General features: G+C 41.7%; 1 protein-coding gene and 1 long non-coding RNA gene across 16 annotated transcripts; one reads left to right on the top strand and one right to left on the bottom strand.

Annotated features, from left to right (window-relative positions):
- Positions 1 to 55152: 55152 nt before the first annotated feature.
- LOC310765832 (uncharacterized protein) lies at positions 55153 to 99613 on the bottom strand. Of its 15 annotated transcripts, none has more exons than XM_083621396.1 (6): positions 98885 to 99613; positions 96519 to 96635; positions 58669 to 58765; positions 57530 to 57792; positions 56325 to 56409; positions 55153 to 55445 (listed from the first exon to the last, which is right to left on the bottom strand). In XM_083621396.1, the coding sequence occupies exons 1-4, from the start codon at positions 99050 to 99052 to the stop codon at positions 57662 to 57664; spliced, it is 513 nt and encodes a 170-aa protein (XP_083477522.1). In that variant the 5' UTR covers positions 99053 to 99613; the 3' UTR covers positions 55153 to 55445; positions 56325 to 56409; positions 57530 to 57661. The 15 variants fall into 15 exon arrangements, 6 of the variants coding, with proteins under 6 accessions (XP_083477522.1, XP_083477523.1, XP_083477525.1 ...); XM_083621397.1 differs by having other exon boundaries at positions 57588 to 57792; XM_083621399.1 differs by having other exon boundaries at positions 57530 to 57735.
- LOC310766788 lies at positions 70839 to 136577 on the top strand. The gene is made up of 4 exons (XR_014550414.1): positions 70839 to 71344; positions 77180 to 77253; positions 134707 to 134830; positions 136445 to 136577. It is a non-coding gene; the product is annotated as an uncharacterized lncRNA (long non-coding RNA).
- Positions 136578 to 144179: the final 7602 nt, after the last annotated feature.

Here is a 144179-nt window from a genome sequence, read left to right as displayed (position 1 = left end):
TCCAGTTTCTGTACAAATTAAAATAAATAGCTGCGCTTTTAAAGGGCAGCCAGAGGATTGGGGATGGGACAGTGAGTTATTTTACATGTATCACCAAAGGTAAATGTAGCTGGTATTCATCCACGCTCTTCCCTTCTGTGTTCTGCTTAATTAGCACCAAAACTTGTGATTTTGCACTTGTCCTCCAAAGCACGATTGTGAAAATGGGTTTCCTGGAACAAGGTATAATAAGAATGTCTCCTCCTTCTCTTTCTTCTCCAATGTATCTTGAGATATTGTCGCCCAACTCTGCATAAGGATTACCGAGGTGGAGGCAATTGTCTTTGTCTGTTGTTTGGATGCCAGATACCACTTTGAATCAAGATAGCAGACCAAAGTTTGGCTTTGGTGTGACTTTGCCCAGTTTGGCCTGATGGTTATAAAAGAAGTTTCCCAAGATGGAGGAGGTAGTTTTTGCCTACGTTTAGATGCCATTGGAGGCACTGCGTTATTTCTCAAAACACAATCCCCACCCCCACTTTTTCAAATTCCCAGGCAGTGCTAGCACTTTGCACTAGTATACAATAAACTGGTGTGTCATTGGCAATGCAGTGTTAAACATCTGTTTCTCCAGTGGGCTACTTTAATATGTTGAGGGGGTGGGGTGAGGGTTTTTACATGGAGAATTCTAGCCATTTACCTAATGTAGATATGGGTAATGCAGACACAAGAGACCAAAAAAATCTCATTCTGAAGGTTAGCAGCTCATCAAATGCTAAAAATAACCCTGTGCCAGAAAGAAGAGCTCTTTGGGGGCCCATGGAAGAGCTAATTCCTTTTACATGCTGCATTTGGTTGAAATAAGCATTTAGCGTCTTATGACCAGAAAGACCATCTTATGAAGTAGAAACATGGGTCAGTCTTCACAAGTCCAATAAATTATGTTTATGTTATTTGTAATGATATTATCTTGTTCTTTCAGTATAAATTGTAAATTAAGGAACAAACCAACATTAAAAATGTAGTCTGATTCCCCTCCCCCCTTAAAACAGCTATTCTTTTAAAAGCATTAGATGTATCAGAAACAAGCTTATACTGGTCTCTGACATGGGATTTTAGTGACTCGGCTACAGCGTCATTTTATAAAATAGCAGATAATTCTCCACTAGGATGGCTGTCCGGATATTCACTGCCGTTTACCTTAATGAAAATGTTTGTCTTCCCTCAAATAGTTTTCTGAGTAGCCAGCATAATGGACACCGGAAAAAATGAAGAGTGGATTCGTCCTAGCAGGCAAGCAGGAAGTTGTCAAGCGGAAAAAGGATATGGACCTGTTTGCATGCAAAGGTCAGCGTTTACTGGATATTTCCTCTTTGTCCACACGACAAGAAAACTCATAGCTTCCTGCCTTGGACAAATAGCAGGAAAGGGTGTGAGAGTGATTGAATGACATTAACATCTTATAGTCTTGTTAGTGAGGAAGGCTGCTTATCGAACCCTGATAGACATAAGTGAAGTTGGAGTACGTAGAAGGCTCTGAAAATGAATGCGGTCAGGATTTTCTGTACCACTGAAACTGCTCCCTGGGAACCTTCTTCCTTTGCCTCTCCGAAGAAATTTGGTCAGCTTTCCTATTCATTCTAGCTTTGCATTGTGACGAGGAAATGCATAATGTTAATGCTATTTTTCTTACATAATATGTGAAGAGCAGAAGCTTCGGAAACATAGAAAATGCTTCTCATTGTTATATTTTTGCTTGCAATATATTTCCATCTATATCTGCTGATAGGCAAATAAGCACACATATGCCACCAGCTCAGTACTTAAATAACAGAGGGCATGAGATGTGGGCCCCTTACCTATTTTGATGTTTGCATAATTGTCTGTTTTTACAAAGCTATAAAAGAGTCACAATTTGCCACTGAAATTGGTGTGGGAGGGTAGTAGTGAAGGGGGGTGGGGGTGGGCTTGTAGATTTCATTATGCACCACCTTACTTTCCCCTCTATATTTTCAGATTTGGTATGGGTTCTGAGTCAAAGCATGAGCTCAAAATCATATAGGGAGATAATAAATTGTCTGTGCTAGTAGGGCCTGTTAGTCAATATGTGGTTACCAGGGATCTTGTTCTAGGGTCTTACAAAGACACTTACATAGTTATGATATACAGTGGTACCTCAGGTTAAGTACTTAATTCGTTCTGGAAGTCCGTACTTAACCTGAAACTGTTCTTAACCTGAAGCACCACTTTAGCTAATGGGGCCTCCTGCTGCTGCTGTGCCGCTGGAGCATGATTTCTGTTCTTATCCTGAAGCAAAGTTCTTAACCTGAGGTAATATTTCTGAGTTAGTGGAGTCTGTAACCTGAAGCGTATGTAACCTGAAGCGTATGTAACCCAAGGTACCACTGTATATGGTAAAAAACAGCAATCTTTCATCATCTACCCCTCCCTCTAAAGATATGGAATTCTTTGGATGTACATATTGAAACCACAGAGACAAGAATAAGCCAATCTGCTAAGAAGGTACTGGGAAGGGATTGCTATAGCTTTGCTACTTAAAGCCTACAGCATTTGACCTTCTTCAAGCCATTGGGTTTGATACTGCAGTTGTGAGGCATTATGCCTGTAAATGGATGACGTGTCTTCAGTTCAGCTGTGGTGCAGATTGGGTGACCTTCGGCCAGTCACTCAGCCTACCTGCCCAGGGTTCATGAGACAATTAAATGGAAAAAAATCCTCAGCTACCTGGAGGGTGGGAGGGATGGAAATGAGATAAGCAGATGTCACAGCATCACATGATAAAGATGTTAAAAACCAAGCGGGCAACTGCTTCCAAAACTTGTGGTATATACATTTTATGAAAATTTTAAAAATAAATAAAAAATAGGAATCGTTCAATAAATGTCTCTTTGTCTCTATTTACGCATGATCAAGAGGCAGCCAAGGGTGGGTTTTTTGTTTTGTTGCCTAATACCATAGACTTTGCCTATTTAAATGCTGATATTTCTGAATAGCTGATGATGAGTGGGCATCCCAAATATGTAGTTTCCTAGTGGAGAGTTGATCAAACGCTAGGTTTCGTCTAAATGCATGGCCAGTTGCCAGGGATTTTGAGGGGCATGGCCTTCGACTTAGATAAGGGTCTTCCAGCACTGACTGAAAGAAAAGAGGCAGGTATAATCTGTATGGTCAAGGCAATGGCAGAAAATGCAGCAAGGCTTCTTGCAACCGTTTTGCCTGTTCATGCAGCTGTGACATGTGCACAGGCTGATTCATTATAATGGGCTTATGATTGTTGTACTATTGTGCCTGTGTAACTGATATGATTCTTATGTCAATTGCAGAATATGTGTTATGTTGAACAGAACGGCCCATCTGTTGATTGGGACTGGCTGGTGGGAAACAGATCTCAGGAACATTTTAAAATGTTGCTGGCTTCTGGTCCATTTCTGAGCACAATTTAAAATGCTGGTGGTGCCCTTTAAAGTTCTACTGGGCTTATAACCTAGGTAACCTTTTCACATGCCAACTTGCTTGTGCACTGAAGTCACCTTTGTAGGATTTTTTTCGCATTCTCACAACATCTGGTTAGTGCCAGGGAAATATATTTTTAATTTCCCCAGGCTTCGTAATATGTTGTTGTTGTTGTTGTTGTTAAAATACTATTTATTTGTATTTTATCTTGCTTTTGAAAACTAACCTTAAAGCTCTGCTGAACGGCCGTGTAGTAATTTTTTAAATAAATAACTGTGGGGTCAGTTAAACCCCACATACCATTCTTGGTGGTGCGCTCTCTCTCTCTCTCTCTCGTGTGTGTGTGTTGATCTTGCCAGAACCATTGGATCAGATTCTATGGGAAACAAAAAGCTAGATGGGCCTTTGATGCTATGCAGAAGAGCAGTTCTTATGTTCTGCATTTAATAGACTACAGGCTAAAGAAATGCATACATAGGGTGAACAGTTAAGGATTGCCAAATTGGAGGAAACGCAGCAATAAAAAAAGAGGAGAAAGGAAGACACCGATTTGCATAACATTTGCATATGCTGGTTAATTTATATGCATAGATGCACATTGAGAGAATACGATACATTTCAGGACTGGGACCAGATGACCTGTATGCTTGCTCAGTTTGCTGTCCAGGTGCTGTTTGATGGGTCACTTCAAGGTCCCTGTTTCTTCCTTCTTATGGGTCTTTATCTTCAAGCTGGTCTTGGATTAGGCAGCCCTTCAAACAGACTGTCCTCTACTGTCATCTGTAAAGTTGGGCTCACGGCTGTCCTACCTGTGCAGTTAGAAGATGAATTTGGAATTTTAATAGCCCACTTTGCAAACAAGAAACAAGGGTTAACCGTGTGTAACAAAGTATTGCCTCCGAATTTATCACACAGCTTTACAAAATTTAAAGTACAACTGTTGTATTATTACTCCAAGAATCAAAATGACAAGGTTATACGTTTGAATTAAAATTCTGAAACTCATTTTAATGATTGCAAGTGATATTGTGAGTCAGTTAATAAACCCATTTTTGGCAGCTAATTAGGTTAACAAATTGATACAGTTGTTAGTAAACGATAGGTTGACGTTTTTCTTGCATTACTGGAGACTTATTTTCATTTACTGCATGCTAAGTGATGAATTTTGAGGCAGGTTCATTAGGCATATAGGCAGAACACTCGATAGATTTATCCTCCCCCCACCCCATTTTACATTAATCTACATAATAGCAAACACAGATACTTGAGAAAGTTGCAGGCTGGTTTGTTCATTTACAACAGATGGCAGAAGGCAGGAACATGATGAATGGCTTTGTGGGCCCTGAACTAGCAGGCCTATAAATAAAGAATCCTCCAAGCTACTTTGAGGAACTAGCTTGCTCAAAGGGAGGAAGAACTGTACAAAGGGAGGACTTGGACAAAATATAGGCCTGTCTTTCATGTCGTGTGCAGCGTAATCCCTATTTTGTGCTATTTAACTGAAGAATGGCCCTACATGCCTCATCATCATTTTGCCTGTTGTCTGACTAATAACCAGCTCTTAGGTACCTTTTCATTACTTTTACCACCATTGTGACACTCCTTGCATTTATTTTTCTAGTTAGTTATCTTACATTCCTGCGTAAGTTTTTAAAAAAACTTCCATTTAAATAAATAATGTGTGTGTGTGTGTGTGTGTATACAAACGCACACACAAAGCCAGCAGCTTTCATAAAATAGCACAGGCGACCATAAATATGGGTGGCATTCATAAGGGAGAAATAAGAAAAAGACATCCCTACGTTGTTCCCTGCTTTAGGAATAAATCAATACTTCCGTTACAACTGTATGCAAACTGTATACCCAGAAGAAAGTTCTGTGTTGTTCACTGGTGCTTATCTTCTAGTAAGTGCGCTCAGAATTACAACCTGGGTTTGGGAACCGCTGGCCCTCCAGATGTTACAGCTGCTGTCAGCCCTGCAGAATGGGGATGATGGGAGTTGGAGTCCAACAACAAGTGTGTGTGTGTGTGTGTGTAGGTTAGCCTACTATAAATCCTGCATCTGCTTATCATTCATAAAGGTAAAGGTAAAGGTACCCCTGCCCATACGGGCCAGTCGTGTCCGACTCTAGGGTTGTGCGCCCATCTCACTTAAGAGGCCGGGGGCCAGCGCTGTCCAAAGACACTTCCGGGTCACGTGGCCAGCGTGACGAAGCTGCTCTGGCGAGCCTGCACCAGCGCAACACACGTTTACCTTCCTGCTAGAAAGCGGTACCTATTTATCTACTTGCACTTGGGGGTGCTTTCGAACTGCTAGGTGGGCAGGAGCTGGGACCAAACAACGGGAGCTCACCCCGCTGCGGGGATTCGAACCGCCGACCATACGATCGGCAAGTCCTAGGCACTGAGGTTTTACCCACAGCGCCACCCACGTCCCAATCATTCATAAACCTTGTTAAATCTTGCTGGATTTGAGGACAGGATCACAGGCCAATACTTTGTCCCCATCCGCAGAGATGCCAAAAGCCTCTGCATTCCAGAACACTCTGTAATCTAATTTGTAGCTATTCATCTTTCATGTTTCCTGCATATGACATGGGTTGCCTATGAGCCTGGTGTACTGGGAGTGGGTGGGTGGATTACTGATATTCAAGTTGTGCTCTCTTCGTTCCAAACAGATTGTGGCTTACAGCTTTTTAGAAAGACAGCTGACACTTTCGAAAGGTCAAGGAGAGCCAGGCAACTTTAAAATCAAAAAGGTTTGACTTAAAAAGAAAGTGTGATGTAATCGGAGGCATTTGATCCAGATTTTAGTTGTTTTAAGATTACTGTTTCTTTTATTTATTTGACAAAATGTATATGCTGCTTTCTAGAACAAAAAATATCATTAAGTGGTTTACAAGACAGTCTGATATATTCATTTAAAATACCAATAAGAGAAAAAACACATTAAAACTAAATTACGTTAAAAAAATTAAAACATAAACTAAAAGCAGTAATACTTTTTTGCAGACACTCTCAGCAGAGGAAACCCATGCAGATAAATACTAAGAGCAATGATCTATACTGCAGATCAGACAGTGATGTGTCCTACATTCATGGCATCAACACAGAACATGTTAAGATAGCAGACTGATTTATTAACCTTCTCTTGGAACCTTGTACATCAATGGTTAATTGATGGCTCAAGTAAGAAACTGAATGCCAAATAGACAATGTTGCAGCTGAAAATGCACTGAGCTATATGGAAATCTTACGACGTTACAGTCCTGATTCTTCACACTGATAGGCCCTGTGAGCAGAACCCCGGGGGAAAAGGTACCATCTAGAATTTCAATTTGCAAAGTCCAGTTAAAAGTCCCTCCTCTCAGCCAGTGCAAGTGAGTGCATTAAACTAGTAACATTTAACATGTAACAAGCCACCTACACTACTAGAAGCTAACAGAAATCTTGCTGGGAACAGATACAAGACGGCATGCCAAAACACACAAACACTCAAAACTTACAACGATGTATTCAAAGGAGTTGAATGTCTCCCAGGCATACTGCATTTCATAGAAAATGAAAGAACCCAGCCAGGACTACACAGAGTCAATCCTCAATCCCATTGAGAGAAAAGAACAGGAAGGCAATAAGGCAAAAGGATGACATCATTACTAAATGACCAAAATGGATGAATAGCACAGTAGCTGTGAAGAAACTTGGAAAATTTCACAGTCACATTAACTCAAGCAAGTCAAAAAGGCATTATTAAGAGCTCACTTTCAAATGCTCACCACAGAAGGATTCTTACTTGATTTTGCCAAAGCAAACAATATTTTTTATGTTGGATGGATACTGGCAAGTCTCATAAAATGAAGAAAGCAGCTATTTTGCTCCCCCCCCCATGAGGCAGTTACAGATGGCTTGAGGATGCCTTTTGGAATAAAACCAGCAGCATAATAATAATAATAATAATAATAATAATAATAATAATTTTTATTTATACCCCGCCCTCCCCAGCCAAGGCCGGGCTCAGGGCGGCTTACAAGCAATAATAAAAACAAGTTGAATGATTACAACTTAAAAACAAAATTAAAATACAACATTAAAATATTGAAACATTAAAATATTAAAATGTAGCCTCATCGCAGGAGGAGAAGGAAAAGAAAAAAGAAAGAGAGGGAGGGAATCAAATTGGCTCCAAGCCAAAGGCCAGGCGGAACAACTCTGTCTTACAGGCCCTGCGGAAAGAAATCAGATCCTGCAGGGCCCTGGTCTCATGAGGCAGAGCGTTCCATCAGGCCGGAGCCAAAGTTGAAAATCAGTGTCATACTAGATGACATTTTAGTGTATGGACGGGAAGATACCATAGAGACTATATAGCAGAACATGACCATAATCTCATTGTTTCAAAGCACCAGATAAGACAATGGAAAGCTCAGTAATATGCCACTCAGAACTTGCAGCCAGATCCAGAATGGAATGAGATGTTCCTATTTTCATCGGAGAAATGTTTGAAGGTATGTTATCGCAGACAGAGCGACAGAAGTGTCAGAAGTGCTTATAAGAGGGGAGAGAAAGTGAAGAGCACCAACAGTGTCACTTGTGAATACCTTTAGTGGCTGCAAGAGGAAATCTTCATGGAGCATTCTATGGTTCTGGAAAGCCCTCCCAGGGTAGGGTTGCCATATGTCCTCTTTTTATAGGACACATCCTCTTTCTCATGGGTAGAGTCGTCATAACGATCCATAGTTAAAAGCAGAAGTCGGCAAATGCCTCCTCTTTTTTGCTCTTCAAAATATGGCAACCCTATCTGGGGGTCCATAGGATTGTGTGGCTTTTTTATGAATTGGAGTAATTCATTTATTTAATTCTCTTGTGCAATATTTATCTAACTAGAGAAAAGGCACACAGACTATTAAGACTTGTTTCCCATCACTGACTTGTTCACCCGGTGAAATTTGCTTATAGACCTTGACAAATATAAATACGGAAATCTTCTAGGACCACCACCATTAGCATTTTCGTGTAAAAGCTTTATCTTCATCTTCCTACATATCCAAAATGTACTGTAGTGACTAAAGGATCACCTGATACTTACAATTTATTGCAGAAAGCCCAAACAATCACAATGAGAAGTACTGCCTAAAAATGTTTCTATTTTCCAGAAATACTCGTTGCAGGAATCTACTATACTTCAGAGCCCCAATCTGTCACCTCAGGAGGAGGACGGGAGAGGGGAGCACTGCCATGACCCTCCAGGGAGATTTTCCTCCTCCCATCTCTCCTAGGCACCAAAAGAGGTTTTTTCCCCAGGAGATAGAGGTATGGGCAGCTGTAGGAGAGATTCTGTTGTCCTTTGTGGGTGAGCTGTAGATGGGAGAGAGGGTGGTCTTGGGGGAGGGGGGAAACTACAGCGACCTTTTTGTGGGTTCAGAAGCTGAGGAAACAAGAAATATCGTGGTCTTGGGGCAGGAAAATGAGGCAGGCAGGGGAGAAATATTGCAGTCCTGGAGAAGGAAACGGGGAGGGGAACTGAGGCAGGAGAAGAGCAAGGTTGGTGAGTAGAGTGAGAAGGAGAAGCTCCTGATCTTCTTATATTTCTCTGCGTCTTACCAATTAATTATAGGAAATAAAACTTGTTTAATAGTATTCCTACTGATAATAATATCTTCTTATCTGTCACCATATGTATTACTTGGTTTTACAGCAATTAGAAGATAAACGGAAGGAGCCAATGAGATCAGAAGATTCGGCTTTTTGTCTCTGACGGATGCATTGTAGTCCCCAGATAGCATATGGATCAGATATTGAGCTGGTTGTGAACTTGATCTTTGCCAAATACAGTTGGTCAAAACTGTATCTGTTGCCTAAAGATTAGGTTGCATTATAACTTTGTCTAAAAGGAGCACAATAATTTATAGAAGAATGATGTGTTTGGAAATGCACAAAAGGCAAACTTTCGTATTTCAGTGCTGGGTATAGATGTTCAGTGGTGTAATGTTCATGAGCACGAAGACCTTGTGGAATGTAAGCATTTGTAACCACCGCAATAACTAAATCATTGGAGTATGTCAACAAAATCTCATGAAAAATGTTATGATTTTGAATTAGATGTAATTAAAAGCCTGTGACCATGCGAGGAAACAAACATATGGTACTACTATTTCTGCCCTTCTGATAAAATTTTCCCAAATAACAAGTTTGACTTGTGATTCCATTCTGCCTTTTGCAAATACAGCCTTAGCTACTGTGAGTGGCATTTTTCTTCAATATTTCTATGAAATATATTATTATTTGTAGTCATAGAAAAATACATACCTGTTCGTCTTGACTTGGCATGGAAATGATTGGTTATTGTTATTATTTTTTAAAAAATAACTACCCAACAATAACCAGAAAACCCAAACAACCCGGAAATAATGAACAACCCATAACTAATTCATTATTCAATAGGAGTTAGATGTTGTGAGCTCTACAGAACTGTTGAGATAAACCTTCACTTGGCAGGCTCTGATGAAGAAGCATAGAATCATAGAGTTGGAATGGGGACCTGAGTTGTAGGGATCCTGACTGGAGGTGGGGGAAGGTCTCCAACCTTCCAGCCGAGCGGGAAGGCTCAGCAGAAGCATGGGGGGGGGGGTTGATCAAGATGCAGCAGTGACTGAACAGAAGCCTGAGCAGGAGGATGCAGTCTTGTTGCCAAGAACCAGGTGCCACCATTGCAGATGGGAGCCAACCCACCTACTCTAAAGGAGTGCATGCTTGCGACCCCACTATATCCACACGGTGGTAGAGTCTTGTGAGTGTGTGTGCCTCATCTTTAAAAGCCCTGCTCCTGAACTGTGACTCTGGAGAGCTGTGTCTGCTGTTGAACCTGTGCTGTTCCTTGCCTGGACAGAGATATCTCTATTCAAAGTAAGAGCCTCTGCTTCTGCTTGTTGGGAGTCAGCCAGGACATTAGATTTCTTACCTGCCATTCACCCCAAGGTCCCAGGGTGGGTTACAACAATTTTAAAATGTGATGTTAAAAATAGTTAAAACGAATTACGCTTTGGAGAATAGGTGGGTGCTAAAGCATATATAGCTCAGGTGTCAAAGGCCAGGGCAAGGAGCCTCATTTTCAGCACACAAAGAAAAAGACATGATGAAGGTATCAGATGCACTTCTGTGGGGAGAAAATTCCACATCTTAGCAGCTGCCACCACTCATTGGATGGGTTTTATAAGCCCATCCAATGTTTATAAATCATGCACCTTGCCTCTCACCCCTGCTTTTCATCAATCTAGCCCAGGCATCCCCAAACTCAGCCCTCCAGCTGTTTTGGGACTACAACTCCCATCATCCCTAGCTAGCAGGACCAGTGGTCAGGGATGATGGGAACTGTAGTCCCAAAACAGCTGGAGGGCTGAGTTTGGGGGTGCCTGATCTAGCCCATAACCCCCTAACTCTCCCCTCCCCCATTTCCTTTCAATGCAACATTGACCTAGATGGACTAATGGCTACTAGATGATTAGTTTCATATATAGCAATATTCCCTTCAGGTCTTGTGGTAAGATTTTACTTTTACACCACCAGTTCATTATCCAGGTAAGGGAATACCTTAAATAAAACACAAAACCAAGAGAATAGCAAGCTGGAGCATCCTATAGGAACCCAGTTTAGTCAGGGCTGGGGTTCCTGTCTCCTTGAGAAGCTTCTGGCCTGCGGCAGATTCTTGGGGGGCAGTTTTTTTAACTGGCAGTTCTGCATAGCAGCCGGTTAGCAACTATGTCCTGTTGTAATAGGTCTAATAAATATTGGGTTCCTACAGGATGCTTCATCTTGCTATTCTCTTGGTCTTGTGTTTTATTTAAGGTGTTCCCCCACCCAGGTAATGAACTGGTGGTGTAGAAGTAAATTCTTACTGCAGTATGGAGGTCTTTGTTGTCTCCTACAGAGTCTGAATTGACCTACCACACTGGTTAATTGAAAGGTATATTAAATTCTGTTTTCTGTGCATCTGATTCATGAGAATCCATTGAGTATGAATAATGACAAACATAATAGAGATATGACAGAGATGATTCCCATGATGAAGATTTGACAGATATCTTATATGAAGAAGTTTAAAAATGAAATTCAAAATAATTAGGCGGATGGATTAAACAATCAATCAATCAGATTGCTCTTTTATTTTATCTCCGCTCATTTCCATTCTGGTACGTAGGCAGCTGCTTTATGCCAAACCAGGCCATTGGATCTATGTAGCTCAATATCGTCTGTATTGCCTGGCAGTGGCCATCAAGGATTTTAGTCAGACCCTAGCCCATTCCTGGCCCTACCTGGAGATGCAAGAGGTGGAACCTGGTGCCTCCTGAATGCAAAATCCTGTGCTTTCCTAGTGAGTTATGGCCCCTTGTGCTCAAATTTAGGAAGCAAGAGCTTTCCAGGCTCTCAGACAAAATTTTCCCAGTGCTACATGGAGATAGCAGGGATTGAGCCTGGGATATTTTGCAGTAGCGCACCCCTGAACTGTGGCCCTTCTGTAACAAGTGCTAGGAAGGATAAATACTATTGCTGTTTACCTAACACATGTGCCGCCCATAAATGTGGCTTTGCATAACCATTCCTTCTGTGGCTTGAGAATTGGAAGTATTGGCACCTCAGTGTTAGGCTGTGTTCAGGAAAGTGTTGGTGCAGTTTTGCGCTGTAGCACCCGTCGGATGTTATACCACCATCCATTACATGTAAGATGAAGATAAACCACCTTCATGGTTTGTTTGTTTTTTTATTCTAAGCCCTAGACAAATAGATAAGGTATAACGAAGTCATCCTTGAGGTCACATGTTCTTGGAATATGATTTTTAGCTATTGGCAGATACCTTCAAGCTGACCTACAGGACTCACACTGAGGTGCTCTAGCAGCGGTGAGACCTTAAGGTCTCAAATTTCAGCAGTGCCCGGTGCAACGCCTCTTGTTCTGTTGCTTAAATGCACTTAATAATTAAGGGGAAATTGTTTGCGTACAAATGTTTGCCTTTAAATCACAGGGAGGTAAGTTAAGGTTAATGATTCATATAATGCCACCAGTGGAATACAGTGTACCATAAAGTTAACCTATTTAGCAAGTGTGCGATTAATTAAATCCAAAGAGAAGAATGCAAAAGGAGCCCTTTCTGGATGAGACAAAAGGCCTCTTACTAGGGTGTTGCTGCCTCTGGTTACCACAGGGGTTGTTTGGTTTTTGTGGCATAATGTATTTATAGTCATGTTTTAAAATGTAGCCATAAATAAATAAATAAATAAATAAATAAATAAATAAATAAATGCCTCTTTCATCCAGCATCTAGTCTTCCACAGTGGCCAACCACACCCCCATGGGAAAAATGGGGAGAAGCCTCCATGAGTATGGTAGGCTCCCTACTTCAAACCTCTGCCTTCCATGTATTGGAAAGTGATTAAAATGGCGACCGAGCAGGATTGAATTTACTGTACTTGCTCCTGAGGCCCCTTATTTTATTCTAGCTGTAACACTTGAAAAGAGCTATAATACTTGAAATCTGCTAAGGGTTCCCTTCCCCAAATAGCTCACCTGACTGATTCTTCTAGACTAATTCAGACTACTGTAGTGTTATGACATCTCAAAGAACCTTCCGTTTGGTTGCCTAGCCCAAGAAGACTCCAGAGTCTTCTCACAAGCTAATCCTCAGGTCAGACTGGCTTTCCAGTTCTGTGAGAACGGCCCTTTACAGTAAATTCTTTTTATTGCTTAGCCGTATCTCCTCAGGCTGATCATAAAACAGACCTTTTAATTACCTTTAATTTCCATTCAAATGCTGTATTTATCCATCAATAAATCACAATTACTTTGCTGTGCAGAAGGAGTGGGATAATTAACCACCTACTATAGCAGTTTCGAAAATGGAAGGATATCACGATGCAGCGCACTAGCAAAGTAATGTCTTTCAGAAGAGGGATTTGGGGACAAATCTACTGTAAGTGGCTTTTGGGCAGGCTGATCCTTTCCCTGCTATCAGGGCTGCTGCACAAGCAGAACGATTGCAGGGCAGTTATTGGACAGATGTGTCGTGCTTGCCTCTAGATGAAAGAACTTGGGGTGTCATTGGCAACCCTTAGGATGAAAAGCCAGGCGGTAGTAGCCAGATGGGAGCTTGGTGTGGTGCAGGTTGGAAGCATTTGATTGGTTCTGCAGCTGTGCCCACACTACACCGAGCTGCCCACTGCCTTGCCCACTCTTGGTAACTAGCAATAATGCAGAGTGTTGAAGAGCCAGTTCAGGAATGCTGCTCTGCCTTGCCAGCTGCTACTGAAACAAGGGACAACAGAGTGGTTGTCTTGCCCCTTCTTCATCTCCCCTCTTACCGGCGCTAACAGATTCTTCTCTACTGCTCCCTTGCCCTGGTACTGGGAGATGTAAATTCCATATGGGGATGCTGAGGATTCTGAAATTTGCAAATCCCTTTATGAAATTATATGAGCCAATCTCTTGGAAGAGCATGCAGATTGGAACACAGCTATCCATTGAATTTTTCTGCCAACATTGCCATGTAGAAAGCAAAAGTATATACAAATAAGCATTGAAATACATGTTTTGAGAGAAAATACGTATTTAAATATGGATTTTGAGAGAATGTGTGTAATGTGTGTGTGATGTGCAGATTTTTAATAATGCAGATGAATGAGGAACTGGAACTGGATGGAATTATGGATGCAAAAGTGACATGACTGGATACAGTTTTGCCTGTCCCTAACCCAATCCTATACTTTAATGCCACCAAGTACAGTGGTCTTAAACTGATGTATTACTGATAATAATATATCAATAATTTTACCTTCTTTCAGACACAGATCAGACATTTGCCGCAATGCAAACATGTCTAACACCAGGTTAGATAACTTGTCTAGAATCTTAAGAAAATATACCATGTGCCAGAGGGCCATGGCTCATTTGCATATTTTATTTACACTTAATTAGCCATCTTTATAGCATGGCATGAAAGGGTGGGCATGTTGCACTTTGTCTGCCATGCCTCTGGAGCGTTTTCTGCTGAGAGACTATTTTCTGTGGAAGATATTTTGCTGATGAATATCAGTTAATTGAAATCTTGGTTTACATTTATTAAGGGTTATGAGCAAAGTGAAACAGTTTGCTCACAAATGTGTTCACCAACTTACAGAGAGGGAGAGAGAGGAAAGGAGAGGAAGAGGAAGTTGGAGAGGCTGATTTTGGTGGTTAGTAGCTGATTCTTCCAGACAACATTGGTGGACCAAGGACTGCTTCATGTTTGGTGATATTCCTGCAGAGATATTACTTCTATGTAGGAAATGACTTGTATGCTTATACGTTTGACAAAGATATACATATCAGCATTGCTGCACACACCTTCACTGAGAAGCAGTAACTGATTGCTGTGTGATTAATGTGAAAAATGAATATGTGGTACTAAATATGCTTTGGTGTATTTCTTATCTTGACATGTTTGGGCTTGGGGGGGCAGATGCAAAGGGTTGCGTCTAATAGCAGCTCTGCACCAGCTTTGTGCAAGATGGGGTGCCCAATTTTGACTGCCCCCCTTCTCCCCCTACTGCACTGCTTTCCACTCCTTGAAAAACTGTTCCTGAGAACTGGAGGAGGAGAAGAAGAAGTGTTTGGATTTGATAACCCGCTTTATCACTACCTGAAAGCAGCTAACATTCTTCTTTCCCTTCCTCCCTCACAACAAATACTCTGTGAGGTGAGTGAGGCTGAGAGACTTCAGAGAAGTGTGACTGGCCCAAGGTCACCCAGCAGCTGCATGTGGAGGAGCGGGGACGCGAACCCGGTTCACCAGATTATGAGTCTACCGCTCCTAACCACTACACCACACTGGCTCTAGAACTGCATGAAATATGGCACAGATAGAAGGATCAGTGAAAATTGGATGCCCAGCCTTGTATAAGTGTAGGTGCTTTCTGCTGGTGTCAAACAACCATTGTACTTATTTTGACTTACACAGATTTATATCCCTCCTGAATTGGTCTCTACAGCCACAACAGGCGCTGTAATCTTCCAACAGTTTGGCTTCACCCCCAAAGGCACACTCCTCCATTGTCTCCCGAGACAGACGGGTGCCAACAATAACAGTGTGTGTCCACCCAGAAATCCAAAGGTGGCTAACAAAATAACATAAAAACATTAAAACAGATGTGTAAATATTTCAATAGGAACTATATATAGCAGCAAGATGACACAACCCCCATCTCCAAGCAGACCTCCCCCCCCGCTTCAGCCTATTACTCCAAATGCTGCACCCTCAACAGCAAATCCCATAATGTTTCTGTTTCCCCACTGGGAAAGCTGCAGAAAGTTTCACTGATGATGATGATGATGATGATGATGATGATGATGATTTTTAATGAACAGAGACTCATCAGGTTGTGTAGCTCAAAGTATACCATGCTTTGCATGGTTCGGATATAATCATAAACTCTTGTCCAGAGGAAAATTAGAATGATATTTAGCCTGCAGGGGTTGCTGTGACACAAGAATACTTCTTACTGGCTGAAGCCAGAAGCCACAACTCAAGACTTTTTTTTAAAAAAAAAGGAAAAGGAAAAGAAAGAAAACATAAAGGTTGAGTTTATGTCCTACAATAGCAGGCAAGCTTCCCAGCTACTGCATCTTCTTTTGTGAAGTACTTGGCTCAGGGCTGCTTCCAGAACAGCACAAGAACTACAACATTTACTTTACAACATGCTGGGATCTCCTATCTGAAAGGATGTCCTGTTTACATTCTGTGCTATAGCTAAGTAATTACACTACATGAGTTCTCAAGAAGTGAGACGAAACAAAAGAGCCCAGAGTACTTGAAAGGGATTTTCACACAAATTTGAAGAATGACACTTGCATGACCCCTGTCATCACGAAATTGAGAATTAGTTTTCCAAGGGTATACATTTTAAAGGAGCATTGCACATAAGACGGAGACACTGCAGTCTGAAGAATGTAATTTTGGTTGACTTGGAGGCTTTTCTGTTCTTTTCTCTTTAGCAGAGAAAATAGGGACCGGCTGATACTTGGCCGAGTGCCAGTCTTTTTTCACAAAATGACCTTTGTAGCTAAGCCGAATGGAATTTCATCTTAGCATAGTATGTAGCGGTGAAGCAATTTATACTCCAAATATGTCAGATATTCCTTTGAGAAGATGCACATGCAAAGAGGCCATTAAATAACCTGAGCACTATCCAAATGCATATTTTACTCAACTTGTGTGAAAAGCAGCAGAAGATGGAAAATATTGTACAGCAAATATCAAAATCACGAACGTTTCCTGCACAAATGTCATTGAAATGACTGGGTATAGTGTGCACCATTCTCACCAAGTAGAAGATAATAGAATCATAGAATTGTAGAGTTAGAAGGGACCCAAAGGTTTTCTAGTTATCTCAACACCCATAACCACCTGCATGTCTAGCAACAGACTAACATGGCTCTAGAAACTGAAAAAAGAAGAAAAATGAATTATTTGGCAAGTAGACATGTCCTGACACCATTCAGAGCCTTAGGAATTCTGATGGTCCATGTTGGCATATTAAAATGGTTTCCTTGACCTCTTGGAATTGCTCCAAAGAAGAGCATTCCTTCTAAGAACCTGGAAGAGTTGGGGAATTGTTAAGGAAATAAGCTGTGTGAGGTATGCTTGTGAGTGTATCATCTTTTTATCAGCAGGGCCACAATATTTGTCGGACACTGAACTGACATTTTTGGTAGCATAATATCTAGGCACTGTCCTTTATTACATCTGTTCTGATAATAATAATTTTGTTTATTTTAACATGCATATTCATATTCCACCTGACTTATATATGGGATATGGGGAAATATTGGGATGTAATCAACTACACCAGAGAGCTCTGGGAAAACAACAACACTTGATTCTATATTTACATCTCTGAACAAGCTCACTTTGACTCATAGCTCCTTAATTAGAGGCATCGTCGTATTCTTTTCTGTAGGGCATTTTTTTTAGCCTCACAATGCAAGCATACATTTGGTAACTAATACCAGCAATTAGCCTCATCTGCTATGTAAATGAGTGTAATTGCAATTAAATACTTTAGTGGGCCCAAAGGGAAAACATGCAATCATTATGAAAGTAAGTAGGAGTACATGGTTAAGGGACATTTAGGAGTGTTAGCAGAAGTGCTTTCTTTCCCCGTGGTAACTTCAATCCTTTTTTTTAATTGTTAGCTATTTTGTAAGCAGTTTACAACATTATTTAAACAGGTTTTTTTATATTTTATAAATCAGGTAATTGTGACATTGTTAGCATAATGAGTTTTATGTTGCAAGGGGAAAAGGGACTTTCTTCAATTATGCGTATAGTGGTGCTCTGGCCAACTTTAACACCCCACCAAAAATACAATCTGTATTATTCTCTCACAAGGGCATCACACTAATTGCTAATTCTCATGACTATTGGGTCCTGTGGTGCCTATCCGGGGTGGGCGAGATGGAAGGCTCTGCTTTCTTCTAGGCATGTGGTGGAAGTGATATTAAATTTGATACATGCACAGAAGATTCAACTCAGGCCCAGCCACTTACATAACTGGAAGTCAGGATAAGCAGATGCATTCATTTATTATGGTGGCTCAGATGGGTGTCCAAGCTTCAGTTTCATTTTCACAGTTAATTATATCACATTCCATTGCCAAAGCTCTGCGGTGGAGGCCATGATCTGTATGCAGAAGCTCCCAGATTCAGCTCCTGGTGTTTCCATTTAAAAGGATATCAGGTAGCAGGTGATGGGGAAAGCCTCTGCAAAGCCACAGTAGCAATACTGGGCTAGACAGAGAACTAGGGTGGGCACCTGAAATCCCCCCCTCCCTCTTCCCTGTAGCCATCTGTACCACCACCCCAGGAGGCCTCTTTAGAAGGTGGAGAGGACCTACTAAACATTGTGAGCAAAGTAGTGTGGAATTACAGAGGATGGGTAGTCACCCAAATTAGGTGGAAGAATCTTGAGCCAGTGGAGTGCAAGATGCCTCCATCTGATTTCAGGAGAGTCCCCAACTGATATGACACACTCCACAATGTTTGGAAGGTCTTCTCGACACTCTGGAGAGAAGGATTATGGGGGATACAGGAGGCTGTGGGTGAAAGGAAGGGAAGGGAAAGATCCATTGCATGGGATTGCTTCTACTTAACCAGTGTTGGATTTTACAGCCCTATATAATTTGACTGCATTAACTCATGTCTTCTACAATTTGTGTAATAGAACAATCTAATCCCATCACACCTATACTTTCAACAACACTGGGCCCCATGTAGAGATTGGAAAGTTTTTTTTTTAAGGAACTAGTTCTAGTTCAATATGTCCAAAAAGGAACTAATTCCAGTTCATCTTTGTCTATTACAAAAAACACACATAAGAAAATGAACTTAAATATGAATTAGAAATTCTTCAAAGTTCTACCCCAAAATAAACTTGTTTCAGGGTTCATTTCATGTGATGATTACGAGGACTACTTTCAGGTAGGGTTCAGATATTTTTGAACTAATTCAATGAATGTTGTTAAACTGAACTAGTTCCTTCCAGCCACTGGCCCTCTCCACCTGAAACAAATGAAGCTCTGCCAGGAGAATACAATGGTCAGATCTAGTCCTGCATGTTTATCCTTTCTTTTCTAAAGACTTATCACCCTCTTGTTTTCATAGTATATTTTTTTCTTGACCTGAGCTTTCTTTTTTAATGTTTTAATGTTTAAACCCGTAATGTGACTCATGCTCTAAAGTAACAAGCATAATGGTCTAAATTCATTTTCCCTGTGATGAATTGATATACTTGAGAGTGAATATATGTGCAAATGCCTTTAGCCTTGCAAAATGTTTCAAATGTAGGCCTACATCTGATTCTCATTGAATGGAGTCCCTCTGCATCCAACCCCTCTTGACATTGACCAAGAACAATAAAACCAGACCTCTTAACGCTATACCGCCAAAGCATAACTACTTAACCAGGTTGTGTGTGTCTATGTTACTACACTGGGTGGGTGGGAATATATTTGCCCCCACTAGCAAAAGAAAACTTCATAATTGCTTTTGAGAATATAGAATATGAATGTGAAATTGTAGATGCAAAGGTGGGGTATTTCAACTTTATTCATGTAATAAAGCAGTTGTTAATAATATGATTGTAGACCATTAGTATACGTGATTTGCACGATATCTTTAAAATGAGAAGAAATGTCACAATACTCTAAAAGAGAAGCTTTGAAGGAAATGCATGAAGATTTGCTAGGAACCTTGAAAGGTTGAATGGCAGTGCTAAAGGTGCAGGAGCTTTTTATCTTTGTTTAGTGGTACACCATTATCTCATACTTTTCGTGCATTTCCCCATCACTTTCCTAACTGCAAAAATGTGTTTTTTTTCAAGTAGATGTGATGCAACAAAACACTTTGACTCACTTCAATTGTACAAACCTCAATTACCTGTAAGCAACTGAATTCATCCTGGAAAAGAGTGACAGTCTAGTGGAACCCAGTATAATTCTGTTTCCATAGTGGCCAACTATGGGAAGCCCACAAGCAGAATTGCCCTCACTTATTAATATTCCTCTGCAACTGACATTCAGAGGCATCCTTCTCTGATCTTGGAGGTACTCTGATCCTGGAGGTACTATATAGTAGCTACTGAAAGCCTTATTTTGTACACGATTTTGTCTAATTCCAACAACAACAAATGTTATTACATGCTCACAGGCCCAGTTTGGTCTAAATCCCTTTTTTCAGCCTGTCCAAGTTGATAGCCATTACCACACCCTGTGGGAGCGGATTCCACGGTTTTAATCGTGTGCTGGATGAAGAAGTACTTTCTTTTGTATGTCTTATATCTCCCAACATTCAGTTTCACTGGTGAGGGAGAAAACCTTTCTCCATACCTTGAATATTTTATATGCCTCTTTTCTTCCTAAAGCAAAAAAGCAGTACCACAAACCACTTTCACAGCAGAACCATAAGCCTCTTAACCTCAAGGAAGCACCTGGAAGCACCTGGAAGGGCACAGCGGCCACACTCAGTCGCTTCCCCCTTCTCACCTCAGCCACTAGTAGCGAGCCCAGGCATATTTGCTTCCATCACACTTCAAAAAGGTCCACGGTTCCACCATTCTTTCATACTTCACCACCTCAGCAGTGCTATCAGGGGAAACAGCCTGCCATACTCTTGAGATAAATTTGGGGGGCAAATAATGCCTCCAAATGGTCTGATGTCAATCTTCACCCAATTGACATTGTTGAAGCAAGAAACTACTCTGAGAAATCAATTCTGGTACTTGCTGAGGAAAGAGTTTAGTTCCAGCTGGCCTGAAACACACAGAGCCAAAGTTTTGTCCACGAACATTCTGCTTCTCATAACTGTCTTTCTGCTGTGTGAACTAACATTCACCTCAGCATTATGGAGTAGAATTCTTTTCCCCTCCAGCTGCAATGCCCAGTCTGTTTGTGGCCTCCCCGCCTGTGGAATTGTTTCAGCCTTTTCCCTTTAGAAGGCAAAACATAAACAAGAGGCACATTAAAATGGAAACAGGATCTTGGTCCTCTGCTTCATAGTTTTATTTAGCAGTGACCTTTAACCCTCATTAAGGTGCTCTGGAAAAATTTGGGGCCCTTTTTAAAATATTCTTCTCTGGGAATATTTTGGTTTGGTTCTTGTTGTTTTCTTCCCAATATATTTTAAATGAACTTTAAGCTTAATTTAGATTGAAATAGAGAAGGAAAAGAAATATGTTTCAGACATACCACTGAGTTTGCTGTGTGACTGAGGTAACACAATTAAGATATATACTTGCTCAGAGACCCAACTATTGGAACCCAAAGTGTATTTCTGAATATATGTGTCATCTCACGTAAACTAGTTTTTAAACAGAATAAAATATTCTCTAAAATGAGATTGGGTACTCTCAGCTAAAGGCATAATATAGATAAATTAATGTTAATTTAAGACAATTAAGTTCTATTGATTTCAGCCAGCTTTTTATTAGCTCAAATCCAAGTTTTCTTGTTTAACTGGTTTGTATCTGAATTGTATTTAAACAGAAAATATTAATCAAAATATGTAGACTCCCAAGGGTAAGAAAATTATTTGCATGGTGTACTAATAATAAAGGCTTGAATCACAGACCAATATCACTCCAAGTTTAATTAATTCTGGAAACTATACTCTCACAATCACCAAAGTGAATTAATTCCCTACTTCAAATATTAGTATGCACTAAAAGGGTGGCAAAATTCTACCCTCTTACAACTCTGTTTGTAACTACTACAACAGAGTGGTACAATGTTTTAAGGGGAAACTATTCTGTGTTAAGTGTCCTTGAGAGAGTATCTGATTAAAAACAAACATTGGCTTGGCTACAGAACCATGAAGTGCTCTTCACTTCTGCTTTTTGCCTAACCAGGAACTGGTGCATTTTCTTCAGACATGGAAAAGATCTGGGTAACAGCTAGGCTTTGTGTTTTTTGTGTGTTTTCGTTTTTTAAATGGAAGCAGCCATTGCTTCTTTATCCTCCAAGAATCAAAGCTTCAGCAGAGACCTGCCAGTGATCTTATAGCTACAACATTAGGGTTGCCATATTTCAAAAAGTAAAAAAAAAAAAACAGGATGAAAGTTGTTGAGCTTTTTTAAAAAAATAACATGCATTTTTTCTATCGACTTGCCTAACATAATACAGGACAAAGCACCTGACATCAATTCCACCTTCGAAATCCTAGTACCCAGTAGTTTCTGGGAAACTCTGGATGTATGGCAAACCTATACAACACCCAACCTAATTTTTGTACTTTTTATTCCCCCCCACCTCTTTCCCTGTTTTATGTAATATCCCACTTAATGAAGAGTTCTGGAGAACTCAAAAGCTTTCCATGATTTTGTGGCACTTGTGTTGTTGTTGTTGTTTTAAAAAGCCTTTTTTGAGAATCATGACTGGAATTCTCTTACTCAGCTCCCCAAAAGGCAGCCAGCCAGTGTCTGTACTGAATTAAGAGTGGGAACATGGGTGTTGTGAAGCCAAAGAAGGCTGAGGAAAAGGCAGACCAAGCATAAATGACTCAGTGCCCAGCCCAGCGTCCTATTTTTGCTGGAAGTGTGTGTGTGTGTGTGTGTGTGCATGAGGCCAGCTAAGATGGCTGTCCACCTCAGTTGCTTTGGGTGTGGCAAGAGCAAGAATGTGGCTTTCTTGAGTCTTCTTTCCTGCTTGTGGCTCCTTGCATATCTCCAAAAGACGTGCATAGTGGTTTGAGGAATTCTCTGGAATTCAGTGATGTATGAGGAGATAAAACAATGAGGAGATATAACCATCTTTCTGTGGGACATGGGGATACATAGAAATCACAGGCACTACCCTTCACCTTTGCATAAGTGGAAATGGCACATGTAAGTGGAACAGCTTCACTGGAATGAGAGTGTTGTGTGCATTTGTACCCAATTCATTTTTGAGAAGTAATGTTTCAACATAAACACATGAAAAAGAAGAAAGCTGAAAGTGATCGAGGTGCCTATAATTTACAAACTTTACCAGAGGCAGAGCTTTCCTATCAAAGAGTTACAAAAATAGTAATGCCCTTTCTGGTTTAATGTGTGGAAGAAGGGATGCATGAAATGCTACTTAAAAACGCCCACTCTCTCTTCCAGATATATAACTGATGAAGGAAAGGAAACAGGGGTTCATTTCAGGATAAACCCATGCTCTTCAATTGATGTAGTTGATGTGTGGGTGCTATAGACAATAATTTTGTGAAAAAGCAAAATAATCTATTGAGGATTTAGCATTCAGCACTACAAAATATACAGTTCAGAAGACAATCGTCTTTCATAATTCATGGTCTTCTGCTGTATTTGGACAAACTGCCTGAGCCCTACACAATACTTTGCTGTGTAGACATTGACATTGACTCTGTGTTGGGAAAAGCAAGTACTCTAATGGTAGTCTATAACCTGTCATTCCTTGAATCTCATTCACTATCCCTTTCAAAAAAATTCTTACCTTAAGAACAGCAGTGGTGCATCCCATTTCTTTTTTTAATAATTTTTATTAAATTTGTGTTTTACATTTTAGAATATTCACTTAAACTACCTTAAAATATCAATGACTCCCCTTCCTCTGTTTCCATGGCTCATTTTATACCATTCAGTATTATTACAGCCATCAAAACTTATATACACTGTTGAATTTATCTTAATGCAGCCCATGTCTTCAAATAAACATAATTTTCCTCCATATATTCAATAAAAAAGTTCCAATCATCTTTAAATGTATGTTCTTCTTATTCTATATGCTAGCCACAAGCTGAGAATATTCCATCAGTTTAAGTTGCCAATCTTCTTTAGTCGGGACTTTGCTCGTTTTCCATTTTTGGGCTAACAAAACACAAGCTGCAGTAGTGGCATACATAAGTAACCTTTTCCCATTTCACAGCTTGAGGCGAAACAGGAAGGTGTCACTTCCCTCCTGCTGCCCAGCATTGTGTGGTAGTGCGTGAAAAACACTGGCAGCAGTGCAAACTTCCAGTGAGACCTTGTGTGGTGTCACTGAAGTCTTGTGAGATCTCATGCACTGTGTGAGCTCTAGCAAGATTTCACCCTAAACCAGTGGTTCCCAAATGGTGGTCCATGGACCCCAGGGGGTCCACGTAACCCACCCAGGGGGTCCGCAGCACCATTCACATAACAAAAACTACCACAGAGATATCAAAATTTTCAAAAGTAGGGGGTCTATGGTTTGGCCAGGGGTCTGCAGTACTTAGCTAATTGGAAACCATTATCCTAAACCACTGTCTCTTCTCTACTGGTAGCGGAGGTGACAGGCTGGGTGGCAGAAGTAAGGCAGGCACTGTCTCTTGGGCTACTATATAAAACTGGGCAACTCTATGCACATCCCAATAAAAGTTACCAAAAAGGAGCAAGAATATACAGATATATATTTCTTACTGCTTTCTCCTAACTTCTATCATCATGTGCACAGTTGCCTAGTTACACACACACACACACACACACACACACACTCTTAACATTTGGGAATGGGAATATATTCTCTAACAAACTACCATCTTATTTCCAGTAGATGTTTCACTAAAGGTAAAGGTAAAGGGACCCCTGACCATTAGGTCCAGTTGTGACCGACTCTGGGGTTGCGCGCTCATCTCACTCTAAAGGCCGAGGGAGCCGACGTTTGTTTGCAGACAGCTTCTGGGTCATGTGGCCAGCATGACTAAGCCGCTTCTGGCAAACCAGAGCAGCACACAGAAACGCCGTTTACCTTCCTGCTGGAGCGGTACCTATTTATCTACTTGCACTTTGCTGTGCTTTCAAACTGCTAGGTTGGCAGGAGCAGGGACCGAACAATGGGAGCTCACCCTGTCGTGGGGATTCGAACCGCTGACCTTCTGATTGGCAAGTCCTAGGCTCTGTGGTTTAACCCGCAGCGCCACCCGCGTCCCTAGATGTTTCACTATGTGATTATAAATTCCAACACCATTGAGTGAGTTATCAATGTCCCCACACTACAACCTTTGTAGTGGAAAATACTATTAAATAGCTGAGTAGATATACATACAATGGGATTTCTCCAGATGAGAATTCCTATCCTAACATACTAGATGGTTTGTCTTCCTAAAAACAACAGGATGCTTCTGAAGAAACCTACTCAATTGCCATGAATCAATGGTTTTCAACCGGTGTCCCGGCCACCCCTGGTGTGCCTTGAATGATGGGTCAGGGGTGCCGTGGGCAACCCTGGCCTCTGCCCCTCTTTCCTTCCCTCCTTCCTCTGATGCCCTCTTGCATCTCTGCCTCCCAAGGTTTTACACAGCTGTTTGTTGCAGCAGCCCTGGCTACAAGCTCCTCAGGCAAATGGTGCCTCTGGGGCTGGTCAGGGGGTGCTGCCTGTGGGGCTGTGTGAGGAGGCACCTCTCTTTGGGGTAGGGGGCAGCAGCTCAGAGACCAGGGGCAGCAGCTGCAGCTGCCCAGAGGACTCTCAAGGAGAGGGGAGAGGAGAGGAAGCTGAGTGAATCATCCAAGAGGGAGGTTGTTTGAAAAAGGGTGAGAGGCTGCCGGCTTTGCAGGCAAGGGGTGACGTAACTGGGCTCCTGAGCCCCACAGGGGTGCCGCAGAAAGAATGTAGTTGGTCAAGGGAGCCGTGGACTCAGAAAGGTTGAAATCCTCTGCTCTAAATGATAATGTTTAGGGAAGTTTTTAATGTGTGACATTTTAATGTATTTTTAATCTTTGTTGGAAGCCATCCAGAGTGGCTGGGGAGACCCAGCCAGATGGGCAGGGTACAAATAATAAATTATTGTTGTTGTTGTTACCAGGAAACTGAAGGAGCACCTCTCCCTATATGAACTGGCCTATGCCTTAAGATATGTGGGGCAGATCATTCTTGTTGTTCTGCAGCTAGGTGCAGCACATGGTTTGGGTTCATGGGACAGGCCTTTTTTGTTGTATAATCCAATGGCATCTATTCACACACCTTGAGTCACATCATTATAATCAAGGATTTCAAGCACCAATGGTGAATTTGTGTTACACTTGAGCAAAGCTATTTTTCTAGAAAAAGAGCCGCTGGAACTCACCATTAATGCCTCCCTTGTTCTCTTATAATGGCAATAGTGCCCACCCGGGAGGTGCTGGAACTGAGTTTCAGTGAGTTCCGGCTGAAAAAAAGCCCTTGAAAAACTTTTCTTTCCATTTGGCTGTATAATCTGTTCTATTAACATTCTTTGCAAAACACTGCTTTCTAGAATATATCTTTTCTACCCATAATTTGATGTGCATTAAAATCAGAACATTCCAGTTGCAATCATTATTTATATTTGATGACAGAGATATTATTCTTTATTGATAATTTTTATAGATCAGAGTTAATTCAGAAAGAATCAAAACTTCAGCACAAAGCTCCACTTGCAAAATTGACCTTGTCAAAGTGATGCACTTTGGCATCAATTAAATACAAAGGCTTTCAGTCCCATAGGTGATGTTAGCAATTACACGAATACTTTGCCAAAAAAGAAAAAGGAGTTTAAATGCTCACAGCCCTATTATGCTGTTCTAGGATAAAGAAAATATAATACCTTTACTTGGAAAGTTCCTCACTTTGAGAGCTCTTTACTCAATCATTTCTAGAGTGCACTGTTATATTAAACATTAGGTCAATAACTTGGGCTAATTAAACTTTAGTAGGAGCAAGAGTCACCAAAAGGTTTTTCATTCAGCCTTCCCTGGCTACAACAGTGGTATAACATACTATTAATAGCCTCAGAATTGCTAATTATTTCAACATGAATAGTGGTATCAGTGCTGTCAGTTTAATATAATACACTTTTGAGAATTCTTGATGAATACATGATTTCTTTTTATTATATTCTGTCTTTAGAAACTAAAAATGGAAATTGAAACAGGAGGTAGAGAAGAAACACTATATTGCTTTACTGGTCTCCCAAAGAGAAGAAGTGCTTCGGAGCAGGCTTCATTTTCTCCTTATCTTGTAGGATTCCCATGTGAAAAGGGCATGGCTGAGCTATCAAAACCTGAAAGGTGGAAGCACAAAATAACATTTAACAACAGAACACACACATGAAAACTCACCTAAATGCATATGGCTCATCCGCGCTGTTGCTTATAATCAGTGCATTTCAAACTAACTGATGTGGTGGACCGGCTATTCTTGTCCCCTGTGCCTGGGATCAGTACCACATATGGTTCCCTAAAATGTCCCATCCAACCTGGGCTGTGGTGGAACTGACACAGACCAGCAGCTGATGGCTCCCAGACCACCACTTTGAGTAGCACTTTTGCAGGTCACTTGCACCTTCCTTTTTGGGGGGAAGGAGAACCATATGAAGTTTCTGCTTCATATTGATTTTTCTTAAGTTAAAATCTGCTGTTCCACTTACCACTTGTTGTTGTTTAGTTGTTTAGTCGTGTCCGACTCTTCGTGACCCCATGGACCAGAGCACGCCAGGCACTCCTGTCTTCCACCGCCTCCCGCAGTTTGGTCAAATTACCACTAACCACCCATAACCCAAAAAGGTTTTCAAAATCCATTATATAGCGCTTTTACAGGTTGATGTGAAGCCATATATCCCTTCCCCACCGTCTCTTAACTCCTCTTCCCTCTTACTGCTCATGTCCCTGCTCATGTCCCTTCCACCCAGTCTCAACCCTTCTTGCCCCATATCTTTTCTGTTTCATTTTTGGGTGTACTTTTCTCCCTTTCCTGGGTGGATTGTTCATTGTGGATTTTTAAATCTTGAAAACCATGGCATTTACAATTCTTCGATTTTTCATCTTCCCCTGTATCTTGTTTTGCACAAAATCAAAATGTTGTAGCATTGCAACATTGGGATATTGTACTAACATGCACCCATGCTTCATTGGTAGGTGGACCAAGTGACAGGGTGGTCCCAAGAACATGCCCATCTCCTTACGACCCTTTTATAGGGCAACCCTAGATGCATTCGCCTGAAAGGAAGTCCCTTTCTCTCCATATTTTCTTACTTTTGAGCAGAAGTACCTGAGACAGAGCTATTCGTTGCGTTAATCAGTAAGGACTGCAGGCTGGATTTTCATTTATTCATTTGTAAGATTACTAGTAGTTCAAGGTCACTAGGTTTAGTGTTTGCTTATGGATCACCAAGGGGGGGCGCTGCTGTGAGGGACAGACAGAACCCCCCTGCCACACCATCAAACAATGCACACTCTAGTGCGCCAACCAACCCAAAGCCCTGTCATCTCTCCCTACAACTTGCAAAAGCTTTCCTTATTTCTTTTACTCCTATTCCTGCCCTCCAGTCAGTGTAGGGTAGCGATTGGGTCAGAGCTGACACTTGGGGGTGGGGGAGTCACTGCCATTTTTGCCAGCGGTTCAGGCGCCTATATGCAAGAGGCAAGGCAATGATGATGAGTGAGTGAGGGGTGCAGGCTGGGAGGATGGAGGCAAGCTAGCTGAGGTTGAGATCAGGCTGGAACCTGGCTCTCAAAACTTTAAGCGGTCAATAACTCACTACGTGTCCACAAGACTACACTCTTGTTTCCAATTTCCAGAAATGGAGAGCTGGGATATATTTGTGGGAAGGATGTGGGGGGGAGAGAATGGCACATACACTGACTTCCATTTCCTTCCACTAATACAAATGCACCTGAAAAAGTGAGGGTGGGTTCAGGGGTGGTCTATGGGCAGCCCATGGAGGGGGGCTAAGCAATATGAGGTAAATGAAACAAAATGAATTATATAAAATAAAAAATGTGTGGTCTGGTTAAAGTGATAAACACAGAGCTGTCGAAATCCAGCCTCATCTGCAGCATGCACATTGCAAGTCATTGGTATGGTACAGGCTATGGTACTTCTGTGTTTTATATAGCACACAGAGTCTCACTTCCACACCAACAAATGTTCAAGGAGCATTATGCCGAATATCACTTTTAATGTCATGTACACAATCTCTTACTACTAATTCACAATCTCCTCTGCATCCAGCACCAAGCAGCACACACTCAGCTTAAACCTATCAGCAAATAGTATTCGTCAGTGTGGAAGGAATGTTCACTCTGTAAGCTTTCAAGCCCCAATGTCGCTGTATTATTATTATTTTTAAACAAATATTCCTTATCTAGCATGATTATCTGGCACCAAAGGACTCAGTAGCCTAGTTTCGACACAATGGCCTAACCACAATTTGGCCATTATGGAAGGGGCTTCAGACTCTCGTTTATTTAGCTGCTCTCATTTCATTTGCTCTGCTTAAATCTGTTCTTTCTGTACTTCTGATAACATTGTTCGTGTTGCATTTAGATTTTATTGTAATGTTATGTTTTATTGCTGTATGCTTAGCATGAAAAGGAGGGTTAGAAATGTAAACAACAAAACAAATAATAAAACTATGGACTTTCTCTTGTTGAATGCAGACTGTCTTCACCTTCTTCCTTCTCTGACATTGCCTTCTAGCACTTTCAGTTGTGCAGAAGAAGCCAGGTCAGACATTCATTCATAATGTGCAGAGCACAGCAAGAAGACAGCTTACCGCTTTCACAGCAATTTATCAACCCACCTAGGCTTGGCTATTGGAAATGTGTGTGTGTGAGGGGGTGAATCATCATGAATTGTTCAGTAGGATAGAAGTTCAAAATCCTTCCACCCTTGTTCTGGAAGAAGCCATTTGACCATTCTCGAAAGACAGACACTTGCAAGTTAATTGTAGATCTCAACAACTTGCACAAAGGATTTGTGTTCAAAAGGTGCCGTTAACGGTGATGGATGGGACTTTAATTATAACCTGTGAGACAGCCTTCTTTTATTTACAGGACTGGGGCTATGGATGACTGCACACAAAATTATCCACAACAGTCTTCCCACATGCCACCTTGTTACATTAGAGGCAGTGCTTCTGTCAGCGAAAGGTTTGATGGTTGCCATTCTGAGAAGACCAACAAGTGTGTCATTGAGAGAGTCAACATACCTGTCAGCTAATATTGAAGTTGATTATTGTTTTATGATAGAGATAACTGCTGTCTAGGTGGTAGACACCATACTGACTATTTCGTTCGCACTTGTCAGCCGCTCAGGCCCAAGGGCAAGAGAGCCAGGCAGGGAGGCAACTGAAGGCTGATGACAGGCTGAATTCGGGTAGTGCAGTGGGAGGGTCTGGAGCCTGCAGGCAGCAATTCTTAAGAGTCTTTATATAAGCAGGTAGCACAGGATTTGCACTCTAGGCAAATCACCTGCATTTCTAGGCCAGGAGGGTTGTGGGCTGTGATGTCAATGCCTCAGCTGGAAATGTGTGTGGCTCCCTTCTCTCCTCTAGATCCACGGTGGCACAAGATGCAGAGACTCAGGGCATGCATTTAAGCCTTCCTGGTTCAAACCCAGTATCAATTTGTTGATCTAATCTGGGCTTGCATGTTACCAACCCAATGAGTCATGGAGTACAACACAGCCAGTGATAAAAGACCACACACTCAAGATTGTAACTGAAATTATTGTAACCGAAATAAATGATGCATACATTGTTGACAGATTACACTACAGTCAAATAATATTATCTTAGGAACAAAGGCAGCAGCCTTACACTGAGTCAGACCATTGGTCCATCCAATTAGTAGCGTCTGCACTGACTGTCAACTGCTCTCCAGGCAGATGCTCTGCTGCTGAGGTACAGCCTTTCCCTTCCTATAGAAGATAATATTTTGAGCTTTTAAGAAAGACTTGGCAACATAAAGGAAAGTGGAAAATAATTTGTATGAAGAATGGCATAAAAATCTATGATTCCCCCCCCCCCCGCCTGTCCATCTGTCAGTCCTCTATGCATTCATACACTTTTTGAGATATTGTTGCCCAGTTTGGCATGACAAGTCCCAAGATGGAAAAGCCAGTTTTTGTCTATGTTTGCATATCATCCGACACCATTTTGAATCAAGATGGTGTACCAATTTGTTCTGAACTGCACTGATTTGTACACCTGCACTGATTTGTACACCTGGTGCATTGACAAAGCTATCAGAGAAAATTGAATGAGAATCTTAAGATGCCATTTCCTACTCCAACTAAAGATTTGGTCTCTTTCCAACTTCCTCTAGCCCACCTTGCTTTAAAAAAATAAACAAAGCTAAGTTTCCTAACATGCCCCATCATTTTCCTAGCATAGCCAAGCATTTTGGAATAAAGTTTATAGTTACCCAGCCATAGGCCCAAATCCTGTTGTTTTCAGCTGGGTTGGAGTGCCTGAAGAAGAGTTAGGAAGAGGGGGGTCGAAATGAGTTGTATTTTATATTGATCAGGAACTGGAATAGAATTGTCCATCTTTTATGTCAATTTCATCACTTACATAGGTGAACCCATGTAAAATGCAGCTACATAAGAACATAAATCATTCCCAAAATATAATTATAAACAGGCCTCTTACATATGTACCTAAAGTATGTACAGTAGTACCTCAGGTTAAGTACTTAATTCGTTCCGGAGGTCCGTACTTAACCTGAAACTGTTCTTAACCTGAAGCACCACTTTAGCTAATGGGGCCTCCTGCTGCTGCTGTGCCGCGGGAGCCCGATTTCTGTTATTATCCTGAAGAAAAGTTCTTAACCTGAAGCACTATTTCCGGCTTAGTGGAGTGTGTAACCTGAAGCGTATGTAACCCGAAGCATATGTAACCTGAGGTACCACTGTATACAAATTCAACACAGTTATCACTTGATGCTGTTGCTCTCATTTTGAAAAGACATCTATCCACATTCTGCAAATAAAAAAGAATATTTTGATACTATATTATACAACACTGAAATGTTTAAATGTTTTTTTGATTATCCTTGAACCTTCCCATCACACTTGCCATCCTCTCCTGCCACACCAGTGTGTTGAGCCACACCCTTTGAGAACCACTGGGCTAGAGTATGTGAGAAACCACTCTAAGCTATTTGGAGTAAACTAGCTCATTTGGCAGGTTTTCATGTCAGTCAAGTCAAAAAAACCGGGAGGTGCGGTTTCCTTATCTCTAGCTATAAACCAACTGCTTGGGGTGAGTTCTATGGTTACTTCACTGTGTGGGTGAGCAATTAGTCTGGGCCCACATGTTCGCAAGCATATAACAAGTATCTACCTACGCTGTGATTATGAACGGACAAGCAATTTGTTAACTGATGCAGCTTCTGGCAAAGTGAAGTGGTGCCAAGATTGCAACAGCCTCAGAGGAAACATTTTCAATTTCAGTGCACATGCTGAGATGCAGCTGTGCCAAGGCGTGCATATTTATTGGAGCTGGCTAAGAAGCAAATGTGGAACTAATTAAACTCTAGCAGTGTCAGCCAGAGTGGCTAGGATTTTGTTGCATTGGCTGGTGGCCTCAAAGGAGATGCGATAGTTTTCAGATACAGTTTTCTGACAATGAAGTGGACAAATGCATTGTGTCGGTATGCTTTGCATTTATAGAGTGCAAGCTGTATATTATGTAGCACCACAGCATAGAGCAGCCAAGGCACCTACACCTGCCTGTTTGAATGCACTGGCTTCCTTGTATACATGATGCCATTCAACATTCCCTTTTACATTGTGCCTCTGAGGACTATATGTATCCTGAAGCCAATCTGGGTGACGGGGTGGGGAATGGAATACAATTAAAGCTCTTTGAGAATCTGAGTTTTGTGGCCTCAGGAGGTGGGGGGGGGGGAGACCTCAGGCAATTTTACTTGCTTTGTAAGAGGATTCTGATTGGAAAAGTCTGTTTTTTTACTGAAATCAGAAGTGTTTTGTAAGGAGAAATGGAAGTAGGGGCAAGAGAGCTAAATAGGGGCATCGAAATAAGACCTGGGAACTAAGAGAACTTACAGAGCTTTGCAGGTAGTAGAAGCTCTTGTGATCATGCTTGGGATGGTGGGATTGTTTAATTTGGATTGGTAAAAAAATATATAAACAAACTCTCAAGAAGCACAAAACTCTTTTACCTATAAGGCTGAGGACTCTTTTCTTTTTATGCTACCCATAGTCAAACCTTTCCTTCTGACTTACCTGTTTTGAGATTCTTAGATGCTTGCATCTTATTCTCAGCATAATACGCAGACTCAAACACAGAAAGGTCTTTTAAATATTAAGAAAAGTTGATTAATGAAGGAAATTCAAAGAGTGAGTACCAGTATCATTCCTTCCTGGCTGGTCCCAGTCTCCAAGCTTGTTTATTTAGTGTCACCCATAGTCTGTCATGGCTGACCTAAAACTATCAGAAACAGCCACAATTGCAGCCAAGCATAAACAAAAATCTGAACTGAAGGTGCAGAGGGACTGCCATTCTACAGATAAGATCTATTGCCGTAATAGCCCTTGATTATCATGACCAAAGGAAAAAAACACCAAATATACAGACACATTTCTGTTTATTTACACAGGAAGGGAGGGAAGCAAATCATTTACAAAGAGGAAGACATACAGGGAATAAGGTTGCAGTATATGTCACGGTTTCTCAAGAGTTTATAAAACAAGATTTTGTTAAGGCTTGCTTTTGATTGTCGTTGGTCATCTTTTGACATTTTACAATGTGCTAAAATCACATATTATAAATAGAGATGGTGGGGTGGGGGGAGAAAGTGGATATTAAAAGGGTTGTGTGTAGGTAGATTTTGGAGTGTGTATGTGTATATATAAAACCTACAATCACTTACAGAAGTTTTTCATAATGTATATGGAGTTATATTATGTTAAACCTCACATTATGCTTGTTTCCCAGGTGTTTTTGAAGATGTGAATATACCAATTTTGAAAATCTTAATGCCAATAGTAGGCTGTTTGCATGGAAGGAGCAGTTTGCCTAAGAGCTGGTTTTGCCCCTAGCTTTCATAAAAGCCAATAAAGACTGGTTGCATTTAGATCATACCATTTTACATGTATGGTGAAAATACTGTGGAAGCTTTGATAAAGAGATGAAAACAAAGAAATAAAGCTGTGCTAAAAACTAAGGAGGGAATAAAGTTTGCATGAAAAATACGAATTATAACTCCTCATAATTCGTACGCATTTCAATGGACATAATACTTACCTATATTAAACTTGTAAAATGTTGTTCTTACTTTGAATGTTCAGGTATTGTGTAGAGTATGTTTGAATTGCATTGTAAGCTTCATAAGCTTCGCAGGTTGAGAGCAAGTTAGCATAAAAACAAGTGGATTCGAAGTGGATTTTCATCATTTGGGGGTCAACATACCATGGTAAGGAATGGATTAAAAATTTTCACATAGGAATCAATAGAAATTGTCAGTTCATTATGCAAATGCTTGCCTAACACACAATTTCCTAAGAATGCATTGTGTTTGGATAGCAAGACCTGTGTGTGTTAGCCTCAACCACCCATCAGCTTTGCCCATTGGCCATGCTGGCTGGGGCTGATGGTAGCTGACATCCAACAACTTCTGGAGGGCATATGTGAATTCTGTGGCCAATCAACAGTGGCAGGCAAACTCCTCTGGCTTGCTGCATCATTGAATTGCCCGCCCCCCCCCCAAATTTTCTTAGAGAATTCATGGGAAATTTCTTGCCTTCTTGAGGTTTTCCCTTTTCCTGAAAAAGAAGCCTCAGATAGCTTGTCTCCAGCGTTCACCTACTCCTGTTTCTCCATGCAACTTTATTGTTTTTTCAGTGAGGTGAAAGACTAGGTCAGTGATAGACCACATTCTTTGCATGCAGAAAATCCTTGGTTCAATCCATGGTATCTCCAGGTAGATTCCCTGAAACCCTGGAGAGCGGCTGCCAATCAGTTTAGACAATAATGAGGCAGATGGACCCATCATCTGATAAAGGAACTTGTGAAGAAATTGACCAGCCTGGGAGTTTTAGTTTTCTCTGCCTAGACTGGTCCAGTTCATTGAATTTGGAGGCATAGGAAAGTAAAACTCCTATGCATCGTAGCAGGAAATTATATTCCTGAATAATATGCTCAGGAACATCTAAGCCTTAAGGATGAGATTTACAAGACTACATACATCTGCAGCAACCCTCCACCCCCACTGGTACCTCCCCTTATATACAAGGGTATCTAAGCTGATGTGGTGGTTGTGCTGGAGGAACAGACAAGTAAGATGGACTGGTGGCAAACTCAAAATGAGCTGGGCCCCAAGGTTGGAGCATTGGTGTGTGTGTGTGTGAGTCCCCACATGTGAAATATTTGAACATTATTACCAATCACAGCTTTAAGAAGGTACCCACAAAGATAGTTATCTATGCACAGGAATGTTTCAGAATTGCATTGAACTGACAGCTTCAAACACAATATAGCTTACACAGTTTTCAAAGTATAAGATTGTTTCTATCTGTTGTAGAAATTGCGAACAGAGTTTATAATTTAAATACAGCATGGGAAAAATGCCTCAGGAACCAAGAAGAACATGTTATTTGAAACTGACACCATTATTTAGGGTAGATACCATCACCAAGACAAATTGTTGCTTGCAGTTCTCAGCAGGCATTTTAACATCACATTTCCCGGTGGATTCTTATGGCTAGTCTGAAAGCAGAGTTGAGAAGCAAAGGAACTGCCTACTCAGGAATAGCAGTGATGCAGATTTTGGATGTGCTAATGCTCAGGTACATTATAAGGCTTGGGGCTGGACCTGTCTACAACCCTTGGTAACCCTAGTTCCTAATAGATGGACATCCTCAGGCCTGGGTCTCTATCTTGCCCTCAGGACTCTCCTCACATCACAGCCTCTCCTCAGCTGCACCCCCTATTCCCAGCCATGTCCTCACCAACCCAGCTTTGCACCTTCCTTGAGTGTTTTTGTCTAACTGGAATGTGTCCTTGAACTCCAGTAATGCCTCTTGCTTGCCTGGACTGAGGCTAGTAAGATGTGTATAGAAAGTAGCCAACAGCAGAAAGGGGAAAATTGCATTTGTTGCTCCATCCACTTTCGCCTGTGACCCCAGCTCTCCACTGGCCTGTGGCTTCTCAGAAGGTTACATAGAAGGGAATGCTGCTCTTGGGGAAGAAGAAGAAGAAGAAGAAGAAGAAGAAGAAGAAGAAGAAGAGGTTCCCCATCCCTGTTTTAAAAGAACTGTCCACTTTCCTCCTCATATATACTTGGTGCGATTTAGTCCCACTAGGTGTGATGGTTCTCATCGGCTTCATCTGTGTATGTGTGTGTGTGCTTGTGCCAGTGAAGGGAAGGTTGTATGTGGCTGTTGTGCCTCACTGCAGTAGTCATGTTCATAGAAGCATAGAACTGTAGAGTTGAAGGGACCCTGAGGACCAACTAGTCCAACCCACTGGATTGCAGGAATCACAGCTAAAGCAGCCCTTACAGATGGCCATCCAACTGAGGGAGCCTACTCCACTACCAAATAGCTCTCATCCTCGGAAAGTTCTTCCTAATGTTTAGTTGGAATCTCCTTTCTGGTAATTTGTTTTCTCTGTTCCAGGCTAAATATACCCAGCTCCCTCAACTGTTCCTAATAAGGCTTGGTTTCCAGACCCTTGATCATCTTGGTCGCCCTCCTCTGCACATGTTCCAGGTTGTTCATATCCTTCTTAAACTGTGGTGCCCAAAACTGGACATGGCATTTCAGGTGTGGTCTGACCAAGGCAGAATAGAGTGGGACTATTCCTTCACTTGGTTTTGAACACTATACCACTGTTGATGTAGCTTAGAGTTGCATTAGCTTTTCTTAACCTTGTGGTCTACAAAGACGCCATATGCTTTTTCACTTGCACTGCTGTCAAGCCAGGTGCCCCTCATCCTATATCTGTGCATCTGATTTTTCTTGCCTAAGTGTAGAACCTTATATTTCCCCCCAGCTACAAATCCATCTAAGAATAACATTGTCTAACCCACCTATTACCATCTCCGCTGCAATAATATTATAGGGGACTTTGACCAAAGTTTTACTGGAATCAAGACATGATACATCCACAGCATTCTGCTGATCCACTAAGCTTGTAACTCTATCAAAAAAGAAATAAGATTACAGTGGTACCTCGAGTTAAGTACTTAATTCGTTCCGGAGGTCCGTACTTAATCCGAAACTGTTCTTAACCTGAAGCACCGCTTTAGCTAATGGGGCCTCCCACTGCCGGAGCACGATTTCTGTTCTCATCCTGAAGCAAAGTTCTTAACCTGAAGCACTATTTCTGGGTTAGCAGAGTCTGTAACCTGAAGCGTATGTAAACTGAAGCGTATGTAACCTGAGGTACCACTGTAGTGTGGCATGACTTGTTTTTGAGAAACCCATGCTGGCTCTAAGTAACCACAGCATCCTTTTTAAGGCATTGTTCCCATTCAATAGAAAGCTGAACTTACTTGTGTCCACTGAATGCTGAGGTGAAGCAGCACCCATGAGGAAATGGAAGTTTGAGTATTCCCCCCTAGAACCCACAATAATTGAAAATATACAGAGGAGGCACTGCCTTTGCTCCTCCCCAATCAGACAATTTAGTTTGTCTTGTGGAACTAAATTGAGCCATAACAAATTTGCTCTCATGTGCACACTCCTATCCATCTGTTGCAGTTCAAGTTCTTATCTAAGCTAGTATGTGATAAAGAGACAGCTTTTTGAGAACTGGATGTTAAAGACATAGAAAATGCATATTGTGATTTAACAGTGTATTTATAACAGTGTTATTATATAATATGCTTCTATACTCCTTATTTTGTTTACCCTCACACCAACTTTGTGAGGCAGGCATGCCATTGTTTGCCTTTTTTCAGAGACTGACAATGAAAACTGATAGGTGAATTACACAAGTATCTTTAGGGATGAACAATTATTCGATTGACACCAGATATCCGAGGTCAAAATGCAAATCCATAGTTGAGATTCCTGCATTGGGGGGTGGAGTAGATGACCCTCAGAGTCCCTCCTAACTCTACAATTCTATGATTCTATGTTTGGGATTGAACCTGGGATATTTAGCAACTCAAGTATGTGCTCTGTAGCCCAATGAATGCAGGTTATTTATCAGGGTGATCAAGGCCACCTTTTCCAAATCCCAACTGGAAGCCCAAATGAAAGATATCCAGACAATTAAAATTGATAATTCAATTTAAAATTGATAATTCAATTGATAATTCAATTCAACACAATCATTTCATAGAGTCATAGAGTTGTAAGGGACCATGAGGGCCATCTAGTCCAACCCCTGCAATGCAGGAATCTTTCGCCCAACATGGGACTTGAACCCACGACCCTAAGATTAAGAGTCTCATGCTCTACTGACTGAGCTATTCAGGGGTTGATGCATTAATAAAATCCTTACCTGACTAGCTTTCACTAGCCAACAAGGATGGAGCAGTAGACACTAAAGAGTTGTGTGTGTATGTGTTTGTGTGCCAAGTACTTTGTTCATATCATCGGCTGAAACTCATCCAATGAGGCTGTGGATGCTCCTCTTATACCTTCTGTCCCCAAAGTGTAGCCTGGTCAGTGTGCTGAGGATGGAGGGGAAGAGCTGTGGCTCAGTGGAAGAGCATCTGCTTTGCACACAGACGGTCCCAGGTTCAATTCCTGGCATCTCCAGGGAGGACTGAGAGACCCTCCTGTCCGATATCTTGAATAGCCAGTCAGTGTAAATGATTCTGAGCAAGATAGATGAATGGTCTGACTCAGTTATAAGGCAGATTCCTATGTTCTCTAGCTTTATGTATAAATATAAAAACCCACACTTATTCTGTGCATTGGGCATTCTCCTGATGTCTTGGGGAAATGCTTGAGGGAGGGAAAGGGGAAAATGTATAACAGAATAATGTTGCAGACAATTTAGGCAGACAGCCCTGCTGTCACTAGTCCATTGTAAGCTGTAGGAAGGGCCCTTCCAAGAAAGCCACCTCCAAGAGGGGGATGGTCTGCCATTCAGAGTGGATTCTTGCTGCTTTGCTATTTAGCATGCTTAAAACAGTTGGCAACTTGTACTAGCTAATGGCACACACTGCTCCTTTTCATAGCAGCGCTGAAATGAAACCAGCAGCGATTCCTTCCAGTTCATCCCATGGAATCTTGCCCTGACCAGCACAGTTCCTGGAGCAAAACATACATCTTCCAGCTTCCCTGCTGCCCTTGGCAATTCTGACTCCAGCAGTATTTGGCTTTAGTGTTCCAGCATATTCAAAAGCTCAAGAGGAATTTAGCAGGCGAGGTATTTAACATCAATGCTTCCATATTTTTTTTGTGCGCGCTGAGAATGCCGACGAGTACATAGAGATTTCAACAAATCACAGCCACACTATTAAGAATTTTCATTTGCTCCTCGAGTGTTAGAAACAGCAGGTTTAATTCAGTTAAGGCAAAATGCAATTAGAGGAAAGGATTACCAGACCCTTCGGAGAAATGAATGGATGAACCCTTAAGTTGCTTTAGCTTCCAACTCTGGCAAACATTTCCCCTTTGGACATGTGCGGAATGAAAAGGGTCCAAGAAAACAAAACACACACAAGTAAAAATGATAAATGGTGCCAGGACAAAAAAATATTTCTGCAAAGTGGTTTAGTGCAAGGCCCAGCTATTATTGTGCAGCCCTGGCAGTTTCAGCAAGGTCAGCTCACATCACCTCGGGGACATGTAGGTGATAGGCTTGCCTCCAGTCCCTGTTTTGAAACGGTCGTCTTTCAACTCAAGGGGCCGAGGTTGAATTAGTCAGAATGCATTAGGATCATAAGAAAATAGCCTTTCTAACAATCCAATTATTATGGAAGATCCTTTGAAGTCACTGTGATCTGGAATATTAGGGCCAAACTTGACATGAAGATAAATGAGTCACTTGCAACCACACCAGTGAAAAAATAATAAAAACAGCAGGTGAGGGAAGTTTTTTATTGAGAAAACAGTAAGAAGGGAAAGGGTTAAACTTCCCCTCCACACACATTGTGAACTTCATCAAAATCAGTTGCTCCCCATGACTGCTGCATGTGTGTGTGTGTTTATTTGTGTGTTTAGGATTGTTTTTGCTAGTATAGTTAGGCTCTAAATTAACAAGTTACATGTCGGTGTTGCACCTTTGCCTCATCTGTAATGCTTATACAGAGGAAAGAGGAGCCATGCTGCTTAGGTGAAGATGTTTTCTTCCTGTACTAGCATGGCCTGTGGCAATATTGGCTTGGACCATACGGAAGTAACCTCCATGGTTTCCCATATCTGCCTAACTTTGAATGGTAAATGATTCCAACAACAACACACAGGTTGAAACAACTTAGGCAAAGGAAAATCAGGGGGGGGGGGGGAAACATATTTAGAGATCCACCTCAGCCCATCTCCTTCTCTCAGAGGCAGAGGAAGAAGGGGGATAATTGCAATAGGACTGAGAAAAGGAAGTAGGTTAGACTGGAAGAGGGGATGGTGGCTTATTCTTCCACTTAGGCCTTTACTGAATGCAAGTGAAGCCAAAGATACAAGGTAGGAGCCCACAAATTTTGGGAAGGGAAAGTGGAAGCTCAGGGAAAGAAGGACTGGAGGGGAGAAGGGTGCAGCTCAGGAGTGCCAAAAGACCAAAAGAGAGAATTGCTGGTGTGTGCAAGCGGTTATAGACTTGAGGGGTTTGCAAAAGAAGGAGGAGAGTCTGTGGATGGGACTTCCCAGGCTAAACTAAAAGAAACACCTTTGTCTTGGAGAGATGCGTAGGTGAGTCTACAAAGGAGTTCTCTTCTATTTAGGGTGTTGGGTTCAGAATTGTATGCAGTGCAAAGGGGTTGTGTGTACACCTTTTTGAGTGTGGGTCTTTGACCTTAATAGATGCTAATACATTCATGGTCCTGTTCTAGCTTCACTATGATTCCTATATGGTTTCTTCAACCTCTGGAAAAATACAACAGAGGTGCTGTGTGGCAATTAGATTGGAACTGAGGAAAGAGAGGGGGGAATTCAACACATTCCAGAGTTCCCAAGCCTGCTGAATTAAAGGTGGAAAGGTCTAAAAGAGAGAAGCCCATGTATTCTTGCAATGCCTTCTGCCCCTGTTGATCAATGCTAGATTCAATCACATTCCCAAGTAGACTTCTTGCCACAAGTTGCCGCAATAACACACAAAGTAGCAAGGAAATGTGCTTCCTTGGCAACACCTGGCAGACTACACCGCGACTTATGCAGCAAAGAAATAGTTATGCTTAAAGAGAAACCCTGATCCAGACCTTGCGATTCTGTTTCAGCTCTCTCCTTCTCTCCCCCGTTCCTGTTGGTCTCTTGAAAGAAACTTAGGACATTTGTACATATTTAAAGAAGATGGATTAAATGAGCAAATTAAGTTAATTAGGATATGCAGAAGATGTTAAAAATAAATGTAAGGAACCGCAGAAAGAAATGTTAAAATGATTGTGAAATCAGTGAAATGTATAAACCTGAAAAGTGTGTGTGTGTGTGTGTATATATATATATATATATATATATATATATATATATATATATATATACACACACACACACACACACACACACTTTTCAGGTTTATACATTTCACCGATTTCACAATCATTTTAACATTTCTTTCTGCGGTTCCTTACATTTATACATATATATATATTTAAAAGAAACTTAGGACTCTTTGCCTGTTCAGGAGCACCACCTCCTCCTATAACTACTGCTTCAGTACCTTTCAGAAATATAGCAAGCAGAAAGGGGACATAGCTTGTGTGTGGGGTTGCAATACAATTTCCATTTGTGGACTCAGCTGGCTGCAGCATCCTTTTGATTCTTCTTCTGTTGCCCAGACTATTGCAGATCAACACACACACACACACACACACACACACACACACGAGGGAATCACTGAACCATCCCTATCAGCAAAAATCCTGCACAAGCATTTTCACTGGAGCAATGGGAATTTCCTCCCTACTCCCCCTGCGTCTCCCTGGAATCGTCTGAGGGTGTGGGGTTCAGGAGAAACCCCAGAACAGCGCATGGGGAGAGGAGAGCGGAGACCATTCCATCTGGCAAGCTGCAATGCTTGAACATATCTGAAGAGCTCAGCATAGAATTCTACCCCCTGTGTCATGCATTGAATGTGTGGAATGGTCACGTTCAAGCCCTGGCAAAACCTCCATATACGGTACATATTTTCTGTTAAAGGCTGTTCCACATATGCCTCTGCCAGCTCAACTGAAGTGAAACAGAACTGGAGGATCAAAGCTGTGGTTTTCTAATGGACTGAGTTTAGCAAGATGAGCAAGCACGTAAAGCAAGAAACTCATATATGACTTATCCATCCTGTCCTATGTCTACATTATATTTCGATAATCTGAGAGCCAGCTTTAGCCTGAGGAAAACTAGCTCCCCTTCTAGTTTTCATTTTTGCACTGTTTGGCACATTTATAGTTGTAAACAAGATAAACATATGGTTACATTTCTCATATGTGGTTTGTGGTTCATCAGATCAAGCCGGGAGAAAATCATTTTCGAAAAACAACAACAACCGAACAAAACTTGTGCTTTCCATTATAACCCTCTATTTGCAGGGGTTTATTACTCATCTGCAGGAGATGGGGGAAGATGGGGGAAGGCTTGAGGCTGAAACTCTGCAGACAAAGTCTCAGGCTAGGGGCAAACATTCTGTATGATATTTCAAACACATGGATAGCGTTGTCATAATCAAACGGTATCGTAAATCGTAATAGAACCCACTTAGATTGAAATTCCTTGTCACACTGACATATTACTGCAAGAGTGTAATATAGTGGGAAAGTAATAGCTTGATCCTCTGTCATGAATGGGGAATTGGTAGGTTTAAACTTCCTCCCTATGTTTTAAAGCTGGGCACAGGCATGTCTAGGAAACAAGGATTAATCTGAGACTCGACTTATCAGAGCTTAGCCTTGGAACCTTTTCCTAGTGAAAGAGTTCAGTCTGCAGCTTCTGAAACCAACAGAGCTCTGGGACACTGCTTGTCCACACTTCTGCTTGTCCCATGCCTAGAAAGCTTGGGTCCAAGAGGTTTTCCACTCATCACATGCTTTCTAGGCATGGTCTGAGAGGTTTTGCCTTTGCCTCCCGCTGCTTTCCTCCGAGAATCCCATTCTTTAGGGCTAAATCGGAGCAAACGTCAATCTGGAGAAAACCCAATTGACGTTTGCTCTGATTCAGTGGTAAACAGCAGGTTTCCTTGAGGGAAAGCTGTGGGGAAAGTGAAGTATGGATGGCCCTAGAGTGTGTGCAGATGGCTCTCAGCTATTCTGAAACATTAGACAATAGAAAAATTGATTGCGATACATCAAACACACTAGTACTGCCACAGTCTACTCTGGAAATAGGTAAGGAAAATGGTTTATTTTACTTAAGTTCTGGATGTTTGGAACATGATCCAATCTCCAAATTGTTTCCAGAGCAGATCAGACCCTGAAATCTGCAGCAGCTGTTTCAGGGAGACATTCCTGCCACTTTGCCCCCACCCCAAATTTTCTCAAAATAAGCAAAGTAGAGGAGAGAATGGCTTTGGGGAACTGCTGCTGTAGGGCTGAAGTCCCCCCAAAACTGCGTGCAGCTGATGGACTTACGTCATTTTTTGTGTTTCTGTGTTCTGCATAGAAGTACATTGGGAATATCGGTAGAGAACTGATCCCTTTTGCACACATTCAAGTGTGTTTATGAGTGGAATGGAGGAGCTGCTGCAAATACATGCATTCAAGTGAGCATGGATGCATGCAAAGAGGCACAATGCGTCAGTGTGTCTTGCTGTTAACCAGAAAGTTGGTGGTTTGAGCCAAACCAGGGATGGCAGTGGGCAGGATTCCTGCACTGCAGGGAGTTGGACTAAATGACCGTTGGGGTCCCTTCCAACTCTACAGTTCTATATGTTGCCTCAAAGTGGGTAGGGGTGTGTGTGTGTGTGCAGAAGCCCTGCCCTCAGTGTCCCTACACATGTTGGCTCCACAACTGGGGACCCTGGAAGCATAGGAGGGTCACTGATAAAGCCAGCATTCACTGGGATGTTTGTGTGCTTGCCCCTACCTCACTTTAAGCTTACATCCATTTTCCAGAATGCCTCTATAAGGCTTTGGGCTTTTTACTAACTTGGGGGTGGGGGAGAAGAAATCACCAGAGTTTGGGATTGTTGAGTGAACCAGCAGAGCTGCTGTTGTTGCATGCTGATCATGCGCTTTGTTGGTGCATATGGAAAAGAGACTGAATCGCCTTCTCATGCTCATTTCATGTCTGTTAGCTATTAGTTTTTGGTATATTGTCCACAACCAATTTGAAGTCCATATCATGATATCAGTTGCATAATTTTTGACCTGGCAATATATCGTGAATCATGATGCAGGGGAAAACATGAAGCCAGCCAATGCCTCTGCCTAACTTCATCCTTATTTCAGACATTGTGATATATTGGTATATTGCGATGTTTAGCTGGTGATGTATCATGGTGTTGAAAACCAGATATTGCCCAGCCCTAGTTCATTACCATTTCTCAACTTTCTTCTCCTTTTGAAATTTCTTGCTGGAGCAGGAATATCTCAGTAAAGATGGGCAAATCTGTCCATTTTTGTTTCTTTCCATTTTTTCAATCCTTAATCCAGTTCTCCACATTCCCACGTCTATTTTCTTAAAAAAAAAAAGTCCTCATGGAAATTTATCAACATCTTAGTACAAATCTGCTAAAATACAATTTTTTGCAGATCTGATCCCTCTAATATAATGCATTTTATTTTCACGAATATATGCATTTTTATGCGCATTTTATTCCGATAGATGCCTGTTTGTACACATTGTGTGCCTGCAAAATTCAAAGAAAAGCAAAGATAAGAAACCTGGATGTACTTAAGTTTGTGTACTAGTTTGGAAAGTGCACATTAGGTAGGTTCGTCTTTAGATGCAAACTGAACCCAATGTCTCCCTCGTCCCTGTAGCTCGACAAACTTTATTGCTGCTCCATAGCAGTGAACACAGGTGTCCCCTCAGAAAGGACTGTCATGATGGGGCTCGTCCATACTTCTCCTTTCCCCACACTTTCTAGGCATGGGTCTGAGAGGTTTATAATTTGCCCTGCCGTTCCCCCTGGGCAAACTCACTGTTTACCACTGAATTGCTAACGAACGCTAATGAGGTTTTCTGTGAGTTGCAGTTCATTCCAATTCAGCAGTAAACAGTGGGCTTTCCCAGGAAAGCAGACGCATGCCTAGAAAGCATGGGGCAAGGAGAAGGAAACATGGGGCAATCAGAAGTGTGAATGAGCCCTTAGCTTAGGTTCAGTTACGCACCCACACATCTCTTACTGAGCATGTCTACACACACAGACACAGACACAGACACAGACACAGACACAGACACAGACACAGACACAGACACAGACACAGACACTCTGTTCTACGGAGGGGGGCGGAATCCCTCTCACCCCTTCATAACTAGCTTAAAAATAATCATTCACCACCATTTAATAATCTTTTCATATCTATCCCCCACCCCCTCCAAATTTTATGCTGCAGGCTGCTGTTTTGTTATAAATGCGTGTTTCCACAGCTTTCTATGATACTGTATCATTGTGAGGTAAAATGTCAATATGGGTAATGACACAGCACAGTGAAAACACAATTTAATATTCAAAGGATTTGTGTAATTGTAAATTAGGCAGTGCCACCCGATATCATAACGTATTTCATGAGAAAAAGATGCTAAATTTACTTGACCTACTTTCATCTACATGTTTAGGAAACAGGGTATGATAAGTAAACAAAGTAGTTGAGCCTCATATACGAAATGATTATTGTTTGAATTTATGATTCATGCCTTGAGCAAAATTTTGTTTGTGGCCTCATTTGCAACCCTAATTTACAACTTTTCTAGGGATAGGCTGTGTACTTGGGAGGCTATATATTAGACATGCTTTGTACTGGAACTGTTTTCTAGCTTTGGGTGTAGTATATTCTGTGTTTCTGTTAGCTATAAAAATTCTTGGCATAACATTTATTGTAGTAAATATGGAAATTCTTTTTAAAAATTGCATTCCCCTTAGGAATGTCCTATTGTATTTACATCAGCGTGCTTATTATGGCTAAATCTAACTGGTATTTAAAGGGATTGTTAATCCTATAAATATCTGTGCACGAATGCAAGAAAAATAACCATTTCAGTATCTCCAGAAGTACCTGATGCATGGATACTTAGTAAAAATCACTTTTTACATCATGAACTATCTGTATTTTAGGCTGTAGATGGCAATAGTAAACTATTATATATACATTAAAATCAAAGGATGTACTAGATACCTTTGGCTGATCCCTGCTTTAGAAAACTAGACAAAATAATAAATCTGGAAAGACAAACACTTGCAGAACATAGAGCTTACACTTTTCAATACACTATATAGACTTATCCCTTGCATTTAAAACACTTCTCTTAAAACCACAAATTCATGTTGTCTCCCAATCACTCGTACTTCATTACGCGCTGATTGTGTGCAATCCCTGCCATGCACTAAATTGTATTAGTGTCTTCTGTTACACAACTGGAAATGGTTCTATGCATGGTTCAATGATTGAGGACTAAAAGATAGATATAGCACATGTTTGGTGCATGCTGAAGGGGATTCACCATGGGCTGGAACTTTCCCACGATCAACAGGCACTGAAACGCTTGCGAAAATCAGACTTAAGAACAGAAGTGATGTGCCAAATGTATTACAGGGTGTTGCACAGTAATAAAATAATATGAACTTCGGTCAAAAGTTTGTAGCATCTAATTAAAGCATCTAATTAAAGTTTGAGTCCCACGTTGGGTGAAAGGTTCCTGTATTGCAGGGGGGTTGGACTAGATGACCCCTGTGGTCCCTGAAAACTCTACAAGTCTGCCTGTCTATCTGAAATATTTCACAGCTGAGAATAGGGATCATATCCTGGACCCCTGCTATCACACGTAGAAAGCTGCCTCATACCAGGTGAGGCTATTTATCCATCTGGCTAAGTGTTGTCGCCACATTCTCAGGCAGAGGACTTTCTACCTGTTATTCTTTTGAGTGGCTTACCAGGCAGAGGCATTGCGTGGGGGAAGGGCACAAAGGTGGTTGCCCCGGCTGCAAAATTATTAGGGGTGCAAAATATCAACACCCGTACTGCCTCAAGCTGTGTTCTTCTGTCATTGGGCTCCACTGAAAATGGCTTCTCCATGAGAACCAGGAAGTGACCTCCTCAGACATCAGAAGAACTCTTCTTATTTCTGTGGCTGCGATCTCCTGGGTGACACCAATGCCGCTGGGCAGTTGAATGCGCATGCATACTCCGTCCATTCTCCTCTCTCCCCATGTCCCCTCCATGCAGCCCTGGGCACTGGCAACCCAATCAGAAGGTCGGCGGTTCGAATCCCCGCGACGGGGTGAGCTCCATTGCTCAGTCGCAGCTCCTGCCAACCTAGCAGTTCGAAAGCACGTCAAAGTGCAAGTAGATAAATAGGTACCGCTCTGGTGGGAAGTTAAACAGCGTTTCCGTGTGCTGCTCTGGTTTCGCCACATGACCCAGAAAAACTGTCTGCGGACAAACGTCACCTCCTTCGACCAGTAAAGCGAGATGAGCACTGCAACACCAGAGTCATTCACGACTAGACTTAACTGTCTTTTTTTTATATATAAATTTTTTATTGGTTTTTCAACACATATTAAAGACAATACAACACAATACATAAACAAACAAACATATAAACACGTATAATTTCTTAACCTTTCTTTCCTAAAACCTTCTTTCAGCGACTTCCCCATACCTCCCCTTCCTGCATCCCTGTTTTAAATCATTCCAGCAACCCCTAATTTCAATTTCTTATAGCACTTTCTTTAAATCTTTTTTCTCATATCCAATTGTTTGTCACTGCAATTCTATTTTGCATTACCCAAGACATTTTAACATTCATTAATTTTACAACAATTCTTAAGATAAACTTTAAATTTCTTCCAGTCTTCTTCCACCGTCTCTTTCCCTTGGTCACGGATTCTGCCAGTCATCTCCGCCAGTCCCATGTAGTCGATCACCTTGGTCTGCCATTCTTCCAGTGTGGGTAGTTCTTGTGTCTTCCAATACTTTGCTAAAAGTACTCTTGCTGCTGTTGTAGCATACATAAAAAACGTCCTATCTTTCCTTGACACCAATTGGCCTACCATGCACAGGAGGAAGGCTTCTGGTTTCTTCACGAATGTGCATTTAAGCACCTTTTACGACTAGACTTAACTGTCAGGGGTCCTTTACCTTTACCTTTTTAACCCCCCCTTTAATTAATTTAATTAATTAGCATGGAATATAAGGTCATGGTTTGGTGCATAGTGTGCATATAGCCGACAGAAAGAACTGAAAGAACTTGAGATATTAAAAGGGCTAGCAAGTTGATAAACAATGCATGTTGTCTACGATCCAAATGAGAGGCCCTTCTTTGTATTCCATTGGCCTCAAAATGGCCAAGAGATGACTGCCCACAAACCCATTGGCACTAGTCACAACCAGCAAGTGTATCTGGTCTATGAAATAACCACTGCGGATATGCAGAAGATGATACGGTGATACTGTTACAAGGATGTTTGCCCTTTCCTCTCCAACTCGCCACTAGGTAACAGATATTTAGAATGGCCTCTATGGGAAGAAGTGGGTCATTTTACAGCAAGACCAAGGATGTTATATTTGGAACTCAACCTGTCCCAAGAGCCCAGAGTAAACTACAATGCAAGTCAGAGTAAATTACAATACAATGCTGCCTATCTTGGTATTCTTTTTTAAAAAAAATAAAAATAAAATGGCTATAAATTCAGTTAGCATTGTGTTTGCACTGAAAGCAAAATGCCAGAATTATTTACAAAGAAAAGCATTTGCATTTTTTAACAAATACATTTCTCGAAAGGGCGAATATGAGGAAACAGCAACATAACAATCAAAAGCATTAGATATAATCGCTGCCATTTCCTTTTAACAAAAGGAAATTGTGGCATTACCTTCAAAATGACAAGTATAACAGCTCAAGGTCAAAATATAAAATCCTGACTTTAGCAGAGAGCATAGTTGGCATCATACATGAAAGGCAGTTGCTGGTTCTGTGCCTTGGTCATGCAAGGAACTGGAAACTTGCAGAGGGACTGGGCTCTGATGGTTAATTTGCATCTCCAATATGGAACTTGCTGCAAACAGCATCTGTAGGTGTCAGGGTGAGTCTTAATGTTGTGTCAGCCACATGGGAACTGGCTAAAATAGATTCAGTGTGATGGCGACCAGCCACGCTCAATACATGTAAGCCTAGCCATGTGCACCTTCTGTAGTGAGGTGAATAAAACTTTGCATGGTGTAGAGAAAGTGATCAGACAGAAGTTTTTCTCTGTGTCTCATAATACTAGAATCGGAGTCTTCCAATGAAGCTGAAGATTCAAGGCCAGGCAAAAGGAAGCTATAATCTTGATAGCTACAGACCCTCCAAGTGCCCCTATTTCCCAAGGATGTCCCTGATTAAGAGAAGCTGTCCCAGTTTCTGATTTGATCTTGGAATGTCCCACTTTTCCTTAGGATGTCCCTATTTTCATTGGAGAAATGTTGGAGAGTATGGAGTTATTTGGTCCCTGAGCTGTCTGAAGGCAATCCTGTATAGGGAAGTTTTGTTTTTTTAATTGTTTAATGTTTTTATTATGTTTTTATATATGTTGGAAGCTGCCCAGGGTGGCTGGGGCAACCTAGTCAGATGTGTGGGGTATAAATAGTAAAATTATCGTTATGGATGGGACGTCCCTATTTTCATCGGGCAAATGTTGGAAGGTATGTGGCCATATTGCCTCCAGGATCACGACACATGGTGCCTCCAAGAATTAGTTGCTGGGCATTGTGCTGTTGCACTCAAGCTCGGTTGTGGACTTTGCAGAAGCATCTGGTTGGCTACTGAGATAGGATGCTGGATGAACATAAGAGGCTCGTTATCTGTCCTGCACCTATTACATATGTATTGATTTATAATACCTGGAGAGGGCTATTGCTGAGAGAGATGCTGAGCAGGAGGAAGAGCATCTCATTCCTAGTTCATTAGATGCTGCAAAATCTCAAAGACATGACATGCCCAATCCTGATGTAAGAACAATTTTGAAACTTGGTCCAGTGAAGAGGAAAGAGCTCCTCAGTACGGCTCTGTCAGTGACTGGGCAGAGGAGGAATGGTGGAGACCACCTCCCCAGCCTGACCCTTCCAGAGAAGAAGAAGACAGTTCAGAATTACAACAGGGGGTTGAGGGACATCACAGCTCAGAGGAAGATGAGGAAGTTGGGAAAAGGAGGAGGAGGCAGAGCCTGAGCAGCTGGCTGACACATTATCATTAGAAAGCATTTCAGACCCACCATCTCCCAGAACCTGGCAAGCCTTAAAAATAGGAGCGCAAAGGGCTCAGAAGCAAAGGGCCCTCAGCGCCAACTGTAGAAGGGATAACACATGAGAAGTGGAGGGGAGATTTACTAGGAGCAACACCATTACTCCAAGTGGCTGCATTCTAAGCCTCTCTCTGTGAATATTGAATAAAAAGCATTGGTAAGAACTTTCCTTGTCTTATCCTTCCTGGCAACCTGCTGTGGGGGTTGGATCCTCTGATGCCTGACAGGTTCAGTCCCAAGAAGAAGAAGAAGAAGAGGAGGAGGAGGAGGAGGAGGAGAAGTTTGGATTTGATATCCTGCTTTATCACTACCCTAAGGAGTCTCAAAGCGGCTAACAATCTCCTTTCCCTTCCTCCCCCACAACAAACACTCTGTGAGGAGAGTGAGGCTGAGAGACTTCAGAGAAGTGTGACTAGCCCAAGGTCACCCAACAGCTGCATGTGGAGGAGCGGGGAAGCGAACCCAGTTCACCAGATTACGAGTCCATCGCTCTTAACCACTACACCACACTGGCTCTCTAGACTCTCTAGACTCTGGCCAGGTAGATGATATACCCTTCCCAAGTATTCTACCTTCCTTGGGGCTTTGTGCTGGTTTCAGAACACATTTCTTGCACCCTTATGTGGAAATGCAAGCAAACGGACTCACTGACTGTTCCAATGGATAACGTTGCAAATGGTCGCTCAGATATTATCTTGTGTCATTTCATCCATGAAGGATGGACAATAGAGTGACTAATAACCTTGCCCGGTGCTCTGCTTTTCAGATGTATGAAACACTCACACGTGAAGTTAATAGTCTAGTCTGGGGGAAGCCTAGAGATAGGAGTGCATTAAAATAATACAGTTATGGAAGAGGTTGCTTAAGTGTGAGAATTCCTGTGCTTGGATCCTCTTCTCTTCTGACTAGGCTGTTCCTTCTGCCCCTACCCAGCTACAATTGTGACATTTTTCTTCTGAAAGATTTTCCCTGCTGGACAAATGAGTCTGTGTGTTGGGTATCCAATTTGTATTTTTTTAAAAAACAACAACACATCAGCTGTTTTTATTGTACCTCTCCTTGAGATGCATGTGTGGAAGGCGAGAAATAAACACATACACCCATGCAGCTTTGTCTACTCTTTCATTAAGGCAGAAATGGCTTCAAAGCTGGGACTGGGCATGACGATTCTCTTGTCGTCTCTTTTTTGAAATACCTACTACAAACACATGGCAGGAGGCTGTGTGTGAAGCTGCCCTGGGGGAGTGGCACATTGAATGCCCCATGATCCATGGCTTCCACGGAGAATGCACTCAACGGTGAGCCCCAGTTGGAGACAGGGCAGGTGAAATGTGGAAATTCCAGATTTATTGAGCTTTAGTTGCAGGTAGAGGCTCAGGCTGCCAATCTTGCCCTCCCTTCCTTAGGCAGTACAGTCCCAATGTCCCATGAGCTATTAGAGCAATAGCTATGTTCCTTCTCAGAAAGTTTACCTTGCCCATCAGTGCCTGGTTTCTCTCTGGTGACATTCACTATAGGATCCAAGAGAGGGGGGGTTCCCTGCAGCCTTTGTTCCCCTCTTTTCTTCTCCAGCAGCCCAGTTTCCTTCCTTCCCCTGCTTACTGCCTCTTGGCTATTTAAGCTCTTGATGCCTTAGTGGTAGAATCTGCTCCCTGCCTTGCCTTCCTCTTTGCTGGCCTGACTGGGTTGCAGCAGCACTGGCTCCTGCCCAGGCAGATTGGGACTTTCTGAAAGGAGGATCTCTGCATGGGAAGAAAGGTTTGCTCCCTCTTCTACATGCAGTAACACTCACTTTCCCAGCCACAATCATCTGAAACACAAAAGTTTGTGTATCTTAAATCATCTGCATGAGACTAGGCATCTTATGCTCCAATGCCAATTATGTTCTCTGGGGAGAGAGAGGAAGGGAAAGAAAGGGGGAGATTGCATCAGTGATGGGGGCAATTTTCTATGGAAAGAATCTGCTTAATTGGACAAAGAGATCGATGTGTGATCTGGAATCATACAGCTCATAATTTCTATGGACTGCTATTTCATGATCCTAATTAAATTATAGATGAGAGTCAAAGACACAAGACCAAAACAGGCACTTCTCTTAGTTCACCTGATGAATTAACTGTTTACCAGCAAGCACCTGCATCTGTGAAGTCAATGCCGTTCTGTGCTTTTGTGTGTCAGCGAAGGATGCAGGACCGAAATATACATCGCTGTCCTTGCAGCATTTTCCCTACAGGTGGCAGCATTGTAAGGTTTTGCAGTTTGAAAACTAATGATTTTCCTCTGCTTTCCAAGCCTCTCCTTCCTGCTCCCCCCCAATTGCTACATCATCAGGTCTTAGTTAACATCATTACATGTCTGTCAGGTAACATAAAATGTATTAAAATATCATAACACTCGTGCTCACTTCAAATTAGTTTCTGTTCTCTTTAGCTTGCTTCTGATTATATTTTTGATAATCTGATATGTTTGCTATTCTGACCTGTGTGAGTCTGGCATTAAGGAGTTCTTTCTGGCCTCGGTGTTAATCTGGTGGAAAGCAGGGCTCTTCACAAAGACGACAAGGCGTGGTATCAAATTTACACTTTGGGGGTCATGCAGTTCCTTTCAGAACAGTGCAGCCAGAAGCTTGCTTTCAGAAAGCAAGCATGAGTACACGCCGCAGAATTAATCTCATTTACTAAGCATGTACTGTATGCACAATCTGAATTAATTATAATTTTTGCTTAAAGCAGGTCAGGGCACATTGCTTCCACGTGCTGCTTAGTCCAGATTTTGCTGTGGACAGTCATTTCTGCATCTAGCTGTGGTTTGGCTCCTTGTGCCTTTTCCTATAGCAGAAATGGTGTCAACAGAGAGTGGGTTTGTTCGTGTCAGTATATCTAAGGCGATGTCCCAAGAGTAGCCACTGGGACAAGACTGCTGGCAACATTTAATTTTAGGGTTATGGGTTCGACCCTCACATTGGGCAAAAGATTCCTGTATTGCAAGGAGTTGAGCTAGATGACCCTTGTCCTTTCCAACTCTACAGTTCTATGATTCTATGAATTTAATCACCAGATCATCAGATGAGGCCTTATTCCGGATACTATCTTTGTCCATAGCAGGGGTGTGGAAGCAATGAATCTCCAGACATTGCTGGACTACAGCTCCCATCATTCCTGAACATTTTGATTGGGGCTGATGGGAGCTGCAGTCCAATAATATATTGATGGCCAAGGATTCTCCAGCCAGGGCTGGCCCAACTGTTAGCCAGAGTGAGGCAGCTGCTTCAGGCGGCTGGTTTTGAGTGTCACAAAAGGGCAGCAAACTGTTGGTTATTATTGTTGTATTTTACTCTTCGGACGTGGGTGGTGCTGTGGTGTAAACCACTGAGCCTTGGGCTTGCTGATTGGAAAGTCGGCGGTTCGATTCCCCGCGACGGGGTGAGCTCCCATTGTTCAGTCCCAGCTCCTGTTAACCTAGCAGTTTGAAAGCATGTCAAAGTGCAAGTAGATAAATAGGTACCGCTCCAGCGGGAAGGTAAACGGTGTTTCGTGTGCTGCTCTGGTTTTGCCAGAAGCAGCTTAGTCATGCTGGCCACATGACCTGGAAAAACTGTCTGCGGACAAACATTGGCTCCCTCAGCCAGTAAAATGAGATGAGCGCTGCAACCCCAGAGTCGTTCACGACTGGACTTAACTGTCAGGGGTCCTTTACCTTTACCTTTATTTTACTGTTATGGTGGAGATTTTGTGCCTTAGGTTTCAGAAAAACTTGACTGGCCATTTTATGCTTGACTTGCCCCACCCCTGATCTGAAGTTATATTTCATACCCTCCAACATTTGTCTGATGAAAATAGGGATGTTCAAAGGAAAAGCGAGACATTCTGGAATCAAATCAGGAAGCAGGATGCCTTCTGTAAATCTGGGACTGTCCCTGTAAAATGGGGAACATTGGAGGGTCTGATATTGGTGACTATAAGTAGGTGGAGAGGTATAGGACATTTTCAGGCACGGGTCCCCCAATGTAAAACCCCCTTCTTAGTATAGCTTGCCTGTTCTGTTCCTTTTTAATTTTCAGGAAAACAAGAATTTTAAATGTAATTTTAACTGAGAAGCCATTCTTTCTTGCAGTTTCTTTTATTATTAGTTTTTAATTTGCACTTTCATATTACTGTTTTATGCTGTATTTCTGTTATGCTGGCATACCAGAGTTATGCACCAAAGCTATGCACACGTACATGAAAGTCCCGTTGAACCAATGGAGTTTAATTCCGAGTAGACATGAATAGGGCCTTTAGAGTGAATCGTGGGTTTTCTCCAGTCCTGTCCACCAACCACTTCAATCAGGTTTTATACCACATATAATAATCAGGCACTGCTGCTATTGTGCATCTGACAACAGGTGCTGTTGCAGGATTGGCGGGCTTAGGGCGCTACTAGATGGGTGTTTAATATGAGACAGTTGCCTCTCCTGTGTGCAAGGTCTGGGGTCTCTCTCTCTCTCTGTCTGCAGTGCCCATGCAACATCATTAGCATCAAAACACTAGTCCATATTCCCCCATCCTCAGTTTTATTTGGATTTGTCCTCATCAGGAAAGATCTGATGAATGAATGAATGAATGAATTTGAATAAATAAATAAATAAATAAATAACTGTTGCCAACTATATCTGAATGACCCTTTGCAATATTAATAAGCACAAATAATGTGCACAATATCTGGAAACACACTCAGACCCTCCAAGTGTCCCTATTTTCCAGGGATGTCCCTGATGTAGAGAAGGCATCCTGGATTCTGATTTGATCCTGGAATGCCCCTCATTTCCTTAGAATGTCCCTATTTTCACTAGAGAAATGTTGGAGGGTATGGCGTTATCCAACCCCTGAGCTGTCTGAAGGCAATCCTATATAGGGAAGGTTTCTTTTTAATGTTTAATGTTTTATTAAGTTTTTATACATGTTGGAAGCTGCCCAGAGTGGCTGGGGCAACCTAGTCAGATGTGTGGGGTATAAATAGTAAAATTATCATTATGGAATGGGATGTCCCTATTTTCATCAGAGAAATGTTGGAGGGTACGCACACTTAATTTGTGCTTTTGCACAGGTTCAATGCTCCGGGTCAGTTTCTGATGCCCCAAGTTGTAACACATGCTGGTGCAGCAGTCTTTGTGTTTAATCCAGGTGTTCCCAAGCTGTGGTCCTACCACCAGAGCTCCACAAAGTTCATTCAGCATTTCTGTCAAAATATAATTTAAAAATCATACAGCACCTAGGACAGTGCATTATAACTGCTACAACTGGCGGCGGGGGGGGGGGGGGGAATGAAGTGGTCTACCAGGACCCTCAGCATTTTCAAGTGGTCTGAGGAGGGGGAAGGAGTTAGGGAACCACTGGTTTAAACCTACATGCTGATTTGCTTGTGCAGCAACTTGTAAAATTTAGCCAATTTACTGAACTAGAGTAAAGTAGAGTTCAGTAAATTTATAGAGTTTTCATTCTCAAACCGAAATCTGATCGAAGAAATAGATTACAAATGTCTCCAATTCTTGAAAAAGAAACCTTTTGTCTCTTTTACTTATTGGTTTTAGGACGAGAAACCCTGTGTACTTAATGCAAGTGGCAGTAACATTTGATAAACAATATAAATAAAGTGATTCTGTGAGTGAGGCTGTAACCTTATCCTGTCTACCCTGCAAGTAAGCCCCACTGAACTCGGAGTTACACACACGGAGCACAAGATTGCTCTGTAAGTAAATGCTGCTGCCTACAGTGATGCATCGTTGCTGGTTCTGCTACGTTTATGATATCATAGACTTCATTGCCTCTTTTGTGATGTCATAAATAAAGACATCATGAGGTCACATGCCTTCTGATACCCAGGGAGAAGCCAATCCTGGGTAAGGAATTGACAAAATTGTTTAAGGATTATTGAAAATATAAACCAAAATTGTTTCCTCGATAAATATAATTAGCTGCATATATTGCATTTTCGAGTGGAAGCAGCGATGTTGGGACCAGCTCTTTAAATAAAATAGGACCTCAGTGGTCTCCAGAGAGAACATGCATAAAGCAAAGTAAATGATTTTCTGTCAACACTAAGTAGACAGGTGCTTACATTGAACAGCATTCTAATATGTCTCTGAATATTTATGTCTTCTTTTTCAAATGCATTGCCCATGAATGTCATAGCTGTCAAACGTCTGTATACAAGAAGATAAAAAATGAAATTAATAAAAGGCAGATCAACATTTTGTTTGTTTAGAACACTTTTTCTCCCTGCTGCCTCTTCCTTTTTTTTTTTTTTAGGTTAGCAATATTTGGGTTTCTTAGTTTGTTACTCTGAAGGGGGAACATTTCCGACTATTCAATAACAGCAAGGAAAGTACAGTTAGTGTGGTAAGCAAAGGATGCCTGTAGTGCTAAATTGGTACGATCCAAATTCTCTGGTTTAACAGGTTTGTGGCTTATTTAGCAGATGGCAAAAATCAGTGGCATCTCACATCAATCTAGGACAGGGAGGGAGCATTCCTCGTGTTATTTCTGTGATTTTATGTTGGGTTTTGAAATATACTCAGAGTCGCAAAGTGATTTCATGCTCTTTATTCAGCTCATAGTGGTGAGGAGGAATGAATGAATGTCCCCTCAAAGTATCTGCTTTATATACATTATTTACACAATGGGCTGCACATGATTGGCTAATTCCGGAATTCTACTGTAAGCCAATCAGGTTGTGGATTCACTTCTATCTGGAGCATGATTGGGTGGTTCCTGCCAACCAATCATACTGCTGCATTGTTCTAGGACCAATCAGACTGCTGCATTCTGAATCCTATTGTTCTAGGACCAATCAGACTGCTGCCTTTTGGATCCTGTTGTTCTAGGACCAATCAGACTGCTGCAGTTTGGATCCTATTCAACTCAGTACATAACAGGTTTGTTGTAATTCAGCCATGTATTTAAGCACACCCACAGTTAGCCACTGGTGGAAAGCAATTGCATGCAAGTGAGTGTCTCTCCCCTCACCTAAATGTAGAAACCAGGTGAGCTGCTAGAGGAAGGAAGTTTTTGCCTTTGCACCAGCTCTCTCCATCCCTTACCTGCCAACCCCAGCAGGCTAGTAGATATTTTTTTACAGGTTATTAATTTCTATGAGTTTGTTTTAAGGCCATTAGAACTGGATTACATATTTTATGTAAACTGATTTGAGTGTTTTGGAAATGCCTAGAAATGTTTTAAACCAGCAAACAATATAATGCAGTCAACGCCCTAGATCTCTTGGACATCTATCTTCCTTGACAACAGTTAAGGATATATCACTACCTGCTCCTTGCTTCTGATAGGGAAGGTGACAATAACCCCTCTGCTGGGGCTCGCTCACCAAAGAGCACTTGTCCCAGACTTGGGTCTTGGCTGCCAGGATTCCAACACAAAACCTCAAATGTTGCAACTTCCTCATGCAAGAGCTGCTCCATGCCCTTGATCATTTTCCTTGCCCTGTTCTGAACCTTTTCTAGCTCTGCAGTGTCCTTTTGGAGGTGAGGCAACCAGAATTGTACACAGTATTCCAGGTGTGGTTGCAAGCACTGAAATGACATCGCAGCCAATGCCTGCCTTATTTGAAAGCCAACTTGTTTGGCGTGGATGTAACTGAGAAATAGAGTTGGGATGTCATCAATGTACTAATGACACTATTCTCCAAGTCCTGTAGGGGCTTCTCCCAACAACTTCACACAGATTATCATGATCATTTATTAAATTTGCAGATCCCAGGACGGTTCACAACACAAAGATACAATATATAAAAAGCCCCCCCCCCCACAAAATACATAATAAAAACTACCCAAACCCTCCCTCTCCCCACAGCATATTTAAAAGGGTACTAGATGTCATCAGCCAAAGACCTGACTGAAGAGGGATGTTTTTTGCCTGATGTTAAACAGCAGATATGGAGTTTGGAATAATTAAGTGAGAAAGATTTTTTTTTGGGCGGGGGAGCAGGGCATGGTTGGTTACCTTCAGTTGACTGCAGTGAGTTTTGTTTGTGTGTGGGGAGAGGGGTTGTTGGGTCAAGTTAGCCATATTGATTTGTATGCAGTCGGTGGGTTCTTGTCTTGTTGCGCTGTAATAAAAACAAATGAAATGAAATGAAAGTACACAGTATGCTTCATGCATAGTGGTTTTGGTAAAGTAACTACAGCCACAAACTGCCCACTCAGAATTGTGTTCCCAGCCCCACCGACATGACTGCAAAGTTTAGAAAATTGTTCCCATTGGTTCCAATGGGAACTTTTTTGAATAAGCTTCATAGCCATTCAGGGGGCAATAATCGGGGGAGGGGTGTGTGGCTGGGCTAGGAAGGAAAAAAACCTCTCCCTGTGCCCTGAAATCCTAATAATAATTGGACACACATGCACATACACACAGAGCGGTGATTTAACAAAACTGAGACATATTTGTACCCGATGCATTAAGCAGAATGCGTAGTTTGTACTTGAATTCTCTGTCTGGACACAGTAGAGCACCTGGGGATTCTAGCACATGGGTCCGAAGAGCATCCTAGAAACAAAACAAAATTCAACTTCCAGTGTTGTTGTTTTTTAACTTTAGTCTTTGGCTAAATATGCTGTCACATTGGGACTGCTGAGTTTGCATTACCTACAGCCAAATACCAAACAAAGAGTAGTTTGTGTTCCGAAAGTGCTCCAAAGTTATACATGTTTATTTTTCATCCTTTTTCTTCACAACTACATGCCAAAAACTGGCTTCTGCATTAATAGGCACAGTGTAGTTTTTGAGGAAATTAGTCATAAGAACCCAATGAACCTTCTGCTATTCAACACCGAGGAAACTACGGAAATGGAAATTCCATCAAAGAGCAGAAAGAAGGGAGAAGAGTCAGCTCAATGTTATTTGTCCACTTTTAAAAACATGTCTCTTTTGTATGTCCATCTTGGGCAAACAACAACAACAACAAAAACCCTTTGAATCCTGTATCACAGAGACTCCATGCAAAATGTCCACAAATCCCCAAATTCCTCTTTATTTGTGGCTATTGTGGTCATTCATAAATGTAACACTTCCCTGGCAGCAACAAGGACCAGATCTCTCCATCACAAGACAATTGCTTCCACACCTATAAGCCTGAACAGCAGTTTCCAACCATGTTTTTATTTAAATAGAAGCAGGAAATAATAGCATAGAGTTTCAACTGATTTTGTGGAATGATCTGCATCTACAAACGTTAAAAGGCCAGCATAGTTTTTTGTTTTGTTTTTACTGAACGACAACAGATCTTGTGGCACCTTAAAATGCTAACAAATTTGTTGTGGCATAAGCTTAAGGAGCCCCAAGAGTCTTTGTTGTTTTTGCTGCAACAGAGTCACAGCACTACCCCTTTGGTACTTTCCGTACTGAACCTAAGCTTAGACTTCGTAAGGAGAAATTGCTCCTAGGCACACAGTTGATATGCAGCCTCTGATTATTTGGATTGCTGTTTGTACAGCCAAAGGGAAAAGGCATAGACTGGGGCCAAGGGACTCTGTTTTCACTACCAAAATACCTGGGGGTGAAGGAAGGCCTTGTGAGTCAATTTGAGATCTTTTATTTTGTTTGTGGCAGAGCCAAATACTGCTGTCTAAAACACACACACACACACACACACACAGAGAGAGAGAGAGAGAGAGAGAGAGAGAGAGAGAGAGAGAGAGAGAGATTAGTCCTTCAACTGGTAGGTTCCCAGGGCATTAAACAAGGACTTAACTCTAAGAAAAAGTAGAAGTGTCCTGAGAACTTCTTGGATCTCAGCTAATGGATGACAGCTTGGGAGGGACAAAATTCTAAGTCAACTTGGAAAATTTTTGTAGTAGGAGACAAGCAAACACAATACAATACAATACAATACAATACAATACAATACAATACAATACAATACAAACAAGTAGACTTAGTAACATGTATTGCAGGTTGTAATGGAGTAATGGAGTGTTGCCATTCAGCAAGACTACCTGCAAGGGAGGAAGGACGAAAGGGTGTAGGCTGGTGGCTGAAGAAGAGCACCCACTGGGTGGGGGGCACTAAGTGGTGGTGAGTGCTGGGTATGAGGCCAACACTGGGTGAGCTTGTACTTGTATTTCATTTGAATGATTCCTTAGAACACCCACATGTGAGGGAATGACAACGCTGTTGCTAACTCGCACCACAACTATTTACCCGCCCCCCTTCTGAGAGGTTAAGGAAGATAAGAGAATAAATTGCAGAAAGCTTTGCATATCCAGTTCCCGTTCTGCCATTTTCTCTCTTCCTGAAGCTGGGATGATGAGATTCTAGGATTTTCAGTATAAATTGGCCAAGATGAAAAAGCAGATGTTGGCGATGTTTGGCTATGATTAGGACTGGCTCGTGAATTCTAAGGTTCATAAGTTCATTCAATTCAGACAAACATCCACATGTTTTGTTGCTTATTCAAATGTAACTATTCCTCTTTAAGTTGGATATATGGCTGGAAACATCATACTTCTTGATACGAGCCATGTCAGTAACACTCTTGCGAAGAGAAGTTCATCTGCTTCTGATTAACAAAACCAGAAAATACAGAAATGCATAAAAATGAGAGACTTCTCTGGATGGGTCTTATTATTTAATCCCTTTTTTCAATGCGGCGGCATATATGATTTTCCTTTTGATCCAAAAAATATGGCTATAGTTTGCAAAATGTGTTTGCCATATTAGGAGAACTGAAATGTAGAGGTAATGGGAAGGGTTTCTTTCCTTCTTTCTTTTTTAAAAAGATCCCTATAGACTCTTTGCCACAAACAATCCCTTGCTGTTAAGTGTAAATAGAAAGCTTTTGTGTGGTTTCTAACAGAACACAGCATAAAAATTAGGATTCCATTCTGTTCTTTGTTTCTACAGTATGTAAAAGTAATTCAGCAGAAATACTGATAGCTTGTTCCAACCCTAGGTAAAATCCCATTTGGCCTGAGCAAATTCCCCTGCAGGTGAGTTTAAACCTAAATATAGGTTATGTGAAAATACTCTTAGATGACTATTTAAGAAGTTCTAGACATGGGTCTGCTGCCAAAAACACAGCACAGCTCTGTGTCTCATTTTCTCTTGAAAATATCTAGGTCTTAGTTTTACCCCTAAGATATAAAGGGGGAGCCTGTGTTGCCCAGATGTTGTCACACTGCCCACTCTCATCATGCCTGACTGTTGGTCATGCTGGCTGGAGCTGAAAGGAGTTGGAGTCCCACATCTGGAAGACCACAGGTTCTCCATCCCTGCCCTAAGATCTACTGCAACGTATTGTTTGACGTGACACTGTCATAGTGTGGACATTGTGATAGTTTCATGCAAAGAGGTGGACTGTAGAAGATGTTACAATGGACAACCAAGACGAGGACAGCCTTGTGTAGTGGCAACCATACTTTGTTCTTCACACTTGAAAAAGGGAGGTGAGAAATGCAGCCTTTCTTCTCTGTGCTGGCATATCGCTGGATAAGCTTGTTTCACTGACTTCTTATATATGTGTGTACAAGAATATGAGGAGTCTTGTATCTCGTTCAGAGGCCCTTGGCTCTCTGACATGTGTGAGTCTCTCGCCCGTGGCAACACTGCCTTGTGGGGGGGGGACAGAAAGACGATGCCAGGGCAATATAAAGGCAAAGCTAAAATGATTGAGTCTAAGTGGCAGAACCTATATGTGTCTTTTAAGACATCTGACAGCCAAACTGCACATCCCAAGTTATACTCAGGCACATAATTAGAGATGACAGAGAAGTTCTTTAGAGCCAGTCTAAGAGATCAACTCTGAGGGATGGTAAAGCCCCTATCAAACAAGAGAGAAACTTTTAAAGCCCTCAAATTATTTGCCTTCTCAGATCAAAATCTGAGCCGAAGAATTCTGAGTGTCATACCTATTGGATGTTCTGTGTGTGAGAGAATCATTTGTTCCTGAAACAGGGAAGAACAGAGAAGAAGTTTCAAGAAGCAGCAAAAGGCTGAGATTGTTTTGTCTATGCAAGGACATTTTCTGTGGTAACCGTTCTTTGGACATGCGCAGTGTGACAGGGAGTACTGATATCAATGGTTCTGTGTAACTTGTTGCAACTTGTTGTGAATCTCTTGCTTGTGTCTTGCGGTGACAGAAGCAGAGAGAGAGAGTCTTGGACTCTTGTTGGACTCTAAGCATGCCTTGACCATGACAGTCTGTATATATTTGCTACCAATATGCTTTTGTGCCTGTCAAGTAAACCTCTACACTTGACTGAATCTTCATGGCATCCATGAGTGTTTATTGCCTACTGCATGTACCTTCAACCCCAAAGACCCTTCCAAGGAAGGAGCTGCATTGAGATGTAACTATGCTGAGTAGGGATACTGGCACACACACACAGCAAAAGTGACGCCAGACCCAATCCTTCTAAATCACCCATCAGAGGTTGATGGATTGATCCAGCAATACCACTCCCTGTTTGCTGGTCCTCACTATGGCCAAAAAAACACCTTGCTCACTCATGACCTCCAAAACACACTCTCCCCCCTATACTTACATGAAAAGCAGTGATTGTGGGAATAGCTGTTGGTAGCGTATGGTGAGAGGAAGTAGATTTCTTTCCTTCCTACCCATTTTATTTGTTGCCCTTATGCTCCTGATAGTACAGTACACAGGAAAACGTTCTGAGGACCATAGAATAGCTCAATAGTTTCTAGACTTTGGGTTCTAGGGTACTGTTACCAGTGCATGAGAGGTGCAGAGAGTGGGGGGTGGGGAGAGAGAACAAACCTACCTTTTTGCTCTATGTGCCTTCACTGAGGCTTCTGCAGCCACTACTCTCAGGGAAGGGAGAATGCATTTTCCAAGCTCAAGAAAATTATCTCAATTTTCCTGATTCCCCCCCCCTGTAACCCCCCCCCCGAGTTAATCTAGTGAGAGATTTGGGGAGCTCACTCAGCTTTACACGCATTGTACCTCCTTCCAATGGCTTCTATTGTTGGCAGGGATCATTATGGCTGTACTTCCATTGGGAAACCACATATTGCGAAACTATGTGTGATGGCTGAGAGACTTCTGATCTACAGTGCTTTATTTTTATTTGTTTTTTTTATTAAATTTCTATACTGCTTTTCATTCACGGATCATAGCGCTCCATATCAAGGGTCATATTCAGATGTAAAACTAAGCCATGGTTTGGTGTTTTATTAATTTTTATTTATTTCACAAAATTGATATACCGCTTGATAAAGCGGTTTGTAAACTGTGTTATCATTAAACTGCTAGTACCTTCAAAACCAATATTTGTCTTAAAAAATTAATTTCAGTCTCTATATTGTAGGAGTCAGAGGAGTGAAAGTGTGTGTGTGTGTGTGTGTGTGTGTGTGTGTGTCCCCGACTAGTGTAAAATACAAATGTGCTGAGAGGAAGCAAAGTTTGCAAAATTTAGGAAATACTATAATTAATGCTGTCCCACCAGGGATCATGATGCAGTCTGTGTTTCGTCTTTTGTAAGACACCTTCTCTCTTCTGTGCACAGGAAGGACAAACAGGGAAGCAGGAGGTTGCATGGGCAACTATAAATCTGACATTTCCTGACTCAATCTGCAACCTAAACAACATCCTTTTAAAATAGGTGTGGAGTGTTTTATTTAACAGTAATAATATGTACAGCTTCCCCCTCCCCCCCCGTTTTAATGGAACTCTGCCAGTTAATACCAGCTGATATGCCGGTCTTTTGATTTTTATTCCCAGAGGCCTCAACTATACACCAAAATTACTTCACCTGCCCCTGAACTGTGGACATTTCTGGTGTTGAATGAACATGGCACCTCTTTAACAGAGCATTTTGATGAATGTGGTCTATATGCTGTTCAATAGGTCAGGGGAGGAAAAGGAAGAGACGAGGTAGCCAAAACTACAGGGAAAACGTTATTACGTAGAATAGATCAACTCAGATTGGAATTCGTCCAGCGTGCTGGGGACGGAGGCTGTTAAAACTATTAGCAGAATTGGTAAACTTCAGAAGTTGTAACATTATGTTGTTTATGTGCAGCCAGTTTTTAAACCATCATGTCCTTTCTTGTGCCCTTTTCCTCTATTGATGCTAAGTATTGTCCTTTGGTTTTGAAAGGTTTTCTTTAAGCTGTTTCTTTTTCCTGAAGAGTCAGCTTCCTCTCCTTATGGAAGAATTTAGCTCTCCTCCTTCACTGGTATAGTTGCCTTTGCCTTTTACAATTTGTTTATCCAGTGCATATAATAAACACGGACTTCATGGCTTTGCCATATGAGTCAATGCACTGCAGCAGCAGTTCATGGGATCTGGCATTCAACCTGTTAAGCTAAAACTGACTAAAACTTTGAAACTTGGCATTCATCCAAACTTTAATATGGTGTCCATACGCAGTGCCCCTTCAAGGGCCAGCAAGGGCAGGTAAGCCTAAAATTGTGCATTTAAACAATTTTTATATGGATCCCAATAAGCAATGCTGCCTGGGCCATAGGAGAGTGACATGTGTGCATTTCTGTCGTTTGTTCACTTTATGCTTCAAGCCTGTGATGAACCTCTTGGTCTGCAGCAGCCGCTGCTATCTTTACACCACAGCCTTCAGCCTGCTATACACCACCTCCTCCTATCTGTATCCTGTTACTTTCAGCTGCAGCTCTTGTGCTCCACACATTGTAAAAGAGTCGAGATACAGGGCTGTGGTGAGTCCTCCTTTAGGAATGGTTTTGTGTTGCCTTCAGGGGCGTTTTCTACTGAAGAAGGTGCAGAAAGGGAAGGTGTTGGCCACACACCAAGAATTCTGCTTTGGGTGGTTTGTGGCGCACAAAACAAAGTACCTGTTAAGTTGTGGGTGAACATATCAGCCGACACAGTGATTCTTCAAACAGCTCTTGTTTATTCACAGGCCAGAACAGAACTGAAGGGTTCAGTCAGCCTGCTTATATAGAGCTCCAGTACAATGTAACTGTAACAATTTTCTAAAACTATCCAATCACTGAACGTCACTTTCGATCCCTTATTTGCATAACTATCTACAGTATCCCCCTGCTGGCCCAGGGTGAGAACTTCAGTACATAACAGTACCCATCCTCTACAATACAAAATCAGGCCCATGAACAAGGAAACACTTTGTCTGTCCACCTTGTTCATCTCTGGGAAAGACAAAAAGTGAGCTTGGGATGCATGGAACATCACAGATGCATTTCTGGCATTGACAGAAGCACCAACATGCATGCTTGACAATACCATGATGCCTCTTGAAAGGTCTGTAGTCCTTCTGCATGATAGAACCAATGGATTGTGCAAAGTCAATGAGGCAGGGCACCATCTGTTTTCAAGAAGGTCACAATCCCCAGAGACTATTCCGCAGGTGGCTCTCAAATAGCACACACTGCATACAATCTGTTGAAGAGATCTGTGTTACCAAGTCTTGCAGTCTGGGGTTGGGAAAGGAAAGATGGATCTCAGGGGCTGGCAACCAAAATGGACAATTCTTGACCAAGCTCAGAAAATGAACTAATATGAACTAATATTTCTTTATATATTTCTTTATATGAACTAATATTTCTTTATATATTGCTTGATTGTAATAAAACCTCTAAGCAGTTTATGATAAATATTAACATTGTCAATAAAAGCAGATAAACATAATTAAAAATGGAGGTAATTAAAATTAGCAGCAAAAAAGATTAAAACACTTCAACACCTGCATGTCTGGATAGACTTGCCAATAATAATAATAATAATAATAATAATAATAATAATAATAATAATAATTTATACCTCGCCCATCTGGTTGGGTTTCCTCAGCCACTCTGGGCGGCTTCCAACAAAATATTAAAAATACAATGAAACATCAAACATTAAAAAATTCCCTAAACAGGACTGCTTTCAGATGTCTTCTAAAAGTCAGATAGTTGTTTATTTCCTTGACAAGCCCTCTGCCTGGTTCCCTGTAACCTCACTTCTCACAGTGAGGGAACCTCCAGAAGGCCCTCAGAGCTGGACCACAGTGTCTGGGCTGAATGATGGGGATGGAGACGCTCCTTCAGGTATACTTAAAATACTTTAAGCAGACACCAAAATGATGAAAGCGAAAGCACCTTCCTGATGTAACCAGGCAGGGAATTTCAAAGAATAGGTGCAACCAAGCTAAAATATGTATATTTTACAAGCACAAAACCAGTTTATATGGCCCCTGAAATGGGGCCAGTTCTACAGATCGAAGTGCTCAGGTGTGCATAGATGCAGTAAGACTATCTCACAAGTAAACTTAACCAAGCTATTAAGGGCTTCATATACTACAGGTAGGGACACGGGTGGTGCTGTGGGTTAAACCACAGAGCCTAGGACTTGCCGATCAGGTTGGCGGTTCGAATCGGGGGGTGAGCTCCCATTGCTCGGTCCCAGCTCCTGCCAACCTAGCAGTTTGAAAGCACGTCAAAGTGCAAGTAGATAAATAGGGACCGCTCCGGCGGGAAGGTAAACAGCGTTTCTGTGCACTGCTCTGGTTCGCCAGAAGCGGCTTAGTCATGCTGGCCACATGACCCGGAAGCTGTCTGAGGACAAACGCCGGCTCCCTCGGCCTATAGAGAGGGATGAGCGCGCAACCACAGAGTCGGTCATGACTGGACCTAATGGTCACGGGTCCCTTTACCTTTTATACTACATCTTGAACTTGGCCCAGTGCAGCTCTCAGATCAGAGGTATTATATGCTGCAGGATTCTATACTAACTGCAGCATCCAGATCAAGCACAAAGGTAGCTCCGCACAGAGCTCATTACAGTAATCCAATCTGGATGCTATAAAGGCCAGTCTTAATTGCACTGCTCTTTGTCACTGAACGAAACTGTTTTCAGGAATGATTCAAGCTGAATCCACAGCAGCTACACATTCTTCTCAAGAGTGTGCATTTGGCATAAACAGAACACGTTTCTAGGTTTCCAGTCGATAAAATAGGTACATGACTATATTTATATCATATTACACGATATCGATCTATACACAAAAACAAGAAGTTTGTAGATTTATTTTTGGATTACGAATCTTTGGGATTAATATTAGCTTGGTGTTTAATATAAACTGGTTTTTCAGAAACAGTATCCAACCCCCTCTGGGATCCCACAGCTAATTCTCCCCTTGGTCTCCTCGCTGTCCCAAATAGGACTAATCTAGCCAGCTAGCCCTGGTGATCATCTAATGTTTATTGGATGGATTTCCCCCCTAAATTGATTTTTGATTTTTGAATTTATTGTTATTCACATTTTATACTGTATTTTATGCTGTTTTTTGTTGCATCAATTAAGTGTTTTAAATTTGTTGTTAGCTGCCCTGAGCCCAGTTTTCTGAACAGGGAAGGGTGGGGTATAAAGGAAAATTTATTATTATTATTATTATTATTATTATTATCCCCAAGTATTGGCCATACTGGCTGGGGCGGATGGAAGTTGGAGTCTAACAACATCTGCAGGGCACCGGGTTGGGAAATGCTGCTTTGAATGATATCACAAGTCATTATGGGACTTGGATGCCATCACTGTGTTGTTATAAATTTAACAGGAAATTTCCCTAAAGAAGAGTATACCAGAGACACAAGAGACTCCTGTTCCAAGTATAGTAAGAAAATGGTAGGAGGATATCTTGGAACACAGTTGCTAGTTCCATTAATTCATTTATGTTGTTAGGCCTAGTTTACTTTTCAGTTTACTTTTCCTTAGGACTATTCTTTTAAAAACGCAGTACTTGTATCCTGGAAAGGTAGCAAACTGGTATTGGACTTCCAGTTGGTAGAGCTAAAACCAGCCACCTTATACCCTTTCCTGGAACGTATAGGTGGGGCAAAATTATTGTCACCTGAACTAGTGGTGTTTGCAGTTCCATGTTCTGAAATATGATGAAAGAGCCATCTATTTAACACCCACTCCTAGGCTCATAAAAGAAATCCCATTTCATGGAGCTTGGCTCCTTCAGTCTTAAAAGAAATCCGAATCACGTGTTAGCTCCATTTCTCAGAAAATGGGCCAGGTGGCTGGGATTTCTAGGAATCCTGTGGGATTGTAAGTCATCTGTAGCAACTAGGGAAAAGCATTGAGTCAGTGATCCATTTGGGACAAGAGAGTTCCCCCAGCCTGATAAGATGTGTCCCTCTTATTTGGTATAGAGCGGCAAGCAGTGGCTAACATGTAGTGCTTGTTAGTCATATGCTCATTTTAGAAATTACTACTATTTCTGAAGTGCTGTACAGGGAAAATAGCAGCAGATTGCTTAGCAATTTCTAAAAGAAAATCATGCAGTTAAAAATGAAACCTGAAAAGCAAAACGTATTATCTATTTAGTAAGTATTCCTGATTGTGCCCGTAGATGAAAAACCATTCAACTACAGTAACCAGCTGGCAAAACTCTGTATTTAATACTCTATAAAAAGTATCAAATGTCTCACAGACTGGATCTTCCACTAAGTAAGTAAATGAATTTATATTTTCTCCCCATCTGCTTTATTTAACCCAAATGGCCATAACGTTTCAGTTGACCAGTCAGTCCAGCACTGCTCAGAAGAGCACTTTGAATTTCTTTCTTATTGAAATCAATGCAGTCTTTAATAGTGAACGCTATCTCTGAAAAATTTTGATATTGGATTGTATCCAAAGTTAGCCATTCTCAGAGTGGACCCATTCAAATTAATGGACATGGCTAATTTAGGTCTATTAATCTCAGTGGGACTGCTTTAACTTAGTTGGATATAGCCATTGACACCCTCGTTTGACATTTTCATGCAAAGTGTTAGTGAGAGGAGCATGTAATAACCACCATTAAAAAAAAATCCATCGAAAATATACATCTCTGTTTGAACAATGTAGGATAGCAGTAATGTAGAAAGGCAGTAATTCTTCCAAATATTGGAGACCACAGGAAGGGAGAGTGGCGTTGTGCTCAGATCATGCATATAAATGGCCTCGGTCCAGTATACCGGAAGGAGCGTCTCCACCCCCATCGTTCTGCCCGGACACTGAGGTCCAGTGCCAAGGGCCTTCTGGCAGTTCCCTTGCTGCGAGAAGCCAAGTTACAGGGAACCAGGCAGAGGGCCTTCTGGGTAGTGGCACCCGCCCTGTGGAACGCCCTCCCAAATGTCAAAGAGAAAAACAACTACCAGACTTTTAGAAGACATCTGAAGGCAGCCCTGTTTAGGGAAGCTTTTAATGTTTAATAGGTTATTGTATTTTAGTGTTCTGTTGGAAGCCACCCAGAGTGGCTGGGGAAACCCAGCCAGATGGGCAGGGTATAAATAATAAATTATTATTATTATTATTATTATTATTATTATTATTATTATTATGCATCTAGTTGCCCACCCTGAGAACAGGATGCTGGACTAGATGGGCCATTGACCTGATCCAGCCGGCTCATCTTAAGTTCTTATGTTAAGTAACTTTCAACTACACGGTCCATTAAGAAATGGTTGGGGTGTCAAGATTTTCATTCTCTCCCGTATTGCAGAGTGTATGTGTGACTACTAGATCACATGCTCTGTGTGTTGGCATTCCATTCTTTGGAAGCGTGGGAATGGAAGGAACTGTGCGCCACTTCCGTCTTCTTTGTCCTTTGTTCTGTTCTGTTGTTCTGTCTTGGAGGAGAAGAGACACGCCATAATGGCTCTGTTCTTTATTTCGATCCTGTAAATAAATCACCACACCCAGATACTACATATCCTCAGTCTCAGCTTCTACTAAGCTCTGCTGCTTGCTTGAACGTCTGGAAGAGTGAATGCTGTGTTATGCTTTCTGGACCGGTGCCGGGAGAAGGCCGTCTCCCACTGAGAAGCACCAACATGGATGGGTGGGTGGGAATACAGTGGTGCCCCACAAGACGAATGCCTCGCAAGACGAAAAACTCGCTAGACGAAAGAGTTTTTTGTTTTTTGAGGTGCTTCGCAAAACGAATCTCCTATGGGCTTGCTTCGCAAGACGAAAATGTCTTGCGAGTTCCTGCGGGGTTTTTTTCCTCCCCCCCCTTTTCTAAGCCGCTAAGCCGCTTATCCACTTATCCGCTAAGCCGATAAACCGCTAAAAGCCGCTAAAAGCACTAATAGCGCTAATCCGCTAATCCGTCAATAGGCTTGCTTTGCAAGACGAAAAAACTGCTAGATGAAGAGACTCGCAGAACGGATTCTTTTCGTCTTGCGAGGCACCACTGTATTGGAATTTGCCTCAGTGGACAAGCTGATATGCTACCTCAGAATGCAAAGCAAAGACAAGATACTTTTTTTGTAAGATAGATAGTTTATTCATTATAGTTGCAGAAAAAGGCTTGTACCAAACACAGGATATGGATTTGCAATTCTTTTAAAAAAAACTACTTAAGATGTAAATGTGGCTAATAGATAAGATACTTCTAGGAATTATGAGATTTTACACTCAAAAGTACAACCAACATTTCAATCCAATGCTTGTAGGTCAAAACTGTGTGGCTGTTCCACCTGATTTATTCATTTATTTTAGTAATTGACCATACAGTTTTTACCTATGCACACTGGTAAAATGTACATGTGTAGGCCATATCAAGACACACTTCTCTGAAGTCTCTCAGCCCCACTTACCTCACAGAGTGTTTGTTGTGGGGGAGGAGGGGAAAGGAGAATATTAGCCGCTTTGAGACTCCTTTGGGTAGTGATAAATCTGGATATCAAATCCAAACTACTCCTCCTCCTCCTCCTCCTCTTCTTCTTCTTCTTCTTCTTCTTCTTCTTCTTCTTCTTCTTCTTCTTCTTCTTCTTCTTCAACTGCAGCCTAAGCTGAACAGGATCCAGTAGGTTCTCTCTGCGATCTTGGTGTTATCAGCGCCATGCTCTAACCAACTGAGCTGTCCAGCTGTTCCCAGTGTTGCGTGACATGGTGATGCCTTTGAACCATGCTAACTAAGGATGTTTCTACATATGCCTGGGAAGATGCAGAAGCTGCCTCAGACCAGTAATCTAGACTCTAGAACATGGCAGAAGGTTTATAATGGAAAATACTGGAAAGCCCCCAAACTTTCTGCAGAGCAGCACTGCTGGTTTTGCCCAACAATAGTTAATGTCCTTGGCTCTGTATAACAGAGGCAACCTGAAGGCTATTGAACACATGCTATGGGAACCTACAGGTATGTGTTTTGAAATAAATTTGTGTACATTGCTTCTTTTTAAACAGCTGTGTATTTCCAGATAAAAGCCACACACACCCATCCAGTCAAGCCTGCATACTTTTCATTATCTGCCTAAAACACTAACAAAATAATGTATCTTCTCCTCAGGACTTATATTGATTCATCCTGCTGTGAATACAAATTATGGGGCTTGACAATAAGATAATAAAACCGAGAGAGAGAGGGGGGGGGGAGGGAGGGAAGGAGGAGGAGGAGGAGGAGGAAAGTAGCATATATATATATATATATATATATATATATATATATATATATATTCTTTGTTTGCAAATGTGGAGCATTAATTGCATTCCTGTGCGGCAATCTGGACTGAGCTTCTGCTAGGCAAATTAGATATAAACTGAAGGTGAGGGCAAAAGGGTCACCACAGCAAGGGAGCATCGAGTGACAGGCACAGGGACCTCCGATGCATGGCTTGCAGAGCAGATGTTCACAAGGATGCAGTGATTATTGAACTGGTAATAAAAAAGCATCAGCTTACAGGCAGCCACGATGGATGCTGGTAATTATAAAGCATCCCCTGGGAGGAAAATGACACAAGTCAGCTGCATCTCTGCAATCACAGGGGCATAATTAAAGCTCCAGTAACAGTTGTTAATAGGGTGCAAATAAAACAGGGGGAAAATTTGAACGCAGTCTTTTTTTAGACAGACGGCAAAGGGCAATGTAATTACAGGGACTGCACATTTTATAATTTTACTATAGGTAGTAAAACAAAGAGTTTTAATATATATTATGGATACGGCGATAGCAACACGTACAAACACACACATGCACAGTGTATAAACAATGCCAAAAGCATTTTGCTCTATGTCGTTTGGATGTAGAGAACAGATTTTTAAACAGAATGTTTATGTTTTTAATTCTTAGAATGAACTAAACAAAAACATAAAGAAAATAGAACATTCATAAATATTTGGCCATTGTATCTTCCAAGGAAGATCCATAAAGGTGCAATGTGCCAAGAGACATGAGCGCTGGCCATATAAATGAGCAGCCTTTGGTTAGGCCTTATTTAAATACGACGCAGGGAAGGCAGGAAGACTATACCCATTGCACATGCCCCATTTAATCAATTGCTTTGCCTGTGGGTGCACTGCTGCTCATAGCCAGGGTGGACTGTGGCAACAGAAATTGTTGATAGCATGGGATGGCGTGTATGATATCATTTTTAATGTAAATAAATACTTCATTTTCTAACCTACCTCAAGTAAGGAAATCAACCCTGAGTGCTCACTGGAAGGACAGATCCTGAAGCTGAGGCTCCAATACTTTGGCCACCTCATGAGAAGAGAAGACTCCCTGGAAAAGACCCTGATGTTGAGAAAGATGGAGGGCACAAGGAGAAGGGGACGACAGAGGACGAGATGGTTGGACAGTGTTCTCGAAGCTACCAGCATGAGTCTGACCAAACTGCGGGAGGCAGTGGAAGACAGGAGTGCCTGGCGTGCTCTGGTCCATGGGGTCACGAAGAGTCGGACACGACTAAATGACTGAACAAGAACAACAATAACAAGTTAGAAAAGGTGGTGGTTCCTCCTTCATTAGAAGTTTTTTAGTGGCCACCTTTCAGTGATGCTGTAGTAGTGGGTTTCCTGCATCAACAGGGGTTGGATCAGATCACAGGATAATAGAATTGTAGAGTTGGAAGGGACCCTGAGGGTCATCTAGTCCAACCCCCTGCAATGCAGGAATCTTAACTAAAGCATCCATAACAGATGGCCATCCAAGCTCCGCTTAAAAACCTCCAAGGAAGGAGAGTCCACCACTTCTCATGGGAGTCTGTTCCACTGTCAAACAGCTCTTACCATCAGAAAGTTCTTCCTGTTGTTTTGTCGGAATCCCCCTATTTGTAACTTGAATCCATTGGTTAGGGTCCTGCCCTACAGAACATGCTCACTCCATCTTTCTTGTGACAGCCCTTTAGGTATTTGAAGATGGCTATCATATCTCCTCTCAGTCTCCTCTTTTCCAGGCAAAACATACCCAACACCCTCATTCATTCCTCATAAAGCTTTCTTTCCAGCCCTTGATCATTTTGGTTGGCCTCCTCTCCACACATTCAGTGTCAATATACTTCTTAAATTGTGGCACCCCAAACTGGACACAATACTCCAGGTCTGGTCTGACCAAAGCAGAACAGAGTGGGGCTATTAATTCCCTGCATCTGGACACTATACTTCTGTTGATGCAATTTAGGATAACATTAGCTCTTTTTTTTTTTTTTGCTGCTGGATCACACTATTGACTCATGTTAAGCTTGTGGTCCACTAAGACCCCTAGATCCTTTTCATATGTACTACTAAGCAAGCCAGGTGTCCCCCATCTTATATTTGTGCAACTGGTTCTTCCTACCTAAGTACAGAACCTTACATTTGTCTCTATTGAAATTCATTTTGTTAGTTTTGGCCCAGTTCTCCAATCTGTTGAGGCCACTTTGAATCCTGATTCTGTCCTCTGTGGCGTTAGTTATCCCTCCCAGTTTGGTGTCATCTGCAGATTTGATGACCATCCCTTCAATTCCTTTGTCCAACAAATCTGAGGAGCTGAAGGACCCCTTTAACGATCCTCCTCCAGCCTCAGCAGTTTTTTGTCTTTTTGTTTCTGTACTATTCGGTCACTCGATGTTTTAAATCCTCTGTTGCTTCTGTTATCTCTCTTTTTTCTTCTTCTCCCTTTAAGTATTTGCCCAGGACGATATCTACCTTTACCTTCCCACCCCCATTTTATGTTGTTATTTCTATGTATATCATGCTATGGCCACACGGCTAATGCAATAAAATCTAGTGTGTCACTAATGGTACTGCTGTAGACTGGAATGCATCTTAGCTTTTCAGTGTATCTCAGCTGTCCGTCTAGATGCTGGGATATTTTCAGAGGACTTAGAATAAAGAGATCTATGTTCCTTTGTCCAAGTCATTTATAAAGATGTTGGACTACAATGGGCCTAGGACAGAACCCTGCAACACCCCACTTGTCACTTTTCCTTTTCCTATCTTAGGCTGCAGCTCCCTCCTTGCATTGTTTATTCTGTTATCATCAGATTGGGCACTGCTTTCCTTTTTGGTGAAGAAAGGAGGAAAGTAGGTGTTGACCAGTTCTGTTTCCTCTCTGTCACCCTATAGCATTTCTCCATCATCTCCACGCAGAGGACCTAGTACTTGCTTGTTCTTACTCTTGCTTCAAACATAGTTAAAGAAAACTTTTCAATTATTTTAAACCTCTCTTGCAAACCTGAGTTCCGTCTCAGCTTTAGCTTGTCTGACCTTGCTGCAACTGTTAGATAATGACAGTGGTGTCTTTAGGATATATGGTTTTATTAACACATATCTACAACCTGAGTATATGATGGATGGTCTCACAGAATTAACACCCTGAAGATCTTGCTTCCTCATTCAGTTCCTATGGGATCCCTGGTCCAGCTCAGAGCAGGACATGTCTGTCCCCAGCTTCTTCCAGCCGGCTCTCACACACAACTCTCCATCCCAGCCTCCCTTTAGTCTTTTGTTCTCCATCACTTAGTTGTAGCTATTACAACCTTGCTCATTATTTTAGGTGCTGATGAGGCACTGATTGGATATTCTTTCTGTTTGGTCCTTGAAGGATCACTACAACCTTTAGCTCCTGATGCAGGGAGTCAGAGTTCTGAATATGCAGATTGAACCTAAAACTTACTTTCCTTTGATTGACATTTTCTCCCGGATACCATCTGTTTTTGTGAAGGGGATGGTGATTAAGACCTTGGGAAGGTCCCACAGTATGGAATTCACTTCTCCTTGACACTCGGCTGATTAAAGCCATTGTCCCACATATGTTTTGAGTGTGTCCTGCTACTTTCAGAGCACAGTGACTACTAAATTGGTCTGGACATTGCCAAAGCATGTCATTTTGCCCATTTCCCATTAGCATTGGTTGCTATTCAAGATCAACATATGAGTGAAGACAATGATAGTAGACAAAGACGAAGTTCACCCGTGACAGTTTCAGAATCACTATCTAGCATTTCTTTCCATTTGTTACATGCAAAGTCAAGCAGTCTTGAAAGCTGTGATATCTCCAGTAAGGAAAATGGAATTTATAGCAGTTAAGACTCTCATCACTGAACAACTCACATGAAAATATCCATTGCAGGCACAAGAAAACACCCATAACCTCTTCACCCCACACCCAGAGTCAAAGGTGTTGCTCATGTTAGGGTTCTCCTTCCTGAAGACGAATAAAGAGATAGCTGAATTTTCTCAGTGACATCTAATTTTATCATCCGGTTGATTTCAGCATCTCCTTGGTTCCCTAGTGCTAATGGGGCTTAAATGGCACATATATTTTTGGCAGCACATTTGGATCTATATTACATGATGTATTATATCCATAATGTATCCAAGCTCATTAAACACCTCATCAAATTCTTTAAGAATATCTTCTCCATTCTATTCAGGAGACATGTTATATATTCATTTGACCATTTCCAGTCTGCCCTTCAACCTAAGCAAACATGAAACTTCCTTTCCCAATATTTCACATACCACTGAGTGATATCAGTTCTTATATAAATATGCTATTAGAATTTTGCTAGTGGTCTCGTTCGGAACCTCCTGCACGAAATAAGTTTAGTTTTATAAGTGAGGCACATAGGAGTAACTAATCTTCATTACAGTCTGCTTTCGTTCAGTTTTGAAATTCACATTTCCTCTGTATCTGGTTTCACATGCTAATTCCAAGTTCCTAGATTCATTCTGCATATTTGTTGAAACCTAATAAAAATAATATCTCTGCCTCATCATCACCACAATTATCTTCAGTGGACTGTGCTTGATTTTTCTTTTTTGTGCTTTTGCAGAAGTAAATTGTGAAATGGTTGCTTTATAAAGGAAATCACTTTATAACTTGTACTGGGTATCCTATCTGCAGCATGCACAATTCTTTTGCATTCATCCACTTGCCTTCTCCTTAGTGAAGTCAGGTTAATTTTCAGAAGGACCACTCCTGATCAGGTTATCAACTGCACAAGAATTCTGATACGTAACTTTCTAATTTCATGAGTACCAGTCTCAGCTGGCACTATTTTTTTATTATTATTTTTTGGGAGACAAATATAAAACTAGATGTATTCAGTTTTATCAACTGTTTTGGATGGTAAATCTAGTAAATTGAGTGGTAAATCTGTATTGTTTCTGGGCTTGTAAAAAGGGATGCAGATGGGATATTTAATCATCACCAGTATGAGGGGGCAGGATAGCAGTGACCCTTGATATTTGTATAGCCCTGATCCAGCTAAAATCTGGTTTGACTAAACACAATGGAAAACCATGGGACTAGAGTTATTTGCAATGAATTTATTTCATTGGTCTCAGTGGGACATAGCACTTTGTATATCCAAAGCATCATCATCACCAGCCTTCAGCTGGCTTGCCTTCAGGGCAGAAGCTTCTAAAGTATTATTTTATTCATCACATCTCCAAAACTCTGCTTTTGTGTGGCTTCACCCAAAAAATGGGAATCCTTTGAACAGATAAGAGTTACTAAAGTATAATCACATGGCAACATGTGGTTACTTACCAATCTTTCTGGATGGGGAGAGATGCTCAGTCCCCTCAGGACTAATAACATGGATTTTGACTTAACTTTCTGTGGTAGCCATACTCAAATAATAGATGCAGCATTCTCATAAAGATTTTGGTAGATGCCGACTTTCAGAATGCAAGATTTGTAGCAGCAGAAAAAGAGCTCTTAATTGCGTCTTTCTTCGTATTTATTACTTCTGTATTTTAATTTCAGGTTTAAATTAATAACTGATTTGCCTCATGGAAGTCCGGTGGACTGAGGGAATTACATCTCCGGTCTCTTCACAGGTAGCCTACCTAATTAAAATATGACTCAAGTTATTACAAGTTAGCTTCCTTTGAATTAAAATATTCTGTTTCTTTCCTTTGTTTGAAGAAGTATTCCCCCCTCCCCACTCCTACTGTAGGAGGATGCATGTGTTACTATAGACTCACATTTCATATGGGACTAATTGCCACTGGCTTAGGGGTGCTTGTCAAAATGCTCCCTCTGTATTCTCTCTCGTCTAAAGGCCAAATCATTGTGGGGGGACATGAGGTTAAGGCCTTCGCTGTATCATTGTTTAACCAAATGCTTGTTCTCAGTGGAAGTCCTTCATAATCCCTGCTTCTTACCAGCATTTTATGTGGCGCGTCTGATGTTAACAGCATCATATTACCTCCAATTTGCTTTGTTTGATATCCTTGTTGCGAACAGCAATCTCTTCTTAGAGCCTAATTTCGATATACTAACCCACAGCAGGGAAGGCTAATGGCACTAGGTGACTTTAGTAGCTGTACTTTATTCCCCCCCTTCCCCTCTATACTACAACCAGTTCTCCTGCCAGGTTGGAACGGCTTTCCCCCAAATGCATAATGGTCACCACCCACTGAGATCTAAGTCAGCCCTTGCTTCCTTGGATCCTGGCCAGATTCACACTGCTGAGAGTGGCACTTTGCTTCTTCCTCTGATGTGGAAAAGGGACTTTTAACAGTCAGCAAATCTCCCTAAATTGACTCTCTTACAGTGGGATGCGAGTAGGAAATGTCCCTTAGAAGAAGAAATTGTTTGTATCTCTGTGTAAATGATATGTCAAAGCTGAGATCTAAAGGGAAATTTTCATAACCAGATTAATAATTCTTTGTAGTTTAATGGGCAGCTAAATTCCCAGTGTTCCACTGAGGCAGTTCTGTAAATAGTGGCTCCCCTGCCCCATCCTGTTCAAATAATATTTCAAAACTTATAATCTGGTGATGCACTGCACCTTATCAGGAACTGTGCATAACGCCCCCCCCCCAAGAGAAAGAAATAGGCTGAAAAGACAATGCTGCAAGACCCTCAAGTCTCACTAAGGCAATAGTTCCTTCAGCACAAGCGTTTCTGCTGTGCCAGATGGAGCAATCTCCTATTTTCTCCCCCTGCATGGTGTCCTGGGGGTTCTCCCAACCCACCCAAGAGCTCATCGGGGTGGCTCAGGGGCACATGGGGGAGGGGGGCAGAGGGGAATCCCTATTGCCCAAGTTGGACTCAATGCACTGGCTCCAGCATTTGTTTAGTTGAACTTGGCACACTATTATTTTTATACTGCTTTTTCCATATACATTTTATACCACTTAGTACCACCTACAGCAGTGGGATGGAGCTGGAAGTATGAGAACAAGGAATGAAAAGGGGGACTCGCAGCAAAACATTGCACTATGGATCATTGGGGGGCGGGGTGTGTGTGTGTTAGCCAGTCAGCCATGCCCTCTTCCAGGGCACACCATTTAATTCCATTCTCCCCCAGTTTCCCATATTACCCTCCCCAGTTCCATCAGTGAGCCAGTATTGCATGGCCACTGAACATGTTTACTCTTTGTCATTGGACACTTTTGGGGGAGAGGGTCCCCTTTTAGGTTTTTCATGTGCTTTCCTCCTTAGGCATGAGTGGTGACATTTGGTTACACAAGGGTAAACTTGGAAAATGACTTTGCTTATACTATATAGGATTTACTGTAACCAAATGGGGCTCTTCCGCTCCCTGTCTACCAGTGAGCCCCACATTCAGATTACAGTGGTACCTCGGGTTACAGACGCTTCAGGTTACAGACTCCACTAACCCAGAAATATTACCTCGGGTTAAGAACTTTGCTTCAGGATGAGAACAGAAATCGGGTGGCAGCGGCGCAGCAGCAGCAAGAGACCCCATTAGCTAAAGTGATGCTTCAGGTTAAGAACAGTTTCAGGTTAAGAACGGACCTCCGGAACGAATTAAGTTCATAACCAGAGGTACCACTGTACTCTTTCTGTGCAGCAGAAGCCAGCCTATAGTGGTTCTATGCAAGCACTCTAGAAAGGTTTCTGTGGCATAGAAAGTGTGTGTGTATTAGAATAGGAATGTGGTGTCCTTCTCTGACTTCATCTCTGCTAATACATCACAAACAATAATAAAACCTGAAAGCCTCATTATCACCTCATTCACTGGCAAAAACAAGTGGTCCATCTATTACCTAGGTGCTCCAGCAGATGGAGGGGGGAAAGGTGACACCTGTACTGAGTTGGGAATGCTCCTTTTACCACCATTTTGACAATGCTGCTCTTTGAGGATGGTTTGCTTCCAGAAGTTATCAGGGAAAATGGACGCACCTAAGTCAGGCTTCCTCAACCTTGGCCCTCCACATGTTTTGAGACTACAATTCCCAGCATCCCTGACCACTGGTCCTGCTAGCTAGGGATCATGGGAGTTGTAGGCCAAAAACATCTGGAGGGCCAAGGTTGAGGAAGCCTGACCTAAGTAAAGCCGAAGGAATTTGGGGGACTGGGGAGACTGAAGGGAGCAATAATTGTCAGTGCTAATGTGGGGCACAAATTTGCATGGTGACCTCATTTTGGGTCCCCCCCCCCATCTTCTGAGTCTCCATATGTCTGTTTATAAAATAGTCCTGTCAATTTAAAGAAACGCAATAAACGCTTCCTCAGATTTGTGAGAATTTTCAGAGGGTCCCTGATTATGGCACAAATGGCAAAGCAATTATGAGGTGAATAAGCATTGTCCGCCATTAATGACTTCAGAACACAAACCTTTTTATTTGCGTTCCCAGTTACGGAAGGGAGGCTTATGAAGCAAAATCACATTTTAACAAAGGAAAATAATGCATGGCCTCATTTTTTAAATTTATTTTTTATTTTTAGGGATTTAATCCCCTGGACATTGCTCCCTTGTGGCTCACAAAAATATGACAAGAAAGCTAAAAATTTCATTTGCAAAAGGAAGTACCTCAGGCAGACCTTGGAATTATACCTTTTAGAGCCTTCTGGAAACAAGTATCTTTTGTGGGGTCTTGAGTATTCTGTGGCAGTACTTTACCAGGCATTCTCTAAATGATTTTAATGTTGTTTTTACTCAGCTTTTACTGTCAGAAAGCAGCTTTCATCACTAGGCCGGGGCCCTCCGTTCAGCATTTTTAGAGCAGTCAGGGGTGAGGGTATGGAATTCCCTTGCTGTTCTTAATAAATTGCAAGTTGGCTGTTCAGGACTGTCCGTTGTTCCCTTTGCAGCAACAGATCATGGACTGATAGTAAATCAGAACCAGTATGTTTTCTTAATTTTACATTTGGGCTAAGTTAATCTATTTAATAGGAAAAACATCTGGCCTAGCTGTGCTTTTATTCTGTTCTTTACAGCAGGAACCTCGCCACCATGGGACCAGTGGAGTCAGACAAGGTCAACATTTCGTAGTATACCTGCATGCAGTTAATAGTGAATATATGTGAGCAGTGCAGAGCTTACACGCACGCACACACACACACACACACACACAGAGAGAGAGAGAGAGAGAGAGAGAGAGAGAGAGAGAGAGAGAGAGAGAGAGATTTTATAGGCACCACATTAGTGATAAAAGGTTGCTCTCATAATCAGCTTCAGTAAATTCAGAAATTCAGGCTTGGTAGAGAATCGGAAATCTGGGGGCATAAATTTGCCGATAGTTGATATAATATAAATAAAGTCATTGATAAAAGAATAGAGGTGTTCAAGTACTGTAAATCATCTGAAATTTAAAATATTCAAATATCTGTGTCCAAGCTTGTACTCATACATCATACATAGTAAAACATGTATTGTGTGGAATTTTTCTCTTCCATCAGACTTAATATCCCGAAAACACCGCAGGAGATGTTAAAAATGTGTAAAGTGCTTTGTTCAATTTAGGATCCTTAAAACAGAGAAATATATCATTTATTGGACCAGTTATAGTGGTTTAAAGTGTTCTGAAAGCCTCTGAACTACACAAATCTCCAAAGGTATATATAAGCAAGTTTATACAGTATAAAGAAAATTCAGTAACGAAGATGATTTTTGTTATTTTTCTGGAGTTTTTGTTTTTTAGCTGTTCAGCATTTCTCATCACTTGTGGGTCAAACAGACTAATTATAACATCATACAGAAATATCACTGGAACAGAGCCATTGACAAAACTAGGTCTGTCCTACATTACTGCGTTTTGCCACCTATTTTTTTTACACAGAAAGCTTCAGAGAAAACACATTTTTCTTGGCCATCTTTCTGATATTGTGGTGATGTCCATATTCACAAGTTAGGTTTGCCAGGCAAATGCATGCAGGAAGCTGCTTGGGTCAGATTGCATGAAGTTATTAGAAGTACACCTGAAATATACTCAGAGTCGAGAGTGGATTTCATGCTCTTTATTCAGCTCATAGTGGGAGGAGGAATGAAAGTTCCCCCAAAGTATCAGCTTTATATACATTTTTTACACAATGGGCTGCACGTGATTGGCAAATTCTGGAATTCTCCTGTAGGCCAATCAGGTTGTGGATTCACTTCCATCTGGAGCTGGATTGGGTGGCTCCTGCAGACCAATCATACTGCTGCATTATTCTAGGACCAATCAGACTGCTGCATTCTGAATCCTATTGTTCTAGGACCAATCAGACTGCTGCATTTTGGATCCTATTCAACTTAGTACATAACAACACCTGACTTTGTACAAACCTGTGAATAAAAGATACTGTCTTTTGAGCATGTGTAGAGTAAAATCATTCATCCTGTGTTGAATGACTGCCCAGAACGTAAACCCTGTGTAAGTGGAGGGATGCCTGTATATCCCAACCAGACAAGCAAAGCAGTCCAGTGCTCCCCATGCTGCGGTTGGAGAGGTGGGCATTGCAATGAGCAATAGTGGGCGTCCTATTGCTCAGCATTCCCAGCTAAGCCAGATTCTCACCAGCTGCCACTGACTTCCCGCTTATTATTATTATTATTGTTATTTTGCCTGCTCAGTGTGGACCCTGATTCCGTCTCACTGCCATGTGCGCAGCAGTCAACGTGGATGAGGTCCAACTATCCTGCCCACCTAACCCACCTTCCGCAGTGTGGATGTGGCCGTGGTCCAATTGTTCTCTCTGCACCATCTTCTGCAGTTGCTGCATGAGACAGGGCTGCAAATATGTGGTGGCCGGGGGGGGGGGTATGCTGGTGAAGAGAGCAGGCGGAAGTCAGACTCGTACCCTTAAACCCCAGCACTTACCTTTTCTGGAAATATATGCCAACAGGAAACATGGGATGCTACAAATAACAGGTAAAAGTAAAGGTGGAGGACCCCTGGGCGGTTACGTCCAGTCAAATTCGACTATGGGGTGCAGCGCTCATCTCCGCTTTCAGGCCAAGGGAGCCGGCGTTTGTCTCCAGAGAGGTTTTCTGGGTCATGTGGCCAGCATGACTAAACAGCTTCTGGCACACAGGACACCGTGGTGGAAGCCAGAGCACACAGAAACACCATATACCTTCCTGCCATAGTGGTACCTATTTATCTACTTGCAGTGGTATGCTTTTGAACTGCTAGGTTTGCCAGAGCTGGGACTGGCAACGGGGGCTCACCCCATCACACAGATTCAAACTGCTGACCTTCCGATCGGCAAGCCCAAGAGGCTCGGTGGTTTAGACCACAGTTCCACTTGCGTCCCACTACGAATAACAACAGCAGCAACAAAGATACTTTTAAAACAAACCTGAAAAGAAAGAAAAATGGAAAAGAAATATGAACTCCCTGTCTCTGCCTTGATCAAACTTAGAGGAGTGTTATGGCATGAGACCTTCTCTGCTGTCAAAGCTATTCCTGCTTCCTCTGCTTAGCTTTTCAGATTCTGTGAACTTCATTCAGGGTTATCATGAGGCAATATGGGAAAGCAGAAATAAACTTTCATATAGCCTGGGGGCTTAAAAAGCCCTTCCCAAATCTGCAGTATGTTAGGGGACTTCTGCTCCCCAAAGTAATGTTACTGTTTATGCATTCCTGACTCAAAGTTCCTTTTAACTGGGTCTCAGGGAGGTGTGCATAAACAGCAGCATTATTTTAGTCAGCAGGAATTAATTATTGAAATCAATTATTGCTTCTTTCAGACTGCTGAAGTCAGTCCACAGTAAGCTGACTAAAAAAAAAATACTTGCCTTGTTTGCTGCCTTCGTGCACAAAGACAAAAATAAATGAAAAAACAACGGACGGAAGCTTCCGATGTTCACCCTCTTCCATCACATAGGTTCTTAAAAAGAAAAGGGGAAAAAAATGTTTTACCTGATTCCTTGTTTGTATTGTCAGGAAATCAGGCCATAGACCTTTGATTAAGTTATTTTGCTCCAGGGTACATTTTTAGAATAAAAAACACACACTGCTGCTTTGCTGAATAGGGGGTGATGAGACTGTGATCTCTGTAATGGGATATTATGTGCTTTTGACCCACACACTTGTCTCAGGTCAGTTGTCTTCCTAACAACTGAAACATGAGCCGTGTTTACATGTTACTTGTGTGCAAGGAATACGTATGTAGAGTGAGGAGTGGGGCCAGACCTTTAGCCCCACCCCCAAGTGGCAGAGAAGCATTCAACAAGGATCCTGAGGTAGTTTTGAGATAGACTTATAGAATTGCAAAGGGCTGTGTAGTCCAGCCCCCTGCAATGTAAGAATCACCGGGCTAATATAGGCAACAAAACTGAAATTCAATCCATCTAAGATGAGTGGCCTTGCCCTTGGCCTGGTAGTGATGTGTGACACTGGGAACATGGATGAGCAATGCCATGTCAATGGTACAGCCTGAGTAGTCCTGAGCCCTAAGATCCACTTGAGAGGCCACTCAGGTTGATAAATTTAGCAGTAGCAGGGACTGGACCTTTTTTATAATGGCCCCAGACTTGCAGAATTACCTACTTCAAGTTCTCTACTGAGCCCCAACTCCTGCCAGCTTTAAACAGTCCCTAAATACTTTATAATCTTGCCAGGCATTTACTGCTGGCCCTCTATATATGATTGCAGTAGTAGCTGGTAGGGAAGCATGGGCATAGGGGTGTTGCCTACCTGGGTTCCCAATGCCACACGTCATGGCTGGTGACTGGGAGGGGCAAGGCAGTACGGGTACAATGGCAGAGCCAATCTGGACACTGGCTGCTGCGCTCACACCGAGCTCCCAGCTGCCTTGCCCCTTCCCCTCTTGCAGCAGCATTGGGAAGCCAGCTGAGCAGTGCTGCCCTGCCGGCTTCCACTGTGTAATTGCACCTGTTGTTTTATGTGTGTGTTCAACTGTTTGAACATTTTTTTTTATTGTAAGTAACCTTGTGAGGGCTTATTCTAAAGTCGGGGTGGAAATAAAACAATATCAATACAAGTTAGTTCTTGAGCAGTGACACACAAAAAAGCTGTAACCTATTTTATTTTAAATAAAAAAAATAACAAAATGCCTGTCATAAACATGGGCGATTTGAGTTTGTTTATGTGGAGGGTTTGTATATTATGGGAAACTGGGTATGTGTGTCCTCTATGCACAGATATATATTGTACATCTTCCCCCTGGGCTTTGTATCTGTGTTAGGGGAGGGCAAATTTTGCCCTCCATGCAACAGTAACATTAGGTACAGATTTTGCATTTCCCCATAGGAGTTCCCAGAGGCAGAAAAAAATAAAGAAGTGCACTTGCAGATACAGTTGTTGATAGAATAAGCACATTTCTGTCCTGATAACCCCAGCACTGAATAAAACCCTTTCCCCTAAAAATAGGTCCCTGTTTCAACAATGGCTGTTTCAAATCTGCTGCAGCCAGAATTTCCTTCAGCCACCAAAATATTCCTGTGAGTATTACTTGTTTAGGGTTTTTAGGTTACCTTAGGGCTTGAACCTGACATGAAGTGCAAGGAGTAACAATGCAGATGCTACCATCTTGGGAAATTTAAGAGATCAGACCTCCCTTAACACCTGGTCTCATAACCCCTGCATTCTATGAGAGGATTTTGTTGCAATGAATTTATTAGGCCTTGTTGCTGCACAGTGTTTGCTGAGCAGATACAATATATGCGCTGGTACGGCAGCTATGCTATTTGTATGCAATCAGGCACTGTTTGCCCTGTGTATAAAGATGCCATAGTGGTCTGTTGTGCGTTAACTAGTTACAGACACACTAAATAGACATTCATTCATTCATTCATTGAAATATTCATTTAGTGATTCAGGTTTTTCTAATGTCTTGTCAATTTGTTTGTTCAGTGAGCAGCTTAATAGTATTTTAATATCATGAGCTAATGGATGCAGAATACTGAAATTAAAGGATAAATAAGGATCAATTCCTCCTACTAATCCTATCAATTCCTTTATAAATGTTCCCTCCCTTAAGATTTATATACAGATAATGATTTCAGAAAAAATTAAATATCTCTAAGTAATCCTGACAAAGTAACTCTGAGATTGTTCAGAGTTAATCTTAAATTTATTACAAGAACCTTTTGTTTCTGTTTTTATTTTATGAATAGAAGTACACTTCTCTGGAACAAGCAACATAGTGATAAGGAAGATAGAAAATCTAACAGTGAACAAAGTGAAATTTCTCTTGCCCCCACAGATCTCCCCTTCACATGAAGGACATCACCTGATTTCTTATTATTTGATATTTCACATTAATGTGCACAAATGGGACATTCTGCAGTCTGATAATACTTAGCTGAGAGTAAGTCTAATTGAGTTCAATGTTTCTGGGTAAGCATATGTATGATCATAGCCATGCAGTGTAATCCTATATCTGTATCTATCTACACAAAACTTCGGTGGAACTCAGTGGGACATACTCCAAAGTAAGTAGGTTTAGAATTACAGCCTTGGTGACTTGTATATAATGAAGTTACCGCATTACAGTATTACATGCTAGCAATCACTTTCTAGTGACCAAGTGCATCTGTGTACCAGCCTTGAATAGTCCCGGCTTGTTTCCAGGTATATAGGATTAAGCAGTTGCATTTCTAGGTCAGATAGTATGTCTTCCAGATATATTTATCCCCACATTTCAGAAATCAGCAAATGGGTAAGGAAAGTAAGCTCACATTCCTTCCTCTTTGTCCCCGCTTCAGCTATCCTCAGATTCAGTGTCGGCTTCAGATTTTGGAGGGTCTTTGGGCAAGACATTCTCCATGGGCTCTGTTCCTCAAAGAATTGGTCTCATCAGCAGGACTGGTGGGGTAGGACAGTGGTGAGGACAAGGCTGTGTGACTGCACCAGCGGAGCCATCCAGCACTCCTAATGGGACGCCCATGCATCCCTGATCTTGCTACCAGCCTACCCCACCCCAGGTAAGCAGCAAAGATGCTGCTGTTGGGAGGGTTGCTCTGCAGGACCGCCCCACCCCACCAGCCAGGCCTGCTGCTCATTCCTGCAGCAAGTCTCTGGGGCTCTTTTCAGCTTGGCTCTTGCTGGAACATGGGTCCTTGGTAAATGTCCAACCATGCTGAGACTTGGTGACAGAATTAGCAATTGATAATGTAAATGTGTCTTGCCACTGAGTGAGAGAGAAGAGGGAGAAGTAGTTTATCTTGAAAGAGCATCCATTTTCTGTCTTGTGTTTATCTAAACTGCCATGCAACTATTGTTTAACCCTTGTCTATGTTGTGTGTGTGAGAGAGAGAGAGTGTGTGTGTGTAAGGACATGAAACATTGAGTCTATGCCTTTTTTCCTTTGCCTCTCAGTTTAATATTGTGTGTACACTGCCTTGCAGTTCACATTTGACAGTGCTGTAAGTAATTCATCTTCTGTTTTCTTGATAGATTACTTTACACCTGGTTTGTGCTTGCCCTGCCTTTGCTTCCTGTAGTTCTGCTAAAAGTACTGGATTAAACAAACATAATACATCATCTCCATACCATCTAACATTTGACAAGGGAAAATAGGTATGCTTGTTTTACATGAAGTGAACAAGGGATTCATAGTATAGCAGTTAGCAAATCAAAGGAGAAGGCCACTTCCATGGGGTTTAGTGGCAAACGTTTGATGTGTTAACTTTAGATTATATATTTCCTTACACCTGAGAATCCACATCTGTACAATCAAATTTGCACATTTAAGGTCACAGTGCATAATGTTCAGAAGGGTTATGATATTTAGTTTCTGAGAATATTAGACAGTTTTGTGCCAGGTAAAACAGGTAGTTGACATATGAGATACTGCATTACTTAAATGTTCAGTAGATGCAAGTAACATGTACATAGAATGAGAAAATAGAGAATCAACACAGCTGGAAGGTATCTATCTTCAACCTTTTCTGACCTATTACAACTTCAACTATTCTTCACAAACTATTCTTCATACACTTACAGTTTTGCTGCACATAGAGAGTATCGATCATGCAAAATTCTTCATTTAATTTTACAAGATTCATAGACAAAAACCTCTAAGCAGTTTCCCATAAAACAATATAAAATATTAACAATAAAATCAAGCTTTGAATCATGGCATTGTAGACATGGGTGTGGCCAGGATTTATTTTAGGGGGGCAGGCTTTATGTTGTAGGGGCAGAACTGAGATATCTGTGATGCAGTTGGCCAGTTAAGTATTTCTACTCATTTACTTAATTGGGGGGCAGCTGCCCCCCTTGCCCCCCTGGCTACACCCATGATTGTAAAGTTGGAAGGGATCCAAAGGATCATCTTGTCCAACACCCTGCAATGCAGGAATCACAGCTTAAGCATCTCCGACAGATTGCTATCCAGTCTCTAAAAAATCCACAATCTTCCAAGGTAGTCTATTCCACTGTTGAACAGCTCTTACCTTCAGAAAATTCTTCCCAACATATAGTTGGAATCTCCTTTATTGTAATTTGAATCCACTGGTTTGGGTCCTACCCTCCAGAGCAATAGAAAACAAGCTTGTTCCATCTTCCTTGTGGTATCCTTGAGATATCATATCATATCTCCTCTCACACTCCTCTTTTCCAGGCTAAACACACCCAGCTCCCTCAACCACTCCTCATAAGGCTTTGTTTCCAGACCCTTTGTCATCCTGGTTGCCCTCCTCTGCACACATTCCAGCTTGTCAATATCAGTCTCCCCTTCTCAGTCACACGGAAAGCCCTGTTTTGTTTTGTAGATTTTAAAATCTCTGATTAGAAAGTTTGAAGAGGGAGGAGCTCCAAGTTAATGCAGAGCATGGAACATACAGAGGAAATTCTCCCAGGGACCACAGTGATCTACTGCATATATAAAGGGGAAGGTAGTCTCTCAAGTAATCTGCTCCCGAGCACCCCCAAATTATGCATCTGTTCCTTCAAGGAGAGTTTAACCTCATTCAGGACAGCAGTGTACTGACTTCGTGGGCTCAGGAACCGCTCACACACAGTGTCCGTTTTGCCAGAATTTGGATGTATTTTATTAGCCCACATTTAGCTGGCCACTGCATCCACGCATCGGTCCAAAGGCCTTATCACGCTGTCCCAATTCAGATGTTACAGAGAAATAGTTATTATCAGTCTACTGTTCTCACATGCCTCCAAAACTCCTAATGACTGCTCCCTGTCTTGCTGTAGATGTTAAATAGCATCGGTGACAGTATAATGCCCTCTGGCACCCAAGAAATGCCTGCAGCACATTTAGTGTACTGTATATGCAGAAAGGGCAAATGACTGTTGATTTTCAAAAGTCCCCTTGGTTGTTACAAAATTTCAAAAGAAAAAGGAGGAAGTCAAGATGCCATTTCAAAAGTGCAGAAAAATAAGCATTTTATGACATGATATGTTTTTAAGATCCCCCCCCCCTCAGAGGCACTGATGTACAACCCTGTTTTGAAATAACGGTGTAGGGTAGAGTGCTTTACATCTAAGTGCCCCTGAGGAAGAATATCTTCAGGACGTGCTGGGCTGTTAAAATGTTTGCTTCTGTACACCTTTCAAATTCCATCTCTCTGTTTTCTCTGTCACATAATTGCATCTGTCTTAGAGGAGGAATCTGCTGTTTATACAGAAGCACCCTACCTGGCCCTGAGATCCCTGAGGGCCAATTCACATGACCGCTTCTGTGCTATCATTAAGTACACAAGAAGCAAAAGTTCAGCGCATGGTTTGAAAGCATTGGCAGAAGGTTTTTGTGAAGTCTGTTCACGAGTTGAAAGGTTCGCATTCATTTCTTTAATTCTTTTTACTTAGTAATGACCATCAGAGTTTAATTTCTGAGGTGTATTTTGGTTCAGACCATTTGAAACAGAAGTGGATGTTGTTTTCTCCCCTTTGCTTCCAAAGGACAGAGGCCAGACATTTCTGTCCTCTGAGGAAAAGCCAGAAGATGCCATTGGTGAAATGTCAGAAATAATTAAGAAGAATTCTACTGTTCAGTCTTACAGAAGAAATCTATCTTTTGGGAGAAAAAAACACAGATAAGGGAAATGAGGTGACAGCTTATTTGATGATATTTACAGTTGAATGTGACGTCAATTTGGAAGGGTAGTAGAGATCAATTTTAATGACAGGCAACTAAGCATGCTTATTGATTTGGAGGCCAGCTAGAGCACAAATGGCAATGACCATTAATATAACCAGCATCACAGCCACTCATGCCACAGAAAAATAATTTATACCATTATATTTTTAAAAAGCAAATGGTTTATGACAGGGGCAACCAATGTGGTACTCCCCAGACATTGTTGCACTGCAGCTCCCATCAGCCCCAGTCACAATGGTCATGGATGATGAGAGTTGTAGTCCAGTAACAACTGAAAAGGCAACCCTGATTTATGGACAGAATCTAGAAGGGAAATTTATAGATCTGCTGATTTTTTAAAGTGGAAATTATTAAGTATAGTTTTTTAAGGTGTAGTTCCTAGCAACATCAACAAGACCCCATATACAATTGTTTAATTATAAATTATGTGACCCATATATTGGGGCAGTGTGGGATAGTGGTTAAAGTGCTTGGACTGCAGGGAGCCGAGTTCATCCATGAAATGCACTGGGTGATGTTGAGGCCATTCACTTCCACTTAGACTAACCTACCACATCGGGTTGTTATGGAGATTGCTGAGGAAGGGAGTCGTGTACGCAGATTTCCTTTCTTGGAGAAAAGGTGAACTATGAATGTAATAATAAATATAGGGCTTTTTTACAGATGAAGAATCTTTAGAATGAAACAAGAATATAGATGTGGCCAGCCTTTATGGAAATGTCTATATTTTTATAACCAGATCTTTGCTAAAACAGCTTGAATAGCAAGCCACCAATGAAAAACCCTTTCCCCCTTTGCTATAACCAGAGGCTGGGGACAGGTTGTGCTGTTGGATTCCTTTGAGTTTTATGGGGCACCAGTAGAAAGAGAGCAGGCTAGCAGCCCTATCTAGGAAAAGTCCAACTAATCGGTTTAGCATAAATAATATAACATGTTGTTCAATGTGTAAACAATGTTTACAGAGGCACAAGAAGCCACCTTAGCTAGCAGTATGGAAGCTCCAGGCTGTGAGAATAATTGGGCCTGCAAGATCTTCCCATTTGGCCCATAATGCCATTTTGGCTGACATTTGCCCTACACCTGAAAGACCTGACTCAGCTGAATGGCACTGGATTCTGCACAGCGCTGTATGCTGAGCTTTACAAAGCCCAATGATCAGTGGGTGGGTACAGTGTGGGTACAGTTCTGCACAGGATTTCACAAGACTTCAGCTGAACATTGGATCTTGTAAAGTCCCACACATAGTGGTCTGTAAGACCCTACCAGCTGACTGTTAGATCTTTGCAGGCTATGCCTTTGCCTCCAGAGTTTGGTGTCATTGTGCAAGCAGAAGTTCTTCCACTCATGCAATTATTTAGCTGAATGCCACCCTGCATTGCCTGCTGTGAAGACAGATGCAAATAATAAATTCAGCTTCTCTGCAATTTCTTTATCCTCCCTTAGCACACCTTAGACTCCCTTGTCATCCAAAGGTCCAGCCACTTCCCTAGCCAGTCTTTTGAGGTATTTAAATAATTTTTGTTGTTGGTACTTTGCCAAAGTTTGTTTCCCCTTTTTGTTCTCATTTGGACATGACTTCTGTTATCCAAAAGAAGCCTTCTTCCATCTAATAGTTTATCTGATTCTGCTCATTAACAGCTCTGGCATCCTCTTGGCCCTGGAGGTACAGTTCTTAATCTGCGACTCATCTGAATGGTCTGCTTGCCTTTGTGTGTACACTGTAGAGGATGAGAGGGGGAGTCAAAGGATATTGCAGTGGATATTTCTGGGGAAAGGGATTTTACATTTTGAGGTACATCTTCTGCATGGATCGCCTTGCATAAGTTGTCTCAGATTATGTTTTTAGGTTCAGGAGACCACTTATATGAGCTTTTAAAATAATGTGTAGATCAGCTCAGACTGTTCTATTGGGCCTTACGTAGAAGGTTCTGGTTCACAGAAGCACTGGGATATGTTCTTGACCTACTACAGGCTCTAGATTCCCTGCCAGGGGTGTACGGATTATACCTAATGCATCTACTCTGGAAACCAGGCACAAATATTTAGGACTGTGCTGGCTGATTCATTGTATTTCATCCGTTTAGTTCTAAGAACTCCAGTTTAATTTGCTGGCCTCTTTTCTAGATAGCCTTGCCCAGGCAGGTGCGTTATGTGACCCATGAGAGCAGCAAAATAACCAGAATGCACAACGGTGATGAGATAAAATCTGGCCATATCTTTATTGACAGCTGCAGCAGGCAGGGCAAGGGTTGGCATGGCATTGGGTCCCAGGATTAGTTCATCATTCCACAAGCCCCATGTTGATGGAATGGATCCTCTGGGTTTGGGTCACTCCAAACCTGTACAACGGGAGTCAGCCAGTGTTGAACCTTGCTGTGGTACAAGCCAAGCAAGCAAGGTCTCACCAGGATGCAGATTCCAACCAGGCAGACACCGAACCCACGCTTGGGTTTGCCATGGTCAATTCTCCCCTCAGGCCCCTTATGGGGGGAAATATACTATGTTGACCCTGCTCAATGCCATTTCCACCCTCATACTAACAACGTTATTTCGCCTAACAAAGGAAAGCCATAATTTCACTGAGTGAAAGTCGGGAATAAAACCCCCAACCAAATGCCAATCAGGGAGAGGGAGAGGGAGAGGGAGAGAGAGAGAGAACTCTTTCCAGACCTGTCAACCAGCGACCCAAAATTGCTCAGTAAAGACTCTAACCTGAGGGTGGGGCGGGCAGAAAGCTCTCAAAGCAAAATGGCTGTGAGCTCCAGGGGAAGCAGCCTTATAGACTTTCCCCTCCCTTCTGCAGCAAGGGCTCATGAGACAGATTTTCCCCATGAGCCCATCACACAGAGAAGATACTAAACAAAACCTTGCCCAGGATTCTGATCCAGTCTATGGACCACAATGCCTCTGGGCAAAGGAGTCCCATGCTTACTGGACACAGGACAGGGCTTCTAGATCAGTTTGTCATGCTTATCAATCACCAACTATATCTATCTTTCTCTCTAGCTATCTACACACACACATTCTCCTATTCCCTATTTTCCACATCTTCTGTGGAAGAGAAAATAGCTTCGTCTTATTTAATTTAGTGCCTTTATTATAATTGCTTTGTTTTCCCCCCAATCAGAACAGGTATCCTGTTTTAATATGGTGTTCAATACTCTCTGGTCTTGATAAACAGGCTAGAGCTTCCTCTTCTGGTTTATGTTGATCCAATCCCCCTTTTATTTTTCTCTCACTCTGAATTAATTTGCCTTGACTGCTTTTACCCACTCTCAATTAATATATTAATTTACAATAAATTAATTAATCCCCCCCTGACAACTGTTTTAGGGGCACCACAACTCATATTAATGGTGGACTGCCCATTCTAATTAAAATCAATACATAGCCCTTAATGCATTTACTCCTATCTTTACCACGAAAACTAGCTCACCAGGAAGAAGTCATTTAATCACTGGACTGGGTTGATATGTGTGATCTTGACGAAAGATTAGATGTTTGCATTTTGCAATGAAAGTACCAGCATGGCATTCACCATGGAAATATTAAATGAGTGTTTTATTTTTGCTGTAGCGGCCTTATGCAGACATTCTAATTCTTACATCCAGGTGCATTCCTACTCGTACTTGCATTTATTATGTACAGCAAGGACCACATTCATTGAAACATATTGCCCTGTATAATACTTGCAAGAAGTGTTGTCTTCTCCTCTGTACCACTTCCAGAGATCCCCAATTTTCTCCTGATTATGCTCTGTAAGTGTTGATTTTCTTGGCTTTAGGTAACATTTAGAAATACTCTTTTGACATTATTGTATTATGAAATTATTGTATTACATGAAATTATTGTATTATTTCATGGTCTTGTACTTTATTATATGTTTGACGTATGGCTTACAAAACACCTTGAGTTTAAAAAGTAGTATACAAGTATACATCTGAAGGCAGCCCTGTATAGGGAAACTTTTTAAGGTTTAATGTTTTTCTATATTTTTATATATGCTGGAAGCTGCCCAGAGTGGCTGGGGCAACCCAGCCAGATGGGCAGGGTGCAAAAATAAATTATTATTATTATTATTATTATATTATTGTTATAAATTTATTAAATAAATAAGCAAGACAGTTTCTTTTGACCACTGGATGACTTTTTCAAATAGATGTGTAGATCCGTAGGCCATTTTGCACACTTGACCAGGCTGGCAAGAGTCTCGGAGGAGTCTCGGAGCAAGTGTGCTCTCCCTTCCACCATGCAAATAAAATCTTCCCTTGGGATGAAGGCCAGTTTTAAAATGTAATAGTAGGTAGTCGTAATCATCATCATATGTGAGACGAGAGCTCTGTGGTGACACCCAATTGTGCACATGTCCAAGGAATGTTTGTCGGGCGCTCCCATGTTTTAGTCACAGATACAGTATATATGGTGGAGAAGTAGAAGGTTTCATTTGGCCTGGTAAATGTTTGAACCTTGCTGCAGAATATATGAGAAGTTCATTATGGCTTACTCTCCTTTAGTTCTTAAGGATACTCAGAGTCTTCTGGTTTATGAGGACATTCTACTGCTTATTTTGTCTGATGCCCACCCCAAAGGTTATTATCCACCATCATTTATGCCATTTCCAGGGTTTTAGGTGCTGATAATTTTGAGAGGCTCCTAATAACTCTGAACGGCAATCATCTACAGAAAGAATTTCAATCCAAACATCCCATTTCTCCACGTGGCAGTTGAGGGGTTGCTCTCTGGAGAGTTACATCAGGGGACACACACTCCCTAGGTGCTAATTGCTTCTCATTCATACTGATACCGTCCTTCATTTAAAAGCACGCAAGGAGTAATGGCCCAGTAAATCTGAAGGCCAGGCCAGTTGGTGCTTTGAGTGAGATATACTGAGGTAAGAAATCAACTTCTTAGGTTTAGGAGCCTCCTGAGCTTTTTCTTTTTAATCAGACTATTGATTTCCCTCCCAACATTCATTGTCTAAAACTTGATCACTGATATACTTTTCACCTTCCTACAATGAAACACTTGGGAAAGCTCTATAAAATACCTGGAAAATGCCCATTGAAAACACAAATCTACCATTTTTTAGCTGGGAAAAAATAGCTCTCGTCTCATAGGTAAACTATGAGAATTGAGAAGTACATTGCTTTGACATTTATGGGTCCTTTTATGTTGCTGTTTACTACTACAAGCTGTGCAAAGCATAGGGGTCTAGCCATTTAAAATGTGCGGCTAGCCTGGTTTCTTATATAAGAATGTTAAAAGTTACACTAGTAAAGACCTGTGCTGAACAAAAAGTATTACAGAATTCTGTATACATAAATGACTTTTGCTCTCTCTAACAGTGGCTTTTAACTTTTAACAGAATTGTTCCTGCTTCTTGGTGGCTCCACTGGGGCACAAATGAACAACATAAATCATATGTGTGACATCAGCAAAGTTCTGGGCACTGAAAAGAAGTGAAACAATAATTTATTTATTCATCACCATTGTATGCCATGCCCAAGCAGCTTGGAGGAGTCACATACAGGGCTACTCATTCCCTGTGAGGATGTAGGTTTGACAGGCAGAGAGTGTGAGTTACCCATAGCCATGAAGTCAGCCTTGTGGCAGAGTGATAATTTGAGAACAGTTTCCTCTAGTTCAGGTATACTGCTGTATCTACTACACCACAGTGGCTGTTCAATTGTGAACAAATGTGTGTCTAGAAATATAAAGTGGTACCTCAGGTTACAGACGCTTCAGGTTACAGACTCCGCTAACCCAGAAATAGTACCTCAGGTTAAGAACTTTGTTCTCATCCTAACAGAAATCGTGTGACGGGGGCGCAGCGGCAGTGGGAGGCCCCATTGGCTAAAGTGGTGCTTCAGGTTAAGAACAGTTTCAGGTTAAGTACGGACCTCCGGAATGAATTAAGTTCTTAACCCGAGGTACCACCGTACAGGCATTTTTCGCGCGTTCAAAGAATGTGCAATCAAGCATGTGAGCATCACTGTGAACCTGGAAGTTGCAGGAAAAGATTGTGGAACCGGGGTAGGGATGTAATAGAGAGTGCTTATGTGCACTCTGACAATGCGCATGAAAACCTTGAACATAACCTGTGCATGTGGCCATAGTGTAGATGAAGCAGCTGTGTGGTAACCCTGATAAACTAGCATTTATGTCTTTTGTGTTTTTATGTTGTAAACCACCCTATGATCATCATATAAAGGGTGGTATTTAAATATAATTTAGTAGTAGTAGTAGTAGTAGTAGTAGTAGTAGTAGTATTTGTAGGAGTAGGAACACTTAAAGCGTGTTTACCCTTCCTTACACTTGAAAAAGTCTGCTAAACACAAAAGAAAAGTGATGTTTAGAGAGGAAGGGGGGAAAGCATTAGTTCTTCTTAATATATATTTGGTTAGCCCCCAGCAATCCAAACACCTCAGAAGAGACTGTCAATGTTGACCTTACAGAGTGGATCTTCTCAGGCCTAGCAGAAATCTGCAGTCACCTCAGCAACCTTTTCATGGGAAGCAAGGCTGGGTTTGGGTGGGGACATGCCAGCATCACACACACACACACACACACACACACACATCCCGAGCTACTGTGGGGTGTGCATAGTTCAAAAACATGGCTGCAATGGGTTCTGTGAGCCAGTTAACCAAGTGCAACCTCCTGCCTGTGACTGGCATGTGCTGAGATCACTGCTGGATTGTACCATATATGGGGCTGTCTCTGGTTTACCACAATTCTGTGCTCTTTGGTCAAAATAAAGCCAAATAACATACAGTTATGGGACATGTGTAGAGTAACAGTTGAACCATACTACATGGCAACACTTGGCTACTCAGTTTACCTTGAAGTGGCCTTCTGGAGCTTGTTGGTGACTTGTCCAGGTGTATTTCAGGGTAGCATCACACAGCCACTCCCAAAAAAGATGACCCTGGTTCTCTTTTGCACAGGTTCTGATGGCCTTGGGAAGGAAAGAAAGGGGTGTTAGCCGCGGATAGTTGTAATGGTGGTTTGTCTTGCTTCCTGATGATTCTCTTTCTCACAGTACTGTTGGTAACAGTGACCTTTGGGAGGATGGAGTTCTTAAGCCTTTTTTAAAAAAGTATGAATATCACACTTTTCAAAACAAACACACACATACACACATGTGATTTGGACTAGCAATAGGGAAGAAGTGAAATTTGTTTTGCATTTTAATGCAAACTTCTGATATCTTCATTTTTCCAAATTTTGTGATGCTGTTTTCCAACCAAGTAGGCATGTACAAAAATATGTTTATTAGGGGAAACCGTGCATAAAAAAATCCATATATTAGGGGGGGGAAATATTAAGTCATTGTATAAGGAGGAATTGCTTCCCAAACTGTGTAAATTATGAAAAAAGTGCACTGAAATGCTGATGAATTTTAAGAGGGTATCCCCCGACCCCCCAAAATCTGCAAACTGATACAGAAATGTGGAGACTTCAACTTCAGATTGGAAAGATATGAGAAACTGAGACAAGCTGAAATTGACAAATCTGTTCAACCACAGTTGGACCTTGGTTTTCTTTTCTAAAATGCTGAGAGAAACCTTCACGTGGCTTCACTAAACGAAGTCCTCTTTTTGGGAGATCCTTCCTCCCAAACCCCAGGCAAATAATAATATCCATATGAGGAAATGTAACCCCTCCAAAAGTATGTAATCTAGTTCCCGAGAATGTAGACTCATGTATGAGTATTCTGTTGAGTATTCAGTACTGAAAGCAGAGTGCTGCATATGCAGAAACTTTTACAAGAGGGATAGACTGTTCTCTTATTGGGTGTTTAGAATGATTTCAGAACACTAATGGCATGTGTCATCAGTTCACAAAAGGCATGGGGAATAAAGCTTTGGTAAAGAAAAATACATATTTACATTTCTTTTGGGCACATAAGTTGGGCACCTTTATTATGAAGAAATGGAGAATCACTAGATGGTAATGAGATTCCTAGAAGACAGAAAATGCCAATTTACCGAAGGAAAAGAGGCAGATGAAAGGAAGATGTAGTCTATTGGAAAAAAATACACATACATTAAAAATAAGGAATACAGAGGGACTGTCAGCCTGCACTGATCAGGTTAGACAGATAGAAATTAATTATAGTTTGTCTAAGAGGCTGCCTCTGTAGCCTTGGTCCATTTTAAAAAGCACATTAGAAGATTTTTCAAACTTGCTTTCCAATTACCTTGGATGGCAGGCAAAGTGCTTTGAAACAAAACTCATTTTAAATTGGTAAATGCAACCAATCCCAACTGACAGCATTTTCAAAATTCATAACATTCTGCTACTGGTCAAACTAATTCTAAAGGGGATACACATTATAACAGTTCTTTATTAAGGAGAGCGCAAAGGGGCCAATAGTACAGAGACATGGCAGAAATTTTTAAGACAGATAAGTGTGGAAAGGAGAAATCGGTGGAACGTCTGCTGAGGAGGAAACTATTTTTGAGTCAGAAATAGGCACTGGGAAATTAAACATCTATGCACAGTCTAGGCTTATTTTGTTGGCAGTTATTTGGACTGCTTCTACTCCTTTTGTCCCCTCTGAACAAATATATGAAGAAATTGCAATATATGTATCTTTGAAAAAGATATACATGGCATTTCTGTCATGGAAGCCTTAGAAGACACACCAGTCAGTAGACAATAATAAATACAACTAATTCTAGTACCGAGTAGTGATTAAACCATACAGTGAAAATGATCCACACTTTCTAGTAAGACTATGTGGTAACTCCAAATGGGCCTTGAATCAATTTGGGCCAATTTGGTTTGACCCAGGGTTTAGCTAGAATGGGTTCAGGAAGCCCCAGATTACCTTGGGTCAGATCAGGTCCACCCTGAGTGATCTGGGTATGTCAAGGGGGGCTGTTGGGTGGTGAGCAGTGGTGGAAGAGATGCATATGGGCAGCCTACATATGTCTTCTTCTCCCATGTTTATTTGGGGTTTTAAACCCTAATTCAACACTGTGTGAGATGTGGGTGGTGCTGTGGTCTAAATCACTGAGCCTCTAGGGCATGCCAATCAGAAGGTTGGCAGTTCGAATCCACATGACACAGTGAGCTCCTGTTGCTTTGTCCCAGCTTCTGCCAACCTAATGGACCTACCCCACAACATAGACCACTACTCCCTATATGTTTATTCAGAAGTTTCCAGTTCAAGAGCTTTCCTCTTTAGTACAGTCTTACCTTGGTTGTCAAACGCCTTGCAACTTGAATGTCTTGGCTCCTGAACACCGCAAACCCAGAAGTGAGTGTTCCGGTTTGCGAAAGTTCTTTGGAACCCAAATGTCCGACACTACTTCCACCGCTTCCAATTGAGTGCAGGAGGTTCCTGCAGCCAATCAGAAGCCGCATCTTGGTTTTCGAATGTTTTCAGAATCGAACGGACTTCTGGAATGGATTCCATTCAAGAACCAAGGTACGACTGTAAGTTTGTTTAGGATTGCAACTTTAGAGTGGGAAGATGTACAGGAATCAATAAGGATGGTTTTGTTACTTCCACTTGGGTGCTGTCATGTTTAAACTAAGATTATTTTAATACTCTTTGGATTTCCCTGCTTTTCTTTGTAACTTACCTCCTGGCTCAAAACACAAACTTTGCAATCCAGGGTTCCCTTTTATAGAATTGCCAGTAGGAAAAAATCAGAGAATTTGAAAGAATCATTAGCACAATGTACTTTAATAAGGTTGTAATTAAAGCTTACAGGCATTGGAATAATAGGCTGTGTACTGGTTTTACATGGCTGCCTTGAGAAATACATGCATTTATTAACTACTAATGGTGTGATTTACCATTGAGTTGTGTTGCTATTACTACTGCCTCTTTCTGAGCTCCCAGGGCATGCTGTAGGAGGAAGACATCAATCACATTTATGTCATACGGACTTAGATTGTATTGTCGTCTAGCCGCTTGGATTAAAGCTCATTGTCGAAAAGGTTCTGTTGCATTGTGATACTGCTTTATTTACATACTCAAGTGCCCCCTCCCTTCTGTTCCTCCTATTTTAGACACCGATCACAGTATTAAATTTATATTTTCTGTGATACATGTGTTGGTATTTAATATCCTATGTCATTTTACACTCTCTGGGGAATAAGGCTGGCCACAAAATAAATTTTCTGGGAAAGCAGCTATCAGGACAAAAAGATAGTGATTTGTTTTTATTAAACAGTTTTATTATATGCAACAGAGATTGGTCAACATTTAATTGCAAATCTTTTAAAAAACAGAAATAAAAATCCCAGTGCTTCTTTAGCATGACAGGGAGCTTATCTTGAAGCTCTGAAGACCCCATTTGTATGGTTGCAAAAGACAACATGGCTCCTTCCCTTTTAACAGTTGTGTAGAAAAGAGAAATTCAGCAGGTGTAGCTTGCATAACAAGTTTTCAAAGTTGCAGGAGAGCTGTTCTGTTTTGCACTTGATCACCCAAACTACTTCTGCGAAGGTGCCACTGTGACATTGTCAGTTTGGCTATCAGGATGCAGGTGGGGAGGAAACTGATACCCAGATGCAGATGCACAGCAGGGCCCACAGATTGGGGCCAAGGAGAGAAAGAGGTTAGTTTCTTTTTTCTTTTTAGCTTTTCCCATTCAGCATGTCCTGCATGCCCCCACACCCCTGAAATTGACCGGGGTTTTCTGGGGGGTGGGAGCAGAACAGGAGAGGGAGAGAGTAGGAGTACTGTTCCATCTGGCAAGCAGAAGTCTTTATGAAATGGGGCCTCATTTGTTTACAGGGCTTAAACACTAATGTGAGCACTTTGAATTGAGGCTGGAAACAAACTTGGCAATCAATGCGGCTGTTTTAAAATAGAGGTTATGTGAGTTCTAAATGGAACCCCAGCCAGTAATCTGGATGCTGCATTTTGGACCAGTTGAAGTTTCCGAGTCTTCTTCGAGGGCAGACCCATGTAGAACATGTCACAATAAGCCAGTCCGGAAGTTACTAAAGCATGGAGTACAATGGCGGAATCATCTCTTGAAAGGGTCATATTCCTAGCCAGAAATTCCTAGCCACTGAGGTCTCATGAGCCTCCAGAGGCAATATTGGACCCATTAGTATCCCCAGTCTATGCGCCTATTCCTTCTGTAACCTGGTCCAGAGCAAGCCATCTCCTCACCTCTTGAACCCAAGAAAGTCAGCCCCAGAAGGATTCAGCCAACTTTTTGACCTCCTCATCTAGCCTCCTCATGCTCCAATGAAGCATTAATCACTCCCTTGACCTACCCAGGCAATCCTTTGACTAGCTCTAAGAAGTCAAGTTGAGCAAGAGTGAAGAATACAGGTGCTTGACTGCATCGCTGCAAGCACCTTGTCCGCATCCTCAAAAATGATCCAGCTCAGATAAACAGACAGTGCTCTGAATGCTTCTAAAGGACTTGCTCTGTAGCATCAAATTCTATCAGAATAAGAGTGGGGTTTTATTACTGAAGAAGACTTCCAAGGATGTCAGAGCAATGGTCTCCCAGCCAGAAGACAAAAGCAAATTCACCACTAAAAAATGGGAACCGCATATGGGTTTTCTGACCTAAAAACTGTAATGCAGCTTCTAGAACAGGACATGTATAACATTGGTCAGATTGGGTTGTATCCAATGCCGTTCCTCCAATCATGTTCCAGTGGAAATCAGCAAAAATCTCCTTCCACACTTTCACAGAAGTTTTTGCAGGGTTGAAGAGATTTCTGTGATGGAAGGGACTCAGTTAGATACAGTACACTGCCTTTAATGATTTTTGTTGGAGAGAGAGAAATCTGAATCCTCTACTTCCTGTTCGCTTCCTTTAAATATGTGGTCTGCTCTCTCTCTGGCTCATGGGTCAAACTTTTCAGCCTTGTATTGAAAAGCACACACCACACCCATTTACCCTTGTTGGATTGAGACCATTGTGTTTGGAACAGGGGTAAAGTATTAAATTTTCACTTATACAGCACAATAGGGTTTTTTTTAATTACCTATGTTTCAGTAGTTAATAGGACTCACTGAAAACAACCAGTTTTTCTTAATGTTAATTAAAGGAGAATTAAGGTCAACTCTATTTTATTTAACTGTCACTACCAAGAACCAACTCTTCTTCATTAATCCAAAACATCCAGGACAGCTTTCCCCCTATTAATATAGGTATATATATGAAGTGCTTATCATTTGTAACCAATCACTGCCTCCTCTAATGGATATTTGAAACCCTTATTGATTTGGTAGATTTGTTTCAACTAAGGTCAATAATGATAAATGACTTGCGTTCTGCATGAAGTGACTTGGGACTTTTGAATTAAATGATTGTAATTATCTGTAGTTACTCTGTAACTGCAACTGTTACTGGTAGTGACACGATGCCCATCTATTTGTAATGAGGACATTTTCTGACCTTTTACTGTTTCCAAGTTCCTTTAAGACTTTTGAAAGTTAGACAAGAGCTGACCAAACATTGGGTGCCTGGAAGGACATCCCTACCTGGTGGTTATTTGTTGAGTTATTTTATGCAGACAAATCTCACTTTACTGTTGGACTTGGCTATAAAATAGGTGTCTGGAGGACATGCCCTTCAGTCTTGGGTGATAAACTTTTTGATAGGCAATTAGGTAAGCAAGACCACTTATTATTTCTCTCGCCAATTGTGATTCCCAGAAATTGTGATATTCAGAGGCACATTCCTTCCAACAGCACAGGTAGAACATACCGTATTTTTCCGTGTATAAGACTAGGGTTTTTTCCCCTTTAAAAGAATGTCAAAAATTATGGAGCGTCTTATGCATGGATAGTGACTCCCCCCATTTTCTTAAATCCGAGTCCTCAAAAATAGGGGCCTCTTATACATGGGGGCATCTTATAGATGGAAAAATATGGCAACTATCATGGTCAATAGCCATTGATAATCTTATTCTTTATGACTAAGGAAGGCAGTTGGAAGTAGCATTAACTGAGCAATAAGAAGGAATAATAATAATAATAATAATAATAATAATAATAATAATAATAGATTTATGCCCTGCTCATCTGGTTCGGTTTCCCCAGCTACTCTGGGCGGCTCCCAATCGAATACAGTGGTACCTCGGGTTAAGTATTTAATTCGTTCCGGAGGTCCGTTCTTTAGCTAATGGGGCCTCCTGCTGTTGCTGTGCCGCCGGAGCACGATTTCTGTTCTTATGCTGAAGCAAAGTTCTTAACCCGAGGTGCTATTTCTGGGTTAGTGGAGTCTGTAACCTGAAGCGTATGTAACCTGAAGTGTATGTAACCTGAGGTACCACTGTATAGGGGAAAAAGTAAAGTCTTACACACCAGCCTCTCACACCAGCATCCAGTTTCCAGAATGTATTACTCTTCTGTTTCTAGATCTTTGGAGACAAGTGGGTTATTGTTCTGTGTGTGTGTAAAAATCTTTTAAATAAAAACCTTTTTTCAAAAAAAGAAGAAGGGGGAAGGAGGAAGAATGCATTACCCTAATTCTACTCACTGCAATGAAGTTTTCAAGCACAATCTTAAGACCTTAGCTGGAGGCAAACAATTCAATCATTTGTGATTCTCTGGATTAATAGAAAATATGTTTCCTAAGCAACATGATGCCATAACACATATTCACATGAATTACTGTAAAATAAAAGTACACAAAAATTAAAAAAAACATATACTTCTTTGTCTCTTTATCTCACAGCACTCTTTGTCTCATGCTCACAATTGCTCTGCAAGACTACAGAATGCACGAGTATTTGAAGAAGTAAAAGAAAATAGGCTACCATGTGAATTTAAGAAACACCCAAGTTCAATCTGATGGCATAGCAAGAGTTTCAACATAACCTCCCTGGCCTTCCTTTCCCACTGATTCCAACCTTGACCCAAAGGGACTCTATCCCTTGGGACTGAGGGATATGTTATTGCTTGTTATTTCATTACAAGGTTCCTGCTGAGTAGAGACAGCCAAGCGGATTAATTAAATTAAGTGTGCCTTGTAATAGAGGTTTGAAGCCTATTGGAGGGAGTGTGACTTGCAGTTTATTGGTGTGAGTTGATACTGACAGACATATGTCATTGTGTTCAAAATGTACTATATTTAAATGCATGCACTTTCTTGGCTCATGCAATCCCACTGGATATTATTTTTGTTGAACCAGAATAATTGCAGCATAAATGTATAATCTAAATGCTATGGATTTTCTTTGTCCCTGCCTCACTGAAAGTGATGGATTGAGACAAACAGTGGCTTCCAAATATAGTTTTGAGAGGTGCCTGTCCTTGTACCAGCCAATCAATGAACACATTCTTTCAAAGTGAGCAACTATGCACAGTTGCAGTTTGGTGACCAACATATGCCTGAAGTCCTGTAGCAAATCTTCTGATTTAATAGTATACGCTTCCAAACCGTAGAAGGGCAATCATTTTTTTCCATTTATTTATCAATACCACCTTTTATTTTTGAGAATAAAATGAACTCAATAACACAAAATTAAATATCAGTCAAAATAAAATAATGTTAAAATATCAGTCACGGTAACCAGGAATGGCAGGAATTGGTATTAATGGTTGGGAAAATTCCTGGGTAAAGAGATATTTTTTCAATTGTTATGGAAGCAACCAAATTCACGCACATATGAAGACTGCTAGCCTAGGCTCTTCTTTCTCACCTTCTTCCCTAAACAGCCTCGGCCCTGTATACCTGAAGGAGTGTCTCAACCCCCATCGTTCAGCCCAGACACTGAGATCCAGCACCGAGAGCCTTCTGGCAGTTCCCTCACTGCAAGAAGTGAGGTTACAGGGAACCAGGCAGAGGGCCTTCTCAGTAGTGGCATCTGCCCTGTGGAACGCCCTCCCATCAGATGTCAAGGAAATAAGCAACTATTCTACTTTTAAAAGGCATCTGAAGGCAGCCCTGTTTAGGGAAGTTTTTAATGTTTAATGCTGTTTTGTGTTTTTAATACAGTGGTACCTCGGGTTACATACGCTTCAGGTTACATACGCTTCAGGTTACAGGCTCTGCTAACCCAGAAACAGTGCTTCAGGTTAAGAACTTTGCTTCAGGATAAGAACAGAAATCGTGCTTCGGCGGTGCAGCGGCAGCAGGAGGCCCCATTAGCTAAAGTGGTGCTTCAGGTTAAGAACAGTTTCAGGTTAAGAACGGACCTCCGGAACGAATTAAGTACTTAACCCAAGGTACCACTGTATTGTTTCCCTTTCAATGATGTCCCATCTTTCTTCCATTATGGAACCTAAAATGGTTCACAGATTGCGCCCAAGAGGTCCTCCATCCAGACACTGACTAAAATCTGACCTGCTGACCTTCAGCAAGGTGATAGTCTCATGAGTCTTTAGACAATGGGACTGAGTAGAATGGTGGGAAAGTAATGGAGAGGTGACAGCTCTGTCTCTCTTATAAATCTAGTTTGGCCCTGTGTTGTTGGGGGAAATGGTGTTCCATCTCCTTGCAGGTTCCTTGAAGCATTGTGTTTTCTCAGACTTCTATGAGACTGTCTTGATAACTAACCAGCATTCTTTAAAATGAAGTTCTGCTATCCTTAGTAATCTGCTGCTTGAATGTTCTCCTTTCTTGTTTGGTTTATTGTGTTATACACGGTATTGAATATTTTATTGGATGAATATTGCTGAGAAAAAATCCTATATTTGTCTGTTCAGAAGTAAGTCCCACTGAATTCTATGGACGTTCTCCCAAGTAAGTGTGTACAAGAAGGCAGCCATTTGGCTTCACCACAATGATGGCTCTCTCTTTCCTTGGAAATCTGCCAGTGCTCGAACCACTTTCTAAAACAGGTCTTTCACGGCCGGTGTTGAAGTTGTTAGCATTTGCTATATTTTTAATCTCCTTAATTAGATTTTATTTGAAGCTTAATGGAATCTTTTACATTTGCTTTTTAATTTTATTACTCCCTGTACCTAGCCCTCAAGGTATGGAGAGCTAACCGTTCAAATAAATAAATAAATGGAATGAGATTGGACAATTTCAAATTCAAGTTATAAAAGTTAAATTTTTTGTTTAGCTTTGTTCAAACTATCAGCAAGCATTATGCGGTTGAGTACCCACACTTTCTGCTCTTTCACTCATTTTAGCTTCTCTCCCCCTCTTTCAAAAACTCTCCTCTAACTGGAGACTGGCTCCAATTTAGGGTAATTTTATACAACCCCAGTTTCATTTCAATTTATAGAAATAATTAGAGCAAATTAGATCATGGGGAAAGTTTAATTAACTGGGCATAGTTTTGAATTAAAGTCCATTTCGGTGGAAATTGGAAAAGCCTCAGTAATTCAGTACTTCATTATAGCATGATTTAGCATCCTAGATTATAGGGGGGGGGGACTATATGTCAGCATACATGAAGCAGCAGATTGAGTGGCTATACTTCTCTGTGACCCATAGCTTTAGGCGTTACACATACCTACTGTGATACCTTAGGGATAGATTCCACATGCACTCATTTCAAGTATTCTTGAACCAATTTCTTGACTTCCAAACACTCTTCCCAGCTTCATTAGCATACTTGGATAGTCCTATAAAGTGTGTATAGCATACTTATTACTTTTTCCATATAATTAAATATGTACTGAATTTACTGTCAATGCTGGGGTCGGGGTGGGAAATCTATTGCCCAAGAGATTTAATTCAGCAACGCTTTACAAAAGTTACTAATTATAGTTAATTCTATTGGTATTTGAAATTTCATTAATCATGATGACTTAATTTGGATTAATGTGGATGTAATCTTCTAATTTGCTGAGAATTTAGAACTAATTTAAGATCAAATATTGGATAGAGTTATATATTAAAGGAAGTTCATTTTTGCTTTATAAGTCAGTCTTTTGCTTATAGATTTCCATGTAAATTGGTCAATATTGATCAGGAGTGTTTCCAATGGATCATCAGCAGTGGAATCCTCCTTGGCAGAGAGAATTAATTGTATTTTAAGACATGCATAGAGTACTTTGTTCAATACCCAGATCTGCTGCTTTTCACCAATGCTTAGCTATAGGGCAGCTGGAGACATTTTACTGCCTGAGGTCAAGCAACAAATGTCTCTTCCTTTGCCTCTCAAGAAGTGCTCAAAGTTAGCCAAGTTATTTTCTCCCCTGAGGCAGAAAAATCCCACATATACTTCCCAACTCCCATACAGTAAAAATAGAACAACAAACAACAACAAAATCAACCATTTGCTCTTCTTTCACGGCACCCAAGTTAGCTGTCTAACGGTAGAGCTGCGCCTAATGCGCCTAATTCTGCCACGTACTCACAGCACTCTTATGGGAGTTTCACATTCAATTAAATAAAACTGATACTTTAGATATTGTTCCCATTAAGTGAAACAGCTGTGGGTGTTAAGTTGTGGGTGAACATATCAGATGACACAGCAATTCTTCAAACAGCTCTTGTTTATTCAAAGGCCAGAACAGAACTGAACTGAAGAGCTCAGTCAGCCTGCTTATATAGAGCTCCAGAACAATGTAACTGTTGCAACTTAACTATCCAATCACTGAACGTCACTTTCGATCCTTCACTTGCATACAAACTATCCAATCACTGAACGTCACTTTCGATCCTTCACTTGCATACAAACTATCCAATCACTGAACATCACTTTCGATGCTTCATTTGCATAATTATCTACAGTATCCCCCTGCTGGCCCAGGGTGAGAACTTCAGTACATAACAGTAGGCATTAAGACACTCGGACATGGAGTGCCCACAAGAACAGGCTAGATCAGAAGAATACACTTGATTCTGAATGCCAGCTTCAACTGGAGACATTATTGTAGGGCTTCCATTGATGGAAGTTTGCCTCTTAAGGCATTGCACATGCCATTTTTAAACACACACACACACAAACACACACACACACATACATATTCCCTGGTCATTGAGTTGGATTTGCTTGCTTTTGTATTTTTTACACCATTCTGTCATTCAAAAATTGACAAGAACTGAAAGAACTGATGATGGGTCAAAGTGATATAATAGTATCATGGAGGGAAGAACCAGCAAGCTGAGCCAAGGGAAACAGACCTGCCCCCCTCTCCCCTCCCCGTTCTTTTTTTTTAATTGAAAAAGTACAAACATAACAAAAAGAAAGAAAGAAAATAATAAAAAATGTAAACCATAAAGCGCCACAGCCCAGCAATACAAAAATATAAAGGTGCAGTGTAGATCCAAAGGGATAACAATGTATTAACTAATGCAAATATTCCCTTTATGGATAATAAATATTTATAAAAATATTCTCCTTTCTTTTCTTACTTTTACTGACTTGTAGGGCTGGCAAGAAGGAGGCTGCTACTCCAATTCATTTTGCTGATTTTTCACAGCACATTAACTTGGGAGTAAGTCTCATTTGAACTCTTGAATAGATATGCATAGACATACACTGTTTTTTATTTTTGTTTTTATTGAATTTTACAAGCAAGAATTGTTGTTGCTGTTTAGTCGTTTAGTCGTGTCCGACTCTTCGTGACCCCATGGACCAGAGCACGCCAGGCACTCCTGTCTTCCACTGTCTCCCGCAGTTTGGTCAAACTCATGTTGGTAGCTTCGAGAATACTATCCAACCATCTCGTCCTCTGTCGTCCCCTTCTCCTTGTGCCCTCCATCTTTCCCAGCATCAGGGTCTTTTCCAGGGAGTCTTCTTTTCTCATGAGGTGGCCAAAGTACTGGAGCCTCATCTTCAGGATCTTTCTTTCCAGTGAGCACTCAGGGCTGATTTTCTTAAGAATGGATAGGTTTGCTCTTCTTGCAGTCCATGGGACTCTCAAGAGTCTCCTCCAGCACCATAATTCAAAAGCATCAATTCTTCGGCGATCAGCCTTCTTTATGGTCCAGCTCTCACTTCCATACATCACTACTGGGAAAACCATAGCTTTCACTATACGGACCTTTGTTGGCAAACAAACAAGAATAATGTTATACAAATAAGCATACCATTGGTTCCCCTTTATCACATACACAGCCCAATAAGACAACAACAAGAATCCCTCGACAGCATACAAATCACTCTGGCTAACCTGATTCAAAAATGCACACTCATAAGCCTGCACTGTTAATGTCTGATCCCTTGTCCCTCCCACCCCAACAGCATAAGTTTTTCAAACCTCTGAGTAAAGCATATTTGATTTTTTGTTTTGTTTTTGCAAGGCATCATTATATTTTAAGGCACGCGGGTGGCACTGTGGTCTAAACCACAAGGCCTAGGGCTTGCTGATCGGAAGGTCAGCAGTTCGAATCCCCATGACGGGGTGAGCTCCTGTTGTTCGATCCCAGCTTCTGCCCACCTAGCAGTTCGAAAGCACGTCAAGTGCAAGCAGATAAATAGGTACCGCTCCGTCGGGACGGTAAACAGTGTTTCCATGCACTGCTCTGGTTCACCAGAAGCAGCTTAGTCAGGCTGGCCACATGACCCGGAAACTGTCTGCGGACAAACGCCGGCTCCCTCGGCCTATGGAGCGAGATGAGTGCGCAACCCCAGAGTTGTCCGCAACTGGTCAGGGGTACCTTTATTATATTTTAAATATTCTGAAAATAAGGTCTATTTTCCCCCACTAGCTCATAATTAAAAATAGACGTGGATGCAACATCACACTGTAACTTTTTCAGTCACTACCTTTTATTTTGAAGGGTTTTTAACATTGCACCTCTCAAATAAAATGAGGTGTTGGGTGAATGATTTGTCCGTTCAGTAAAAGTGTGTGTTTCTCTGTAGCTATTCAATTGCTGTCCATTATAATTGCAGTCGTCATGGTGTGGCAAGAGATTTTTTTAAAAAATGGTAACAGCCATTTTGTATTCTCCAATATTAAAAAACAGACCTCTGAACAGGGCTCCCCGAGGAAAAGAAAATGGCAGCTTCTCCAGTTTTCTCCCCCAGCCAAAAAAAGTTTGCCTCACCCCAAGGTATTAGCAAAACAAAGGAGCTGATTTCAAGGTGGGTTAAACAGCTGAGAAATAGCCATCAATTCAGCACTGCTGACTTGTATAAAATAGTATCAGTGTTTCCAGAAGTTGACTGTTTCCTTTGCTAGTTTAGCTCCTCATCATGCTGAATGCATATCTCAAAGAAAATCCAATATTTCTTTTAGTCTGGCCACACAGGTGACAAATATGACAAGTTTGGGCTTTAAAGCTGAAGAGTGTTTGGAATTGGGTGTGCAAAGTATCTAAACTCGTTTGGGATACAACCACACAGCACCACCGCAACAAGAACACTGAAATCAATTTTCCTTGTCCTTTGTGGAGCTTACTCTACATCTAAAGTATGTAGTCACTTAAAAAACACACACATATACACAAAAAACCCCTACTGATTAACTGGAAATATCAGGTACCCATGTTGAAGTCCAAGAGATACCTAATTGTATCATAATACAGTGTGGCTGTGCCATAGCGCATGGTTAGCACAGCTGCCAACTGGAGCTATTCTGAATAAGTGACAAATCATTAACTGCAAGTCTCTGGATCTCTGTGCACTAGGTGGTTACTTGCTGGAGGGGGGGAAAGACCAGACAAGGAACTGTACAGATCTGAGTAGGCAGACGCCGCTAGATTAATGACTGGCATTGTCAGTGCTCAGCTATGGGGATGACTAAAACAGCTTCAGAGTCTCATCCCTACTAGTGGGTGTTGCTATGGGTACCATCTCAGAAATGTCATATAAAACAGGGATGGGGAGAGAATGATGAACAACAAAAGGAAATAAAGGATATGCATGGCATAACAATATGAAGACACAGCCTTCCTACACAACAAAAATGTCTTACATTCTGTTACAGAATATATGAAAAAAGGAGCAAGATAGAATTGTTGCATTCTCAACAAATTATATAAGGGAGATGGCACCACAGGATGTTTTAAAATGCATGGGTTTCAACATTGTTGCTCATAGATGAAAAGTATGTGGAGGCTGAAAACTGCCTGTCACCTTCAGAACAACAAGAAGAAGAAGTTAAGACTTTCCAAGTATCAGTACAACGTACAGGAAAAAGCAATTTTATAAATATGTTTTAAATGGAAGGTGCAAAAGATCAATTAAATACCTGAACAGTTAAGCCTCTATATATTTTTCCTCACTTTGGTGTATGCCATTTAAGTACAATTTTGTATTTTATTATAGCTGAAGCAGCAAAATATGCATAAAGTAATAATTTAAATGCAATTTATAGCTGTCCATGAAAATGAATGGCACTTTGGGGCCCATGTTCAAGGATAACTTCAGAGAGGTCACTCTGCGGGATTAATTCTCCTGTAAATACTCCCTCACATATTCCATTCAACAGCTAAGGTCCTGATCTATATGTCTACTAGGAAACACATGTCTTCTCAGTGGTGGTGCCAGATTTGTGGAATGCCTTCACTAGGAAGCCTGCCAAACCCCATCACTGTATACTTTCAGGTTCTAGGCCAAAACCTGGTTTATGAAGAAGGCCTTTGGGCTTAACTGAGTTTGCTTGTATAAGTGCTGGTTCCAAATTGCTGGGTGTCATTCTGTTATTCTAATTGTTGAACACTTTCTAGTAAAGTTTCTGAATAATAATGAAAATGCTAGCTGAATATGGAAAAATTAATATCACTGCCTGTGGTATATAATACAACCATTTATAACTGAGCCTTCATGAGCAGTTACCTTGTCTAGTAGTTTCAGTCGTCTAGTAGTTGTCTAGCCTAGTTTCAGCTAGATTGTTTTATGAATATAAATGTAATTTATTTATGGTCCACCAACCAGAAATAAAAAAAAAATTCCAAAATGTCCAGAATATAAAATACATAAATTTGTTAAAAGAAAGAAATTTAGAAAGCCAACACAAATTGTCCAAGGATAATTGTAATGCTTAGTAATGTTCAATTGCTTAGTAATTAAAAAGTTAAAGTCCTCTAATAAAACAATCAAGAGAAGAAGAAGAAGAGTTTGGATTTGATATCCCGCCTTTCACTCCCCTTCAGGAGTCTCAAAGCGGCCAACATTCTCCTTTCCCTTCCTCCCCCACAACAAACACTCTGTGAGGTGAGTGGGGCTGAGAGACTTCAAAGAAGTGTGACTGGCCCAAGGTCACCCAGCAGCTGCATGTGGAGGAGCAGAGATGTGAACCCGGTTCCCCAGATTACGAGTCTACCGCTCTTAACCACTACACCACACTGGCTCTCTTTAAGATCATCCTGGGAGGGCCTGTGTAATGAGGTACTTCAGAGCTTATTTAGATCCCTGATAAAAAGTACATTTTAAAATAGCATGTGGTTTTGACTCCACCTCTTTGCTATTAAAGGATGCTTTAGCTGAGATTCCTGCACTGAAGGAAGTTGGACTAATTATCCTTGGGTCCCTTCCAACTCTAAGAGTCTATGATTCTATGACAGTATGTGTTAGGGGTGTGCATCACTTTTGGGTGTGGGTCAAATAGCAAGGCAAATCAAGGTAAATAGGGAATCCTTTATTTTGTTTTGTTTTTAAAATTTGTTTTTATTGGGGGGTTTTGTGTTACAAAGCAAACAGATAAAAACCATCCTTTATTGAAGCCACAACATTAATTCCTATCTCAAGCTAGATCAGAGTCCAGACAAAGCTTCGTGTTGTTCTGTTGTTTCTAATTCTAATTCTCTGTTTCTAATTCTTTCCGTCTATATAGCTCTCTGTTTTCCTAAATATCTCTATGTTTCTTGAGGTCCATGAGCTTTGCAAGAAGTGAAACTGCCCAAAATGTTGCCTAAAACCTAGCATTAGAAAAGTCTGTATGAAGCTGCAAAGTTTACAACCAAGACTTGGTCGCCTCTTGATTTCAGTAAAGCGGATGACTGGTCCCTCTGAACTTTTAAGTGGAAGTGCAAACTGGACTTTTCCCAGCTGGTTTAGAGCATGGCTCCCCCAATAAAATAGGCAGCCTGTTATGGAATTCACCAGTCAGGGAGTCTTTGTCCAATGCCTAGCATCTCATTAGACCTTCTACTTTCCCCACAAACAGTCCCTGTAATTTGGCTGGTTTAATTTGTTCTTGAGGAGCTTCAGTCCCTGAAAATTTCATCCATTTTGGTCCAAAGAGAAACAAAGAGCTTTGTTTCGTTTAAATTTCCCCTTTATAGTGTGGGGAAGACTGTGCTTCATTTTACAGTGTTTCACAACCCATACACAGATCAAAGCAGACATGGCACAGAGCAACTCGGAAACAGTTTTATTTATTTATTTATTTATTAATGCAGAGATAAGCAAATCTTGGATCCCATGCACAGCCCTATAATCGGTTGTTTAGAGGTATTTTATTACATCTCCCATCTAAAAGGTTTTGAAGGTTAGGCATTAAAATGTGCCAAAGAAAAAGCTTTTCTAAAAATGGATAGCCAGGTCAAATAAGGCGTGTTATTCTTAGGACTGGAACCTGGCAAACCAAAAGATGGGTGAACAAGGTCCCCAAGACACACTATAATGCTCTTATAGATCAACATCCATTAATCTCTGTCTAACAATATGTTTGGCTTGCTCAAGTTTATTCATGAGAAGGGAAAAGTCCAACTGAAAAAACTTTTTGCAGCAATTCCTCCATTCAGGGAGATGTATAAGAGTCTATAATCACCTGGAATCATAGAAACCTGCTCCTAGGGGCAAAGCAGTCTCCCCCCCCCAATAAAATATCTGAGGGGGCTGGGCCCCTCCAAAGTTGATGGGCATTGCCATTCAAATGGTGTGCATGCACCACACCATATGATCAATTATGTGGTGTAGGGCTTACCTTCCCTGTCCCCCAATCTTTTATTCAAGTTGGCACCCCTGCCCAGAATCCAGACAAATTGGAAGTGAGCAGAAGATAGCAATGAAGCCCAAAAGGAATGGGCTAATATCCAAGCCAGGCAGCTCAAATAATTTAGACCACTTTCCATATTAAGAGCAGCACCAGCAACCCATGCCATATAAATCTAAAACGTAGGCCTGAACTGCTTCTACAGTAAGGTTGCCAGAAGTCCCCATTTCCCGGGCACAGTCCACGGATTTACAAATCAGTCCCCTGACCAAATCCTATAACTACTACTGAAGTTGAAAAGTGTCCCCGGATTCATTGAAAAAAAAATCTGGTAACCTTATTCTACAGGGATTTTAAAACATGGAAACCAAAGCACTCAAAAAATATCTGGAATGTTGGCTTTAACAGCAGAAATGGCTGCTGGAAGGTTGTTTTGAGAAGTTAAAGGTAAGTGTAAAAAATCTAGTTACTTTCCCTGAATTCCTGCCTTCTGCTTATCAAGATGATCATGACTGCTGTAGATTGACGAAGATTTAGCTTGCTAAAGATCTAATCTAAAAGTCAGTTGACTACATCAGCTGGTTTACTTGCACAATAACAGCTTGTGTGAATGCAAAATAAGGATGCACATGGAACTCCTAGCAGTAGCTTCTGTGAGTGAAGCATGCTGGGAATGAGGATGGGGTAGGCTGGACCTGATGAAAGATGTAGTATAAAACATCTGGATGGCACCAGGTTGGGTACAGGCTGCAATGGCTTAATCTATGTGGCCAAATCCTAAATGGTGAATGATGAAGAAGAGAGCTCCAGTAGCAGCACTCTGTTATACAGTATGGCCTTGGCTGGCCTACATGCATTCCAGGACAGTCAAACAGCAGCGTTGTTGGTATTCAGCTTGATAAACTTCCATTGGAGATCACCAGATTGAACTTTGTAAAACTGGATATGTCTTTTGCATTTTTTCTTCAATTTCATATTTATATTCACCAGTTTAGATTGCAGGTCACTTATGTCTCGTATTACTATTGCAATATCTAATCTAGCTGCTACTCTGATTTTTATTTGCATCTCAAGATAACCATCAAAGTTTTGGTTAGGAGGAATCAACAGGAGTATGCCCTCAGAACTATATTCCTTTTTTGGCCTGGAATTTCTACTCATAGTGTTTCTGTGAATAAATTTATTTTTTCTCCATTTGAGATTTCTAATTTATTAGACTCTATCCCTTCTTTGACAAATAGGGCAACACCACCGCTGTATGACCTACCCTGTCTTCTGTAGATTTTATATCCAGAAAGGATTTTATCCAGGAAAAGGTTTTATATCCAGGAAAAGATTTATATTCAGGAAAAGCTGAACTTTATGTGAAAATTCAGCCTTCCTTCATATCAACAGTTTCTTTGTTTCAGCAGAAATGTTGATTTTTTTTTCCATTTCAAGCATGCCAAAGGCACTGAAAATTCCGTTCCTATACAAAAATGCTTGCTATAAAACAGTTCAGATTGCAATTTATACTAGAAAATAAAATAAAGGTTTATTTAGTGTATGTCAAAGGACATTTAAAACCAACTCAAATGCAATGGGCACAATCCAACACAAACTTAAGCACACTGTGTTGAATTGTGGCCAATATGTTTCAGGTGAACAACATCAGCAAAGGTTTTTTAGGAGTGGACAACAGGATAATTCGCTTAAGCACCTAGAGGAAAAGAGGACCTCAAGGTCAGACATGCTTTTCAGATGTTAGGACCCTTAGAGGGTGTCCCAACAGTCATAGGATTCATTGGATTGTCATCTCCAAGGGTGGAGAGAGATGTAGGCCTTTGAACAGGGCGGTTTGACCTCCTTTGCCGCCTTTGTGAGGCTGTGGAACTTGACGCCTCTCTAGAGTTGGAGCCTCTGACATTGGACAGGGCAAAATATTTTCATCTTTTATTTTAGCAGGATTTGGTTATGTTGGATCTGCTCTTTTATACATATGGTATATTGGCAAGCATTTTATGTTCTGTTTACTCTTGGTTTTGTACTTTGTTTTTAATGTTTGTTTTTGGAAGTTGCTTTGAATTCACCGGGGGCGGGGGACAACCTCTAAATGATGATGATGATGGCAATGATGTGATGCTCTGAGGGTATGTTGGGATTGTGTTGGGAGAGCCCTCCCCCCCCATTCCTTCCCTGCCCCCAGAAAGGGTTGTGGTTTCATTATATATTTAAAAGACCCAGAACAGGAAACAGAACAATGGAAAACCACAAACCTCCATCTTCCACCATGCTGATGTGAGCCCAGCAGGGCATAGGAAAAGGTGAATTTTCAGCCTTCTGTTCTGCTACTCCCCATCTGCTTTTGGGTTGTTCTGTAAATCCCATTCATGTTTTGGCACACCCTTCTCTAGCACACACACCCCCTTTAATACAATGTTTACATGGTAAAGGTAAAGGTAAAGGGACCCCTGACCATTAGGTCAAGTCGTGACCGACTCTGGGGTTGCGGCACTCATCTCGCTTTATTGGCTGAGGGAGCCGGTGTACAGCTTCCGGGTGATGACTAAGCCGCTTCTGGCGAACCAGAGCAGTGCATGGAAACGCCGTTTACCTTCCCACTGGAGTGGTACCTATTAATCTACTTGCACTTTGACGTGCTTTCGAACTGCTAGGTTGGCAGGAGCAGGGACCGAACAACGGGAGCTCACCCCGTTGTGGGGATTCGAACTGCCGACCACCTGATCAGCAAGCCCTAGGCTCTGTGGTTTAACCCACAGCGCCACCCGCATCCCTCTTTACATGGTAGGGGCAACTTATTCTTCATATATGAATGACCAGAGCTAGTTTGTGGAAAGGTTCCATACCAGCAGCTCCCAGAAAGGAGTGGTTCAGGAATGGAGGTTTTTCACTTGATAGGGCCCATTGGGTCAAGCTGAAAATCTGAGCCCTCACATGGAACCACTTCCCAATGGAAAGTCTTTTGAGCAGTAGTAATGCTGCTCATAACCATAACTGTGATAAGCACTTGCAGCCCCAAAACAGAACACTCTGGTACAGAACAGCATTTAGGGTGACATTTTTAGCACTTTGTTGCAAACGTTTTCCCAGGCAGAATAAGGGCAATCTCTCTGAGGGCATTGGCTCACCAGGAGGTTGATAGAAGCATAATGTTGGGTAACATGACCCTAACCCAGGGGTTATCAACTCTGTACTTGAGGCATACAAAGGTCTCCACTGGAGCCCACAAAGCCCCGCTCACCCCCCCAGAGTTCGGCTTTTAAGAAGCATTCTGTTGTAGGCAGAGTAGGCTGCGGAATGTGCTTGGCTGCAGAGTGTGTGTGGTGCTCGCAGTAGCTTATCCAGTTTACAAGTGTGCCCACAGAACCAAAAAAGGTTGACAAACCCTTGCCCTAAACCAAGTAAAACTTAGTGAATGGGTCTGATTCACCGTCAATATCTAATTGATTGCTATGTTTGCATTTGAGAAAAAATTATATCCAATTAGATGCATGCACCCCGCCCCCGCCCAGTAGCACTTGACTCAGCTTTCCTGCTTAAGTAACCATCCTGATTTATGCCACATTTAGTATGGATTGCATCCACTGATCTCCTGGGGAGGGGTGTTGATGTGGAGGGTTGTTGCCCTACGAGTGGCCACTTTGCCTCTTCCAGCATTTGTGATTCTCTACACCTATCTGCATAATCATTTTCCAAAGGAACCTAGCCCTGCATATTGAATATTCCCTCTCATTTCAAAGATGTTTTCATTTCCCCTTACATACAAATCTACCATCATGCTATATACCACACCAGTAAAATAACATAATAGATGGGGCTTTCCCACAAGCTATATAAAGGATGGACTGCACAAAATAGATTGCAGGGAACATATCACTGATAGCTTTTTGCAGCTGAACATTGGGTTATAAAACACCCAAGTAGAGGTTGAAGGATTTTTTTTAACCGCCTCAATCCATTTCTAAGCTTTTTTTTAAACTCTGGAATGATGATCTGGCAAATAGGGTCATCTACATAACCACTGAGCTCTTAAAAACCCCCAAACAAACTATTTTCTTTATTGTGTCAAAGAAGGGGTGGAATCCGTGCATCTGTGTACATTGCTCAGACTATGCAGTTCAAATTAAACCTGTGCACACACAAACACGAAAAAGAGCAAGCTGTACCTTGTATATCATGTGGTACTTTCAGCCATCACAGCAAGATGAGGGTGATAACAGACAAATCCCTCCGGCTACTGCATCTTCTCCTCCGCCTCCCTCCTCCAAACGAGAGACCATACAAGGGAACACAGCAGAACTGCAAATTACTGTACTGCGCAGTTCCTACTTAATAATGACATTCCATAAGTTAGCAAAAAATCTGCCAACATCTGCAAGCTCCTCCACACCGCTGTGAGCCAAAGTTAAAAATCATGTGTGACAGTGCTGTGGAAAATGCAATTGATTCCATTCTGATTGTGTCAGTTCCAAACACAGACAATATTGATGATGCTGTACAGTAATCTTATTGGGCTTGGACCCAACTGAACATTGGTCTTTGTCAACTCATTATTCCTCTATCAGAGGGATCTTGGTAGATTGATCTTGCCAGAAGCTCTTGATGTGTCTCACAAATCACTGTTCTGCTGTTGGCAGGCAGATTCGAGTGCTGCACGGTAATTGCTGTTTTTTTCCTTCCCCCAGAAGACTGTGACTACATATTGCGAGTCATTGTCATATGAGAGAATATAACTGTCCTAACAGATAATGTAGTTAGCTGTGTAGCCTTCAATCAGGCCAAGAGATGTGGCCATGCTGTGGATGCTCCTGAACAAGGTGAACATTGTCTCCTCACCTACTTAATTAACACAGCTTGATTTGAGTGGGGAAATACGTTTGTATTAAAGATGAAGCCCAAACCAATGGCCACATGCAAATACACTTTTTACACACATGTTACTTTTAGGACAACTGTGAGCATTAGTGAACACTGGCACCAGCTTTCTAACATATGCAAACACCAAGCATAATATTGGCCTACGGATCATTAAGTGGCAGTCAACATTACGCAAATATCCTGATGTGGACCACTGCTGTGCTAGCAGAGCTATCATTACGTAGTATTAGGTTCCACCAGACGCAATAAGCTTTGCCAACTTGTTAGGCAACTCCAATGCTATCCAGAATGTGGCTATACAAACAGCAAGTTGTAGTTTGCACAGGCAAAGATTGCCACACGCAGTTCACCACAGCATAAGAAGAATTACCCTATGGTGGCCCTGAGTATCTAGGAAGATGTAGCCTCCCAACAAACACTTTGTATGATATCCTATTACCCACTTGGAGCCATTAAATTTATTACAACACGCTACATCTTGTACCTGACATGAATTGGGGAGGATTGGCTGGGAGCATCAGATGGTTCAAAAGCACTACCATTATTTAAACCTCAGTGGTGCATTTGTGCAACACCTTTCTGGTGTTTCCTGATCTTGTCAAGGTGTCAGGAACGACAAGCTTCTGCACTGCTTGTTGGCTCCACTGCAGACCTCTTTACATGCGTTGTTTCACAAAGAAACTCATGAGCCAAGAAAAAGGCAATGGTTTTCAGAAGCTGCTCTAAACCGTTCCCTGTACTACAAAGATCAAATGTCAGAACGCAGGAAAATGATAGGAATGTGTGGGGTGAGAAAGATATTATGAGAATGCATCATAAAATGTTTTTAATATTTGCTGCAGAAATTCCAGACAGCAGACGTCTGCTCTGGTTTTCTTTAGAACAGATTTACAGCAACTTTGAGATACATCCTCCCCAAACTTCAACTTATCAAAAGAAACACAATCATATCTTGTAGGCAACACAAGACCTCGAGTTTGTCTTCAGCTGGTAGATGTTAGACCACTATACCCACACCATGACTACATGCATGTGAAATTGCTTTGAAAATCTTTACTTTTAATTTAACCCAGAGAAAATGTTTTCTTTCTACCAAGTGTTCTATCCCTCTTTCATGGCAAAAGAAGTGAGTTCTGCTTTGATCTACATAATGGATCTGTTGAAGTGTTTTCTGTTCCCCAGATGTGTGTCAGAGCCCTTTCGATAATGTCAAGGTCATTTGATTAGCAGGCTGGGCTTGAGGCATTCATGAGAAACCAAAGAAAAATATGTATCTTTAGAGAAAAGTTACATCACTGAAAAAACCCTACCCCACTGATTTGCTGCTGCAAATATGCAAGACGAACTCACTCATTCTGAAAATACTACACTGCTCCTTGATATACGGCTATTTGGGGCATAACTGGAGATGACCTATAACTTTCAGTTCTCCTGGGAATCAGACAGTGTCAATGGAGTCTCTGAAAGCCACAGTAGCTTCCTAAGATACTCAGTTCTGGTCCTTGGTTTAATCCATTTAATCTTTTTAATAACTTCATAGAAGCTTTCCACACACATGATCACTGTTGCAAATCTATTGTATACCTGTCCTAATGTGCCTGTTTTGAAATGGATGACCCAACCTTTATGATAGGCATGGAGAACCCATGGCCCTCAAGATGTCTTTGTTCTCCAGCTCCTATCAGCTCCGTCCAGCAGAGCCAGTGGTCATGGATGATGAGAGCTGTAGTCCAACAGTATCTGAGAGACCGCAGGTTCTCCATTCCTGCTGTACAGAATGCTCAATGCATGGTTAAACAATTGAGATATCCACTACGGTGATATTGGACAAGAGACTGTTATTAGATGATCAATCTATGGAAACATGTAATGAAGTTTGCTATTTTTGTGAGGAACAGGGTTGGTGCAATGAGGTGGAAGTGATGAAATATGGTGTTTGGGAAAATTTAAAGGAAGCTTATTGTGAAATTACGGGGGGGGGGGTATAAGAAGGTCCTAGTGTGTAGCAGTTCTCATGTGGATCCCTATAATTTTTAAAGACCAAGGGTATGACCTCCTATGTGATATGTGGACAATCTAAAACTAACTGCAGGGCTTATGTGGAAGCAGGGAGTAACAGAAAGTGATGGAGAGAACTTGAAGAGATATATATCCAAATATGGATTTGCAGAAGGAGGAGGAGGTCCTAGTTTTTCTGGTATGGGAGGGGGGATCTCAAACTTGTCTCAGCCACTTTCAGACATGGGGAGAACTATTTCTAGTGTTTCAAATGAAAGCAGGCACTGATTAGTTACGCTTGATGTTTGATAGATGAGCATTTCATCATTTCTCTACAGCCAGTAACATTTGGCTATCTTATTTTTGCATTCAAAGAACTCTAAGAATGTTCACCATATCGTTTTTGTTTTTACATTGATAGGTCAGATGTTTGTATTCCTTGCATTTCATTCCCCTCTGATCTTACTGCTACCATCTGGCCCCCTGCCCCCCCCCCATGTTTATATATCTGCCAACTTAGGATGGCAGTGTATGCATCTGATGAAGTAGATTATGACCCATGAAAGCTTCTGCCATAATTAATTTGTTAGTCTTTAAGGTGTCACAAGACTCCCCACTGTTTATGCTAGCTACAACTAGTCTTCCAGGGGTAATGAAAGACACTGGATTTTGGATGTGACTCATAAAGATTCAAGCAGCCCAGACTCGATGCACCTCAGCAATAGTATCCTTTTCTATGTTTCATCATGTTACATAAGATCATTGGTGGGTGCCCTCCCAATAGTTGTGGCTGTGAGCTAGAGAGAGAAGTATATTTGGAAACTTCCCAACAGCTTGAAACTCTATCCTCTTGGGAACATAACTGAGTAGAGCCTGAGAGTCTGGGAAACTGGTAGAAGGTGAGGACATTCTGTTTCAATAGCCTATGAGATACCCCAAGGCACTTGGGCTCTCAAAATTACTGCAGAAGCAACATTATAATTCTCAGTGTAACTGACTAAAACAAGCTTCTAATACATGTTCTGTAGGCTTTTGCACATACAAAAGCTAACAGCTCAGACTTCTGAATCTTCGTTCTGCAGCAGAGATGGAAAGGATCCCCCATCCTGGTGTTGTTGTACTCTAACTCCCATCAGTTCCAACCAGCATGGCTAATTGCCAGGGTTGATGGGAGTTACAGTCCAATGACAGCGAGAGCCAAAGGCTCCATATGCCTGCTCTGCAGGTTCCCATCTCCTCTAAATCCCCAGACCCAGTTTGCTACTTGGTTCTTTGTGCATACCTCTCCTGACTGCTGACAACTGGTGTCACACACTAGGAATACTTACTTCCTTTTGACCCTTGACTTACACCCTGAATCTTGCCTCCAATTAGCTCTAGTTGTTAAGTTCCATCCTACTTCTGATCCCTCAGAGCCTACCTTTAAGCAAGATTTGGGTGGAAGACACATAATTCAATCTGGCTTAGCTTTCTAATAGGGTTCGAGGCTGAATATTTGTTACATTCTGAAGCTGTTTAATTGTTGAATTGACATGGGAAAGAGTATTTGCCTGTTTAAGTTTTTGGAGATGTGAACAGCTGGAAATTCTAATATATAAATAAAACAATGCTTTTATTTAAATTACAGTAAGGCTAAGATACGTGAGCTAAAGGAAATAAGAAGTCCAACAGTACGACAAGGGTGTGAAGCTTCTTTAATGCAAAATATCCTGAACTTGAAGTACAATTGCTCTCTGAAAGGTCTTACAATATTACTTTATCCAGCTGGGTCCCTGTTTGCAAGCACATAGCATTAAAGGTGAGGCTGGGAACTGGCAGTGTCAGGTTTCATAGAGAAAACTGGTTTATCTTTTACTAACAATCTTTAGCAATGTGCTGTGACCTGCCCTTGGAGTAGTGGTTTAACAACCTTTGCCCGAGCACACTGTGCCTCTTCTTATATCTTTAATAGTTTACTTGATGGACTATGAAGAACTGCTAGATGACAGTTCTATTTCATTTTTGTCACCACATGGCTCTCCGTTTTTCTCTGAGTCTTTTTCTCAAGGGCACAGTTCTATAAGTCAATGTGGCAATATTCAAGATGGGTATTGCTCTTTCTGCTACTGTATTTTTGAGGCAGTATGTGGAAGTCAGGGACTTGCCAAGATTACAGGCCTTATGAAGAAAAAAAAACGAAACAGTTTTTGAATTCCAACACATTTCCACTGAAGAAAAATATTTTAAAAAGAGTCTACATTTTTTGTTGGAAAAATTCTTAAAAGCATTTTTAAGAAGTCACTGATGGTGGTAGATAGCATAATCTAACTGGTTATTATATGGCACTAAGGCACAACTGACATATATCATAAAACTGTTTATACATTATTAATCTCTAATGGTAATATTTATTTGCAATAAAAAATAGTCTTCTGACAAACCATAGCTTTGATCCTGTTGCAGACCTAGAAGTTCTGACACTTCTGTTTTGGTAAGACAGAGCAGCTCAATGGTAGAATACAAACTTTGCATGCAAAAGGTCTCAGAATCAGTCCCTGACATCTTAAAGTACAGCTGGGAAAGACTTCCATCTGAAAGAGCTGCTGCCAGTCAGTGTGTAGACATTACAGAGCTAGATGGATGAGTTGCCTGATCTGCACATGATACAAATAAGAGCATTTGCCAGAGAGAGTAGCCAAATTCTTCTCACTGGTCTTAAAAATAATACTTTGAGAACTAAGCACTTGATTTATTGCCGGCAGAAACAAAATTTGATTCTCCTATCATATGAGCTTCAAAGCTTTAAAGGCAAATAGCAAATGCTCAGATGTTTCATGAAGAGAGAGGGGGGGGGAAACAAAGGAAGGAAATAATTTGCAACAGCACTTGGGCCATATTACAAAAAAGTCACCTAAAAATATCTATGTGGATATGGAAGATGCTTTGCAGTTTAAGAAGTAGCTACCGGTAAATTTCAAAAAAAATCCGTACATCCAACAATTACTCAAATTGGTCAGGTTTCCTTTGACAGTGCCCTTGAAATTTTAAGGATAGCAAAAACCACCAGATTAAGGGCCCCTTCTCACATTACTGGGGTGAAGTGGATTCCCCATCACTTTATTCTTCACTCCTCCAAAAACAGTTTAGGAGCGGGGAAAAGATTTACACTCACCACTGTTGATACTATCATGGGAAGAAAGCATGTCTTCCCCCTTTTTTATTTACAGATGGACCACATACAGATGGCCTGTTTGAGGGAGGGGGATAACCACAGCTCAGTGGCAGAGCATCTACTTTGCATGCAGAAGGTCTCAGGTCTGGTCCTCAGCATCTCCACGTAGGGCTGCATTTTGAAGGAACATGAACTCTGGCTCGCAGTTAAGGCCGCCAGTTCTGAGGGCCTTCTAGTGGTTCCCTCACCGAAAGAAGTGAAGTTACAGGAAATCAGGCAGAGGGCCTTCTTGGTAGTGGTGCCCGCCCTGTAGAACACCTTCCTTTCAGATAAACAACTGCACAACTTTCTGAAAACATCTGAAGGCAGCCCTGTATGGGGAAATTTTTAATGGTTGATGTCTCACGGTGTTTTTATATTATGTTGTAAGCTGCTCAGAGTGGCTGGGGCAACTCAGTTGGGTGGTTGGGGTTCTTCTATCTATCTATCTATCATCTATCTATCTATCATCTATCTATCTATCATCATCTATCTATACGTTGTGGGAGAGTACAGGAGCCCACAGCTTGCTTCTGTACACCATGTGTGTGGAAGGATTCCCTATGCTTCTATACTGCCTTTCATCTAGCAAGATATCAAGGCTATTTATGTTATGGGCAGAGGAGCTCCTTCAGATAACTGGGTCCTAAGCTGTTTAGCTCTCTATATGCCAAAACCTGGCAGCCCAGTGACAAAAAAGCAGCCAGCACAGGCCTTTGAGAACTGGTGGTTTATGGTGTCCTGCAGAAATGCCCATCAACATTCAGGCTGTTGCATTCTGTACCATCCTCTGGGCCGTCTTCAAGGGCAGCCCCATGGAGAACAAGTAGCAGTAATCCAGCACAGCACTTTCTAATCTATATTATTAAACATCACAACAATTGTTGGCACTTGGGTCTCTAAGACTGCGACCCTTTGCACACTTATCCACCCTGAGGTGCACAGTGGGACTAAGTTTTCAGTAAACATGTGCAGGATTGTGCTTGCGCATTCCTTTGCAGATGCAATTCTTGTCAGAGCCCCTGTTTTAAAGGCATTTCTTCTTTAGCCTGCCTTAGACACTAAGCTTTTTAATGTTCATTCCCTGATGAGAACTATCAGTTTGAATCTAGCTTTTTATCTGCTCTGCATCTGAAATACAAGGAGGCAGGAAACTGCTCTTATTTGTATGCTCCCATTATAATACAGCTTCTGCTTTTGTAAAATGGGAATTATCGGCAGGTTGAGACTACTCTGTCTCAGTTATGCCTAATGTCAAGATAAAATGCAGAAATTGTTAGGAGTTTATATGTCAGGAGTGTTTTCTTCTTGTTGTTTTTTTTTAGCAGTGAAAAATAAAAATGGCTCAAAACCATATGAATCCTCAAATACCAGCTCAGTTTTGGTTTCTAATCCTGAGGCTTCAGAACTGATCTGGGATTTCAGGTTGTATGTTTGTGAGGGGGGAAATGAATAAGAAGCACTTGAACATGTAGTTCAAAAGGAGCACTGCAGGCAATGAAAGGAAGCACAGACACGCTTCTGGCTTATTCCCAATTACCCCAATTGATGCATGGAGCAGAGAGTCATGGCTTGACGAGAAGCCCTGGCACGACGCTTGTAGAGAAATTTGGAGGGAGGGAGAGGACAAAAGAGCATCACATTTGTGGAGGACAATTTGTCAATATTAACTTATCTCCATATACATTTGATTATTTCCCCCTGAACAGTTTTTCTCTGTTATTTATTTATTCGCAAGCAGTTAAAGGCCAGTGGGGCAGGGTGGAGTCAATGGGATGGTAGATAGGGCACCAACCAGAGCTTCCCTTTGTGGCTTTATTCTACTTCCACAGAATACCAGCTGCTGGTGAGGGGAACACTGCTGAGCTCAGGTCCTGCTCCTGGGCTTCACTTGGGCATCTAGTTGGCCGCTGTGAGAAAAGGACCCTGGACTAGATGGGCCTTTGGTCTGATATAACAGTGCTGTTTTTTTACATTCTTATGCACATAGCATGCCATCCCTCACTCTTCTTCTTCCAACCCATTCAGTATCACCCTTTGCCAACTTCTGCCCCCCAAAATTTGGGAAACATCAAAGCCCTCATGGGCGTGCCAGTAGTGGGCAAAAATGGGCAGAGCAATGAACGTGACTCTTCTTTTTATACACACATATATTCTGCACCCAGGTGTCATGGGCTAGAAGTCAGTTTCACCTTCTGAATAGCCACCCTGAAGGGAGAGGAGAAGGCAGAATGACTTCACCTGCAGCTGTTCAGCCTTCAAGGACACAGAGGAGAAGGCGCTGGTGAGAACTAGATGGCTGGAGCCTTCTTCAGTAGAGCTTTCAGCAGCAGTCAGATGCTGGTTACAGTGATTGGATTTCCTGGCCCTACCTTGCTGCTTCCTGCTTGTCTTGACCCCTGACCCCATGATCATTAGATTCCCTGACCCCTAGACTGTTTGACCACATGGATTGCTATTTGCCTGGCCCTAGGACTTTGGATGCTGCCTCCGCCTCTTGGAAAGTACACCTCAGAGACTCTTCTGGTTGGCTGGCTTCCCACTCTATTGAGCTCTGCACATCGTTGCTCAGCAATGAGACTACTACAATAGATGCACACAAACACACCTCAGCATCCTCCATCTGGGCAAGCAAGAGACATCAGGGCACATTCCAGCCCTGGACCAAAGATCCAAGGACACATTCCAGCCATGCAAAATCCAGCAACAAGGAGTGGACACAGAACAGGTCTGGGAGGCGATATGGCCCGAAGACAGTCCTGAAGTGGCTAGAGAGGCCTGGAGGACCACATTTGGCTCCAGGTCCTGTGATTACCCAACCCTTCATCTTGATTTTCCAGTTGTTACTGCACTAGAACTCCAATCATCCTTGGCCATTGACCATGCTTGCTGGTTAGAGTTGTATTTCAGCAACATCTGGAGTGCCCTAGGTTTTCCCCTTCCCCAGTCAAGACCATAAAGGAATTCCAGTCCTGTGAGCAACTGCACTGAAGCATCAGCTTATAGGATACGGTATAATGGACCTGACTCCTAAGCTCTGCTCTTGCCACATTGGCAGAACCATGTGATTATCTGGTATGTAGCTGTGCCACACATGCTGCCAGTGGCTTTGGAAGAGGTAAGAGTTTAGGGGAACTACCCTACTCATTGCTTTTTATGTACTTAAAAAAACTAGTTTGCAATTCAACAATATCCAAAAGTCCATCTAAAGACACCTTTTGCAGCAAAATGGATCAGAACAATACTCACAGAATCATATATTTGGAAGGGACCCTGGAAGTCATACAGTACAACCCTTTTAGACTTTATATTTTAGACTTTACTGATTGTGACCTTGACCTAGAATTTTATTTACAGTCATCATTTGATTCTTTAGGTTCACCATCACAACTGTGTTTTTAATTTAGAAACCATTTCTTAAGGATTCTCACTGATTGCCATGTAAGTTTGCCAAACTGTCTAGTAATCCACTTTGTACTGTGGCTGTATAGATGAAAAAGATTCCTCATGCCACTATGATAAACTAATTGTGGATTGAGAGCCGTAGTATGGTTTGGATGTAGTTGAACATTCTCAGACTTCTGAAAACTTTTGCTTACAGATTATATGCTTTTCCAGCTTTAAATATCAGGTTGTATGATATAACTTTATATCTCAGGTAAATCTGTACCACCAGGTGAGCTATGCACCTCCGTATTTTATTCCTCAGAACTTAACGTAACAATATTAAAATGGAGCCCTGGGGTGTATGATTGAAGATAAATAGCTTAAAGTGTTGTATGGAAGGTAGTGAGCCAAACTGAATTATGTGGGATGGGAGGGGTCTCCTACAAAGAAGGTGAAGCAAAGAGAGAGATAAATGCCCATGACAGTAGTTTTAAAGTGTGGAACAATATATACGAATGAAACTATTTATTCTCTTCTCTAAAGTCTACAATTTCTTCTGTGGTTTTCTATTATTTAGTACCCAAAATATGTTAGAATCTGAATCCAAATAAGAACATGAAGAGAGCCAGTTGGATCAGGCCAAAGACCTATCTTGGTCAGCATCCTGTTCTCACAGTGGCCACCCAGATGCCTATTGAACAGCACTTGTCATTTCCTGGAGCTAATATTCAGAGGCTTAATACTTCCGACAGTTGAGGTAGACGTTTTAAGAGCTACTGATTATATATATATATATATATATATATATATATATATATAGGCATCTTCATATTTTCTGAAGCCAGGCAGATCTGAGCCAAAATAGGCACTTTCCAAATTGGTCCAAGTCGAATTGAGTCTTTGAGATACTGAATCAGGCCCTGGACTACATATTGTGGTTGAAACACACCACTACAGGGCCACAGGTTCCCTGTGACTGCCATGAGAGATGCAAAAATAGAATCTGAGGACTATGTTTCTGAAACCATTAGGAGCAGCAACAACAATGAAATCTTTCTTTAAATACGTCAGGAGCAGGAAACTAGCAAGGGAGATTGTTGGACTATTGGATGAATAGGGAGTAAAAGATGTGCTAAATAAAGGTAAGGAGACTGCAAGAAAGCTGAATGAATTATTTGTCCCTGTCTTCACTGCAGAAGACGTGGGGCAAATAGTCATAACTTTCTCAGGAAGCGAGCATGAAAGCTTTAGTGCTGTAATGAACTTGAACTTAATCCGTTCAACACCCAAAACCATTCGAAAGCCAAGGCATGGTTTCTGATTGGCTGCAGGAGCATCCGTTCAGCTTCCAAAAAACATTCACAAAGCAGAACACTTACTTCCGGGTTTGCGGCGTTCGGGAGCCAATTTGTTCAGCAGCTAAGCTGTTTGAGAACAAAGGTACCACTGTATTCTTGTGTACTATTTTACATGCATACATGGGAAGAGACTGTAATCTCTTTGCAGGCAGAAAGTCCTGGGTTCAACCCTTGGCATCTCAGAGCCAGTGGATCAGAGCCAAATCTGATAAGTTGTAAGCTGTCTTGAGGCCCTATTGAAATCAAAGGCAGGCTATACATAGAAACGATAATAATGATGAGAAGACTTTGCAAAATATATATAAAAAAGTAAAATAAAATTGATACAAAAATTCACATTAACCAATATGAGCAAGAATTCATTTATACTAATCTCAAGAGCAAGTTTGCAGCTATTTTCAGCAGAGGTACATTGCCATGAAAAGCTATAGAAGTTTATTGGTTAGTGGTTGCAAAACGCCCAATCCCTTGGCCTTAAAACATTGCAACATAGTTCATTTGATGCTTTATTTTAACAAGTTCATAACTAATGGGTTGATAGAACGGAATATTCAAATTTGCGTGTTGGCTTGTTTTATGTATAACAAAACTGTATCTGAGAAAACATGGCATGTCATATGTACAGTGCATCTCTGCAGAGGGAGTTTCTTGAAGGAGGGCAAGAGAGTATTAGCATAATATGTATTTCCAGTGTACCTAGCTGACGGGGTAAATTTACAGCTAAAGTGTGTGGACTATAGCTCACAATCACTTGGTTCCACAGTGTTTTACATAACCCCTCAGGTGTCTGAGAACTACACTCCCTCAGTCAATCACTCTTCATAATATATCGGGCACTACCCGACCTGATGGGGAGGAAGCAAAATTGAGCATGTAAAGTACAAAAATACATATTCATAATAGAAAATCCAGCATGTTATTTCAGTTTGTTGATGTCTGTAAGGACGTGGTGGGTGAAAGATGGATAGGCCAAGTTAAGTGATGTTCTTGTAGATTCACCATGATGTGTATGATAAAAGAGACCCATTAAATAGTATATCTTATTTATGGAGCAGCAGAAGCAGCCCCTATGGATTGTCAAATACCCTATGAAATATCACCAGACATGATAATGCGTTCTTGCTAATAGTCCCATTGTTTATCAGACCTCAGCAGCAAGACAGTTACTGAGAAGGTATTTTGAGCGGGTTTCCCCCCTTCTTCATTATTTCTATATATAACCCACCAAAACAGTTGCAGAGAGTGTTGGAAGGGGCTGGTTGGAAGAAGAGGGAACAGAAACCCACAGACTGAGTTAAAGTCCCCATAGCATACCAAGGTGATCCATATACATATCCAGTAAGTGAATGTGAGACATATTCCCAAAGGAACTTCCCTTCCATCTTTTTTCAGAGCTCTCTAAGCAGGCTGGATGGACTTACAGCGCTTTAAGTGAGTTAGTGTGTAGTAGTGTTTAGAGCATTGGATGGAGACCAGGAGACTCAGGTTTAAGATCCCTACTGAGCCATGGCACATCACAAGGTGACACTGGGACAGTCTATCAGCCTAACCTGCCACACAGGGCTGCTGTGAGCATACAATTGGTATGCTGCTTTGAGCTCCACATTTCAAGTAGAACATGTCCCAGGTCAGCCTTCAGCATCACTTGGAATCCTTTGGGCTGCGTTACTCCCTGAAGGCAGACCATCCTAAAGGTCCACTGAGACTCCCCTCAGTCGGGCTGCTGCAATCTGGTCCATGCTGTGTTAATGACATAACTAAGGTGCCATCTCATGCAACTCTGTGACTCTGCATAATGAGATGTGATGGATTTTCGAATCAGAAGATAATTTCAGTGATCTCTGTTCCGGCATAGGTTCTATATATCCATCTGTGATAATTGAGTGTTTTCAGTATCGATATGGAGCCCTGCAGTATACACATTGGCAGAGAAGCAATCACACATTATGTTTCTCTGGAAGTTTAGGCACAGATATCACTCTCAATAGTGGTGTGTTGACTGACAAAAAGCAACATATGAATTGCCCCTCACAGAGCACTTAAAGTAAAAACTACAGGTTTTTTTGCTATTGACTAAAATGGAGGGCTTCTGGGATTGAGCTCATGCCCTAAAGTAGAAGAAATTGCACTGTTCAAAGATATGGCCTTTGCATTCATTGAGTTCTTTGTATATTGAAGCATCAGCATTGCTATTATTTATAACACTGAGCTTTTATGGGCATGGGCCATTGCCTTTACCCCTTGCTTCTGATTAATAGACTAGGCCCAAATATCTGTGCAAAGTCATGCTAGAAGTTACACCCTCTGACCTCTTCCTTTTGTTGAAAACATATTGCACTGGAATTTTGCATATTGCGTTCTGTGAGCATAATGGTTCAGTTTCCAAATCTAGCTGCTCTTTGGCAAATTCCTTTGTTCACTGGGACTACTGTTTAATTTAATGTCCCCAAATGTGACATTTATCCACCTACATTTTGTTTTCCAGGATTTTGTTAGAGATGGGCTGAAACCGTGTGACATAGTTCATTGACCTATTGGACCCTCTCCCCAGGTTTTCATCGACACCAATTTTACGTGCCATGTGTGTCATAGAGACAGATTGGGAGCTACACTGTCCCCAGTTGAGATGCCTGCCCATATCTGGAATCATGGCATGCAAGCACAGCAGACATGTGGCCAGATTTAAAATAGTAGTGTTATTCCACCTTATTAGAAGTGGGCAAGCATTAGAAGACCGCTGTTTTCCCATCTAGTCCATCATCCTCTTTTACAGATGCCTCTAGGAAGCCTACAAATAGACTATGAAAACAATAGCCCCATGACCCCTAGGCCTCAGTGGTGATGGCATGTAGCTAACATCCATTGATAGCCCCTCACTCTGTGGATTTATTTAATCCACTTGTAGAGCTGTCCGGCCACCATCACATCTTATGAGAATGAATTCTGGGGATTCATTTTGTTTTGTGTGGAAGAAGGCCTTGCCTTTCTTTGCCCAGAATCTACAGTGGTACCTCAGGTTACAGACGCTTCAGGTTACAGACGCTTCAGGTTACAGACTCCACTAACCCAGAAATAGTACCTCGGGTTAAGAACTTTGCTTCAGGATAAGAATAGAAATTGTGCAGCGGCGGCATGGCGGCAGTGGGAGACCCCATTAGCTAAAGTGGTACCTCAGGTTAAGAACAGTTTCAGGTTAAGAACGGACCTCCAGAACAAATTAAGTTCTTAACCTGAGGTACCACTGTATTGCCAATCAATTGGACTGTTGGCCAAACCATATGCTGCATTAAATATGTAGCATGCAGCTATATCAGTTTGTTTGCCTAAAAGAAAGATACCAAAAATGTGGGATTATATTCAAGAATGCAACATGAAGGGAATGGAAGCTGCACCTTTCCCTACCGTTCTGTGACCCTGACAAAAACTGTTCCCATGTGGTTTAGCCTTTTCTTGTCAACAAGTTGCTTCAGCCCCTTAATCATCTTTGCCTTGCCAAATCCTTTACAATTCTTTAATGTGCCTTCAGAGCTTGAGATTCCAGTGGCATAGATACAAACTGAATCCGAGTGACAGTGATTTGTTCACCTTCACTAACTAGAAATTGGACCCATTTTATTATTTATTTTTATCAATTATATTTTTTTGCCTGCCCCTCAGCCGAAGTTCTCAGGGTGATATGCAGTACAAAGAAAACAATAAAATCATAAAATTTCAGTTGCCAAGTAGCATCAATGCAGGCATCGCAGTTATTCAGCTGTACTGCACTGACTCAAAAGTAGGGATATGGAGTCAACCTTGTGGCCTTTTATTTATGTATGCCAAAATGCAAAACTTCAAAACTATGAGTTGCCATCTTTTAGAATTAGAATTAGACAGTGAATTCCCTGTGTAACTTTATGGCATCCCAATAGCAGTCATCTCATATTTTTCTCCATTCAGAATCTTCTAACGTATCTGTGCTTCCACTATTTCGGATTTTATTGAATGCTGCTCTGAATGAAGCTTTTGAGAACTTGAAGGGGAGCAGGCTGTCTTTTGTGTCTGAAATGGAGCTGAAAAAATCCACGAGAAAACATCCTATTGTACACACAAAGTCTCTCAGGAGAAACACAACACTAAAAAAGAGACATTCATGCTGCAAATTTTTCTGTTGAAATTTACGTGCCTGTCAGTCTCTCCGTTGAAAGGGTTTCCGTTTTTGGCCTAATGCCGGGAGTTTGATATCCAAGGCTTTGGTGGCAAAGTGATTTGTTTCCTTTTGCTCGGGCCTTTTTGGTGGGTGAATTATATTTCAGTTAGCCGCTGTATCCATAGTTACAGTATTTCCCCCCTTTGACGCAGCAACCCTGCCAGGTGAAGTTTCTTCACTTCTCAGCCAACAGGCTTGCCTTAACTCTTTGGTTAAAGCTAATTGCTTTTAATACAGCAGCTCTTTTCCTCTCCCCATAGCATCCCTGGCCTTCCCAAAATCTGCGTGCTGCCAAGAAAGCTGTTCTGTAACCCCAGGGGAGAAATAAATATATGCATCTATAAGCTGGGACCAATCAACAAATCAAACTTTAATTTGAATGGAAGTACAAGACCCAGGAAAGGTGTTGCAGAAGTTTTGCACCATGCTCCTTATTAAGAAAAACCATAGAGTGGCTGTGCTGGTAACTGTATTGAGCGATGCAGTTCGCAACCTCCAGCATCCTGGGAAGACACTGTATTTAAACAAGGGATCTCTTTCTGCTCGGATTTGCTTATTAAGGGCATGGCCTTTAATTCTTCTTCTCCTTCCCCCACCCCCAGTGCTAATTGATTCTCATAGCATTTGAAAGAATCCATGATTAGCAGTCCTCAGGCTAACCAGTAGCATATTGAGTAGCGTGCTAGCAAGCCTAGGTTGGGAATTGAGTCAGAATGGTCGGAGCAATGCCAGCTCCAAAGGCTAAATTGGTTACAGAGCTTGGGGAACGAGGAAATGGGAGGGAGAGGGATTTGCCAACTCACTGCCTGGGCTCTTAGCACCATCTGTTGTTGGCAACAAATCTGAGAGAACTCCTCATTTATCCCCCTCCATCAGCCTATAGGCCACAAGAGTGAGTGAATGGAGGTGCATTAGAAAAGTGGGAGTTAATTGGCATACATTGCCATCATATGTACATTGAAGCCTATCAAATTTTGTTAAGTACTAATGGATCCTCAATTAGGAATCTTTCTTATTAACCCAAGAGGAAATGGTGGTGCCTGCTTTTCTGTTCTTCCTGCTCCCCTGCCCATTTGAAAGTTAAGGGGATATCTTAGCTATCCAGGGCCCTTTGATTTTACTAATATTATCATGATTCAGTACAGATGTGAAAAAGCATTTGTCATCCCATTTCAAAGCATACACTGGGTTTTGTCCAGAAACATGGGAGGTTGGGAATGTGAGAAGACTCAGGAATAGTTCTTCAACAGTTTTGTTTATTTTATTTTTTCATTTTTATATCCTGCTTTTTCATGAAAGTTATTGAATGCACTTAGGTCTAAAATCCCCAAAGAGAAATAGTAAAAATATCATCTTAAGACACTCTGCTTCATTTTAAGAGCAGGCTTCATGGATAGAGGATGGAGTTCCAGTAAAAAAATAAGTGTAGTTCTGACAAATCTGTAGCCTGAATAGGGATGGATGAAGGCAGTGCTTTCCTTTCTGCCCTGTATTCATTGAATATAGCACTGTTTCTGTCCCACTGCAATTCGCCTTCCACCAAAAATCACGTTGTTTTGCTGTACCCTGTGGCAAAATTACATGAGTAATTAATTCCATAAATCCTGTAAACTGTGTTTTTCATCATGTCCTTCCACCCCCATTCATTTCACTACAAGGAAAACGCAATGCCAATGGAGGCAGGTGGGGGCAACGTAACAGACTATGTATCATTTGCAGAATGAAAGCAACTGCAACTGCAAGTATCAATTGTGTTTGCTGGATTGCTTTCCATTCTGGGCATGGGACAAATGAGCGAATACCAGCAATTTCTGATCCCGTTTCAGTTTTTGTCGCAATTCTCCAACATCCCTAGGCATGTCCACCCATTTCTTACAGCATATATTATATGTCTAAGGTGTATTCTGTGGCGGTGCTATAGGTATTCTGGTATAAGCTGGCATCTTGCTGTGTGTTCTCAATTGATGAACAATTTCCTCCTCAGCGTTTTGTTCAGTATGTTTCTTCTGTGTATGCGGCTGAAGCAGGTCACTGATCCAATTGGCATCTTCAGCCTCCTTGGAGAATTAACAATGTTTTTTTCCTCCTCATACAATGGGCCTTGTTATATATATATATATATATATATATATATATATATATATATATTTGAGACACTCAGAAATGGGTTGTATGGATCAGAGGAGAAGTGTGGGGGGAAGGAGGGGGAGCGGTAGGAATGCAACCTCTTTAATATTAAATGATGCGAATTAATATTTAATGGAGTAAAAGACACATCTTGGTTTGTGTTACTGCTTACAGGAAAATGGGCTGTGTTAATCTGCGCCGAATTGTCCAGAGGATAGTCGAAGTGGTGGAAAGAACAAAGCTGAGAAATGTTGCAGCTCAAGCCTGACATACACTGTAGAGCCCCTTGCCACATCCGGTAGGACAAAATATAGAGTTTCTTCAGAGCTAGAAACACTCTGAGGTTCCGGGCGGGCAGGTGGTGGAATCAGAATCAGGACTTCTCTGGCTTTTGCAGAAGGCCATGATAATATACGCTCGCCTTTATGAAAAAAAGGCAGCTGGGCTACTTGACAGAAAATGCCTACAATCAAATGTTTATGTAAGCTCAGGATGTTTTGTGGTGCGTGATTCATTTCAGCGAAAGGCCCTGTGCCGTTGCACTTGGTGTAGCCGTACCGAATCCAACAGTACACGGTTAAGGGGAGACCCAGAGTTAAGAAGCAAGAAATATTACGGTAGCATGAAGGTGTTAATGTAATCCAATCAGACATGAAGACATTCTGAACAGAGACAATCTCAAATGCCCCCCTACTTAGCTCTCCTCTGCCTCCCCGTTACAAGACATATGGTCCTCTGACAGAGTCTCAGAGCAGCAGGTTAGTTTACATACCATATGTATGCAATTGGTCGGCTCGGCAGGGTTGCGTTAAGGTTACTGCATCTGCCCTAACTCAGAATTTCCTTGTACTTGTAGGTTTTGCATCAGGCAGTTCTGTTATTTTAGCAGCGATTCTGTTGGGTTTCAGTTTTGAAAATCAACACTGGGGTTTCCTTTATTTTCTTTTGATTAATTTTGACTTTGTAATGGTGCCTCCAGAGAGGTAAGAGTCCAGACCCATGGTACAGAAACTATTGTCAGAAACTCTATATTCATAGTAATATTTATCTGAGGGGCGCAAGGGGAACCTGTCCTGACTGAACTCAATGTACAAAATTGCCTTTGATGCATCAGGGTTGCAGAGAGCTGATCAGTGTTTTCTCAAATGCAGATTGCTGATACAAAAAAAACCCCAAAAAACCCAGCATTTATCATTTACGATTTATAATTACATTTTCTGAAGTAGTAAATGTTCTTCCAGCTCTTATGACTAAAGCAGTCTTCCCCAACCAGGTGCCCTTGAGATGTTTTGGACTACAACTCCCATAAGACCATACCAAGCATTGCTAATGATCAGGGATGACCATTGGGGAAGGCTGCACTAGACCATGTAGCTATTTTTTGTGGCATACTCTTGTTTTTATACACAGTTGCACATCTAAACTTACCGTATTTTTCGCTCTATAGGACGCACTTTTTCCCCTCCAAAAATTAAGGGGAAATGTGTGTGCCTCCTTGGCTTCAGCAATAGCAACGCGAAGCCTCCGAAGTGCAGACCCCTCGATGCGCACTGACCCCTCTCGCTCTCCAGGCTTCAGGTATAGCCGCCTGAAGCCTTCGGAGCACAGCGCAAGTTCCTGCTGCACTCCGGAGGCTTCGAGTTCCTTTTGCTGAAGCCGGGAGAGCAAGACTCTCCCGGCTTCAGCAGAGAGGGAGAACTGTGCAGTGCCCCTTCAGCCAAGCGGGAGGAGAAATGGAAGGGGCTCTGTTTCTCCTGCAGCTTTGCTGAAGGGGCGCTGAGCAGAGAGGGGGAGATTTTTTTTTCTTGTTCTCCCCCTCTAAAACAAGGTGCGTCCTATGGTCGGGTGAAAAATACGGTAACTTGGTAACTATTGTTGAATTAACATTGTTGCTGAATGACTCATTTGCTAGGACCCTTAAAAAAAGAAGCACAAAAGTGACTGGGAATCCTCAAAATACATTTGGCCCAAATTCAGAAAAGTACTTCTGTTCTCCAGTTCCCTTTTAAGTACTACGTACGTCCATACCTCTTGTTAGATGACTGGCATCCTGGCTCACATGGTGAGTAGTTTATTAATCGCCTATCAGATGCTACTTGACTGGTCATTTGATTTAAATGGATGCAGATGTGATGGCTGCAAATATATTTGCATTTCCAGATGACTATAGGTACATTCTATATGCATGCTAATCTTTGCCCAGATGCTGGCTATTATTATATGACAACATGAACAACATTGAGGATACATTCAAATATCACTTTTTAGGCATTTACAGGAGAGTTCATCAAGTCAATCTGATTTTTTAAAAAAAATTCACACAGCATCAACATTTGCTGTTCATGCTCCCCCCCCCTTTGTTTTTTTAAGGCTCAGAAAAGGTCTGCTGCAATAATGCACATTGCAGCAGTGAAGTGTATAGCTCCACAAAATATTGATCTATCTAGTGGGAGAATCAGTTTAAATTTAAAAAGGGTAGGGCTAGCCTTTAAAAAACTAGCTCAGTTTCCCTAGGCTAAAAGGGTTAGGCATTTTTTTGTAGGTGAAAAAATAGACTCGGCTGAAAGTTTCTGCTTTCAGTTCAGCTTGAAACCAGCTGAGAACTAGCCTAGTTCATCAAAGCTAGAGAGAAAGCAATGCCACAAAGCTGGGCTCAGAGAACCGCTGTCTGAAACCCTGGGCAGCTACTACTAATCAGTGTGGACAAGTCTGAGCTCGTAGACCCAAAGGTCTGATTTGGTGCGAGGCAGATTCCTGTGAATTCATGGGGTCCACCAACCACTTCTGTTTTTGTTTTCATTGTTGTTACCCAGGAAGAAGCAATCCTAGTGAGATTTAACTTCTCAGCCAAACTGTCAGGTAAACTCACCACCATTCATCTGATTTCCTACAGCATAGTAGTAAATGTAGGTTCACTTCCAAATTAGGGATGACTTTGTATGCTGCCGCCTCCCCCCATCCAACACACAATTTCTCATATCCATTTAGTTATGTGAATATGCTCTGCAACACACATTGTATATGGGTGAAGGATGCGTGCCTGTATAGGCCAGGGACCTTCCAACTTTGGGGGTCAAAAGTATGTTTCGGTAATGCTGTGCGTTTTGTTTCCTGTACAACTCATACAACCAGGATGCTGTTTGTATGGAAAATAGGGATACTTGGAGACCTCGGAGCGTGAAGGAATAGGTCTGCAGGAAGGAGTAAGGAAGTGGGATAGTGGAAGGCTGCTTGAGACAGATTTGCATTCAGGCAAATGAAATCTGTTTCCCCTTAGATAGATCACTTGTTTAAATGTCTGCACGTCATAAGCAGATGACCACCTTGCACATTGTGTGTGTGTGTGTGTGTGTGTGTGTGAGAGAGAGAGAGAGAGAGAGAGAGAGAGAGAGATGGATGGATAGGGACAGAGTCTGACTACAGATGATCCCTACAGAGGGGCAACAGGAGGGAAAACAATATTACTATTGTTAAAAAGCTTTTTCTCTTCTAAGGATCATATATCAGCTTAGGGCCACTTCACACAACCATTCTGCACAGGGCTAGCCATTCATTCTTCCAGTTTTGATTTTACCATGATTCAACACATGGGTTGTCCGTACCCTACATTAGGAGATCATGCTACTCTTTTGCACAGTGCTCCTCACTCCACATTAGAAAGGCTTGCTATAGTATGCACGATTACAAGGTATGCTTGCAATTAATGAGCTGGATGACCCTTTCTTACAAACATGAACACTGCCAAAGATTTCTCCATGCATATCTGGCAACAGCAGTCGTATTTACACAAACACTGGAGACTGTGGGGGAAATCCATCTGGGCTAGCAAAGAACCATAGCTTCCATGAACTCATAACTCCAAGGTTATGAGAATGAGTCAACAGGGACATTAAGCAGGAACAGGTTCAGCAGAAATACAAATTTATAGAGAATGGTCCTGGAAAAGCTTAAAGGGCTGAGGGAAGACATGATGGGGAAACCCAGTCAGATGGGTGGAGTATGTATGTATGCATGTATGTATGCATGTAATAATAATAATAATAATAATAATAATAATAATAATAATAATATACTTGAAGGAGTGTCACCCAGGAGTAGCCAAAAACTTGCTCATTGCTGCCTCAGAGTGCAAACCTATATATATATATATATATATATATATATATAGGCTTACTGGAGAGTATATTTCAAATGAATACATGGATAGATTTATGAACAGCCAGAGCAGTTTGAAAACTGAACCCGTTGTCCATGCTCTGTGTCATCTCCCAGTTATGCTACTGTAAAGCACTCTTTGTTGGGCTGCCCTTGACGATGGTCCAGAGGTTGCAAGGCATTACAGAATGTGGCTTCAAGGTTGATAAGCTGGGCAACCTAATAGGACCAGTCCTGACAGCTTTGCACTGGCTGCCAGTGAGTTACTAGACCAAATTCAAGGTGTTAGTATTGGCATACGAAGCCCTAAATGGCTTTGGGGTCCAAGTCCCTAAAAGAGTGCCTTCCCCAATATCTTCCAGATGAATTCCTGTTGGTGATGTCACCTTGGGCTGCTGCCCAGTTGGTGTTGACTGTGACAGGGCATTCTCAGGGGCAGTTCCCTGTTTGTGGAGTGTTCTTCTTGGTGAGGTGTGTCTGTCTCCTTCATCAGCAAATTTCAGGAGAAATTGAAAAACATTTCCTATTTACCCAGGCATTTGATGGCTGAAAGAGACCAGTCATGGCAAACTTGAAATTAGTAACCATGAAGATATGTGATTGCTTTAAGTGTTGTTGTTGTTTGAAATAATCCCCTCCCCCAATAATCCCCTCCCCCAATAATAATGTTGTTTGAAATAATCCCCTCCCCTCCTTCCAAGTTGTACCTTGGAAGTCTAATGGAATCCGTTCTGGAAGTCCGTTCCACTTCCAAAATGTTTGGAAACCAAAGCATGGCTTCTGATGGGTTGCAGGAAGCTCCTGCAGCCAATCAGAAGCAGTGGGAGCCCCGTTGGTTGTTTGGGTTCCAAAGAATGTTCGCAAACCAGAACACTCCCTTCTGAGTTTGTGGTGTTTTGGAGCTAAAACATCTGAATACCAAGGCATCCGGGATCTAAGGTACAACTGTACTATTCTACATTTTGTTATTTGCCAGCCTGGACTCCTTTGGAAGGAAGAGTGGAATTGAAATTTTATAAACAATAGAAAAATATCCAGTGGTGTGGTGGGCTATGCCACATTGGAGGTCTTCAAGCAGAGTTTGGATAGTGATCTTTGTAGGATGCTGGGTTGCCTGCATTGGAAAGGGGTGTGGGAATCTGTGATACCCCCTTTCAGTTTCCCCCAACAGTTTTAAAGAGATCATACCATTTGCAGGTTTGACATGGAAGAGACACACAGGAACAAGTGAGGAGCCTGTGTGGTGTAGTGGTACAAGTGTTGGTTTAGGACCTTGGAGACCAGGGTTCAAATCCCCACCCAGCCATGAAGCTCCCTGTGTGGCCTTGGGCCAGTCATTCACTCTTCAGTCTCACCTACCTCTCAGGGTTGTTTTGATGATAAAACTGGGAGGAGACCTATGTACGCCACCTTGATCTCCTAGGTAGAAAGGTAGGATATAAATGTAGTAAATAAAAATGTAAGAAAATGAACCCTTCTGTTTCATACCAATGTTGCTCTAAGGATATGAAGAGCCCTGTTGGATCAGACCAGAGGCACATCTGGTCCAGTATCCTGCTTCCTGCAGTGGCCAACCAAATGCATATGGGGAAACCCACAAGAAGAACATGAGGAAAATCTCCCTCTCCTGCTATGGTTCCCAGGCAATTGGTATTCCAAGACATACTGCTTCTGAACTTAAAGATAGTATATAGCCATCATAACTAGTAGCTGTTATTATTCTCCATGAATTTGTCTAATTGTCTTTTAAAGGCACCTGAGTTGGTGGCAGCCAACAGTAACCCATGGAAGCAAATGTGACAGCCTAAGTATGAAGTGCTTGCATTTGTTTTTCTCAAATCTTCCACCACACCAAGGTGTGGAAGACTCCCTGGTCCTGAATGGAGTACCTGAAGGACCAGGTGCGCAGCCTGGGAGTCATTTTGGACTGTTCATGGAGGCGCAGGTCAATTCTGTGTCCAGAGCAGCTGATACTGTGTCCAGGGCATCTGATACGCAGGCTGAGACCCTAACTGCTTGGAGACTATCTTGCCAGAGTGGTGCATGCTTTGGTTATCTCCCGCTTGGACTACTGCAATGCGCTCTATGTGGAGCTACCTTTGAAAGTGACCCAGAAACTGCAACTAATCCAGAATGCAGCAGCTAGACTGGTGACTGAGACCATATCACACTGGTCCTGAAAGACCTACATTGGCTCCCATTATGTTTCTGAGCACAATTCAAAGTGTTGGTGCTGACCTTTAAAGCCCTAAATGGCCTCAGCCCAGTATACCTGAAGGAGGGTCTCCACCCCCATCGCTCAGCCCAGACACTGAGGTCCAGTTCCGAGGGCCTTCTGGCAGTTCACTCACTGTGAGAAGTGAGCTTACAGAGAACCAGGCAGAGGGCCTTCTCAGTAGTGGCGCCCGCCCTGTGGAACTATCTGACTTTTAGAAGACATCTGAAGGCAGCCCTGTTTAGAGAAGTTTTTAATGTTTGATTCTATTTTTAATATTCGACTGGGAGCCGCCCAGAGTAGCTGGGGGAACCCAGCCAGATGGGCAGGGTATAAATAAATTACTACTATTACTACATTGTGTTCTAGCATTGTGAAAGAAGAAGAAACACATTTCCATCTACTTTTTCCACCCCAAACATATTTTATACATTTCTGTTACACCACTTTGACTCCCCCCCTTTTTCATAAATTTAATAAATTCAAATGTTTAAACTTTTCTTAATTGGGTGTTTTTTCCAGCCCCTGGTCATTTTGGTTCTCCTTTACTGAATCAAGGCCATGTTCTATTCTGGTTTCTGAGACAGTGAATTAAGTGTGCACTGCCTCTTTGAGTACAGCTTAGTAACCTCTAGACTTTTCCCTGCCTTTTATCTCTTTTAGGAGAAACAGCAAGCAGGCCTGTGTAAAGAGCTCTTCCAGGGAACTGTATATAACCTTGTAAATAAGTCAGTTCAATTACTATCACCTGTGTGGAGCCTGAATTCAACAGGGGAAGTTCAACAGACAACTCAAGGATGACTATATAAGAAAACTCCCTGACACAACATCTCTGCAAACACCAAAGACAGCTAGGTGTGCAAACACAATCAAATCAAATCTAAAGTCAGACATAACTGTGAAGAGAAGCAAAAAAATTAATATTTCAGTACTTCCTGCTCTAAGACTGTAGTTTCCTTAAGTATTATCTGAATGTTTGCTGGTGGAATAGATATACTGACAGACACTCATTCATGCACACTTCAAAGAACGGGCAATCTACTGGAGGGAATAAGCCCCTTACACTGTGAAAGTTCATTGTCAGCCTGTCAGGCTGGTGCTTCATTACAATGCATTGCTAAATCTAAAAGTGTCTGCTATGGTCAGTTTCAAGCCTTGCAATAATATTGCCCCTCTGCTCCATTTGGAAATTCAAAAATGCTCTACCAGGAAGGAGCCAGTGGAGCTTGTAATGTTTAAGGTAATGCTCAGATGAGGGTCAATGCTTTACCGAGCTGTTCTGAGAGATTCTGAATCCAGGCGTAAGTATTTCTTTCTTTCATTCTTCCTTCTTTCCTTCCTTCCTTTATTCTAAAGACAAGAGGTATTCAAATATCTTGGTTTTATTTTAGAGGAAGTATTCTTTTCATCTTCTTTCTGAACTTCACCTGAAGACCAAAAGAGGCGCTTCAGAATTATATTTTATATTACTGTATTTTCTTTTTAAGTCATAGAAGTAACAACAGAAGTAACATACCACTTGCACAACCATTCTTGAGGAGGCAAAGTCTTAGCGGTGTTGTTGTTGTTATCATATTAAAAAATAAAATAAAATATTGAGCATACATAACCAAAACAAAGTCATGTCACGTATAATTCCATTTTCACAAATACTGAGTGAATACTGTTTTCTTCATTGACGTTTTACCCCCTGCACCTAATATGTGGAATCTCTTGGCGGAATCTCACAGATGAGCAAACCATCCCAAGGTGAGATGCCGCAGGCTTTCAGTAAGCAGTAGTGCCCCATGTGATGGCATAAAGGTAAAGGTAAAGGAGCCCTGGACAGTTAAGTCCAGTCGAAGATGACTATGGGATTGCGGCGCTCATCTCGCCTTCAGGCCGAGGGAGCCAGCGTTTGTCCACAGACAGCTTTCCGGGTCATGTGGCCAGCAGGACTAAACTGCTTCTGGCGCACTGGAACACCATGATGGAAACCAGACTGCAAGGAAACACCATTTACTTTCCTGTCACAGCGGTACCTAATAATCTACTTGCACTGGTGTGCTTTCGAATTGCTAGGTTGGCAGGAGCTGGGATGGAGCAACAGGAGCTCACCCCGTCGCGGGGATTCGAACCGCCAACCTTCCAATCAGCAAGCCCAAGAGGCTCAGTGGTTCAGACCACAGCGCCACCCGTGTCCCTCATGTGATGACATAGGTGGGATACCACTACTTTCTTGGCTTCCTAAGGTAGGGTATCACTGGTGTTAACCAGAAAAGGAGGTGCGAGGATCCCTGGGCTCTGCAGGCATGTAACAACAAGTGTGTCACACATACCGGACAGCCACAAGCTCCCTGTACCTCACCCCTGCACACCTTGTAAGCACCCTGCTGTATTCAGAAGCTGTGAGAGCATCAATGGCTTGCTTACACTGCCACATGGGTCACTACTGATGGTAAGTAACCATCTGAGTAACAACAGAGAGGTTAATGAATTTCATAGGGTACCTATTTTCCTGGATCCAGCACTGCCTATTCTCAGCTAAATATGCAATCTCAGTAGTCAGTGACATGATTAATAGTATCCAATATCCAAAGAGCTGTCACATGGAAGATAGAGCAAGCTTGTTTTCTCCTGCTCCAGAGGGTAGGGCCCAAGCCACTGGCTTCAAGTCACAAAAAAGGAGATTCCAACTAAACATCAGGAAGAACTTTCTGACAGTAAGAGTTATTCAACAGTGGAATGGTGGTGCACTCACCTACACTGGAGGTTTTTAAGCAGGTTGTATGGCCATCTGGAGGAACGCGGGTGGCGCTGTGGGTTAAACCACAGAGCCTAGGACTTGCCTATCAAAAGGTTGGCGGTTCGAATCCCCACGACGCGGTGAGCTCCCGTTGCTCGGTCCCTGCTCCTGCCAACCTAGCAGTTCGAAAGCATGCCAAAGTGCAAGTAGATAAATAGGTACCGCTCCGGTGGGAAGGTAAACAGCATTTCTGTGCGCTGCTCTGGTTCACCAGAAGCGGCTTAGTCATGCTGGCCGCGTGACCCGGAAGCTGTTTGCCGGCTCCCTCGGCCAATAAAGCGAGATGAGCGCCGCAACCCCAGAGTCGGCCACGACTGGACCTAATGGTCAGATACCTTTACCTTTATGGCCATCTGGCATGTATGAATCAGTTGAGTTTCCTTCATTGCAAGAGGCTGAGGTGGTTGACCCTCGGGGTTCCTTTCAACTCTGCAGTTCTATGGTTCTAATAGTTCCTGAATTTTAGACAGCTATCTTTCCTTTATTAATTAT

The sequence above is a fragment of the Podarcis filfolensis genome (assembly GCF_964270895.1).
Source record: "Podarcis filfolensis genome assembly, chromosome: 1".
In the NCBI taxonomy this organism is placed as follows: Eukaryota; Metazoa; Chordata; class Lepidosauria; order Squamata; family Lacertidae; genus Podarcis; species Podarcis filfolensis.
Note: the sequence above shows the minus strand (reverse complement) of the source record. Positions and strands in the feature narration are given on the sequence as shown.

Coding starts and splice junctions, on each gene's coding strand:
- LOC310765832 (XM_083621396.1), bottom strand. CDS start 99,052: ATGCGGCTTCTGATTGGCTGCAGGAACCTCCTGCACTCAATTGGAAGC. Junction 96,636..98,884: donor CAAGGCGTTTGACAACCAAG/GTAAGACTGTAC, acceptor TTCCTTCCCAAG/GCCATCAGAACCTGTGCAAA. Junction 57,793..58,668: donor CATTCTGCTTAATGCATCGG/GTACAAATATGT, acceptor ATGTCATTTCAG/TGCTTGCAACCACACCTGGA.